Consider the following 121,896-nt stretch of genomic DNA (forward strand, 5'->3'; position numbering starts at 1 on the left):
TGAGCTCGGCCATAAACCCCATCCTCTACAACCTCATGTCCACAAAGTTCAGGGAAATGTTCAGTCGCGGTACCTGTTGTTATCCCAGCTGGCCGACGCGCTCCAGTTTACAGATGACCCAACGCAGCACCTTGAGCGAGAAAACGCCCAATAGCACGTAATGAACTTAATCTGGACCAAAGATCCAAGAACATTATACACCAGCGGATGACAAAGTAAAGGGGAAATGTGAAAGGAGAAATGCAACTAATACTGAGAATAGTATCTCGTGCCCTACACATTTGCCAGATCTCATTCCTATTAGCTACCACAGTCCCCATAATCCCAATTGAGGGAATTTATTTTGAAAGAATCTAGTTAACCCCTCCTCCATCTGTAGATTTCCCTCACACGGCAGCTGCAGACTGCCGATAACACAATATTGCTCAAGAATTGCTGGCAGCTACGGACGTGGTTCAGGTTTTTGGTGAGACCTTGATTGTTCCTGTTCAGAGCAACAATGGCAGCTCCTGAAACAGTGAGCATACAAGATGCGAAAGCATCATCTATATCAGAATGTCATTGAAACAAGAGCAAATAGAGGCACTTTTTGGATGGTAAAGATGTTATATTCTCTTCTGACAACGTTTGGTGATCGTTATATTGACAGATGGTATTTTCAGTGTGATAAACCATCTGACTGGTCAAGTTATCTGTACTTATATGTACCTTTGTACCTCCTAAATGGAAGTATATAACTCTTTGAGTGGAGGGGGATGTCACTCAAAGGTGAACAGACGTTAACCCCAATTCGATAGAACCATGAGACCAATGGGATTTGAGTCACTGCAGAAACAGCACCAGTAACACCGTCGTTATCCAGACCACTGATAGTGACAATCTGAGTGATAGATTGGAGTGAAGTGAGGTGGCAGAACAATTGTGTATATATTTATCACAACAACAAACCTCTACCTGTTTCCTCTTCCCAGGTTGTTTGGGCTAAAAGACTTCCCTGAGCCGAGCTCCCATTTATAGTGTTGGGAAATACCACCTGGAGAACGCGGGTAGGGGAAAGTAAAGATGTGCGTTGCGGTGTTTAGTTAAATAAAACTATGGATTTATAATTTACTTTATTTATAGGATATATACATGGGAGTAAATTAATATAGATATTTTTGGCCTTTGGTAAAATCATGTAAATATTTAGTGCACACATCTTGTTATAGCTCGACTGACCTCTAGATGGTTGGTCTGGTCTAATGAGAGTCAGGAAGGAGATATAAGGAGCTCAGTTCCTGTGTGAAGGGAACGGGTGGAGAGCTGGAGAGACTGTTGGAACTCCAGTGTGATTGTTAAATGGAAATAAAAAATAAAACGAAGTTGCAACCTAAACTGCTTTGACTCCTGATCAGCTCATTTGCCTCCACGGCCGCTCGGGCAACCCAACAAGGATCGTGAATGTATTTATCATGGCTGCTGTTGATGAGCATCACATTTCCAGAATGACCTATTCACACGCTTTCACCGGAAAGAATGAATACACAATGGCTCCCGTTTAAAGCTTTGTTTGTTTATGGAATCTATAACAAGCTTTATACAAGTATTTCCAAAATCTACTTCATTTTGTCTTCAAGCCGTGAGACTCCTGAATTCATCTTGCACACGCCGCATGGAATGCAGTTTTGTGTGTGCGTGTGTGTGTGTGTGTGTATTTTCTCATGTAGCAGATGGGACTTCAAACCGCATGTTGTTGTGCAGCCCTGTTGTACAAAGGCAAAAAAAGGAACCTTGAAATGTTAATTAAGGCTTAATTACTAAAATTATCCCTTTCAAAAAAAAAGGTTAAAAAAGATCACCTGCATTTATTTCCCTCCAAAGTGTTATTGTTGTTTTATGTGGTTGAATTAATTACTTTAACATTTTGAATATTCTATTGTTCTATTGAAAACAGTGGGACACGTATGACCTGAAGCAGTATTCTCTACTATTTTATGGAAACATGCAGGTTTTTCTCAGCGTGGACCCTTGAAATTGTATATATATATATATATATTAAATGACCTGCTTTTGAACATCAGTGCTGTTGATGAGATTGTGTTTATGTTCAGACCACTAGAGAGCAACCAGCTCCAGGACTTCTGTGTAAACACCGCGGTTCAAGTGCCGCGCAACAAGACAAATTATTTATAATGACATCTGCCAAGAGCCACTCGGACCTTTCCACTCGGCAGTCTTATCTCAACCGTCGGTGACACAAAGTCCAGGGGACACAAAATATTCCCACAAATGAAGATTATAATTATGGGGAAAAGACAGGAAAGATGTCACTGGATTCATAAAATGGAGGGGAAAAAAAATAAATGATGATTGACACCGAGCAGGAGGAGGACAGCACACCAAAATGAGCTAACAGATGGATAATGACAAATCACGGCGTAATGACACGCTGTTATCAGTGTGTCATTACAACGCTAATGATCAGCAATCCGCCCACAGCTTCCATCACCATAACAGAGCACACAGTTGCGTAAATAGACCCATTTAAAAGGCCACATCACAAGTATTGTCTAATGGTATTCGTTCAAGAGCGCGGTTATTATTGTCATCACCCGTGGCGCTTTGATACGACAATATGAAGCAGACAGTGCCATTTAACTTTGAGGAATTCTGTGAGCAGAGCGTGGGCGCTGTGAGATTAAAGCATGTATCGACCCAAATGGGAAGTATGATGCGTTTCATTTTGACTTTCACTCACAGATTGACACGTTGAAAACCATAAAATTCCCGAATTGGAGAGAATAAAAAGGGAATGTGGTGCTCAGATGGAGTTTTAGGGGAGATGAATTGCAAAGTTTTTGACTTTATCTCCCCGATTTCCCTCTGTTAAAACTAATCTACATGCAAATGTATAATTTACATGCCTAACCCTGACATGTATTGACTCATAACATATTGAAAGTAGTAGTATTTATGTAGTCGTAATACACACAGCTAGTGTGTCTCGGTGTTGTTTGTCTCGGTGTTGTTTGTAGTCCGGCCAATGACAGAAATTTCATTTGCAGACTTTACGACGAAGTTCTCTTCGTGTTTGGGGTTGCAGTCGTGGGTGTACAGCGTGAAAAGGAGGGATCTGAGCACACAGCCCTGGGGGGCTCCGGTGTTGGACACTCGAGTGGAGGAGGTTTGGCTGCCAATCCAAACTGCTTGGGGTCTGTTTGTGAGGTTGCAGAGTGAGGCACTCAAGCCCAGCGTGTTACATTTACCACTCAGTTTCATGGCGGAGATTGTGTTGAAGGCTGTGCAAAAATCAACAAACAACTTCCTGATGTAGGTGTTGTTACTTATTTTCCATACGAGTGATGTTTGAGTGGAGAGGACAGGAGACAGCATCTTCAATGGATATGTTGGCTCTGTATCCAAACTGGTGAGGGTCCAGCCTGGCTGGGAGGATGTGTTTGATGTGCTGGAGATCCAGTTTGTCAAAGTCCTTCATCATAAAGGACGTGAGTGCGACAGAGCGATCACAAGACACCGCAGACATTTTAGAAAAAGGAACGATGGCTGTCTTGAAGCCGGTGGGAATACTCTCTTGTTGAAAATGTCAATGATGACGTCAGTTAGCCGGTTGGCACATGTTCTGAGTACAGCAGCAGGAATGTTATCAGGCCCTGCAGATTTAGTCCTACTCTCATCGGGGTTTTCACTGTGGACACTGACAGTGGCTGGTTCCTCACGCTAATCCACAGGCTTTGTTGTGAGCATGAAGAGATGAAAAGTCAGACATTTTAATCTAGATGTACAAACAGCATCATATGTAACATATGTATAAACTGAATACATATACATTTTTGATTATGGGGTGAACTGTCCCTTTAAAGCAGCAGATAATAGGTGATGGAAGCCAAGAGCTATATTACAATGTTCTTCATAATGACTTGAGAAAATCCCAAGAACAAGTTGTAGAATTACAAAAAGCAAATCAGAGACAAGAAAGGTGCAGAGACGGAGGACATGATTCGCTGCAGAGAAGGTGGGAGAGGTGTTTCATTCTGAGATGAGTTCCAGTGAACATTGGGCTCTGACACCGATAGTCTGACATAGCTTTAAACCTCATTCTGACATGAATAGCATGTCGTTAAAAAAGAGAGAGAAGAAGTGTGACATGTCCTTCGCCCAGGTTAAGCAGAAACCAGAGCACGGGTATAGAGTTGGTTGCATGCTTGCCATCAAATAATTGCATCAACTAAACTTGAAGCGGTTTTCATGGGATTACGGATGCTGAGATCCGGACTTCTATCAATACAAAACACAAGCTATGTCCACCACAGGGAGATAACAGCTTAATGAGCTTATTATCAGATAGCTAGTCCATTCACAAGTTAACATGTATGATATTTTCTCCATAAATATGACCAAGTAGAAAGCACATCTTTACATTTTCATGTACGGTACATTGACAGCCCGCCTCCACTGGCTGCTTCACAAAAGCAGCACATCAGCAGTGCAGAAGCAGGACCGTCCGTCCTCACTCACTCAAGTAAGTAAACCAAAAATAAACTTTGATTCTTGAGCTATATTTAATATAGAAAATGAATTCCAGCAGCGACATTAAATATATACGGTAGTTACGCTTTATTTATGCAATAAATCACAAGAGCTCTGTTTCAAGAGTCTTGTGAACAAAAATTGTGAAATATAAAGATGTTAAGTCTCTCAGCAGAATGAATGCCTCCAACTTTAAAGTCTCGTTGCTCACTTCATTCTAGTAATAAGGTGCATTATAGTGGAAACGAGTCTTCACCAATTTATGGCATGGCAAACTTTTAAACATATCGTGTGATCTGGTACAACCGTTTCAACCTTTTTATGCAATATTTTTTTTTTCTTTTAGTGAGTTTGTATCACACATTGAATCATCGTTCAGCACTGCTTGCTTGCTGTGTGTGTTTTGTGTGTGTGTGTGTGTGTGTGTGTGATCTCACAGTTTAAAGACATGTAAATTAGGTTAATCACTCCTCATACACATGTCCCATGCTCTCGTCGTGCAGAGAGCATGCTGTCTCCTCCACGTGCTGCGAATAAAATGGGGCATGAGACTGAATGCATGGACATAAAACAAGAAACAGCCGGAATACTAACGCATAACCACAGATTCTGGGGTAAAAGTGACGGCGCGAGGAACAGATTTCCTTATAAAGGACCCAATGAATGATAATGGAGAGAACCCAATTTTCTCTGCCTCCTTCCTGTAAATTGCTCGTGTCGAGGCTGAGCCACGACATCAGCTGGCGACCTGGTGCAATGAGCTCACACACACACACACACACACACACAGAATATAACACCTACAAGATACAGTGAACGTCAGCAATAAGTCATTTGGAAATTGTAACTATTGGTAGATAAAAGGGAAAAGGGATATCAACAGCACAATGATTAAACTTCTGGCAGCGCGGAGCTGTTTTCATTTTCTCCTTCTTAGACCAATCTATGTGGGTGAGATTAGCTTTCGTCTCAAGTCATACATAAAGCTATATGCAGGAAGACAGGGAACCCCTTGGGCACAGGAGTTCTGGTGTGATTGCATTCTCCTTGTTTTTGCCGACAAGACTGAATGTGCTGAAATGACTCGTTCGCAAAGGGTGAAACTCGCTCGGAGAAAGTCACGGCTCACATAATCCAATATCTCATTGTTTAATGTACATATTCACAGCAGCGCCGCGGCCACAGGGACGGCAATAACGTCCCGCTTCTGTCGAGACTTTTACATTTCAACAGCTGTTAGGTCCTTTGTTTTTAAGTTGTGTTCAGTCATGGTCCCCAGAGGAGGAATCCTTTGGCTTTTCCTCCAGTGTGTGTGGATGGATTGCTATGAAATGTGGTATTTGGCAACTTTGGTGATCCCCTTACCTCACTTTTGGCGCAATTATTGACCTATTGACACCTGTTCGCCTCAGCTCAGTGCTCTTTAGCAAACCATGGCGTGATAAAATGCTGAACTAATTTGGTGAACATGTTCTACCTGTTGAAATGGTGAATGTTAGCACAAATGTCTTTGTGAGGGGGCTATTGAAGTGATAATGGGAGCATAATAAAATGTCCAGAGACATCATTTATAAGTGAGAAGCAGCTCCGGGCTGCACAAACCACATGATTGGTAAAAATTACACAGCTGGAATAGTAGCAGGTGGGTAATAATGTCGGGAAACCTTGAGATATGGCTGCACAAGACGAATATCTGCATAGCTGCAATAACCCTGGCAGCAGCTTGAACCTCAGTGTACAGATAGTTGTGAATGTATTCTTACACGGCTTACTACAAGTAGCTTTCTGTCACTCAGCTATGATTTATTGAATGAAGCAGCACAGCCAGTGGTCCCACAAAACTGGAAGATCTTGTTTGAGTCGGTGTTGATGTAATGTTCTCTGCAAAAATGAAATATTGTTTCAGTGCTGGATAAAGCAAGTGTTCAAATGAATATACTGCACATCTGTCTACAGGTGTGGCAGAGGAACATTAAATATGGACGTCCTTATCAGCTCATATGTCCCTGCTGTTTTCTATTATTAACAAGAATGTATTGCTGGACATTGCTATTGTTATGTATTGTTATTGATAGACTGCTATAACATGATGTGTATGATTATTTGTAGTATGTATAGACTGTCATATGGGTTTAAGCAACACAGGTATTATGATAAAACGATTTATAAGAAGTGATATATATTTTTTCTACAACAGCATGTGAAGGCAAATACCCAGTTTTATGGAAACTTGGAACAGATTAACTGCTGATGGCCGTAAACCAGTAAATTACATTATAATATCCCACTGTAATGTTCTTATTTCCTGGAACCACACCAACTGGTTTTAGGTAATTAGGAGAAAGCACAACCATGGGAGATGTAAAGCTTTTCCCCTCGAAATTAACGAAAACAACAAAAGGACTCGTATCACAGAGGTTACATGTTGTAATTAGTGAAACTGTGAAGTGCATCACAACCTGAAGGGGCATGTTTTTACTGCTGGGGATACAGTTAATGAGCAGAAGGGTTTCCTTTTCTGGGATTAATTATAACAGTGTTCAGTAAAAACATGTTTATACAACACAACAGTGATGTAAGCCAGTCCCAAAAAACATGTAAAACTGTACATATTTTTCTTTTGTTTCCTATTTTGGATGGAAGAGTAGGATTTTCTGTAATGAAATGTGTGTGTTTGTCAGTTCCATTTGTTGACAGCTCGTCTGCGTTGAGAATGTCACAGAACTATCTCAATAGCTGGAAGATAACAATGTTCAAAGTGCGGCTAAGCCATGCTTAAATATAAATTAAATGTTAATGCAATCAGTTCAAATTCATTGTGGTGGGATGCATTCTTTTGAGCGGAGAATAAAGAAACATATGCTGTATTTCAGGTCTTACAGTTTAATTACATCTGGAGAACTGTAAATTAATTAAGAAACTGTAATACAATTGAACAGAAAAGCATTTGGTGTGAAAAGATGCCTTTTAAGAAAGTCAAACCCTCAGAGATCCTTTAAAAGAACACCATGTCATGAAATCAGATGTTGTAACGCTAACATCAAAAAGAGGCATCTTTTGTGTAAAAGAATATTAATAATAAAAACACAATGGGTTCAAACAAGTAATATAAAAGGTAACATAAAACAAAGCTAATATTTAGCTCTTCCTGCTCAATCAGTAGGCAGCACAGTTGCCGTTGTTGCTGCCCTATTGAGCGCCATGTGAAGGCAATCCCTCAATCATAGATTTGCTCTGAATTTGGGATTTAGATCTTTTAAAACATGTTTTGGACAAAACTAGCAGTGAAGAACAGAACATCTTGCAAAAAAAAAGGCTGTACAAACACTCCCTGAGGTAAAGATGTCAAAGATTTAGGCCATCAGCAGTGTATTCGCATCCTTCTAAGCATTTTATGCTTCAAAGGGTTTTGGGACAGTATTTTCTCTCAAATCCGGCGACGTCAAACTTCCGCAGGCAGCCTTTGTAGTTCATGAAGCGGATCTTTCCGAAAACTTCTCTCTCTTTCCAACCCTGGTCATGGATGCCACAAATAGACCACATGCAACCTGCGGGAGGGCCACCCAGTGGGGGGGAGGGCATTAATGTGTGAGACAAGCATATTCAATGAATCAGTGTCAAACTGTGAATTGTATCCATGTCCTCACCGACGAAGCCGTTGGGGTCCTGGCCATCCAGCTCATAGCGATCGTTTAGGTATAGAGCGATTGAGAGTGCCTCCTCCGGTGAAGACGTCCACTCGAGAATCTTTTTGGCCCAGTACATCCTCAAGAAACCATGCATCTTCCCCTCAATGACCATCTGGTACTAATGGAGACAATGTGACACAAACAACAGTCAGAAACAACGTTTTTAGTATAACAACGACGAGGGAGCAATGTTATTGTGAATGAGACGGCACCTGAGCAGCGTTCCAGAGTTTGTCGTGCGTCTTTGCTTTCTCCAGCTGCTCACGCATGTAGAGATACTCCCTTTTGTCCTTGGCGTGATCTTTCAAGGTCTTCTGAGCCCACTCATACGCACCTGAACAACACAAAACACCCACATACATATTACTTTTAAAATAAAAAGATACAACTGATAACTTTAGGGGCGGAATCATTTTAAATGTTCTCTACAAGTTATGAATTTCAAAATGCAAACTGACCCTCCACGGAGTCGTATTTCTTGTTGTAGAAGCAGAAGTTGTCCGTCAGCTCTCGGCGCACAACCAACTCCTCGATGAAGGAGGCGACAGAGTGACCCGCAGACTTCCCACTGTGCTGAACTTGTATCGCCACACGCTGGGCTGACAGGTGGCCTGATGAGGAGGACGAAGAAGAGATGGTTGGAGGATGAGGAGAAAAGAGGGATATAATTAAAAGGTAATGGTCAAAGAGTTGGCATAAGTAAGTTTTAAAGTTAACCTACACTGTGATCTGATGTCAGGGTCATTCACTTTAAACTAAGGATGTTGAACATCTCAGCACATGGAACAGCTGGCCCATGTAAATTAAAACACGGGTATCCTGATGCCTTCCGAGTGTCAGTGACAACTGACTTTTTCATAAAACTTGCAGTGGAGAGTTTGATCTATCTTAAGCAATTATTCAAAACGGGAACAATTGTATAATGGGTTTTCTGCTAGAAAAGAAAAGAAAGTTGAAAAGCTCAATGTTGGTATAAGAACTGAGTTTAAATTGCTCTGTCTATGCAAGTACATACAATGCAGTATCTGTATCTGTTGTATCCATTATGAGTCAGATCTGAGTAGGATCATGAAACCTGTTGTGAAATGTGCAGATTTGGTCTTTTTGGAGTTTGGAGTTGCTGAGTGATCCAGAAAAACACAACGATGCGACTCAACCACTGATTCTACGATTTTAGACAGACAGTAAAGCAAACATAAAAGGCCAAAGTTGTTTTCGGTCACATCTATTTCCTCCTCCAACACATGCATTAAATTCACACCCACAATTTCTCTCATGGTACTACTGACCAAAGCGGATCCAGGGGGACAGCTGGCTGAGGGCAGCAGTGTTTGGGTCGTTGCGTTTAGTGTCAAACAGTTTTAGGCGGACATCAATGAAGGACTCCAACATGGCCATCCCTCCCTTGGTGCCTGGCTGTGCCCACTCAGTCTCTCCTATGGCTCGGTCAACCTGCAGGGAGGCCAGGGTTTTGTCCCAGTCTACTGGCTGTAAGGGAAAGGTGGGAGAAAACAGAAAAAAAAACAATCAGCAGCGGTCACAGTTGACAGTGACAGCTAAAATATACACTCTGGTTTTGTAGAGCTGCAAAGGAGGCTCTAACAGCACTGCGGCTTTAATATCTAGTGCTGCAGAGGAACTTTAAACGTTGAATGCTGATATTCACTCATCAATAAATGATGGTCAGAGGAGAGGAGAAAGGAAATGCTTTATTGCAGCGATCGAAAATCCTTTTCAATGAGCTCACCAGGTTTTCTTTCGCCAGTATTGATTTTTGAAGACACTTCCGAGGTAGTGATTATTTTTAGGAAAAGACAAATTATGATCGTGTTGTCTTAACCAATTCAAAAGTTCTGAATAGGACATTAAATGCAGGACTTCTTGTTTTCTCTTTACAATAGCATATTAAGCTTTACTCAGAACTGTTACTGCAGAACTTACTTTGGCCGTTTTTGTGGATGTGTGGGCGTGTTTCTCTACCGGAGGAAAATCTGTGAGGAACTCCGGCAACAGCTTTGTGATTTTCCCTCTGATCGTCCTGGCGCTATACTCAAGCTTAGGTGATGCGACCCAGCAGGAGACAATATTGTGGGCATCAACCTGTAAAGAGGAAAATTAGGTCTTTCACTTATAACAGATACAAAATAAATAAATACTGCCAGCAACTCATGAGCACACAAAAAAAAATTAATACACATAACATGTGGGGGAGGCAATTTTCATTGTTTATGTAAATATGCATTTCTTTAAAAACAGGACAAGAAATTAAGCAAGGAAATAATAATAATAAAGATAGGAGAGAAATCAAACAAAATATTGAATGTCAGCATAAAATCCAGACTGCGGAGCATCATATCCACTCTCACCCTCTCTTGAGTAAAGGCGTTTACCTGTATGATGGGAATGTCCTTTGGAAGATTATTTTTGACATCCTCCAACCACTGCAGTTGCTCTCTGAGGGGGCTGAAGTCTGTCACCACGGCCCCCAGGCCACGGTCAGAGACGAAGCCAGGGAGCATGTCCCCCGCTGATCCATGCAGCAAGTGGAACTGGATGTTTAAGGCTTTGCATTCCTGTTTGGTTTGGGAAGAACAACAAAGTGTAATAGACCTGGTTGTAGGTTAAAGTGCCAAGAAATTGGATTTGACTCGTGTGCCTTTTAAATGCCCCCTCAACCATCACCCATATTATTTGTAACAAGAACTACTCTGACGGCTTTTTAGTACTTCACAATAGCTTCAAATATAGATTATTTTCCATTATTGATGATTCTATGAAACATCTTTTACTTAACTCAATATCATTATAGTCCAAAATGCCTGTCGCAATTATTGAAAGCTGTGTCACCAAATGGATGGTATGGGCTGACCAGGTAAATATAATAAAAGTAAAGAAGTAAACAAGAATGTTTGGCATTTTTAGTTCAGTACTTTCCACTTAATCAGCAATATTTTTTACAAATAAAACAACACATGACCAGATTGCCTTCACCTTATAATTTAATTAACTTTTTTCTTTTTTTTTTAAAGCAATGCATTTTTGTAGCGCCTGCAAGTGTTTGGTGGCATTAGAAACAATGCATTACAATGTAGGTTGTTTCTATCAAGCAAGTGAATCGAGACCAATTGATTAATGCACTAATGTAATTCATGGCTATACTCTGTGCATAAAAAAGAATAACATGAAGTCAATACCGTTGCAACGTCTTCCAGACCTTTCAGCATGAAGCTGTAATGTCTCAGAGTGGACAGCTCGGATTTGGGGACCACAAGGCAGAAGCAGACGTGCAGAGGAAGCTTCTCCTTCAAAGCAAGCTGCTGTGCATAAACCAGCGCCCAATTATCTACAACATGGAAGGATGCACACATAGAACATGTTATACAAGGCAGTAAAAGCCTCTCGTTGCTTTACGGTCTGTTGTTTTATGCGGTTACCTTGTACTCTTTGGTCTCTTAACATCCAGTACAGGACACCCTCGGAGTCCTGCTTTATGTGTTTTGTGTCAGATATAAGGCGGAGGCGCTTTTTGTTGAATTTCACCTCCTTGTTCTCCATCCTGTGCTGCTTCAAAAAGGCCTCCAGCCAGCCTCCGGCTCTCGTGTTCTTCTCCTCCTTCATGGGAGCCAACTTCTGCTGCTTAGCACTGGGCCCTTTAGCGGCAGCAGACGTTGCCTTGCGTTTCTTGTCTGACATGATGATTTGCGTGGTGAGTGACTTGGTCAGGGGGGAGAGTACTGAAGTGGGGCTGTGATGACTGTAGACAAGAAAAGTGTGCTGCAGGTTAAACCACATAAAACATAGCGTAAAAACTCGAGATAACGCGTGTTCGTTGACAAAACATTACGGAAACCATAACATAAACGAAAACGGGCGTATTTTGGGAGACGGAATAGATTAAGAAACACTACACTCTCAATAATAGAAAAAGGCCAACAACACCACGACGACGCTAGGCAAGAGAAAGCTACCATTCAAATGGCTGGTGCGATGCATAACATACCTCCTCCTAACGCAGAGCAACATACAATGAATACAACTTAAAGGACTAAGTCTGAGTCTGGCTGCAGTATTTATCGAAGTTAGCCAACAGCAGGAAACGGCAGGCGACGTTTTAGCAGTCCCGTTATGAGAAACACGTTGGCGAGCGTCGTATTTCCCTTTACACAACCAGTTACATGATGTTTTGTAACACACTGTTGTTGTTGTATTTTACTACATTTCCCAGAATGCAGATGGAATGTCTCTACTGGGCATGCGCGACGCCGTTAACGTTCGCAGTAGGTTGATGTGGTCTGTTGGTCTGTTGTAGCGTAACGTTAGCGTTAAAAGGGACGAACAGTTAGCACGGCTGAGAACTTGTTAGTATTGTAGGCTAAGGCTTGTGCTGTTAAGTATGAACAAAGGAGATGCCACGGCAGCTCGGGGGAGAAGACCAATGGTTCCCGACAAAGTCGACATGTCCTTAGGTAAGGTCCTCGATAGCAACCAAATGTTACGAGAGTAACGTCATTATAGTGAACTAGCTAACGTCAACGTTCGTTAGCGTTAGCCGCTCACGAGTGGGAGGCACGTTAATGTCAGGTGGCTGTACGATGCTAGCCATCTAAATATATCACATGTGAACACTCAGACAGACGCCTTTTGTTTATCATTGCTTATGTGATACATTTAACAGATGACATCATTCGGCTGAACAAAAAAGAGCAACAGTTAAAAAGGAGACAGGCCATTGGGACCCGCCGACCAGTTAAAAGGACGGGCCGTTTCAACCAAGGAAAGGGAGTAGCACCACGAACAGCTGTGCCCATCCAGAGAGGTGTGTGCGTGTCTGTGTGCGTGCGCGGACGTTGTTTGCGTGATTGGTAACTTTCGTTTCTGTCGAAACAACTCTGTGCGTGTGTAACGTCGCTAATATTCTCGTTACCAGGGGGCGGTGGCGCGCCTGCGGGAGGAGCAGCTAAATTAAGAAACAGACGAGTCCCTCCCCCACCTGGGCGACGACGGGGTCAAGGGGTGATCACGGGCCTGGCAGCCAGGCGGCCAGCTGCCCTGCTGAAACGACTGGGCACAATTAACAGAGCAGCAATCAACCAGGTAACGGAGGACACTGTACTGCACACCAAGATGGGGACATGTTACTGATAGTAGCCTCGGATATTGGTCTGACAGCTGCCATCGCTGGCATGTATGCTCGGCTCTTATTAATGTTCTCAGACTGCAGGACTTGTCAATATACATCCTGCCTTTTAGACCCTGTATCTGTAATGATGTATGGAGTCTGTGTAAGAGGATGCTGGAGTAACTTATGTCTTTCAGTATGGATATTCAGTAGAAAGTCATTTCGCTTGCCAATATCCAAAGTATAAAACGTATTAAGAAACTGCAAACTAACTGCTCCTCTAAATCATGTTATTATCTATTGAAGGTTAGTAAGGCTCCGAATTTTTCTGCACAGTTTAATTTGTATTACATCTGGTTGTATTGCTGACTCTAACATTTTAAAAAAACATATGGAAAAGGACATCTCAATTAACTAATCCTCTACCTAACATTTCTGATTGGTTTCTTACACTTGTGTTACACAGTACCATAAATACACATTGTCTGCTCTTGCTGTCTATTTTTAGAAGCGGTGCAGCTTTTCAAAAGTGTAGAAACCTTTTGGTTGCACTGCATCTCTACTTCACTGCACTTCCATTTTTTTTAGAAAACAAGACAGAAAATAAAGCCTTTCAATCAACGCATTGAAGCCCCGTACAGGAAGCAAGAGGTACAGAGACGCCCGTACAGGCAGCCGGATCCTCCGAGGAATCAGAATGCAACTTCGGTCAGGAGACCATTTCAGCTGCGACGACGGTAAGAACTCCTTTTTATATAAACTTGTATACAGTCCAATGATGCACTTGCACTAATGTGTAATTTTAGCTGAACACACAGAATTGTGGCGGAAAAGCCCAAAGTCAGGGTGTCTCTAGCAATGTCATCAGGCGCACACAAGACTCGGTTTGAAGAAGTTTAATCCAGAAAGTAGTTTGAATTCTAACGGGTACAGAGAAATGACTCGGCTGAATGTGGTTACCAGTACGGTGTCACACTCGGTACACTAAATGCACAACTGTACGTTTATTACTGTTTTTGTGTTGCACTCTTGTAGACCACTGCCGCCTGTCCAGCAGACTCGGCGGGAAGCACGCCAGGCCACATTTCTTTTTCACAGAGGACTCAAGGTACATGACGGGTTACATGTGACATCGAGAGTTGTTAAATGTAATGCATTTACTGTTTATTTGGGCATTTTAAGAGTTCAATCTATCTCCACACTAAATCTAAATGCAAGTATACCACTTGGTTTATTCCTCTTGTCTATTGCTCCATTTTACAGGTACAGGCCCAGGTGCAAAAGACAAATTTTCCCAGTCAAAGTCCTCCTGTCAGAACGCGTCAGTGAGTATTCTTAGAGGTCACAGTCTGTTTTTTCTCTATTTGTTAAATTGCCTAATTACCTCATCAGTCAGCAGCATGTCTGAAGAAGAGAACATCACACTGATATTTTTCCTTTTGTAGTGGAAAGAAGACTATTGTTTGCCATTTTATAGTCCGTGTGTTGTGAGATTCAAAACAATCACGTGTTTATTCACCAGGTGGCGCACATCGGCAGCCAGCAATGGAATATTGACCGTTTCAATTGACAACCCCACAGCCAGGACTCAGCCGGAGTAAATATCACAATCCCTGCTGAATCTTTACACATTTAGACTTTTTGTTCTAATTCATAAAAGTTTTTCTTTAAGAACTACTATATATAATAGTGTAGGTATAGTGGTGCATTGTATTAAACACACACAAGGAAATTTCAATTTGTGCATGTTGGTTATGACTTTCACACAAGAATCCGCCAAATAAACGTGACTGACTGTGACTTCTTCGTAGGCCTCCCTCTGCTTGGACTCTGCATCCGCCTGCTGCTGTCTCTGAGCCGGTTAAGATGGAGATAGTAGAGAAGAAAATACCAAAAGGAGTGCCTCTGCAATTTGAAATCAACAGTGTTGGGAAACCGGTGAGAGCATGCTAATCATATTTCTGTTTACTTTTAATGGATGGGCATAGGACAATTTATTTTTTCCCAAAGTGTTGGTCCCCACATTGTCTCAAAGATTGCTCAGGAAAGCGTTGAACGACTCTCTGGTGTACCTTTTTTTTTTTTTTCTTTCTCCAGCAAACATCGATCACCCTGAACGAGAGATTCCGCATCCTTAAAGATCAGCGCGCCACTACAGCACAAAGCGGCAAAGGCAGCCGATTTGTTACAGTCGGTTAGCCGGCAAAGAGCCGGAGGAGTAAAAACTCAGAAGCCGTTTGTCCTGCGCAGACTCGCGCAGTGATCCCCAACTTCCTGATGGATGGGACGTGCTGACCCCCCTGACTGACTTTACTTATGGGAGGAAGGGTAACAGTGGGACACCAGTACAACTGTGAGAAGTATGGCAATGGAAGACTTTGTTAGTCTCCATTAATTTCCCATGTTATTGTACTCCACTGTTTGCATTGTGGATGCCCAATACCGGGAAAGAGCGCTTCTCTTCCCCCTCCCCCCATTTTGGACTTGGAACTGTTGACGCGTCATGAAGAATGAAAGGGTTGATTTTCAGAGGACCGCTATGCATTTAAGGTGGCACGTATGTTCTAAACCTCTTTAGAATTGTTTTGTAATGTTTCTTCAATAAATGAGTTTCGTTTAAAGGATATGGTGAACTTTGAAGCTTCAGTTTTTAGCACACTGACACCAAAAAAGCTCCACCCGCTCATGTAGTCCCACAGTGCCATCTGGCTGTCAAACAAACAACCACCTACCTCCCATTTCTGAGAAGCATCTGTAGTGAACCCTGCTGGAGGTTGTTGGCTCATACTTCAGGTACTTTACCAGTGAACAGTTAATGTTTGAAAAGCTCTAAATATAGTTGTTGTATAAATGGACCCGTAACAAACTTGACATTTTGGAATCTGAATATTGCTTTTATTTAAATACATTAAAATTTGCAATGTAACAAAACTATTGGCATATGAAATTCAAACACCATTTAAGGAACAAAACATGGCTCACTTCATTTTTCTGTGACTAGTGTCAGTAACACTAGGTTATTTTTTTTTTTTCTCTGCTCTGCATCATTTGCCCCCATTTACACTGTTCACAGACTGTCTTACAATAAGAGTGCTGAATAAAAATGAGGTAAGAAAGTGGTTTGAAGATTACAGATCATGCAGAACATGCTGAACAACAAAATATTTTGTGAAGGAGGAAGTAACAAAAAAAAAATACATGTGTGCATTTAAAAATAATCAATTTACACAGCTTTGCATCTTTGGTTACAAAGTAGGTTGAATGATTTCACAGCTTTCCCCCCCTGGCCCCCTCAGGAAAAACATTGGGAGAAAGGGAAAAGAAAAAAAAAAGACGAGGGGGTGATGGCAATACTAATTCACTTTTAGATAAACAACCAACAGAATTTAATCTTCATCAAATAAATTCTGCAGGCTCACATTAAGATTTGATGTCAACGGGTGAAGTGTCACCCATCAAGGCTCTTAATACTTATGATACAAAAACGTACATTCATACTGGATCTCAACTCGAGCTATGAATTGGCAATTGCAGAGTATAATTTGAGTTAGTGTTAAACATTTGTCAGATGTTTCATTTTTTTTTTTTTTTTGCCTACAATTTTTCAACAAAGCGTTGCCTCTAGGCGAATCTGTTGAAACGCGGTAGAAGCGGAAAAACGAGCCACCGGGCTACCGTTAGACAGGTTTTGTGAAATTGTTCATTTATGAGAATAGCAGCCCTGTAATAAATAAAAAACACTTAACAGTAAGAACACAAAATAATGATGCAAGAGTTGGATGTAAAAGTAACGGCAGCGGTGTGGCGCTCCGAAAAAACAGACTCTCTCTCTCTCTCTCTCTCTCCCACGTCTTACTTTACAACATGAAACGGCAAGGCTAAAAATACCCCTTTTCCCACTCATTTAAAAAAATAATCGCTCTTTTGACAATCACTCCCGTTTGTCCCTTCCGTGAGCTGAAGCCCTCCCTTTCCAACACCCGCGGTTTGAGCAGGTTTCAGGTCAGGTCGCGAAAAAACCGGTCTGGCCCGGTCCAAGAAAAGACATCCTGTCCACGAGCTCGGACCCAGCGGTCGACCACTCTGGGAACGCAGCCAAGATGAAAACAAACACCCCGACCTTCCCTGATACTCTGCACACACACACTTTCGCTGTCCAAGTCTCTCTGTCGCGCTCCCTCGATGATTGCATTAACACTGGAAAGGCCCACAGTACAGATGCACACACACTTACATTCCAACACCAATTCACAGTCGCACTTGCTTGCTAACTCACCCTAACAAACACACACACACACACACACGCGCACACAAGCACTGTACTTTGTGGTCAAGCTGGTGGCTAAGAAGACAGTTTTTTTGTTTTGTTTTTTTTTTCTTCTTTTTAATTTCACATAGACTATTTGTAATATGTTGTAGAGAAGATGCTCCTTTCTCCGACCCCGCCCTTTGTGAAGCAGGGCGGATGCACTTCAAGCAGACGTGACGTTGGGTTGCATTTGTTGTTGGCTGGGATCGAGCTGAGTCTGGAGCTGCTGGGGATTGGGCTGATGCTGGAGCTGAGGCTGAAGTTGAAGCGGAGGCTGAGGCTGAAGTTGAAGCGGAGGCTGAAGTTGCAGCGGAGGCTGGCTGAGTCCTTGCTGCGGGGGCGTGGAGCCGGAGCTGGTGGCCGGTTGGGCGGGCAGCTGAGACAGCTGCTCGCTGTTGGCGAGAGACTTTAACACCGCGTTCTCCCTTTCCAGCACAGAGTTCCTCTCGAACAGCTCCTTGATCTGCTCCTTTAATACCTCCACCTCCTCGCGCACCGCATACATCAGATGGCTTTTCACCAGGTCCTGCGAGAGACATGACACGTGCAACTGGATCAACAATTTGAAAGAGAAAAAGGACCCAACCAGAGGCAGAAGATTTGTGAGATGTCCTAATGTGCAGCAGACAGTGAGGCTCAAGGCTACGTTGTTCATCCCAGTTCAATATTAAAGAATAAAAATTAAAACATGACAATGAGTCAAGATAGTCATGACACGTCTGTGTAACCAAATATAAAGAGAAAAGCTCAAGACAAATGACTTTAATAGTATACATGAATCCATTTTTGGTTCTTGATGTCGACGTCTTTCCATGGAACTTAATACCTATTTCATACATTTTAAATTAGAAAAATTAGACTATTTTTGAGTGTATGATCCAGAAGAAGCGGATTACTTACCATTGCCTGTTCAATTTTATTATCAATGGCAGCAACATTGGTTCCAGAGGCCCTAAAAAAAAAAGAAAAAAAAAAGTTATATTAGAATCAATCTCAGGTGTGTTTCGGACTCGCCAACATCGTCAACTCCAGAGCCCCGCTTCGAGCAGGCCCAAAAATAATGATTCTAGAATATTAATTACAGCAGCATATGTCCGGTTAAGTTACAAGAAATCAAAGTGCAGAAAAGTCAAACACATAGAATGTTTTAGGGAACAGTGTCAGCATTAAATAGTCTCTCCACCAGAGGACACTGAAAAGCTTGTTTTTCATAACCATCATGACTCAGTGAATATTTGAGTCAAAGCTCTTCAGTGAACTAGAACACATAGGTTGACTGATTATTTTTAAATCAGTCAGTATTTCTATTTTTATTCCTTTTTTTTTTTTACCCCAAAATTAAAAAAAAATCGGCTTATTGATATCTTGACCTGACAGAATCGTGAACCGGCCGGGCTCTGATAAAGACTCCTGAAGGAAGGTTTACGTCAACAAAAAGGGTGATGGAAACACCAAGACGGTGCAGGAGGATGCCTGAGAGCAGACACCAGGTCGACTGCAGACTCCCCCTGAGGACACAATGTTCTGTTCCTCCACACCATCCATTGTGTGTGTGTGTGTGTGTGTGTGTGTGTGTGTGTGTGTGTGTGTGTGTGTGTGTGTGTGAGGCCAGAGGAAGCTCTCACTAGATTGCCATCAGTGGGCTTTACCAGGGAAGGAATGTTCCAGATACCTCTGCTGCTATGAAACACTGTCACTCACTCACCCTCCCCTCCCCTCCCCTCCCCCTTTGAGTGACGGCGCAGTAATCCCTGTGATCACTGCAACATATGACAATGTCGAACAATGAGCGGCATGCAAGTACATCGTACCGTGAACAGAGCAGACGTCTGTTAAATAAGACACACATGGTGTCACTCGGCCCAGAAACACACCCATCGCTTTGAGAAATAAACGAGAATGCGCATTTGAGCACTCGTCAGCATCCTTTCTCTCCCTCGTAGACCTCAGCATGCGACACCCACCAGTTGCCACACAACCAAATGTTGTTAAAATAAAAAAAAAAAACGAAATGTGTGTATAATTTAGACGAGGCCCTCCTGCAGTTATCCAGAGTACTCTCTCCGTCTGTAAAGTACAGACCCTGAATGGACTCTGTGGGCTCCACCCGTGTTGCTTCACCAGTGACTTCAGACAGAAGGCCTCAGACCAAACCCTCTGTAGCAGTACAACATAGCACTTACTATTCAGTTATAGCCTTTACGGTCAGTCAACAGGCCTAACCGCTTCCTTTATTTTACCCAAAGTAGTATGAATTCCTGTTTTCACATCCGACCGAGCCAAATATATAAGAGATTTCACAACAAACAGAACAACAAAGACACACTTTGGCTCTGCCATCTTAGTAAAAATGCAAAAAGACAGCTTTATATCGAGAGAATGCATATTAATTATTAGTTGTAATGAAGTAATTTGAGGTGTCATGGTCTTTTAAAGCTATTCTACAACATCCCGAGCGATGTCATGATGTGGAGAGACTGTGTGGGTTACGCGATCTGAAACACGCTATCTGGAAAGACAACGTAGTCCAGAGATGAGACGGGTGGAAAGAATGAAGTGCAGTTGCTGAGACGTTTAAAAGGAGCCTGTTCAGGAGACAGAAGAGGATTCGCACAAGTGTGTTTCTGCATGTTGACAACAAAAAGGGCAAATCTAATGATTATTAATCAACTCATCGTCTGGTTTGCATCAGCAATTTGTGAATGGAGTTTGATGCATTATAGAATCCAACAGAAAACACTAAAACCCAAAGATATTGTGTTTACGACAACAAATAAATGACCGAAATTGTTGTAAACCATTTTCTGCTACTCGACTTACTCAGCGCATAATGTCGTCAGCGATGCTTTGTCGTTGCTCCGCCTCCTGACGGCCGCATGACCTCACTGCCAGTAAAGCGGAGGGGCATGCGGCGTTCCTCCAGCTGGCTTCAGCGTTGAGCGGGATGAGATCAAAACCCGGGGAACAAAAACGAGAGGAAAGCTCCAAAAACACCCCAGTGCACTTTTCAGCGGGTCACGTGACCGGCTGGCGATGAGTTTGTAACCACGGAGACGGGGAAAACATCAACAGCGGCAATAGCGCTTCTCAACGTGTTTGGTGGGTTTTTCACAGCGAAGTAGTTCTGCTTCCTGGATTCAAAGTGGCTCAAGATGAGACGGGGAAGTCACGCTGGTTTGGGCGGCTGCGCTTTACTTCAATGGTTACACTCAAGTAAAGAGCAATAATAATAATAATAATAATAATAAAGTCAAAACCATATTAGGACACCGCCTGGTGCTCTTGGTAGAACTTCCTCATACAACTGGCACTGGGGGAAGATTTTTAGAAACCACGACACGAGTGTGTGCGCGTACGTGCCTGTGTGTGTGTCGGGTTAAGCACCAACCCCGACACACACACACACACACAATCTTGTCGAAGCTCCTATCGCTCGCCTCAAAGCCAAGAATTTGTTTGAGTGCCGAACTTAAAAACAAAACCTGTTTAATGCACAGCAAAGCCGCCTCCCGCTCGGTTTTTTTTCTTCTTCTTTTTTTTTCTTCCAGCGTTACAACGCGAGCAGTATATCACTCCTGATGCGAGTCAGGTCAAGCGCTGGAGGCTCAGGGCTGGGCTGAAATAAAACCACAGCGCTAATGAGGGTTGGATGCGACGCTGCCGCCCGATTACGCAACCGACGCCTCCGTCGACTTCACCTCCGTCGACTTCACCTCCGTCGTGAACTCGACCGGCGTTTCGAAAGCTCCAGGAAGAGGTCGGCGCTCCTCTGACAATGTGAGCCGTAAAATAGGAATGTCAATAAAAAATCCATTAGCCGAGGAAAAGTTTACTCATACGGAGCGGAGGGGCTGGTGGAGCAGGAGGTGAGGGGGAAGAACTCCTCTGAACATTGAACGCTTATCATTCCTCGCCTCTGGCAGCAAGTGTGCAGTTAGCGACGCGGTAAAAGACGAGCAAAAAAAAATAAAAAAATCTATTTCACTCAATTGTCAGACATGACAAGACGGGTTCAGAGCTGAAGAGGCGAGGCCTCGCCGTGTACCCGAAGACAACAGGTGCACAAGCCTTACTTACACATTTGTGATGCATGCATACATCTGCATAAATCATGGTCTTAATTAATCTAGACTTTAAAGTTCTATCCTAGCTGTACGTTTGCTGTACAGTGAAACCAACACAAAGTATACAAAGAAAGTCTTTTTTTTTGACACTCGTATCAGATTTGAATAAATGCACTTTTCAATTCATCCACGACCTGACATTTTTCAACATTTATGACACACACTACATCACAACGCGGTGTATGGGGCAGGGCATTGGCACTCAGCCAGCAAAAGGAATAAATTAGGAAGAGCGAACGCATCAAAAGTGACCCGTGTGAGATGAGAGTGAGCAATGGATCGAACAGAGCGTCTGATGGAGGCTTAAGTTTACTCTTTTTTGCACCCAAGAGAGCGACAAAAGCAACTGTATGACGCACATGATGAGATTTGATGAGATTGCGGCGGGGAATCTGGCATGATGGAGAATAAAATGAAGCAAACTACATTTTAAAATGGAAGGAATGGCGTTTCTTCCGCTTTGTCGCTTCTGACTGTGATCGTCAATTCGAAGGGTTGTGCTTTCATGGAGGCCAAAAGTAATTCATTTTTGACATACATTTCAACTTTGGATACAAAATTATATAGATCCCGAACCTTTTTATACTCCAAAAGCTGCTCAAATGTGGCAACATTTGGAGTTTTTGCTGATGCTGATGCAAAAAGAAAAGTTCAGTGATCACTCAAGTCCAGTGGTTGGACTAGTTTTCTGCAATCGATCGACTGTCCACTGGCGAGGTCTTTATGGTATCGATGAGACTATTTCCCTGTCAACAAACACGTGTATAAATGTGTGTTTGTATGTCATTTTTCTCTCCACTGCAGGAAAGCTTCCTTTATACAGGGGACCATGTGGTCGACTCTCTTGGAGTGATGTCATCCAGAACATCACTTTCATACAACGGCAGGGTTAAAAAGATCTGTAGGACATATAAGATCTGTCATTTTTGCTTTCACAATCTTCTCCAACGCGTCATCTGGTCGCCTCAGACGTGATCCAAAGTTACATGACATTTCATTTAGCTGACCAGAGATGGGATATTTCATCCTCACAGTTGTACGACTCCCGCCAACCAGTCGAGTAGCATCTCTTCATCCTATCGTCTCAGACATTTAAATGAAACTCTCATAATGAGCAATGGCCAAAAAAAAAAACATGCTTTGCAATTTGGCACAAACATGCTAGACCTAGATTTTTACCACCAGCATACAGGTCTATGTTTAGCATGTTTGTGCCAAATTTGAAGAAACTCCTTTTAGGTGTTCGTGAGACGGATAGGCCAAACAAATAAAGCCTGTGGCGGCTTAATGAAATGATTTATGGTGGATATCAAAAGCCATTGACTAGATCTACCGAACAGTGTCAAACAAAGCCCTGGTTGCCTTTGCTTTCATGGAAACAAATACAGCCGTTGGCAGAACTGCGTATCCACAACAGCAAAAAATAACAATCCAATCTTAATATTTTTGCCTTCGGTTGAAAGTAGAAATCACTTTAAATTGGGCAAATGGAGGTTGCAAAAGTGAAACAGATGTTGAGTCGCGTATACGATATTGAGTAACAACACCACACAACATTTTATTTTGGACATTGGCATCACCATGTTGATTTACCTGTTTTTGCGCCAATATAGTTCGATAAATGCAGTTGAAGCAGCAAATGGATGGTGTGCGTGTGCGTGTGTGTGTGTGTCTCTCTCTCTCTGATGCGTCAGTTCTGTATTTCTCGAAAAACAGTTTCATTTCCTGTCACTCAGATATGGTTTCATGCGCTTCCCTTTTCATTTTTTGCAACAGGCCTCATGCTCTCTCACCGTGACCTTGTTTGCGTCTCTGTGAACACACGGACTGAGTCCACATGCCACGGTGTCATGTATCTTATTCAAACCGCTCGATGACGAATTTAACTACGATCAGAGGGCCGTTGGACCGTTTGACAGAAGCGGTGCGGAGCGTCGCACTAGAGAGCAGGAAGGTCCTCAGGCTGTCACTTAGCTCCCGTGTTACACTTAGCATGCACACACTCCTCAGCCTCCCTCCACGTTGAGGATGTTCAAATGATTGATTTGTAACAACAGTCTGAGATCATTGGATGCTGAGACTGTAAATCAGTCTGTGAGGCAACACCATCAGTCAGATGATCAGACGCGTTGTACACAAGCAGCTTTTCTAGATTACCAACCGGGAAGTGAGAACTCAAGCGAGTGATAATGTTACAGAGCGCCCGCTCAAAAATATCTGCAGCTCTACTTCCTGCTTTATTTCATCTGTTGGTTAAGATCCTCAAGTTTTACATTTCATGGACTGTATAGAGGGATATTTGGGGATTTTTTTTGGGATACTTTAAAATGACGTTGATTACAAAATTGTGTTCAAACATTTGGTCAATTAATTGAGTAACAGAAAACGATGTGCCAACTATTTGATTGTGCCAACCAATTGCTGTTTTATGTAATACCCCCAACGACACTGAATGTTTGAGGCCAACATTGATTTAAGTGTTTCTAATATCTAATAACATCATCCGCCAATAGGATAATTTAGTAATATACAGGCAAAACCAACCAGTTTTAATACAAATTTGTCATTTCTGCAATTTCTTTGTCACATATCAGCCAACATCTCCACCCATAACTGCAATTGGCTTGCATTGGCCTGACTAAATCTAACAATGATTGATTGATTTTTTGAGAAAATAGATTAATTGTTGATTAAACAAAACCATCCATTAGAGTTTACTTGTCCATTTTAGTCACATTCTTTTGCACGTGCACACATTCTTGGCCAATAAAGCCGAATCTGAATCAGTTTAACGGTTCTGGTTCGTCTCTGCAGCCCGAGATGTCCGCAAATAGCTGGTACGTGAGACAATACAGATGGTGGCCCAACTTGTGAACACCCAGGCAGTAAACCAACCAGAACGTTTAAGGGACACAGACAGTCAAAGAGCGGCCCGGAGGCGGTCTTTGGGAGAGAAATTACAGAGCGACCGAGACGTTGTTGGGAAGTCTGTCGGCCGGTCCCGCTCTTGCTTTCAGGCGTCGTTTCCAAAAACTCCAACCATGCGCGTGGAGAAAGCAAAGCTCACGTCTCCTGAACACAGCACACACGTTGTTACACCATTGCAGGCCCGTCCAGTCCAATCCAGTATAGTACTGTACCTATCACTGTGGGCCTTTGAGTCCCTTAATCTGCTGCCAGACTGGAAGGCCTGGTAGAAAGCCTTGGAGGGGTTCCTGTGTCAAGCACATTCAGGGAAAAAGAGAGAAAATACAGAGATAGGGAAGAGTTGAAACATTGAAAGCAGACTAAAGTCCTAGAAATGTTTCCTTATGTAACTTCATTCCCCCACAGAAATGCTCGCGCGTGCAGTTAAATTGGCTGGATGAAAGGCACTTAGTTGTCTAAAACGCATACGAACACACATTGAACAGAGTAAAGCAAAAGGGGGGCTGGTGGAAGGGAGTCCTGACCTCAATGCAGGAATGTGTGTTCAAAGGTGGGAACAGCTTCTTTAACTTTAAGGGCCTCCCTCAGGCCATTTCCTTACTGTATGTTGGCCATCATTCATGCAAAGGTTGTTTTCCTCGCAAACTAAAACACACACACACACACACACACACACACACACACAAGAATCAACCATTACCACTGGTGTTCAGCTGAAGAATTGTAATCCTTTTTCGTTGTTAACAGTGTTGTGAAATGACTGCGCTGCCGCTCATTAGCTACGAGTACACTTTGTTCTATGCCATGGGATATATAGTCGGGGAAGGGAAAGGAAATCCCCACTCTGACCCCGACACACAATCACACACACACACACACACACACACACACACACACACACACACACACAAACTTAATCTACTCCAGGCTTGTGCCTTCCATAACAAACTGCTTCTCTCCCACATTCACACTAATGTAAACGCACTCTGACGTGAGCATATGCACACATACGCAACTATGCACACAGAGGAGCGAGCCAGCGCAGGCCGAGTTACACACATGCAGAATGAGGAGTTGTTGTACAGCATGTGTGAGAATGTTTCAGCGGCCAAGTCTCTTTTCCTAGAAATCCCTGGCACAAACTCCCTTGGTCACATTACCTCATGACTAAACACTCTCACAAAACTCCGCCTATGCCTCTGCTTCATTTTACTTTGCGGGCAGCGGCCCTACAGAAACCCCAGATACACACCTCCACAGATAAGGCCCCCCCCCCCTCCCCTTTCTCGGAGCGCTCTGCTAGCAATGGCTATGCTAGCTACGGTCAGATGACTTGGTGTCCAGCGACCTCTTCATGAATGAGGTTAAAGAACTAGAGGAGTCATCACTCCTTGTTTTCAATTAGCAAACACTCGGCTCTCAATGGCTCTCTTTGTAACTCTGAAATGCAACATGTCAATATCCGTTTATGAAAGCCTCTCTTTGTAAACCAACTGTGTTGAGCAGTCCCCCATAAACCCAGAATCTGGTGTGTGAGGAGGACAGAAGGACACGGGATGGACCTACCAGACATGTCTACATACTGTATGTGCAGATCCTCTCCATTTTTTTAAACTAAGCACATAAGAAAACCAGAACGATGGCGGCGGCACATGCTCAAGCTTTGCCAGATACTGCCCGAAAGCAAATGTATGACCTGGCCGCAGACTAAAATAACCGTTTTGAGTGCATTCTTGCTGGTTGATGTCACACATTTAGCTGGAGCACGTCACGTGGTTTTTTTTTCCTTCCATGTGCCTGCACTGCAAGCCAAGTGGGCGCATCAGAGGTTAAGTGTCATGTGCTGAACCCCTTAATAACCTCGCCAACTCAAAGAGCACGAGAAAACCAACAGAGGCCTTAAGTGAGAGAGAGAGAGAGAGAGAGAGATGGAAAGTACACAGGAAACAAAAGTGTTATCACAGAGTTTTGCTTCTGCGTCAAGGTGTTGTGGAGGCGTAGTGGATCAGCCGAGAGCTGCGATTGGTCGATTAGGGACTGCCTATGTGTTCTCTTGTATTTCCAGTATCCCCGTGGAGCGGTGAGCTAGCGAGGCTAATTCCAGTGCGAGCACTCCCATTAAGTTCTATTCAACAAGTAATTGCTTTTAGTGTCGCCCAAGTGTGGTGGGCAACGGGAAAGCGGGCTGACAATGTAGGAGGGGGGGGGGGGGGGGGACAAACAGCTTGAGTAACCAATAGTCAGGGGGTCCAAAGAGGAAGGTGAGAGAGTAACCTTGAAACCTCTCACTGCTGGTGCTCGAGAGGCTTCAGGTTCTCCGTACCATCTATTCATCTGTGGCAGAGGAAAAGTAGGTTGAAACTATTTAGATTCCAGCTGCCTCATGGGAGTTTCTCTAAGGACTTGGAGCCATCGTGTGATTACAGCATGGCCACTAGAGGATATTGGGAGCTAAAATCCTCCTAGCATAGGTTAGTGACAGGACACCCAGGAACGATATCCCTGTGACGACCGCAGATGTCTAGTTCAACTTTTTGATTCGAGGCTGTAGTTCCCCCGAAAAGTCCCTTCTCCCTCGACACTTTCAACAACTATCAGTGTGGAAACCAGTCAAGCGTAAGCTGCTTTACTGTGTTCTGAATGCAGGCAGCACTTTTTCAGCATCAAAAGGATTTATATTTAGATACCAGAATTTTTATTCTCAGTGAAAATCAAACAAAAGTTAAGCAGCGGCATTAAACTGAAACCGTATATGTATGTATATGTGTGTGTATATATATATATATATATATATATATATATATATATATATATATATCTTGTTGATGAAAAGCCAGACGTACAAAACAGCTGAAAGGTGAGGTCTCTGTAATCCTTCAAGTTACTCGAGTACCACTTTCCAAAAACAAGATAGCGAGCATATTCTCAGCTCGGCTTATCTGCAGCACAGTACAGCACATCCCCAGTTCAACAGGCCGGGGAAACCTTGGACGGAGTTGGTGACGTTCCTCTGCTTGTCAGAACAATGGAGCGCCTCCATACCTGCCTGGAGGCAAAGCCTACAGCGAGTAGTGTTGACCAACCAAAAACAATTAACAGCTTTCTTTTGGAAAATAGCTCTCAGGCTGAGAGAAGGTCAGGGGGGTCACAAGGATGAACAACTTGAAATATAACCCAGAAATATGAAATGTGTGTCAGAAATCCATCATTACTATTGCTAAAGACACTCCAGGGGGAGGGGTGCTGTTGAATATAAACACCTTTCCATCTAAAACTGTCAACTACATCGAAAACCAGAGTGCAGAGTTATAGCTATTGCTCCTTTAAGAGTGCTGTACAGTATTAGAGCATGAATGATGGCTGCCAGGTTCAGAACTCGGGTTACTGTTGGCCAAAGATGTGTTTACTTCTACCTCTGTGAGGCACTCTGGATAAAATGGGCCCACAAAATGTCATATAATATGACCAGAGCCCCAGTGCGGAAGTGGGGTAGCGAGCGAAGGAATATTAAATGAATAGAAGGTGGAGAGAGCGGTGCGAGGGACTCGGACTGAAAACAGGATACAGCAGTAAACCAGAGGTCACTTAGGGGAGGGAAAGACCCGCCGGCACATGATGTCTCTGTGTCACACTCGAAAAAAAATGACTACGCCGTTAATGTCCACGGTGAATTTCTTGAAAAGTGTTGCCCCAAGTCCTCCTCGAGTGGCCCCTTCCCCCAACATGGATACTTGTGCACACACACTAAGTCAACCCATCCCCTTTTACAGACACACCCCTCATCCACCCACACAGTCTCTCAATTCATGTTCGCAGTAACTGCTCCACTATATCCCTCCCCTCCCCTACCGCCTATGTCCAACATTACATAAGCTACCATTACACGAGGACAATAAAGCAAACCTCCCCAGCAAGAGTTCAATAACGCACCAGAAGAAACACATTTATCCCGCAAAATAAAAGCAACTCCTCTGTGAGTGCAACAAAAACCATTATGACCGTTCGGAGTTAATTTACGCCTTCAGTTGTTGAAGCCATCTGGGAAACATTAAGACGAGGGAATCATATTATAAGTATGAGACCAACTTCTTCACTCTGTCGTCTTTACCTCCACTGTTCTGCTGTAATTACTTGCAGTGAAACACTACAAGATGGAGGAAGACGGGAACAATCATTTGGGTCGACCAGAGGTCCAGGTTGTGCAAGCTGTGGAAAGTACATGCAGTCAAACCTGAGCGCCTGTACAATAGCTTTCTGTGTTGTGCAGATTATAGATATTAGCTAATAAAGTATTCCATTTAAGGAGAATTTACAAGTGTTTTGTTGTCTGGTGGGTCGGGCAGTAAGAGACTAAACACAAAAGTGCAGGAGACATGTAGAAATAAAGCTGGAAATAAAAAAAAAATTGCTGGGGAGGACATAGGATGTGCCGAGCATAGTTAAAATGCCGGGTGAAGTGAAGCACAACAAGTTGCACTCTGCAGCTTCCTCCACCTCTTTGAACACACCACAGTTGCTGTCTCACATAAAATGTCGTTCAGCACCTCATCTGCACATAAACAACCGTCATGCCATGTCTGTCAGTCAACCGGTGGGGTGGTGGTAGGTACAAAGCACTGATTGCAGCACGGATGCTGCAACAGTGGCACAAAACCAACAAAGCAGCTCGGGGCTCAGAATGACCGGTTTACGGCTCTTGAAGTGGGAGTGTGCGTGTGGATTTAAAGCTCGTTCACAAGGCCCGAAACAGAACACACACTACTTAAGCTCACATTGTATTGCAAAAGAAAAGAGCCAACAAGCCCAGTTGGTTGACACACCCCACTGTCATGTCTCTTATCTGCAGAATAGAGGCACAGTGGAAAGACTACTGCTTACTGTCTGATAGGCCTCAGCTGTCGTAAGAGGCTCCTGCTCTTATCAGCCTGGGAGCTGGCTGCTCCTCTCACGAGCAATACATAGGTACTCCAAAAACTCACCGTCTGTTGCGTTGACACAAACCTAAATAATGGTTTAAATGGTACTGCGTGAGGTAAAAAGGACAGCTGCATGCGTGTACAGTGTCAGACTTTGACCGAAAAAATTACAAAACTTACACTGTGATCCTCAAGCCACTGACGCATCATCATAGTATGTGTGTGTAAGGCCTTAATTTAGGTTTGGTTCGATGATGACAGAAAAGAAAAAGACAAATAAATAAATGCAAACTTCCCTAAAGTGCACAGCTTAACGCAGTTCAAGAAATTGGCTGTTAATGTGAATACAAAATTAGTGCCAGTGTTCTGCAATTTTAACATTTAGTCTAGTCTTCATTCTGGTGTACCTGCAAAACTGCAAATGAAAAATGAGATTTAAGGTACTGTGTCTTTTCCACTCATGTGTGCCATCGACTACATGTGAGACTATGCGCTAAAACTCAGGAATTAAGAGAGAGATTACTTAAGGAAAGGATGACCCACAATAAGACTGCCACATGGACACAAATGTAGTTATATTTTGCTGCTTACTGTCTGACATAACTTAATCATCCCAAAAGAATAGTACCATATTTCAATCTTAACCCTGATGGGTGATATTTATAGGTTTGAATATTCAGCGTGACATCCACTTTCAGAGGATCTCAGGATCGCCGATGTCCATCATGATGTAACGTCCACAACGCCGCTTAGAAAACAAAGAACTCGCCAGATAGAAGCATCACGTTTAGCATTTAGAGGCCAGAAGTGACCGAAGGCTAATGGAGAGCTCTGCTAACTCTCTGCACAGTGGCAACTAGCAACACATCTTGGATGTTTGCAGCCAAGTGAACTATCCTGAGGTTGGAGATACTAAATCTGCAACAAAATGTGACCTCAAAACAAAAAACACAACTCACAATATTAACAGAGTCGTGTGCATGTTTAACAAGTTGTTGCAGTGGAAGCCATGGATGTTCCCCTCTAGTATGCTACACTCCACTTCCTACTTTAGGCCCCAAAGAAAAAGAACAAACATGAAATGATCTCCATACTACCAAATCCTCTCCCTCCATACCTACCTGAAACAAAAAGGGGAAAACCTGTTATTCTGACAAACGAGATGACAAACCACCTGCTTCAACAAGTGCTCTCCTATTGTGCACTGAAATAGGCACAATTAAGTTACAGTACTGAACGTTGATGGTTCAACGTGTGTGTATTGTGTATAATGTTGCACAGGCATGGTGATCATTTCTCACACACTTCATATTAAGATCTAGAGACTGTTACCTGTCCAGATCCCCGTCGATAGGTATGTGGATTCCAAACAGGCTGTTGACAGTTGGAGTGGCGAGCTGCAGGCTCTCAGGCATGAAGGGCTTCATCGGTTCCTTTCCAGACACAGCAGGAGAATGTGCGTTGACGAGACCCTCTGACTTCCCTCCTCCACCACCACCACCTCCCTCCACATGTCCAAATCCAGTTGTCGGGAGGCCCTGCATCCCCAAAGCCGCTAGAGTCCTGCTGTGGGGTATCTGACCTGGAGGCCAACTGGAAGTTGTCACATTTGGCATGGCTTCACTGGAGGCACTGGGCACACTGGAGCTCGCTGCAGTGGCAGGCACATTTTGTACACCGGAGGATGCAAGGTGGAGGCCGTGGGGTAGAGGCTGTCCAGTGGCTGTATACTGACTCAAAGTGGATCCACCGACCAGTATAGAGCCTCCAACAGCCCCCATTCCTCCAGTCTGCTGCTGCAGGAGGCCAGGAGCTGGCTGTCCAGTAGGTACAGCTCCACCTCCTGCTCCTGCAACATCTCCAACCTGACTTGGCACAGAAGAGCCTCCGGAGGCTGGAGGCATGACCGAAGGGTGTCCTTGTCCCACAGGCTGTGGTCCAGCGGAGAGACTGGACACTGGGAGGGACTGGCCAGTGGAAAGCCCTGGCTGCATGGAAGTGGGCTGTTGCTGCTGCTGATGATAGTACTCCGTATGGTTCTGCAGCAGTCCAGAAGACTGGCTGGTCTGGTGGTGGCCCATAGGATGCTGCTGCTGTTGCTGCTGCTGCGGAGGGTAAGCAGTAGGCTGCACCGAAGGAGGCATGATGAGGGACTTATTGATGTGGACCACCGACTGAGGCAGGCCGTTCTGTCCGACGGGTAACACGCTCTGGGGAGCAGAAGGCTGGAGACCTCCCACTGGCTTGCTGCCGGAGAAAGCACTCTGTGTGGCAGACCCACTCACACCCGGTTGCCGGGCGTTGTAGCTTTGATGGAGGATTTGAGGAGGCTGCTGCTGCTGCTGCTGAGGTGACATCTCCACTGAATGCATGCGGGACGAAGGGAGAGAAGCATCCGCCACAGAGCCCTGACCCGAGTGTGTCCCCGGGGCCATCACAGAGCCTCCGGTATGTCCAATCCCACTGTCCCTGTCTGCAGCAGGGTCCAGTGGTGTTGCACTGGCATGCCTAATGCCATCTCCAGTCCTAGTACCAGCAGAGCCTTCAGAGTCTTTCTCGTAAAACTCTGTACAAGTCCACCTGCCTCTTCGAAAGGGTTCTCCGGTACCATGATCGAGTTTAATGACCCTGAAGCGCGAGGTGCAGCTCACCGTGGAGGTGGCGGGTGGAGTTGCTGAACTGGGAGCAGGCTGGGATGCGCTTACTGACCCAACGGCTGGCGCGGCGCCGGCTGCCGTAGCCGACTGCTGCTGCTGCTGCTGCTGCATTGCCCCGGGCCGAGCCGGGCCGATCACCGACGGCTGCTGTACACCTGGAGCCGAGCCCGGCACTCCCACCTTCCGAAACTCCCCCATGAGATTGCCCGACAGCGCAGACAACTGACCGGCTTGAGGTATGTGTGACGGCGCCATAACACCGCCCGCCTCCGGCTCTCCAACGTTATTCAGGACTTCTTCGGAGGAACTTCTGCCGCACGCAGGCTCGTACTCGGACCGCGACAAGTCGTATATCTCCGACGACCCGTCGTCGGCCCGGGACTCGTCTGGGTCCTCCAGACTCTCCGTGTCGTCGGCGGCACCGATAGCCGCCACCTGGGCCTGAGTCACACTTGTGATCTGAAAACAGCTCTTTTTCTTGGCCGGCATTTTCGACATATTGACAGCCCGATTCCAAGTCCTGTACGACTATGTATCCTCCGTCAGAAAGGGAAGAGCTGGATGCAGCTTCTGCGGGCTTAGATCATATTAAGCAGCGATATTGCCTCTATTTCACTTGGCCCAGCTAACGACGACTGTAATCAATATGAATCTACGCCATCCCCTTTCCTGTCTCGGGCTCCTGTTGCGTTTCATGAGCCCGTAACGCAACACGTCGTGTCGTCTTGTCCAGCAATGCGGCTTCAGACACGGATCCCAGCAGCCTGTCGAGAGGGGGGTCGATCCCCAGCTTCCTCTCAGTCCAGGTCGGCCCACGAAGGTCCCAGTTGTGCGGTTGTCAAACGGCCGTTGTCGCAGTGTGTTGCCCAGCTGCCGGACCTACTTTAGGCTGGGGAGGGCCCGCAGACCTCCACTCTCCGAGCTAGCTAGCAAGTCAAGCCAACTGGCTGCCGCACACTCCCCCTACGTCGGAACAAGTATGCGAGACATCTTCCCGAAAGGAGTCCTTTGTATCCACTCACCTCAGCAGCCTAAAGTCATCCGGTGGCGACACTTACTATGAAGCAAATGGCGATCGAGAGAGGAAAACGGTCTTAAATTCCAGGTTTAAAACAAATGGGAATCTAAACAGCGCCTCCAGTTACCTCCCTCTCTCAGTCACTCTTGACAAGATGGCTATGTTGTATGCAGCCGCGCTGCATCGTGGGTAGGTAGGTAGTGTGCGCAAGGATGTTTACGTACGAGGCGGTTGAGAATTCCCCCTCATGCTGCCCTCACGACACCGTCGAAAAAGAAGGGGAAAAAAACGATAAATTCAACTTCGATTAAGAATTACATTGAGAAAGTGGACATTTTCTGAAATAGAGGGCGCCAATCATTTGACATAGTACCACTAGCATACAAGTTATCATCCCAGCTAATCTCCGTATTACGTCATAATGATCACACAGACTTTCTCCGGCTGAAAGTGCCGTTTGTGGCACCATATGACCAAAAGAGCTGCTTCTACAAATAGTTGAGTAATACGCAGTTAATTGAGAAAGTAGGGTTCCAGTTACTTTATTGTTATTATGTTCTGTTTTATCGTCAGTTAAATACCAAAATATAAATAGCTAATTCAAGACGTTACAAAATTGTTTATTTTACTATAATCTCACTTTTACATCTTTGTTCACCCTGTTTTGGTGTATGTTTTATGCTGAAATACTACCTGACGGCAGATTTTCCGAAACAATGACAGGAGTGAACACTAAGCTGCAGTTACTTTTTCCTTGCACTTGAGTTGCCTTAATTCTTAATCACAATGCTGTGTAGCATACTGATGATTATAAAGTATTCCTTTCAACAATACGATTCAGACTTTATTGGAATGCACTTGAATGCATCACCTTTCTTTCTCTCTCTCTCTCTCTCTCTCTCTCTCTCTCTCTCTCTCTCTCTCTCTCTCTCTCTCTCTCTCTCTCTCTCTCTCTCTCTCTCTCTCTAGGTATTTGTATGCTGCAGTAAATGCCAGCTGATATCAGAATTCTCCTCCAGCAGCATTGCATGTAGAGGTTGTACAGTCTCATAAAAAGAGATCACATGATCCTATTGTTCTTGTTCTGTGAGGGTGCTTTATTAGAAATTCCTAGTGTGCACGTTTATAGTCATGGAAAGAATACAAATATTACAACTAAAAGGATATACTATCACTCAGCAACAATCCCATGGCCTTTTTTTTTACCAAGAAAACTTTGGTTTAGTTCTCTAGTTTTTACAGATTCAATTTGGTTGATACAAAGTTATTATAATACAGCATTCACATTAACCTTTAACTCAGCTGATCTATTTTTTAAATTAATTTAAATAGCACAGTTAGTTTATTAGTTTATTAGTGATAGGTTATCATGCCTAAGTCACTGCACTGCAATGCATGTGCAGTTGATGAGGTGAAGAAGTGAACTCTCTTGAGGCTTTTTTAGCTAACAAGGGCAACATGAATCCATATAAATACTCAGGGCTACAGGGTAACAAACTTGAGAAAGTATGTGAGTAGATTTGCATCCAATTTAAAATGCTGTATAAATCTATGGTTTCAGTTCATACAAAACAAATATTATCTGAAAATCTTCAAAGGCTTACCTAAGACATGTTTTTCATAGTTCTGCCCGTTATGACTATACAAACCATGAAGAACACTGCCTCTGGTGGCCAATGAAAGAATATTTCACTTTGAAAGGGTGACATGTTTCTTTTTCCTTTTTCAAAGAACTCTCCAAGATCCAAGAAGATAATGCTGATATTAAAAGGAAATGTAAATGCAAATAGTGCATTAGTCTTTTGTTGATGATCATTGTTCTCGAAAATAGAAGTGAATTATTGACCTAGTGATTTAAGAGACATAATTGTACTGAATGCTTATTAGAAATAACCCGATTTATTTTGCACATGAATACACCAAATGGTCATATAAATTCTACCACATATTACAGGCTGCCTTTGAATATTTTAGTTTGAGTCACAGAGTATAATGCTATTGCATTGAGTTGTTATTGAAATTGCAGGTTAGTACATCTTGAATGTTTACTTAAACAATGTACCAGATATTACAATGTGAAAATAATTGTTTCCTCTAGAATCAGTAATGTATTTTGTTCATTAAAAGATTGTTTGTTTCTGAATTTATACTCAATACTTTAATATACTTACTATACTTATTATAAAGCTGGCAGATAATACTTCAGGTATTATTAAGACATTTCACACGGTTTAAACATTAATGTGGTAAGCAAATATTCAGGTGAAGGGTCAAGTGACTCTTTCTTAACCATGTTGAGGCATCAGCCCTTTCAATATAATGTTTTTACTCTTGAGGCTGTGATAATAGAATTTATAATACAAACTGGCCACAGTGCCTGGTTTGGTCCCTGGTTCAAGATAAAGATGGTCTAAAAGATTGTTCTTAAACAAGACACTTAACTTCTCCAACACTGCGCACGTGCAAACAACATAATTTTGATATAATACTACTTTTACTTTATCTAACCCCAGTGTTTGGTCTCTATTAAATTGTTTTTATGGTTCACCCAAGGGGTCGAACTCAGCCGTGGGCTGTTTCTGTAAAACTGGATGATATATCAATCGCCAAATGTATCTTTTATCCATCAAACATTAATTTTGTTTGCTTCTGATCTTTATTAAAACCCAACATCTTAATAGTTTTGAGTGGTAACCCCTTTGACACAAACTATGATTGCACATTTGTTGAAGGTATTTAACTATAAATGAACATAATGCATTGTTATTATTATATTAAGATAATTGTCATGCTTTGTGTGTATGTGTGTGTGTGTATATATATATATGGGTGTGTGTGTGTGTGTGTGTGTGTGTGTGTGTGTGTGTGTGTGTGTGTGTATGTATGAGCAAAAATATATTTAACATGTTTGTAAGCAATTCTGATACATTTAGGAAAGGTTTAGTATGTAAATGTTAATACTATGGAGCTGGTCTCCAGGATAACACTTTGAGTGACATAGTGTGAAACGTTAAATGTTTCTCAAATGCTCACAAAGAACTCAGATTTAGCAGAAATATTTGGCTTGTTAGCAGCCATTAGTAAGGAACTTCCAAATAGGCTCTTGTCTTAAAAAAAAAAAAAAAATAGGAAGGCAACGTTGGGCTATATTATGAAAGTATGAAGAATGTTGGCTCCATCAGTATGCAGATCAGAGCGCGTTGTTTCCATCCGCACCGATGGTAACAAACTGTCTGGTGTGACAGTCTGTCTTTGTCATCATTCCTTCAATATGAAAATAGCTTCAATGAATGAAAGACTAGTTGACTACACGATTCAAACGGTAAATCCTCATCTGCCTCCATGTGTACCCCGGCATTCCCTCAGACAGTTGACTCTTGGCTGAGCTGATAAGTCCTTCTTTATTCCGCTGCCCGCTGCCATAAAAGCGCCGGGAGCTCATTGTGCGGAGTGATCTGATACGGACTACACCCTGCCGCTGCCGCACTACCCTGGCTTTCTTTGCTGCCCTAGCCTTGACGTTGGTTAACGTCTAAGTGTGGGTTAGATTGGAGACTCTGAATTCAGCTGTAGGTTTTTCTTCCGTTTTAGGTGTGTCCTGTTTGGCAACCATACTCCCGAAGCTTTAGGGATTTTTATATAAATAGCACCAATTTCTTGAATATGTCTTGGCAAAGCTACGTGGAAAACCTGATGGCCGATGGCAGCTGTCAGGATAGCGCCATTGTTGGATATACGGACGCCAAATATGTTTGGGCAGCACATGCCGGTGGTATGTTCAACAAAATCACGGTAAGAGGTCAAAATGAGGTGAAGGGAGAGGATATGCTTTAGTTTGACGGTGTTGTGTATGTATCACCCACGCAGGAGCTCGTTGGACTGAATCTTCTTAAACCCGTTCCCGAAATAACGGTCCCGCGCTAGCTCTGCGCTAGCTCTGCGCTAGCTCGTCCATCGGTGGCCTGTCTCGGTAGTTTCCTCCTGAGGAGCCGCTGCGGGATTAGACCTCGTGTCGAGCAATGCGACTTCGCTCATCGTGGCGAGCAACGTTACTTTAACACCCCGAAAACGCTAACGGTCGCTGCCGTTAACCGTTGCCTGTTAAAATGCCCGAGCCCGGTACCGTTATTCTCCCACGCGGGGATGTAAAACCAACGGCGGCTGACTCGAGACAGCGGGCACGCTTTTGTGTGCCTGGCCGCCGTGATTAGCTCCCGTTAAGCCGCTGCTTCCCCGGCTACCTGTGGTTAAGTCTGGCGAAGCATCGGTCAGCCGACGATAAGGGTTTCTCATTATTAACCTGCGCAATCTAACCGCATATTCATTAGTGTTTTTTTTTAAATGGAAATTGCAATGTGTTGTTTATATATTTATTTATTTTATTCATTGAGGGACGACATGAGAGCCAGACCAGTGCATAGACGTCACTTAACGTCCTACTCACTGCAGGGATGTGATGTGGTCAGTCCCAGACATTGTTCTGTTCATACACCTCTGTAATATCACGCTCAGTTTTATACCTAATTATGGTGCGATGGCGGCAGTTTTTTCTCGGTGTATCACTCGTTTTATCGCACATATCGGTTATTTAAATGACTTGTTTTGAACATGTTTAGTTTTGTCGGTTTATATCTAACCTGCATAACAACAGCAAATCCTAATATTTGAGAAGTAAGATGCAACAAATGTTTGGTTTTGTTGCTTGTTATTCAGTTAAATGACTAATATTTTAGATCTAGTTTTACATTTGAAATTGTTTGCATATATTTTTTTTACGACTACTGTGTGGATCTGACACAAAGCAGGTGTTCCTGAAGTAGGGGTATACAATTTAATCAAATTCCCCAAAAGTCATATCGCATGGCCCATCCATGACAATTAATTATCAGGATATAAAAGTTGCAGGGTTATATTTCTCATGTCTAAGCTTATATCTACTGACTTTTTTTTCTTGTTGTGGAATTCATGTTATTTCTAGTGGACATAAGTTAATTTATGTACTTATTAATATTACTTCTTTTCTACTCGCAGGAGTTATGATAATTATGTAACTGGAAGCATGTTTGTTAAATCTGTGAGAGGATCTGAATGACATTGTGCCAATCCTGTGGTTTTGTGGGTTTTTCAGTCTCAAGAAATAGATGTCCTTATCGGTAAGGACAGGGAGAGCTTTTACACCAGCGGTCTCGGTCTGGGCTCAAAGAAGTGTTCAGTCCTCAGAGACAACCTCCTTGATGACGGCGACTGTACAATGGACATCAGGACAAAGAGCGAAGGAGGAGAACCTACATACAATGTCACTGTGGGAAGAGCTGGAAAAGGTAAAAGTATAGTTTTAAAACGGTTTACCTCAAGGTTTTAAAATACTCAGTTTTGTGTAAACATCACAGTGACTTAAATAAGTGTAATCTCACTATCAGGTGTCTGTTTTATTTATATATATATATATATATATATATATATATATATATATATATATATATATATATATATATATATATATATATATATATATAAATAAAAAAACATAAGATGATTTATTCTCCTTGCCAAACATTTGCTGCTCCCAGCTTTTTAAATATGGGGATTCAACGCTTTTTTCTTATCGTTTTTTTTACTGTTGGTAAAAATCGGAAAATGCATGCAACCGTGTTAGTAAACTATGATGGCATCACCAGTGATAATAAAACAATATATTTACTAAATTATTGCTGACTCCTGTTGCTGATACAACCATGCAAATATATCCAGGGTTGTAAACTTTTTACATATCCCCAACTCAATGCTGTACCATCCCACAAATGTTTTCTTGGTTATATCCACTGGCTCATTAGCGTTGAATTACATCTGACTTGCTGTTTAAAACCAAAGTCCACAGAAGCTGACCTGAGCAAACACTGAACTTCTAACACATATACACACGCACACAAACGTAGAATAAGAAGGTGGGCTATTGCACCTTCTTATTCTAAAGCATGCACCGTTTTTGTAATTTATCAAACCTACTCAAAATGCTACTTCACCGGTTTTTGACCCTCTGCCCGAACTTGATATTTGCTAGTTAGCCCGCTTGTGGGTGGGCGGAGCCACGCATCACTAAAGGTGACATTAATGTGTTATGGACGATACAGTGGCTGTGTCGGAAATTGCTCACTGGTTCACTCTGTGACCGTTTCCTGTTTTAAGGATCTTTATTGAGTTATAACTTGCAATGCTCACTTGGAACTCCATGCATTTATGCACGGACAATACACAGTATCAATTTGTAAAGCTACCGGGTAGTGAAATCCCATATTGCCGGGATTTTGTAGCGCAAAATATTTCTGGACTACACATATCTGCTAATGATACTTGGAATGCCGTTCCGTTTTAACTCATTTAAATTTTCCTTAACTGTGTCTTTTCTATCTTCTCTTTCAGTTTTGGTTCTTGTAATGGGCAAGGAAGGGGTTCATGGAGGCGGATTGAATAAGAAGGCTTTCTCGATGGCGAAATACTTGAGGGATTCAGGGTTTTAATGTTTTCAAGCTCATGTAGATGAAATTGAGAGACAAAAAGAAGAGAAAAGAAATATTGCTGTTAAGATGAGTCAAATGTCTTGGAAACTTTTAATAGCAATGAAGAGTGGTAAGATACTGTCACCTTTGTTTCCCCCTTCGTTCTGTAGGGGGAGAAGTTGTTCAATTCTCTTTTTTTTTCCTTGTGTGCTCCAGTATTGGTTTTAGTCATGGGAAAGGAGGAGGTCCATGGTGGAAATCTTAACAACAAAGCACATACAATGGCTGACTACCTGAAGAGGTCTGGATATTAAGTAACCTCTCCACCCATCCATCAACTTAGCAGCCCACTCCCACCCACCACATTGTGTTGGCATTACTTCCAGGATAAGATGGCATTCAATGTTACTTCCCCTCCCCAGTCTAGTTTTATAAACAACCTTTCGTTTGCTTAAATCCTTCCACGCCTCTTTTTTCTTTTTTTTTCTTTTTTTTACTACGTTTCCCCTTAAACATTGTACTTATGTTTTTGGCACTACATTAATGGCATGTTCATTCAAATGTTTATGAACCAAAAGTGTAAAATAAATTGGATCTCTCCTTGTTCGTAAAATTCATTGAGCAACTGGCTAATATTCCAAGGTGAAGTACACATGGAATGGTGGCAATAGTTTTTGCTTTTTAAGCATTACTAAAAAAAAATGCCCAGTGTTTTTTATTTTCTTTCTTTTTTCCATCCGCATGTGGGAATTTAAAAGTTGCATGCAGACCCTCTTAGCAAACAGACCCCTGTCCCATTGCCCTCTCTATCCCTGCGTAATATTCCAGCCAAAACCATCTTCTCTTCTGCTTCCATCTTCAAGTCTTTGAGCCTCTATTAAATAAATGACAATTTCCTCTGACAAAGTCCTGTATGTGTGTACCAGTTCGCCACCCTCAAGCACAATGTCTTTTACCCTCCATCACATGCTTTTGCTATTGTACCTGAATGTGGTCTTAAAAGTTAATGATGTGGTGTTTGGGCTGTTGTTTTGAGTGTAGTGCAAGGTCAGCATTGCTGAGGTCTCAAGATATTGTCATGACACTTCACCACACCCTGGAGTCTCAGTGGACATTCCACCTAATGTGACAGCTCGGTCATTTGTCAGCTTCTGCTATTTGTAAATCTTTCTGTAAATCACTACACACTACACTACACTATTTTACATCTCCCCTTTGGACCAATTGTCAGTATAAAAGGATGATCAGAATTTCTTCATCTTCTTCTGATGGATGATTGTTGGCATCACCTGTTGACTGTAAAACATTAAGACAACTTCAAATGACTGTAAAACATTTAACTGCTTCCTTAGACTTCAACACTACTTAAATCCTCCATTACTAATTGATTTGTTGCTAACTTTATGTCCATTAACCAATAAAACGGCAATGTCCTTTGACTACAGTATGAATGCATTTTGACTGTAAACTGAGGCTGTTGGGCTCCAACACTTTGGAATTATTTGCCTTGTGCTTTAGTCATCGAAGGTGTATTCACAAATTGTCATTGTACGGTACTTAGAAGTATATTTAAAAGAAACAAAATGATGCTGTGTACACTAAACCTATTGAAAATGGTGTTGGTTGGAATAAGAACATTTGTAAGTTGTCTTGTGAAATCCTTCTGAGAATAACTGTATTCTGTGCCATAAAAATCGATCTGATCTGTTGCTACTACGAGTTGGATTTTTGACTGCTGTCCCAGCAAGAAGTAACTTTTAATGGCACTTTCCCAAGGGATATTTTGGCATCAGTAATCTCCAGACTTTGTGGAATATGTACAGAATTAAAACGACAACAAAAAAGTTCGCAATATTTTGTCTTGTTTTTTAATTGGAAATTCCTTCTGCCACAAAATATTTCAAATGCCATGCAATTGATAAGACATCTTGTTTACAGACGGATCAAATAAAAGTTATTCCAACCAGAGTTAAAGCCAATATGTCCTGTCTGTTACCCTGTGAGTATACCATTGAATGTTACCTGTATTAAGAGATTTAAAGGCCATTTAAATTCAGGTATGTTTTTTTTAATGTATTAATGAGCCACATTAAGAACACCGCATACATCTTTCGGGAAAGCTTGGAGTAAATCAGCCACATTTTCAATAGGTAGGAAGCTGTCGTTAGTTATAGGTTAATTAGTTTGAAGGGACTATGCCTTCTCAAATAGTGTCAGATATTTCTTTCAATAATTTGTTGTGAACATTTATTTTTAAATAAAAGTGTAAGTTGTCAGTAACTCTAAGGTTCACGGTGATTGAAGAAAAACAAACATTTCACTAACTAATAACATTTAGACTCAACAATTGGCTTTCGTTAATATGTTCTGCTCAATTTAAACCCTGTAAACACCATGTGCATCATTTTAGATGCTTTTGTATATCTACAAGCTTTATTGTTAAGGATATTTATCTGTTGAGTTGTCTATGTTAAAAACTTAAAAACAAACATACACCCGCCCTTACTTGTTCGATTGGCAACACCTGCTGTGGTGAGGTGTTGGATTAGCAGTAATCAGGACCAGACTTTGAGTGCTCAGGCTTTAACACTACCTGCCTAGAGGAGAGTTCAGCATTTGCTGAAATAATCTGCCCACTTGCAGTACTTTCTCTTTCTTCCAATGGCGTGTAGAGAGAGCAGAGGCAGAACGATTGTATTATGTTTGACACTTTTAGTTGTTGCCAGTTCATTTTGCCATTGTGCTCGATTAACAAAGCTTAAGGCATTAGATAAATTAAGAAGAAACTCAACACTTGACAAAAGTAAATCTGAAGGAATTGATGTGCGCTATGGAAGGCTCATAATAGGGCAAACATCTCTACAAGGTGATAAAGTGAGAGGAACCAAGGCCACAAAGAAGTTCCTGGAGGTTGACAAAGATCATCAAAAGGACATGGGTATGAAATGGTGAAATTATTTTTACAATCCTGCATGAAAAGCCCAACAAAAGTAATTAATCATGATGTTTAACAGTTTTTGACACAAGTTCTGTGTTTTTATTAAACTCCCATTTGCCTTGTTGAATCTGTGTACATTCCTAGGACAGTTAAATAATGGCAGTCCAGCTATGTTAGCTTAAACAAAACCCTATTCTCAATAGGTTGGAGTGAGCCCATGCGACTTCAAGAATGGGGAGATGGCTTTTCAAGCCCAAATTTAAAGCCAGAGAGTGCAGCGGTAGATCGTCTCCTTAAAATGGATCCAAAGGTTGAATGTACGGGAGACTCTATGACACTTCAAATCCAGGACTCCGTTTCTTCCCCTGGATCTCTGTTCTTTGTGGATAGGGGTAAGTTTAGTCTATTGTGGCGTAACACATGTACTACTCCATCACCTATACTGTACACAATACTTGGCAGTATTTGCAGAGTAGTTGCATGCTCTTAAAAAGTAAAACATGTCATTATTTGCGCAGGAAGTCTTCTGCCTCCTCTGCCGCTGTCCAAGTTGCCACCAAGCTGTGGCTACTCAATCAAGTCTACGGCGAGAGATCTGATCGTAGTTGCACCTTATGATGGTTGCTTTGTTGCTCTCAAGGTGGGATACTTATATTCTGAAAGCACTGGTCATTCGAATCCATGTACACTTGGAACATCTTGCTTTCTGGATTTAGGAGGATTGCTACGTTCTCCTTTTGCGATGGTTGGGGTTACCAGTGAGGATGTCATGCCCTTTGATGAGGCAGTCTTCCCCTAACCCTCCGATGGTCTCCTGCCATGCTGAGGGCATGGTTGTGAAAACTGGATGGACTGTATCCACTGCTAAAATTAAAGTGAATTGTAAGTGTTTTTTCTTCATGTTTTTAATATGATAAACACTATCAAATGTACATCCTCTGCCATAAAGGTAGCAAACAAAAGTCGGGATGCTTGTTTTGTGATTCAGTGACTTCGTTAAGTAATTTTTCTGCTACTTCATGACCGTCTGCAGTGAGAAGTTTCTAAAAATAAAGCACAAAGCACACCACCAGCACAATATTTGCTGTGTGACTATATTATGCATCTAAACAGCATTTTGTTGTTCAGTGTTTGCTGTCAGCCAACTTTTGCTGTTTTGTAAATGCACACGTATGTCAAATGTGACATTTAAGTCAAATGTTTTTCTGCTGAACAATGTTAGTTTCCCGTTTTTTGGAACGCTTATTTGGCTATGATGTATTAATTTACAGTGTTTGGTAACTGGGAACCATTGATGAAGGCTTCAACCAGATGTGGGTTCAGTGTAGTTGTACATCCTGAGGGTGTGGTCGTCTCTGTTCGCTATGTACCCTGTCTGGAGAAAAAGGTATGGTACAAATTTTCTTTTGATGATAAAATAGATATTATAATAAACAATTTACCTTTTTTTGTGTGTTTCAGGATGGAATGTACACCCTTGACTTAGCTGGAGAGGGAGAAACTCAAATTTCTTGTCCATCACTGTCACCAGCTCAAACTGAACACGCAAGGCCCACTGATGGTCCGAAACCACAAATTGAAGTGTGTCTCTCCACCCCTTGTTTGATAAATCCGTCACAATCTGCTGCTCCCCAGGGGACCACATTTATAGAAGAACCCTCTGCTGAGTATCCAGTCGCCCAACAGTCCACTGGTCCAGTGAAGCTGTTTTATCCTTATCCATTCTATGTTAAACCACCTAATCCTGACAGTGTGCCGCCTGCACACAATCCTGAACTGGAAACCCCTGGAAATTTGTCACCTACCATACGTGTTCCAAAAGAAGGAGAGCCGCTGCAGCCTGAAGCTCCCCAGAGCCTTGTACAGCAGCCCCTCCATCTCTTCCCTTTCTATCTTCAGCCAAAGCCTGAAATGCCAACTGCTGCTCCAATGCCGCCACAACCTGAAGCCACTCGCTGGCAAGTAGAGCAGCCTCTCTATCCATTCCCTTTCTACCCTCAGCCAGAGCCTGAAAAGCCAACTGCTGCTCCAAGACCTCCACAACCTGAAGCCACTCGCTGGCAAGTAGAGCAGCCTCTCTATCCATTCCCTTTCTACCCTCAGCCACAGCCTGAAATGCCAACTGCTGCTCCAAGTTCTCCTGCTCGGGGTGAAGTACTGCAGCCCCTCTATCCCCTCCCTCTCTACTCTCCACCAGAACCTGAAGAGCCAACTGTTGCTCCAAGGCCTCCAAAGCCTGAAGCCAATTGGTGGCAAGTAGAGCAGCCTCTCTACCCCTTCCCTTTCTACCCTAAGCCAGAGCCTGGAAAGCCAACTGCTGCTCCAAGGCCTTCCACTCGGGGACAAGTCGAGCAAACCCTCTATACCTCCCTCTTCTGCCCTCAGCCAGAGTCTGGAAAGCCAATCGCTGCTCCAAGGTCTCCCACTCTGACCCAAGTAGAGCAACCACTCTATCCCTCCCCCTTCTGCCCCCAGTCAGAGCCTGGAAAGCCAACTGCTGCTCCAAGGTCTCCTGCTCAGGGCGAAGTAGAGCAACCCCTTTACCCCTCTCCCGTCTGCCCTCAGCCAGACACTGAAATGCCAACTGCTGCTCCAAGGTCTCCTGCTCGGGGCCAAGTACTGCAGCTCCTCTATCCTTTCCCTTTCCACTCTGTGCCAGAACCTGAAAAGCCAACTGCTGCTCCAAGGCCTCCACAGACTGAAGTCCCTCAAGGCCAAGTAGAGCTGGCGTTCAACCCCTTCTCTTCTTTACCAAAGCCTGGTGGCATAGTTTTACAAGACACATCTGTGTACTGCTCTCAGTTTTGCCCATCTGGATTTTTGTATTGCTGTCCACAAATTACATATCATCACCATATTCATCAAATTATTCCATTTGGACTTGGCAGTCGAGATGCACCTTCACTCTATCCTGGACCAACGGCAAATTCTGGGTCTGACAATGGCCTGGTCTCTGCTCCACTTCCTCAAGAGCAAATTGAAGCAATGACAACGCAAGCTAGCATGATGTCCACCTCTGCACCCATTTCAACTCTGTCCCTTGAATCTGGAAATGAAGAGAGGCCACAATCTCGACCAGCAGATGGCAACCTTGCTGCACTACCACATACTCAGAGCAAGCCTACAAATACTGACTGGCCAATTTACCCGCCTGTTTCAAATTCTCTATATCTTAATTGGCCATATCTTCAACAATTTGAGGAGCTGCCGAATTTACCACGAAGCGTAGCACCAGCTTCCTATAATGTGCCCTCTAAACCACAGGCTCCAGATAGTAAACCAGGAAATCCTTTGCTGAAATATGAGCTATATAATGTACAGCCCACAGAGCAGCAAAAGGTTCAACTATTGGGTTGGGACATAAATAATCCATATGGCTCTGACATTGACCAATATCTTGAACACCGTATAGAAAAGCAGCAAATGCTTCAAGATGCTCAAGCACAAACTTATGACAAGTCGATGCCCCCAAACACGTCCCAACTGCAGCCATTATTGCGTGGCTCAACGAAATCCACTAATGATGGACCGACTGTGCACTCCTATTCTGAACCAAAGAGTAATGTACTGCTACAGAATGACCCACCAGGTACAGAGTCTAACGGTTACAATGACTCGCCACTGCCTTTCAGTGACCTGATTCATGATTCAAGTTTAACTGCACAAAATCTTGCCACGCATCCCAGTCGTGAACCTCAACATCTTCAGAGTTTAAAGACTCGGCACGAAAAAACCCAACACCCCAAATTGCTGGCTAAAGAAATGTTTATGAAAGACATGCCTAGGCCTGGTGATAAATTGGGTTAATCATTGGTTATCGCTTTGGCTGACCCTCATTTTGGGCCTTTGCCCCAGTGCATGTAATTCCTTGTGTCATTCAAAGATTCCTGGAGGCCCATGACTCCTCTAGGCTCAACCAAAAGATTCCACTTCATGTTCCAGGAAATGCATTTCAACGAAAGGACTATGAAACTGAACCACCTAGCTAATGGTATGTTAAATTGATAGTAAAAAAAAAAACAAACAAGATGTTTTACGCTAGTCTCCGGGACTAACGTGTATCTCTTGCAGGACTGAACCAACCCTTTCAGTGAGAAAGTGGAACTGGGAAGCAGAAATGTCGTCTTCAAAGTGAATAAACGATTGAAACAACTACTTAAGTGTTTTTATTACTATTTTAAATAAGCTGAGAACCTTCAGTTGAGTTTTGGTAACTATCTGAAATGACTGAAGACCTGTGGGAAGGGCTCTTAGGACATTTTTTGTCATTTAGTTTGTCAAGTTGATAACTTTGGTATCTACGTTTTAGATTTAGAATATTTAGAAGGGCAGATGTTTTTTTGGAAAGGTCCATGAGTTTACAGGATGTAATTGCTACGAGTCAACACAAGTGGCAAAAAACACACTGTTTTGATAAGACATGAATGATTAGTAACAGTCCAAAAAAATTGAGTTTTTTTTAAGTATTACTTTAACACATTTAAAGGATGAATGATCAAAAAGGAAAACACAAAGCTTTGACTTGAAAGATTTATTCATCAGCTTCAAATGCAAATCTTGTATCTTCATTTTACAGAAATTGAGTTTTTCCATGTGTAATGAAAGTATGACTGGACAATTTCTAATACGAGATTGGTGTTTTGTAGGAAGTGTATTTGTGGTACATCTCCCTACGGAACAAGATCATTTATTAGTTGGGTACATTGTGTCTGTGGGACCTGAAGGGTCAAAAGAATCTGACCCTTCCTGGGCACACTGGCACAAGAGCAATTGGGTCTGTTTGAGTCGTAAGGGGGTCAACCACTGTAGATGCGGGTGCAGCAGGTACATCTCTTTTCATCACAACAACAGGAACCTCGGCACTGGTTGAGGAATCTAAGTTTGTTCCTGGATCGGCAGCAGCCGCTCCAGCGACAGCCACTGCGGGGGCTACAGGTACCACTTCAGCTGACTCTGCTGATTCGGCAGATAGAAAACCGCTTAGCTGAGGGTCATGAAGAGCTGTCAGTTTGTGGTGCCTCAGACCATGCTTGGCTGACAGGCTGCTTGTGTGTACATGGACCACTGATGGCATGACAGGAGTTGCAGTCATGTTGACATTTGCCGCAGTCATGTTGCCTTTTGCTTCGGGGCTGTTGCTTTCTGATACGGTGCTGTTGGTTTCTGCTACGGTGCTGTTGGTTTCTGCTACGGTGCTGTTGGTTTCTGTTACGTGGCTTTTGGCATCTACAACAGGCATCTGAAATAGTGTATGCATGAGCAGAGGCTTAGGAAAAAACATCTATGGAATTGTGTTATAGTGATTTTATACTTATTTTTGGACAATAAAATGCAGTATTTTACCAGAGTTGAAAACATCTTGCAGTCCACTGTGTGATGGGTGCTTAAACCTTTGGCAGCACAAATACCACGTGTCTGGTGGAGAAAAGACAAAAACATGAACGTCAACTCAAATTATTTAAACCGTTTTAAGATTAGCTTTGGTGACCAGATTGATCATATTCCTATGTTATTTGAAGCTCATAAGCAGGGCTAAAAAATATATACAATACATACAATTTATAAAAAAGGACAACAAAATTGTTTCTTTGTGTACTTACAGCCATGGTGTCATGCAGGGGCTCGCAGGCATCATCAGTGCAAATAGCTTCAACTACAACAAATTCTGCAGAATAGATTGGCCCTCCAGACACAACCTGAAAAATGTTATTGATGTATTTATGTACTGGCAGACACAATTTAAAACATGCAGGTGCATAAAATCTTATGGGGGGGATTGAACTGGACAGTGCCCACCTGTGACGACATCCTCCCAACCTCCACGACAGCATACTTTGCGTCCACAGTCTTGTTATTGAACGTTGCCAAAGATGCATGGACAAAGTCCAGTGCTGCGGTGTCATTTAGGGGAAGGAGGGTAGCGCAGCCAATGCACATGTCCTCTGTTGACTCTGGGTCGTCAGAAAAAAAACACATGTAGGGTGACATTAGTGCGACATCTTCTGAATATATGTGGGTGTCATTTGTTTGAGTCTGTTCAGAAGGTTATACCGTCGGTTTTGCACTTGAAAGCTGTGACAGTCAGAGCTCCGCCAACCTTCCTCAGCACCACATCACAGTCTCCTTCTATTGCCTGATTAGAGATCAAGAATCAGTCCAAATAGCAATCAAGTCAGTCTGTAATGTTTCTATCATTATATAAAATTGTCACTTGGTTGAATTTGTGAAGCTGTGTATTAGAGCGTATGTGTCGTACAGTCTCACCGTTAATATTTTTGGCCTGACTGTGCAGTTGGCCAGAGGTGTGGGATCCAACACATGACAGTCTGTCTCCAGTAGATCAACTTCCAGCACATACGTGTTGCCTCCATCAGGCTAAGGAGAGTCAAAACGATACATGTTTTTAATAATCTTTGAAAATACCCGGCCTCTGACAGTTGTTTAACAGAATGCTATATGTTGTGTTATTGCCACATACAAAGAGGCCCCTAAGGTGAAATACTCTGCTGTCACATTTGCATGAATGATGATGATGCATACGTAGTTTCAAATGAAAATTAGAAAATAAAGAATAGTACAAAAAATAGTTGAAATGTTGTTGTTTTTTTTGTGGCCATGAGGAAATTAAATGTGATTATTTTGTTATGTAGTAAATCCCATGTTCCTGCCTGTTGAAAAAAGGTTAACTACTTGTATACATGTTTTTTTTGCCTACAACTAAACTCACTTGACTTACCGTAGTATAGATCTTGATGTCTTCAATCCTGTTCAGTGCATACTTGTAGCCATGAGTGTGTTGGGCATTCAGGAAATCCTGAGCCACCAGAGCAGCCTCCTCTGCTTCAGGTGAGTCACACTGCGGTCGTACCACATTGATCTGAGCCCATGCCCCCGCCAGTAGTCCCAAAATCAAAGTGATGCCCAGGAAATGCATTTCTGTGAGAGATACTGGCAGACGTTTCAGAGAAGTGAAGCAGTTTAGGGTGGACTGGGCTCGTGCAGCCAGGGTTGTATATATATTGCGCTATAAACAGAAAAACAGAGCCAAGTCAAACACTATGATCATCCCTCCTGACTCCATATGTGACGGATGCTGTTTTAGGATTGCTGCCAAAACAAATGTAAGATGACAGAGCCTGATGTGGAATCAATCCACGGTTCAAATCAGTATTGATTTGCTGTGTTTTATGGCGATACATCGCGAAACAGCTGTGATTTCCTGTTCATAGCTGTGACCACATCTGACGTGGATGTTTCTTGAGTTAAATATCAGAGAAAATATGTGAAGAGCTTCGTGTTCAAACACCTGTATTGCGTAACCGGCAGGAACTCATGGACTCAATGATCTTCTGTAAAGAGGATATTGGCAAACAGGACATAGTTGAGGGGCACTGACTCCCAGTCCTGTCGCTCTTTGCGCTGCTCTTTGACCGTTTGCACAATACACAAGTGTCTCTCTGGGTCAGCCCAGGCTACTAACCAATGATGAAAATAATTACTATGTAAAAAAATACCCACTATGTTTTTTTTTTCTTCACTTTTCTTTTTTTCCACACTATTTGAGGTAACAATATGTTTAATCTGTCCAGAATCATTTGATGGAGTTTCACCCCACTGCAAAATGGTCAATATTGAGACCGTGTCCATTCATGTGTAACTAATTTCAATGACAGTTATCCCCTACATATCCTGGTTATTGGTGCTGTATGGTTCAGCAGACATTTCAAAAATGATAACAAGCTGTCAAACTAAAAATTATCTTTCTTTGAGGTTCAATCAGGTTGTTTGTTTTTGCTCGTAAAACAGACCAAACGAAGACCAAATGACAGTAAATGATAAATAAATACAAACTGCGTATCTGCTTGCTTGCATCCCTGATACACATATACAAAGCTTTAATTAATACCAGATTAAATTATGGTAGTAGAGCATATAGTTCAGCATCATAAACTACACGGAAACAGCTGAATGGTATCCAGAACCGGGCCCTCAGAATTTGTGCTGGTGCAGTAAAAACATCACCGGTAAGTAGAAACAGGAGAAATGTCATTATGTCTTCACAGAAAACAACTGTTGGTTAACTATTGGATAAATCTGAGAAGTTTGTCGTCTTTGACATAGAGCTTATCTCTACTGTCATTTGGCCGATAACTCCTGTGTGGTTACTTAAAGAACCAGAGGTGGACATGGAGTTGCTGAAAGTTAAAATAAGACAAATAAATACTGATCTAGTGAATGAGTTCTTTGACTACATAGGTGAAAAAGACGCAGAGGATGTCCATGTTTTTACAGATAGATTAAAAACAAAACCGATACAGACAGTACAGGAGGTGTGCGTCAGTTCCTAGTCACTTTTTTTGAAGGATTTAAACACACATTGAATTGTCTATGTACACCGTTAAATTGTATGCAATTGTGTTTGGCCTTAGATTCAGTTGGAACAGTACAAACCAGGCAAAGTCCTTATTTGCAGTGACTCCATGTCAGCACTCGCTAGTTTAAAGGCGGGTAAGTCCAATACTCACCAAGATCTGATAGGTGAAATAATGTCAATGCACTCGAGAGCAGTAGAACGAGGCACTGCAATTATATTTATATGGGTACCGGCCCATGTAGGTATCAGAGGAAATGAAAAAGTGCACAAACTAGCTAAAGCAAACACTAAAGGAAAACAAAGTACACATTGATATTAAGCTATCCAAAGCAGAGGGAAAGATTATCATCAGGAAAAACATCGTCACAGTATGGCAACAACAATGGGACCAGGAGACAATGGGGGGACACCTACATTCAATTCAGAGTGAAGTGAACGGTGAAAGATACAGCGGAGGAAGCAGGAGAAAAGAAGTGTCAGTGGCTAGATTTAGAATTGGACACAGCAATCTACGCAGCACAATACATGTGACAGGAAATCGTCCCACCGGTCTCTGTTGACACTGCCAGGCACCAGAAAGTGTACAACATGTCATCACCACTGGTACTAGACACAGTTCAGAAATGCTGGGAGAGATGAAAAGACAAGGGAGGCAAGGAAGAGAAGTAATAAGTAATATTCGAGAGTGGGGAGCCTGTACGCTGGGAAGAAAGTGCTTCACACATATTTTTGCGAGCAACAGGACTGATGGGGAAAGTGTAGTTGTTGGGAACCGAAAGATGCAACAAAAAGGATGCAAGCTGCCGTTTAAGACTGAAGACGAAGAAGAAGAAGAAGAAGAAGAAGAAGAAGAAGAAGAAGAAGAAGGAGGAGGAAAAGGAAGAAAAGGAGGAAGAGGAGGAGGAGGAGGAGGACAACATGGCTAAACGCTGGCACTCTGACAGCGACTCCACCGTCCAATCTGATTGGTCGGCACAAGAGTGACGCGTTCCATACGCGACTCAATGTGCAATGTATTGTATACACGATGCTGTGTGCGCTGTAGGTTGAGAGAATCAAACAGATACATTAATAGTGCATTATTCTCCAGGCAGTAGACATGATGGACTTTTATGAGACCACAGTTCGTGCCGCTCCGACGTTTCAATGAGGGAAACGAGGCAGTCACGGTAAGGCAGGCTGCAGCTCACCATTTGTTACCAATAGTTGTGGTGCCAGTGGACCTAGCTAGCTATGTTAGCTAATTTAGCAAGGCTGTTTGCGTTGTAACACGTGTCCAGAAGAAAACATTGTCAACCTTTGAGAATGCATTGGTCATCTTCGGGTCTCTCAGCTCCTGAATTCGGTTAAAACACGTGTTTAAAATACTAATCTGTGTTCACGTGACAGCGTGCTGTGTTTTTAAAGCTGCAAGCGAAGTTCCCGAGTTTGTTGCTTTGGTGAAAGAAGTGTTCAGGTGTTTCACTCAAGTATTTTACAATAAGGGTTCGTGTCAGTGTTATACAATCATAATATGGCGTACATATCATTTGATTATCGTCACTGATGTGTTAACATGCAAGCAGCTGATAAAAGGGAAGTGACTGTACCCTAAAGTACAGGAATTGAGTTGTTGTACTAAGTTAGAGTTCACCATTGCATGGTTAACTTAAAATGTATGAATTAAGCCAGAATCTGTTGACCAGAAAAACTCTGTAGCTTTATTTAAAAGTGAGATGAAATTGCGTGGGAGCTTCGTCTATATTAACAAATCCATTCTGTATTGCAGCATGTGTTCATGTTTTGAATGACTCGACTGGAGGAGCCGTCAGAAGAGGAAGCAAATGCACGGACAGTCGCTTAAGCTTTGTAAAATTCGTTTACGGTGTGGGTGAGCCTACAAATACATCAGCATCCGCCAAGTCCACACTGGCTCAGCTGACTTGAACTATCAAGGGAATCTAGATCTATTTCTAAAGCGGACATTGGAGACAATGGACCATGGCCGAGACAACATAGAATCCTGTTTCAGCTCTGCTGCACATGAGCTGGCGAACTTAGACCTGCTTTCCCAGCAGTTGAAAAGATACCCGTAACGCTCTCATGTGACCCTCCATCGTTCGATCTAACGAACCTCTCCCAGATGCACCTACAACGGAGCCACCGGGGAAAAGCAAAATACCTCATGAAAAAAAAGGAACTCCTGTCTTCAGTCAAGGGAGTTTCTCATCACTCCAGGCGAGCCAAGAGGCGTATGTCTTGTAAATTACAGCTTTGGATGTGGAGGAAGCGGAGGGAGAAATGTTGTTTGGGGATATTCAGAGCAAAGAGAAAGAGAAAAGCTCGTGGGTTCAGCTCTGGCCCATGCCACAGTGAAAATACACACTCCCAGACCGATAACAGCAAAGTCCCCAGGCACCACACACCAGACGGAGAAAATTCACTCAGAACACCAATTCTTGTGTCACCTCTTGGATGTGATACAGCAGCATTGGACACGCACAGAGGGCAGAACTCCCTGCTGAAGCTTTGTGACTCTGTCAGTCGGTCAGAAACGTTAATTGCTTCCACTTCCTTGCACAATTCGGTGATGGACACCAATGTTTCTGCGGGTGACACACGTCAAATTGCGCCCGCGGCCACGGTGCCGTTTAAAACGGACCCTTTGAAATGTTCTCGCACTGTCAAACTGCCGTTGCGTACGGACAGCGACGCATGTGTGTTAACTGCACATTTTGAAGAACCGAGAACAATGGTTTCAGTTCAGAGGCTCGAGGTTGACGGCCCATCAGGACTATTCACTCCAGGTCAGGACCAGGCTACAAAAGGAGGCACTGATGAAAGGATCATCAGTAAAAAGACTTCTCAAACTGACGTCAGCCTACTGAGAATAGGGATTCATGGTATATATCTCTTTATAATCTTACTCTATTTTTTTTGTTTCCATTTCTGTTCTTCACGGCTTTTTGAGATGCAAATGTTTCCATGTCTTTATAGAATTTCTTGAGGACTTCTACAGAATGTATGGATGTTTCATCCCACTACACAAGAAAGACGTGTTGAGGCATCTGGAGAAGAAGTTCAACACTGATTTCAGCGACAGGTACAATTTGTCAAAACAATCTGAATCCTCTTGTTTTGAATCCTTTTATTCTCTGTTAGCATGATGAACGCCTTTTATCTCTACAGCAGTAATTGCAGCGTGCGTTGTGTATTGTCTTCTAAATGTGGTCCTGGAGACACCGACTGTAACGGGAACTACCGCAGAGGCGGTTTGAGTACTTTGCCAGGTGTTAACGTCGGTCTGTCTGTGGACAGATTTTGTCAACGCGCCAGCGTGGCAACCGTACAAGATGCAGTCACAAAACGTTTGAGATGTGTATTTGCGCGCAAATTGAAGGACTTTGAAGATTAGTGTGGTCCGAGTGGCTCTAAGCAGGGGTGTAGGAAGTGGGGAGTCTGTCTTGATTTCATCCCGGGACCAATTATATTTCATTTTTCTGTCTGTGCAGGAAAAAAATCATCTTCTCAGAAGTTTTAAAATACCGAACTTCCAATGTTGAGAAGACTGTTCCCTCCTTCCAGGTGGTCTACAAGAAACACACACTGACACTGGACGACTTGTCCACACTGGCCAATCAGAACTGGCTCAACGACCAGGTGATCATCCAACACGCCAATACTTCAGTCTCTCTTCTGCTTTGATTGAAACGATATACGTGATGAAGAAAAGCCTGGATGTGATTGCTGAGTGTAACTTTTACTTCATGTGACTTTTGTTTCTGCTTCAGGTCATGAACATGTATGGAGAATTAATTCTGGAATCTGCGCATCACAAGGTAATCTTCGACACAGATGGCGTGTTTTATAGTTTTCTAATTATAGTTGGAACACTAGATAGCTGATGTTTTACATCTGTTAATGAAATGCTATGAAAGGAATTACATTTTCATCACATTTTGGGGAAACATATATGTATATGCTTTCTTAACACATATCTTTTTTTATTGGTTTCCAATTATGTTTTTAACCCATGTTTCGCAGACAAATCATTGAAGGCTTGTAATCTGCTTTTTGTTTCACCTCTTAGGTCCATTTTTTCAACAGCTTCTTCCACAGGCAGCTCATGACTAAAGGATATGATGGTGTGAAGAGATGGACGAAGCAGGTGAGGTCTCAGTTTAAAGTGGTGTAATGATTTCTATATTTTTAAACAATGAAATTATAATAAAATATTGACAATTTTTATGGCATATCATTACTTTTTTATAGCATGTATTGGCATACTATTATTATACTGTGATGAATTATGACACATTACGCGATTACAGTTTCATCATACTGTACAAAAACCTTTTCATGACATGCTATACTATGACTTTTTGCATATTATTATGACGTACCATAGTTTAAAAAAAGAAGTATGCCACCTTCGCTTAGTGGTTTTAACCCTTTATTTGTTTCGCAGGTGGATTTGTTTTCTAAGAGTTTACTTTTGGTGCCCGTCCACCTGGAGGTTCACTGGTGTCTGGTGACGGCTGACATTAACAAAAAGAAGATCTGCCTTTACGACTCTCAAGGAAACGCACTCCAGAAGGTTGCACGGGTAATTTGATGTTTTTTTTCCAAAAGCATTTCAGTGTATTTTCCTGTAGCAAGTAAAAAATCTGCTTTACATAGTTGTTGTTTTTTTAATGCTTTTGTTTTAATAGAACATCCTGAAATACTTGATGACCGAAGCAAAGGAGAAGAAGCGTTCGGATTTTGAAAGCGGTTGGGCGGTGTCATACGATGAGGTATTACTTCCTTTAGGTCTTACAGGCCGCCATAGACTACAACATTTAGTGGCACAAGAACTCAAAACATGGCTGAAGGTGATGTCTCGTCTCCCTCTGTCGTCCTTCACAGTTAATCCCACAGCAGACCAATGAAAACGACTGTGGAGTTTTTGTCTTGGAGGTACCGACTTGTTTATGCATGACTTCAGTTCTGGTGTTTTGATTGTTTTAACTCATCACTTACTAACTGCATATTTTATTTTTTTTATTTTTCACAGTATTCTAGATGCCTTGCTCTGGCAAAACCACTGCAGTTTTCACAGAGGGACATACCAAAGATACGCAAGAGGATTTACAAAGAGCTCTGTGACTGCAAGCTCCATGAATAGACCTACAGTTATGTTGTTCATAATAAAAGGTGAGTAAACCTCAACATTCTTCAAATAAATTGTATTTCAATGAACACACATGCACTCGAGAGGTTGCACGTTCTGTTTCAAAGCCAGAAAATTGGAAAATGTAATTGCCATTTTGGTGATTGTCCGATCCATTTTTTTTTTCTTCCTCGCCTTTCTGGTTTTGGCCGCCATTTTAAAGCGTTTGATGTCATTTTTACTGAACAGCCTATCATTTTCTGCACTTCTTCATAGGTTTTCCCCTCTTTTATTGATTTCTTAATCCAAGCACGCTCTTCTTCTGAGCCGGCATTTGCAGCGTCAGTTTCCTTGATCCATAAATAAGGGCCACCTGTTTAACACCTATTTTGTTCACATAATCAATGACCTCACTAATTGAACTCGCTGCTGCTTTTTTTTTTTGAACACGCCCCTTTCAGTAAATGATCCAGTTTCACAGAGTCAGCAGCATGTTGGGTCTGTTGGTTTTCTCCACCTTTACTAAACCTTCTATAAACCTACGTGCAGTGTAGGAGTGATTTATCTGGCTCGTGATGTGGGACTGCTTTTATTTTGAACACAACTGTCTGTATGCATTGTGATGTGTGCTGCTTGTGATTATTGTAGGAAATCAACTGTCCACACGTGACTCTTCTCACGAGCAGAAGCTCTTCGACGGCCTTCCTGCACCGAGAGCCACGGCCGACCCTCTCGTAGTGTCTTATATCAGCTGCGCTGATCTCGCTGAATCTTTGTTTATCTCTATTTATACGATCAGAAATCCGTCAGGAATGTTGTTTAAAAGAAATAACGCCGTTCCTGTTAGACTTTGACTCGCAGTTTACACATCTGCAGTGCACCATCAGAGCCTTCCAGAATGGACCGCCCCACCAAGTGAATCTCTTCTGTCGGGGTCCTTGTCTGGGTTTCAGTGTGTTGTTTACTTTCTCATATCTGATCACTTTATTTGTACATTTATTTAGCCTCGTGTTGCATTGTTTGACATTTGTTTGCACCATAGTTTACCTGTAAGGAGCAGATTTTAAAAAAAAAAAAGGCTATTTCTATTTTGTTTGGAAAGAAAGTGAAGTTGTCCAACTAGAAATGTTGTCTGAATGATTGATTTGTTTGTTTGTTTGCACAATGGAATAATGTTTAAGTTGTAAATAAAAGGAGACAGTTTGCAAACATTTTGCAAAGTTTATTGTATGTTTTAAACGTACAGATCATGTTCTGTTTGAACCACATGCAGATCATTCATTATTTATATTAGAGTAAATAGATATTAGTAAATACACAACCTCCGAGATATATACCAGTATTTTATTCATATCCAGTAGATTATAACTGTATGGGAGTGTCCCTGAACAGCTAAACAGAAAACATGGCTCAGAAAGCAGTGCTCCAGATAAAAAGTGGAAAATGAATGTAGGAGAAAGACTTAAATATTTTGTTTTTACCATGGCAACTAGATAAAATGTATAAATACAATAATAAAAATGGTGCAATAAATATGGTAAATCATCACGTGATTTTTGTTCAAATCTACTCCCAGCGTGAACCTTTAATGAAGTTCATCTTAATAGACATTAAAAAAACGAGCTGCTCAGCCCAGATAGCGAGCTAATTCGCCATATTTGCTGTTTATAATGCTTCTAATTGGGATGAAGAAAACATCTGTTGAGTATTTTAATGTTACATTGTTTGATTGTGTTGAATTAAAATACCCCAAATAGAGCGGGTCCAACAGACCCACAACACCTGCCAAATAACAAAAAAAAATGAACAGCAAACGAGGGTTAAGGGGCCGGATCGTTGGCCCTCTGGTTCCTGGTGGAGGCGGGTGGAGGACAGCAGCTGGATGCTCTGCACCGCCCGAGAAGACGCACCGATGGAGCTCGCTCACGTCCAGCTAGCAGTTTATTCCTGTAATCACAAGTAATTTTTGGAAAAAAGTCATGTCAAATCTGATTTAGGTTGATACAAGTCATAAAAAGATTACAATGTACACTATGACTCTACAACTTCATGAAATACTGTTTATTTAGCTGAAAAGTCTATTATGTTCCACATATGAAAAGCTGTCAAGTTATACAAAACTAGTTTTATTCTACACACTACTATATTTTTTAAATTAGTATGACATACTCTGACTTGAAATGACGTGGTTAGGGTTAGGGTTAGGGTTAGGGTTAGGGTTTCATGACATACCTCGGTCTTCCCTCGTCGTGGCAGGTAAAGCTGACCAACGGGGCTCTGCTGAAACTCATTGGGGGAATCCCTTGTGAGGCAGAAAGTGTTACAGAAACATTGATGAAAGGGAAGAAACCTTATAATCTGGGAGCTGGAGACTCTTCAGACATGCACGCTAAAGAGTTGATGAAAACAAACTGAAAACCACTTGAAGAGATGAGCGGCAACGAGATCCGTCTTCTCGACTTGAGCGGTGGCGACAGACCGGAGAGGCCAAACTGGCCGGTAGTGAGTCCATATCTCATAAACAGTCTGCTGTGGTCCACACGAAACTCTGGACACGCAAACAAAAAGGCTACACACTCACAGGAAGTGGAATTAATGCTCTCCAAAGAAAACAGGAGTGCATTAATTAGTTGGGAGTTCATCAATTCCAGATAGTTGCATGATTTCCTGTCCCAAAACCCCTGAAAACCCTCCCAAACCTCCCAAAAATCAACCTTCAGGTCTAAAACAATGGTATGCACACACCAGCAACACTGATGTGGAATTAAAGGACCATTTCTATAATCAGCCATCTTAGTTCTCAAGGGAGACTTGAATGCAAAAGATTGGAACAAACAGGAGTGGTTATAAAGGTGTAGCAGGAAAGCAAGGAGTTGGTAGCGTGATCAAAAACAAATGTCAACTCCAGCGAAAGCAATGTAACAAGTCCGGAGGAGACACCAGAGTTCAAGTTCAAACTATTCCAGCACATAGAAACAACTGAAGATCACCAGATCACCTTCCAAAACAGTATCCAAACCCTGCAGGAAGAGGAGCTTAAAATCGTTGTAAAAAAACACTATAAAAGCATTTAAAGCACATGGAAGGAGACGTATCGCAGTGGGAAGGAATAAAATGGAAAAAAGGCCGAAGTAATGAAGTATAGTTTATCTGTTAGCACCAGATGAATGGAAAGAAGCCGTGTGTGTGTGTGTGTGTGTGTGTGTGTGTGTGTGTGTGTTGTTTGCAAAGACAGTTAAATTGGCACTTTGGAGTCTGTGTCCAACTTATTTGTTTTTTGTTTGTTCGCACAAAGGTTTATTGTATGTCTTCATCGTACAGATCAGGTTCTGTATGCACCGCATCATTTATATTAGGGTACATAGATATTTGTAAACACACAACTAGCTAGCAACAGACAGGGATTGTCTTCATATCCAGTAGATTATATCTGCATGTGAGTGTGACCCAGTTAAAAACATACACCGATAAGAAAGCAGTAAAAAGTGGAGAATTAAGGCACGAGACAAAGTCGCTAACGTGTGGTTTTCACTATGAGAACCTTAAAAAATATGAATATATGTACTGTATGGAGCGATTCATATTCATTAGCAAACAAGTCTGTTCACAACATACACATGTCTATAACTGTCCTCGTCACGACACTAGATACAATAAAAACAGTTTCATACAACATGTATATTTACTGCAACTGTTCCTCTTCTCTTCTTATGAACTCTTTCTTCTTTTTTTTATAGAACTGGGATCAGAAAAAAATGACTTTCATGGGTTTAACTGAAGCTGAATTCACCAAATGGATGATGTGGATGTGTCCTTCAGTGTGAAGCCTCACAGACCGGCTGATGCTCTGTGTGCAGGGTCCTGATCACACGTGACATGTTCAGTGGGTTTAAAGTGTGTTCATCAGTGTGACTCCCTCGCTCGACCAAGTTCAGTCCGACTTGACACGAACAGAGAGTCCGCGGGTTTAATCGTAGATCGCCCACTCGACTTCGGGATCGTCGTCAAGGCGTAACATGAGGTAGGACACCAGCTGGAAGAAGTTCTGCCACAGGCCCAAGAAAAGGTACAGGTAGAAGTCACTGATGTCCATTTGGCAGTGTGTCCCCGAGTAATTAATATCACACACGCACTCAAATCTGTTCACGTAGTTGATGCAGAAGCCTCCGTTCATACACGGGTCCGAGGCACATTCGTCCACATCCTTCTCACACCTGCAAGGAAACGTAGGACAGCAGGGGTTATATGCGGAACAAAAACAAGAACAAACAACTCTCGAAATGAAGTATATGTATACATCTGGCTCCAGGTCGATGCTGACTGGGTCTGTCTGCAGTTTGGGGCTGGACAGGCAGCATACAGGTAGTTTTTAGAGTTTATTTGTGCTGAAAACAGCTTCCTGCTACATCTAAATACAACACTGATAAGAGCAGAGAGGGTGAAGTTAACTTTATGTCTGTCAAGGCCGAATAATACAAACAACTCTTTGGTGAACTGAGGGGAACAAACGTAGGTAATCCTTTTCTGTAGGTTTGTCAAGTTAATATATTAATGTCAACATATCAAAACATTGTTCAGAACAGGCCCATCTGGGATTTGACAAGCTTTTACAAATTCATTTCATGCTAGTTATGTTTGAATATGATGTATTCAAAACCTATAAAACTATTCCAGTTCATTGTTTCAACATCAAGTCTGTGTGGCATTAGATTCTGACCCCAAGGGTTGAGAAACCTTGAGGTCAGCAGAGAGGATTGAATACAATGACGCATGTCCTACCACTGTCCCGAGAATCCAGACAGGCAGTAACAGCTGTCATCGGCTTCTGAGCAGTTTCCTCCATTAAAGCAGCTGTAGTTCCATCTTGTACCCGCGCACGTAGACACAGGCAACTGAGGAAGTCTAAAAGTCAAATAAAAGGCCGCATCATGACATGTCAACAGCCTCCAGCTTGACACTGGTGGATTCAATGTTTACTGGGTTCAGGGAAACAACGAAAGTGGATTCATTTTTAATATTTCATGTCAAAGCACTTACGGATTGGTCTCAATGTACCATGGGATTTCAGGAAGTTTCTTCCTGGAAGAGAGTTTGTAAATCAGTACAACCCTGCAATTTGAGCTCATCCTCCACTTACAGGTGGATGCTACCGTACGTTTTATGTCATATGAGGTATTGGCAGATGTGGAAGAACTCACTCGCAGTATTCCCCCGTCAGATTCTGAGGGCAGAGACAGGTGTAGCCGTTGAAACCTTTGAGGCACGAGGCGCCTTGGCTGCAGTTGCTGTTTTCACACATATCAGCCTCCACCTCACACTGTAATCCACCGTACCCCGGCTCGCACGCACACTCGAATGCCTCGTGCAGGTTGATGCAGCTGCCGTAGATGCACGGGCTGGAGAAGCAGGCGTCTGTTAGGTCTTGACAAAGTGTCCCCGTCCACTCGGGCGGACATGTGCAGCGGTGCAGGTCAAACAAGTCCTCACACACACCCTGGTTATTACAAGGGTTGTGTGCACACACGCTGGTTCCCCGGCAGCCGTGTCGTGGGCCGACATTGGCCGGCGTCATCACAAACTGCTCCTCCTGAGGTCTGGGGAGCCTCAACTCTGTGTTCAAGTAGAACGGGAGAGGAAGGCCTCCAATCTCCACTGGGCCCAGACAGCCACTTAGGTTCAACCCGGTGTCCACGCTCAGCCCTCCCAGGAAAATGTCTGCTCCCTCCCGAAGAAAATCCAAGTTCCCCGCAGCTGTTTTGGACATGTTTAGCTCTTCCTTGCCTCCGTCCACCGCCAAGATCCACCTGGAAGTCTGGAGTGTCTGGTTCTCCATGCTGAGCGCCACGGTGTGCCACTCGCCATCACTGAGTGGACCTTTGCTTTGAACTGTCGCCTTGCAGAAATCCTCGCCGGCTCCGGACTGAAGCTCCATGACCACGTGAGCATCCTGGAGGGAGACGGTGAGCTCGTGGGAGTCCCTCTGTGCATGCACTAAGGTGCCACTGGACTGCCTCGTGCGAAAGCTGAGAGAGACGCTGCCGAGGCCGCTCTTAATCTTCCCGTTGCTGCGGTAGTGCAAAATGCTGCTTTCAACACGAAATGTCACATTAGACAAACCTGAAGGAGAGAAATGCAAGAGACTCAATCAGCTGAAATTAAATCGTGCTATTAACTGTAGTTTTACCATTTGTTTTGTTTTTTAATCTACTCTAGTGCCGGTACATAGTCCCCATAAACATCCCAGCTCTGACAACTTGAAAGATTCACTTCACTCTGGCTGTAAAGGCCCTCTCAGGTTGGACATTTGAAGCCTTGAGCATCTGTAGCCACTCCCATCGATGATGTCACAGTGTCCTAAATAACACCTGGACATCACTGCAGGACAACAGGTAATTCAAGAGGAAGTCAGTGAAGACAAGATTTTTAGGGAGTGTTAATTTAGTTTTTCTCAATAAAATCTAATACTCATCATGATAGCAGACAATACAAGTTGGAGTTTTGCAAAACTGATATTTGTTAATATTGATCAAGAATTTAACACTCAAAAAGTGAAATATTAGGCAATAACTTGACAACTGTCTCACGCTTTGATGCATTGCTCATTCTTGTTCATGGTAATATTGTCTTTTTCAAACTGAGCTCACTTCAAACTGGTGCAAAAATATACAGACAAAAACACACATAAACGTGAAATTAACCAAACTTTTCCAACTTAGACAAAACATTTCATGTTCATGTCGGCGAGTCAAAGTGTAACGTTGATTTAATAAATGTGTTTTCAGTGTCTTCAAACTGTGGCAGTTAAAAACTAGTATTTTGTTTGTTTGTTTGCTCTAATTTCCTGTAATTTAAAAAAAAAAAATTCACGATTATGGCAAACAGATTAACACACGCAATAGAAAAAAAAATGAAATTACCTGTTTGCTGATCCCTGTCGCCATATTGTGCATATTCTTTAATAGAATATATTTTAAAAAAAACAACTAGTATCTTGTCTGTTTTGTCTGTTAAAGTGCACCAAAGACAACGCAAACTACCGTCACGCTGCTTATTGTGTCCTTAGCTGCGATTGCGAACCCACAAAAAGACTTCCAAAATGTATCACACAAAAGAGAAGAGGAGGAGAAGTGAAAGGGGGGCGACTGAACGCTGAAAAAGGGAGAAACCTTAATATATGTTCAATATATGTGAAAATACATAGGACTTGCTATTATGAACATCCACAGACTTGTGGTCTTAATCTGACCAGGGATTACAACGTCTTACAGGAATCCTGTGGAGGATCCCTGCCTCGAAGCTGTTCTCTTCTGTAATCATTCCCACTGTAATTAATCAGAGCTGCACCAGTGAGACCGGAGAGTCCCTCCAGTGGATACAAACCAAGATCAGGAAGGGGCTAGCATTACGAAAGGCTTCCACGTGTATTATGGATCCTCTATCTATTTGCGTGTCAGGGTGGCTGTACACATCATATTATCCAAAGCGTTATCCTCAGCCACTCTTAGCCGGACTTGAGACCTTTTTTTTTTATCCCATGTATTTTTAGGACAATGTTCTTTCTAAAACAGGAATAGCGCAACAACAGCTCCTCGTCTCAGGACACTCACACTCAAAGCCCCGGGAGCGGTGTTGACAAACAGCCGTGGCGGGGCAGGGAGACAGCTCGCACCACTTCACCTCCTCGCAGCGCTGCCCTGCAGTGTTGGGGGGGCAGTTGCAGATGAAATCGTCCCACATGGAGTAACACACGCCTCCGTTGAGACAGGGGTTGACCTTGTGGAGAGAACACAGCCCAAATAAACCAAGACTCTTCTCAGCGTCCTCGTTCTGAGTGCGGATAAGGCATGAAAATGTGCACCGTGCTTATTAAAGACCATGAAATGACTCACAGCGCAGGCATCGTCACTGCCGCATCCTTGCGCGACGTTGACGAGTCGCTCCAGGCCGTAAGACTCCACGGGAGTTGCGATGGGATAGAACTGGAGTCGCCTGCTGCTAATCCTCAGGTCCTGCACACAACCCTTGAAGTAGCCACCAAACGAAGCAGAGGCCCTGGAGTCCGGGAGCCCGCCAACGAACACCAGATCCCCAGGATGGGTCCGGACGGGGCGAATGGCCACCGAGCCCCAGCTCTGGGCTGACTGGAACAACACGGCGACCATTTCTTCCAGCTTCACGGTCACCAGATGGAAATGGCCGTCACTGACCGGAACCCGACCGGCGAGGATCTCCAAGTTGTTGACCTGAACTTTGACCCTTCCCTCTTCCAGCCACAGCCGGAGGTACTGGCTGGTGCTGTTGGCCAGTACGAGGAGCAGGCCACTGGATTGTCTGGTGCGAATGAACATGGATATAGTCACAGTATCATTTGGGTCATCGTCCAATGAGAAGACAGCAAAACTATCCAGGTCTGTTTTCCCAAACCTTGCTGTTATGTACTCTGCATGGGCACAGGGAAGAAAGAGGAAAAGACATGAAAGTAGAACTTCAACAACACCTGATGAAAAGTAGCCTACGTCTTAAAAACATAGTATGACATTTTGGGAAATATGCTTCTTCAATTTCTTAGCAAGAGTCAAATAAGAGGATTGATACCACTCTCATGCCTGTTCATCAATAGGAAGCTACTGCTTCCAACTGCTGAGAGAAGAGTCCAGCACACGATCCCCATAAAACAGCAAATTGTTGGTTTTACACTATGTTTTGTTTTGTACACTTTTAAATTAGAAACAATGTGTTCATAGAAATATTTACCATTGGTTGTAGCATCCTGTTCAATGTACAGACATGAGAGTTGTATTGATCTTCTACCTCACTGCCAGATCTGCCAGTTATCTGCTAATAACTGTACATACCTGCAGTTATTAATGTTATGGACCATAACCATTCATCAACTTAATGAGAGCTCTATTTCCAGCTTTGCTTTGACAATGAATAATGCTCTCTTGTCCATTGAAAAGAAGAATCTTTGGAGAAAACCAAGCTACAAAAATCCTTCTCCATCGCGTGATCCACAAGACTCTCTAATTTGTCGAAGGCAGACATGCCATGTGAGCTCCCGAATCCCACGTTTTTGTAATCCTCCGTCCAGGTGTTGCTGGGTGCCTTCTTGACTGTTTGGCCGAACGCGGTGCTATTTCTACTGACTCTGTAAGCTCCTTTAAAGTCTTCTAACTAATGTTATTATCCTGCTGCGTAGCTGTCCAGCGAGTCGTAGAGGTATTCTCCACTAACGTGACTGAAGTTGAACTTCACTTGACCCATACCTGTTTTTACAGCACGTCTTGCAGTAATTATGTCGGGAGATTTACTTTCATTTGAATACCGCAATTAATGAAAACACACTCCACACGCATTTCAAAGACAGCGAAACATTTCAAGACGCATCTGTTTACACGGTTAAGAATTCGGTTTGATGTAAATCATCATCTTTGAAGACTCTTTCCTGTCATGGCTCCACTATTTCATTTTCAAGTTTGAGAGGTAACTTAAGTTAATTTGGGTTTCCTAATAAAATAGCAGCAAAACATTGGAGAACTGTAACCTCCTGGTTGCATTTATCTCGTTAAATTGTATTGAAAATGACTTGCAGCGATGATAGTGTGAGTGAACACCTTACCCTCTGCACAGTTGTTTCCCTCATATGGCCTGTAGCACTCACACACGTAGTTCCTCCATCCCCGGCTGATACAGCGCCCTCGGTTCTGACACGGGCTGTCATCGCACTTGTCTTCGTCGCTGCATCCCACCGTGACGTTTTCCTGGACGTTTGAATCATCCGGCGGTGTAGCAGGCAACACCAGACGTGAGTCCACAAACACATCTCTGAAGCAGCCCAGAAAAGAAGTCGGGTAGCCTGCTTCATCTGCTTCATCTGCTGCTCTGCCCGAAGCCCAGTTCCCACCGATCGCTCCGATGAAGAGGCTTTGACGGACTGTTCCTGGCTCGGGGAGAGCGGAGGCTTGCTCAAGCAGCTGGACTTCAGCGCTGGAGTCTCCGGTGCAGCTTCCTTCGGTACAGAGCAGCCGGATGAGGCTGACCACGCCACCCAGAGATGCTTCAACCGTGTGCCACTTGCCGTTGGACAAGTACTCCGGCAGCTCTTGAACCAGCGTGCTGGAGCCTTGACCTCTCAGGCTGCGAAGAGAAAGACGCCCGTCCATCAGCTCAATGCTGAGGAGCAGCTCGTTCACTCGGCGCTGCAACAGGGTGCCGACTGGTCGCGCGGTCCTGAAGCTGAACGTCACATTCAGAGGAACCTCCGGGTCTAGAAGCTGAGTCTCTATGTACATGAAGCCTCGGGACTCAAGCGAGAAGATAGTGGGGGTCTGGCATTGAGGTCCTGTGAAGCCAGCAAGGCAGACACACGTGTGCTGACCATTGACAAGTAAAGAGGGGCATATTCCACCATTCTCACATTGGTTGTCATCGCACTCTGGAAGTGCAGTTGTGCAGTTCTCTCCTCCATATAGGCGTCCATTTTGGCGACGTTGGGAGCAAAGGCATTGGAAACCTCCATCGTGGCTCTCACATAGACCACCATTTTGGCATGGCTGCTGTTCACATCCGTTGATGTCCTCATCAGAGAAAGTGCCTGGAGAGGCAAAAACATAAGAACTCAAAAACAATCCGTCAACGAAAAGTAATTGTCATGCGATTTTTTACTACGCATGTCGGTAAAGTTCAGCACAAAATCACAAACATGTCAAAGAAAACTAAACGTTTAATACGATAAACCAAAACAACATCAAAATACATGAAATGATAACTACTTCATGTAACGTCTGTATACAATCTTGTAAAATGTTGTGCATTACGCTACACACTTAATGGACGCCTCAGCCAAAACAGTGTATCCAAACATTACCTGCATAGAGCAACCATAATATCCACACTTGCACACTGAATCTCAACATTGTTCTCAACAAGTCCTCCAAATGAATAGATGTTTGGCAATATCTTAATTTCAGTCAAAGACCGGAGCGGAGCTCTCGTGTTGCAGCTCCATCTTCAGCTCTGCTCCTCCGCCATGCATGTGCTCGCTGAAATGCTTGGAGCGGTGCAAGCCAGATAGGACGGATTAGGCTAATGCACTTACCGTGTCTTATACATTAAATGTGTTGGCAATGCGTGTGGTTCATCCAGGGAGGCTAATTCGAGCAACAAAAATCCTCTCCGGACAGAAGTCTGGTGAAAACAGAGAGTGAGAGATGCTTAACTTTACCTGAGCAGAGGCTAAACCTGTAATTCAGTTTCTCTGTATTACAAATTCTGCCTTCTGTCGAAGGAACTACGCCCACAACGTCTCGAAAACACAACATAAACTTATAATACACGTGTGCACACGGATGCACGTGTACAGAGCGTGCCCTCAGATATTTGGCGGCAGCAGGTGGTTGGACCGAAGCCCAGTCCTTCAAAGAATTAAACTGGTGGATCTAATCCGGAAAGAATCTCATCACTAATCATTAATTTGAAAAGACCTAAGAACATTCTACCGGCTCATGGATAAGACTGTTTTAAGGTTACTTGTTTTTGCAGTTTCTCTGGCTCTAGTTTTACAATGTTACCAACAGAATGGCCCAGGATTTGTTTATTTGTCTAAATATTGCATTTTCACAAATATTTAAATGAATAGACTCATATCATACGCATTGAGTTAAGTGTAAGACAGGTGGTTGAATAGGTAATTAAATATTTTTACTTTAATTTAATCTATGAGTCCCTCAGTGGGGAAATTGCAGGATTACAGCAGCACTGCTCACAAGTAAAAAAAGATTTAAAAAATCATGTCATATAAATAAACAGTAGCACGGTAATAAAACAAAATTAAAAATGAGCAATAACAAGAATATTAAATATACAGATGGAATACAAATATACAAATGGAATAAAAATATACAAATGGAATACATTTTTTGTTCATAAAAGTACTTAAACATACTTTAACGTGGTATATATTGCACCAGGAGATGGAGAATACCAACCAAGCAGAAGTATAAGCTAAACCGAGTAAAATAAATATATATTTCACTATTTCAGTGAAACATAATTATATATAATACCACATAAATATCATAAGAGATGTGTTAAGTGATAAGTAAACTACATATAACTGTGGAGTTAATGCAATGGAAGTAATTGAACTCTATTCATATAGTGCTGAGTGTGTGTGTGTGTGTGTGTGTGTGTGTGTGTGTGTGTGTGTGTGTGTGTGTGTGTGTGTGTGTAAAACAATGCAATGCATTTCACATATTTCAAAAAGCAGCCTCCAACATAAAAATCCCCAAATAAATCTGTCAGACTACATTACCCATGATGCCCTCGTCTAATGAACCCTCCCGTGAACCGCATGACGCTGCAGCGCCACACGTCCTCTGCATTTAATCCGTATTTGACTCTCCTCGTGCTTTAAATACACAATTATTGCACAACGCCACCTCGACGTCTGTTTCTCCCGCCGTCGCTTTCACGGTTTACTTCCGTTCTCGTCGGTAAACGAGCTCGTTACGGGACAAAAGCCGCACGAGCCAATGGGCGCGCGGCTTGTTGCGTTGTCCGATATTTCTCCAGCCTGGAAGGTGGGGCGCTACACTTCTGAGGCAACTATTATTGCTGCGTTTATTGTCCGCGTTGCTCGTCAACGGCCGTGTGCGGGCCTTTTGAAAAGAAAAAAAAGCGGGTTTCTTAAGGTAAGCTTTCGTTTCCAACGAGCCGATTAAAGGTTACGCGTCAATTTCCGGGAAGCAGTCAGGGTCGTTTGTCAACAGTCTCCTCGGAGGGGCCCGCCCGTCACGCTGGTCCGTGGACGTGAGGGGTCCCCGAGGTGGAGAGACGATCCCCCGCAGGCCTTTGTTGTCTATGAGGAAACATACAGTGCTGTTCGCCCTGCTTTCTTTTAATAAATGAGAGAAATGTATCTCAATCGTTTGCAATAATCCTCAATCGTGCCTCTTTTCGTGCACATTTTTTAATAACTTCTCACCACATTGTCCCCTTGATGTCAGCGTCATGTTGTTAATATTATTAGTGTGTTAATAAAGTCAGCTACATGTACATGCTCCGTCATTTGTCTTGCCCTCTTGTATGTCATTGTTTTATTATTTCTGATCAAACCCCCCCAGCCATTGAGAAGATTATTGTTCAATTTCAGCATTGTATTCCTCTGCTCTTCAGGCTTGACTGATGGTCGCCCAACAGACTCTCCAATGAAAAAAAAGCCTTGTAATCCGCTGCGTCCCAAACGCAGCAGACGGGTCAGCGCCAGCGCCAGCAATGAATCTGCTCCAGAGCCGGGCGCCGTGCTTGGCTCCAACGCTCAGGCAAACTTTGAAACTGCCCCAGAGTCGACCTCGCCAGTCAGGAACCTGGCGATGAGGCAGCACAGTCACAAGCTCCTCGAGTTCTTGAATGAGGACCGGACCCGACGGAGGTTCTGCGACGTGTCGGTGTCCGTGGGTGGGAAGCTCTACAGTGCCCACAAAGTGGTGCTGGCCCATGGGAGCAGCTATTTCCACGCCGAGCTGTCGAAGAACCCCGCTACAGCACATGTGACTCTGGACCACGTGGAGGACTCTGTTTTTCAGCACCTGCTTGGCTTCCTGTACACCTCCGAGTGCGCCGTTGCAGAGGCGGACCTTCCAGCTCTAACGGAAGCGGCCCAATTCCTGGACATGATGGACGTGCTAAAGCTGCTGTGTGAAGGAGGCGACAACGACCCAGTACGTGTGATCCAGGCACAGCGTGAGATAAGAGGGTTACCTGAGGTGGTGATGATCTCCAGTGACTCGCCAGCAGCTGACACCGATAGCCAGGGCCCATTTTATGTCCAGCGCTCCATGTGCAGTCGCCAGTTTACCCCTGAAAACGCCCCGCAGAACCACGTGGATGAGAGTCACGCAGATGCACACCAGGAAACCTCGACCGAGAAAGAGGAGACGGCAGCTCAGAGAACTGCCAGCACGCGGAGATCCGTTCGCCGGAGGAGGACACCCACCAAATATCAGAGAGACAATGTGGAGCACACTGTCAACACTCTTGAGAAAAAACAAAGGCCTGTATCACCAAGAGAGCAAGATGACGAAAGAATGGAAGAAGCAGGGAAGTCGATGGTGGAAAACCGATTGCCCAAACTGGACGCGACTGAGACATCCAAACCAGCTCAGGAGGAAGATGTAGTGGACAAGGAGGAAGAGGACGGAGACCTGGATGAAGACGGGGTTGCCCAGAGGAAAGTTGTCGAGGTGTGCGCAGGAGACAAGAGCGTTGGTCAGCAGGTTTTCGATTCAGAAAGGGAGGAGCACCAGGGTGATGTGGAGGTGGAGGTGGTGCCAGCGGCAGGAAGCTCTATCCAGAGTCCGGTGTACCCCGAGGGTCTGGCTCCTGTCATCATCCAAACCTCCAGCAAGAAGATTCTCAAGTGCCCCAAATGTGACAAGACCTTTGACCGTGCAGGTGGGAAAAGTGGAGGACGACCTAGATTATTAGTGTTTAATTAATGCTCTATCATAGTAGTGGTGCCTGCTTTAGAAGAGTCGTTGTATCACTAGTATTACTCAGTCAGATAACCGTGTCTTGTATTTGCACATTTCTTCACAGGGAAGTACGAGAGTCATACCAGAGTGCACACAGGAGAGAAACCGTTCCAGTGTGACATCTGTCTGCAGCGCTACTCCACCAAGTCCAACCTGACCGTGCACAAGAAGAAGCACGCCAGCGACGCGCCCTTCCAGAAGAAAGAGCACAAATGCCCTTTCTGCAACAAACTGCATGCCAGCAAGAAAACCCTGGCCAAGCATGTCAGGAGGTGAGACCCTGCAGCTGCACATCCAGTCTGGTGAAGGACAAACCTGACCTCCGGTCCACAAAGTCAGCCAGGCTGCACAATGAAATGTAGAATTCCCATAATATTATGAGAATTATCATTTCTGAAGGCACAATTTAGTGATTAGACAACGTTTCCTGGTTAGCCATCGCGCTATCATTGCAGTAAACGTCAGCTTTCTTATAGATGTCTTATTACTGCGTAGTTCTCGTGCCATTTGAATTTTGAAAACCTAGTTTATCGGGTATTTGGTCATAAACCAAAGTATTGAACAAATAAAAAAAACACATCCACATGATGACAGAAGTGTGTGCCGCAGTCGTATTATATAATGCGACGATACGTGATATCTTGACTCTTCTTCCAGGTTTCATCCAGACCACATCCAAGAGTTTCTTACCAAGAGGAAAAGGAAAAGTGAAGGCTGGAAATGTGCTGTAAGGATTTGTTTCAGTCATATTATTACCTGATTATGTAAGCTGATCTCAAGTAGATGATGCACGTATTTGTGCCGTCATGTTACACTCTGTGTAAAGAGCTTACTTTGATTTTAACGTCTGAACCAGGTTTGTCTGAAGACCTTCACCCGCAGGCCTCATCTGCAGGAGCACATGATCCTGCACACCCAGGACCGGCCTTTTAAATGCACCTTCTGTGACGAACACTTCAAGTCTAGGTTTGCCAGGTTAAAGCACCAAGAAAAGTACCACTTAGGTGAGAGATTCATGATGGAAACACATTCTTCAGCGCCTACAGTTGAAGAGAAACCTTCACTCTTGGTAATTGGGCCGCGCTGGTTACAAATAGTTCACTGATAAAGGCAGGATAGACAAATGAGAGAAGGTCTTGGAAATCTACATTAGAGTTTATATTTTACCGGCCAAATTGTTCACAGGATATTCAACCTTTTTGTTTCTTTATAATGCATTTCAAACTTGACAGGGCTTGTATTAAGGTAATATTTTGGGGCTTTTTTTTGCTTATAACACTCTTCTTTCTCCATCACAGTACATTTAGTTAGTCTGCCCTCTGGTGTTTTGAAGAATACTGCAACAAACATGCTGGTTGCTTGTGTGCCCCGCTCGAGTATTACCAGACCACTCATCTCTCATTCTCAGGTCCTTTTCCCTGTGAGATTTGTGGTCGACAGTTTAATGACACAGGCAACAGGAAAAGGCACATTGAGTGCACACATGGAGGCAAAAGAAAGTGGACCTGCTTCGTTTGTGGTAAATCCGTAAGGGAACGGTACGTCTCCGTCTCTAAACTTCACAAACCCCGCAAAACTGGAACTGCAAAAACTATTGTGTAACCCTGTGCTGATGTGTTGAGAGATGTGTGTTCCTTCTACTAGAACCACGTTGAGGGAGCACTTGAGGATCCACAGTGGGGAGAAGCCTCACCTCTGTAGCATCTGTGGCCAAAGTTTCCGCCATGGCAGCTCCTACAGGTGGGTCCTGCTGAGAGCTGAAGAATGTGAGTGTGAAAATGTCAAGTTGCCTTTTTTTTAACGAGGAAACTGTCACTTGAACAGGCTCCACCTCCGGGTCCACCATGACGACAAGCGCTACGAGTGTGACGAATGCGGGAAAACCTTCATTCGCCACGATCACCTGACCAAACATCAGAAAATACACTCCGGTGAGACGAGCGGCAGTTGGATTTTCCTCCGTCTCATTCACACATTTCCTTTGGTTGGTTGTCACCGTGCGGCGTGGAACAGTGTAAACCTTTCGCTGTTTCCAGTCAGTACTTCCTTTACCTTGTTACAGGTGAGAAAGCACACCAATGTGAAGAATGTGGCAAGTGCTTCAGGCGCCATGATCATCTGACGGTCCACTACAAGAGCATTCATTTGGGAGAGAAAGTTTGGCAGAAGTATGTTTTCTTATTAGTCGCACTTATTCATTTAAAAAAAAAATTTTTTTTAAGGTTTCTTTTAGCTGCCTTCTGTGTTCTTGTTTCATGTCGTTGATGAGGACTTTGTTCACAGGTATAAAACCGCTGTGCATCAGTGTGAGGTTTGCAAGAAAGAATTTAAAGGAAAGTCCAGTCTGGAAATGCACTTCAGGACCCACTCGGGTAAGGAGGCAAATAAGTCGGGGCATATATTTGTCACTTTTTTTTTTCCCTGCATGTATGAGAACAGAAAAGTGTCAGTTAGATGCTTTCGGGGCAAAATGTTTGTGATCTCATTGGTCTGTCCACTAAGCCCCGCCCCATTAAGGTGACTGTATGATTGTCAGGCTTTCTATTCTCCCACGAAGATAACAGTGGTGGATTTTGTATTGTGGGATATTAATCAGCCCATAAAAACTATAAATTAAATGTGTATCTGCTCCAACATGTCCCTTGGGTGGTCCGGATTCTTAATATAGAAATGCATGCGTAGGCAAACAACAGATGGGTTGGATGTATTTTTGAGAACAAAATGCTTCACATTCACAAGCGGAAACTATTTGATGTGCTTAATACCAAACATTATGCTGTGTGTCTTACGGTACGTTTGTGGGAGGTTGCTGGAGATTAAACAGTTTTTTTTTCTGGCTCAAAATGAAGTGGAGGAGATGCTATCCTCATAACCCTGAGCAGTGTTTGGTCAATGTGACAAATTACAGGGATAGTCAGTGAGAGCGCGATAACGTGCCGTTTGTTCATGTCTCCCATAACATGCTTAAGCTATAAGTCTGGGATTATGACCATAAATACTTGGCAGTATAGCCTGCCAAATATCTTTCGAGTGAAAAATGTGACGTTCTCTTGTGTCTTCATGTGACAGGCGAGAAACCCCACACGTGTCCAGAGTGCAACCAGACCTTTCGGATCAAGAAGACCTTGACGAAGCACATGGTGATTCACTCCGACGCTCGTCCTTTTAACTGCCCCCACTGCAGCGCCACCTTTAAAAGAAAAGACAAGCTCAAGTACCACGTCGACCACGTGCACAGCACCCGTTTCACCGCGCAGCCCCACGGCACACTGGCCGAGGACAAAATAGTCTCCGTTGCGTATGAGGAGCCCTCCAAGGTGTACTGCGCTGAGCCCAAGTCCGGCCTCCAGAGCAGCCCCCCTCCTACGAATGTCTGCGTGCCCGTCACGTTAGTTCCGGTCCAGATGGCAGGCGGAGCGCAGGGCGACCCCAACGCCCTCAGGTCCTCTTCTCTCTCCGCCCAAACGCACGGCGTCGTGGGCATGCAGGCTCAAGGGCAGCAGCAGAACTCCAGCTACCAGGCGGCGACAGACCTGGCGTTCTTAGAGAAGTACACCCTCACCCCTCAGCCCGCCAACATTGTCCACCCGGTGAGGCCCGATCAGATGCTGGACCCCCGAGAGCAGTCCTACCTGGGCACGCTGTTGGGTCTGGATTCAGCTTCCTCTGTGCAGAACATCTCCAACTCTGATCTCACTCACTGACTGCTCATCAGAAGAAAAAGAAAAAAGAGCCTGGGACGGCACCGTCCTGCAAACTGCTTTTAAATTAAAAACAGAAGCAGCAGTATTCACCAGAAAAATATACTCACACTTCAGTACAATTATGCAAAAATAATTACATTTGAAAGAAGAACGGGGTAACCTCTTTGATGTTCAGCCTGATCTCAGGAAAGCACACCTGTACATGCAACAGTATATTCATGTGGCGTGTACAAAAATAAGAAAGCTGTCTGGATTTTAATTCTTTCTGTTGTAACTTAAATAAAACAATGACAAGTATCACCATAACTCTCACTGAAGCAGGTGTGGGAACATTTTTGTGCCATAGAAATTCAGTTTTCCGTTGGCTGATGTTGGACCATCTCTGGTTCTCAGTGAGTTATGGTGACACAAAATATCCAATGTTTTTATGTGTTTTGTTTCTGTTTAAAGCTATTTAATTCATAAGGAGTCAGTTGATTGACGGTAAAGTAATTGATGTCAATTTGGACAAATCAGAGTAATTTATCCAGTAAAAATAGCAATACTTTGTTGGTTGTAACTTGATTTTGGTTGTAGTCACTTATGATAAACCATCACTCAATATCAATTAATATCAAAAGATAATACAACATATTTGCTAGTTGTCTTATAATGCTGAGTAAACTAACTGTGGCCTTAACGTGGAGTGTAATGTATGCCAGTACAACAGGTTGTAATTGTGTGTTTCACTCATTCAGCGTCCAATGATCAGAGGTCAATGTACGTAAAAACCTTATTTTAAATACAGGCAATGAATCAGTAAAATCTGATTTAAAAAATGAAAGGACTTGTTCATTGAAATATCTCTTTAGAAATAAAGAGAGACAAAGTGGACTGAATGATGTGGCAGTTGCAGACATTTGTTTTCAGTGACTTGTTGGATAATTACATTTCAAACCGGTAATCTTCATATTCTGAAATTTGTCTCATCAACAATAAAATCTATTTGAAAATATTGATGTTTTGGAGTCATAAGATGACAGACGGGCAGGACGTTCCCCACCTGGAAGAGTCTCGTGTCCCTGAGCAGCAGAATGTGGATATGGATCAAAGTTGTAGAGATGAAATTGGGATCATTTAGACTCAAAAACTGCAAACAAAATCTAGAAAGATCAGAGTTGATATTCAAGACTTTATTGAGACTTTATGTTTGCAGCTTTAAGCGTGCAAACTAATTGATTCTACATGATGAGGCCATTCACAAATACGTAGGAAAATGTGTTTTGAAAGTTTCCAGGTTGTCATCAGCAAATCCAAAGGTAGCCGCGTCTTCCCCTGATGATACCGCCTCAGCAAGCATCCTGGTGACATCACAGAGGTTTTACAAACAAAAACAATACTGTAAAGTATATAAATGCATCATCATAAATGTAACTGAATAAACTATAGTGCTTAATGCAAGACATCAGTGTATTTTAGGTGTAATTTGCGTGACTCACAAATGATCGTCCCAGCAAGCCACAACCTGCAAACCATCACATAGAAGCACAGCAGTGAATGTGAAGCAGCTCATCGACTGAAGTCTATCTGATATGTGTTTTATTAACATATCAATATATCATTTGAATCAGAGAACTGCTGTAAAAGGAAATATCTGACATGTAATGATCTTAAAGTGATACTTGCATTCGGAAAATGAGCTTCTTCCATCGACGCATTGCCAAATATAGAAATGATCCGTGATCCAGTAAGACTTTTTCACACAAGGCAATTTGTGCTTCTGACCATCTCTTATGTATTTAACTCCCATAGATATTAACTCAGGATTTTTGTCTGTGTCCACTGAACAGAAGGTGGCTGTACAAAATAAACAACACAATTGTTAACGGTCTCCTCTGTCAGACCTTTAAAGGAGACTTTTCTTCTTTTCTTTTACCTTTGCAGCTCGGTGCTTCTGACCACGTGCCATCGCTGTGACACACCACTACCTCTGGACCCACTAGTTTGTAATAAATAGAGCATTGGTAACGCAAAGACATTTCACCAATTCCCACAACAGCAGCATTAGGAACCACGGGGGGGTTTCCACAATGGTAGACTGAAATCAAAGAAAGAAAAATAAAGTTAATGAAGGTTTCTTGAAACAAATACATTTCAAGCCAATACATTCAAAGCAAAGTCAAATTCCATTACACAGTTTGATTTCCTCAGCTTTTTACTGACACCAAGGTTGTCCTCGCAAGAGAAAATTGTATTATCTTTGACATTTACGGTGTTATATTCTGTATTCATATCTCATACAAATGAAAACCTACCTCCCCTCTCAGACTGTGTCCCACTAGCAGCAGATGTGGCGTGTCCAGATCCTCCATGTTCGGTACCCGGCCCTCTGCCTAACGTACAGTGGTACAAACATGTAATCTGTAGCGACATTAGATGAATGAATAAACTGACTTATAATAAAATAGAAATCAAGGAACCACTCAAAGTTGAATAAACTATATGTCCACTATTTATTAATGATGGTTATAATAAAGTGTTACCCCACTTGCTGCACACTGGGCCTTCAGTCCAGTTTCCAGAGATGCAATAGATGGATGTTTTGGTGTCCGATCCATCTACAGAATATCCATCTTCACATTCATACTGCAGTTCTGTATCTACAGCAAAGACGTCCTGGTATCCCTGAAAAATGATGACTGCATGAGGGATTTGAGGGGGCGCTCCACATGCAAGCACACTTTCTGTGAACGAGAGAATATAGATTTATCCCCTGATATTATTCTGTTTTTTTACCAGCCTTTTGGACAAATCCATCTGACAGACTTACTCTCACAGACCGGCATAGAGATCCAATTTCCATTAATACATTGAGCTGTTGCGTCCCGTTGTTTGTCTTGATATCCTTTGTCACATGTTATCCTGATTCTGGTTTTATTCTCATACCAGCCGTTAGTGCTCACAGTGTATATTGCATTGGGGATACTAGGTGGCAAACAGGCATTTTCATCTGAGGAAAAAAGAACAAAACTACAGTCAACATACAAAGTTATATCCCCTTGTGGCCCCTAAGAGGAAAGTTTCCTTCTCAGTTTCATTTAAGTATTTATTTTTTGGCTTAAAGATGTTTAACTTTAAGTAGTTTCTCAGCAAAGAGTAACAGAATTCTGTTTTTATCTTTTCTTTATTTCCTTCTGGCGACCTCTGAAATTCATCCACTTGTGTGGTCCCAGGTCTGAAATACCAATGAATGTCATTGTAAAGAGTTACAGACACAAATGACTTCTTTAAGCAGGTGGTTGCTCCTGGAAAATATGTAATATTTAACTTTAAAGCAATATATTTCATTTACATTTCATCAAGAGGGAAAATATAGTGAATGTATCAAAATAATCTAGTCATTTGTAGACAATCTAAATTCTGTGTTGGCATCTTCTTTTAGCCTTTTTTTCTTCTCTTCTTCAAAATTGCTGCATCCAAAATGAGCAGCATCATCGTGCAGGAATGAGAAATATCTTTTTGATGCTATCGGATGTCATTATTTTGGTTTTATTGAATCCGTCAGCTTACTTTCTGTTCACCTTGCATGGATTGAATTAATTGAAGACAATATCCTCTCGGCAGCACACACACACACACACACACACACACACACACACACGCACACACACGCACACACACGCACACACACGCACACACACGCACACACACACACGTCACTACCACGTTGACTTTAAAGGTTTCAAAGCACCTTTTAACAGCCCAGAAGAGACGGTGATGAACATTAAAGGGAACATACAGTTTAGGCTGAAACACAAGTCTCAACACTTACCAATACACTGTGGTTTAGGAGACCATGTGCCATCTTCACATGTGCTTTTCGCCCACCAGCCCTCCACTGCTGGTTTACGTCCGTTGTCGCAGCCATAAACAATCTTTGCTTTATGGTTATAAGTGTCTTGTTCAGGGACCCAGTAACCACCGTTCAGACCGGGAGCTGAACAAGGCCGAGTTGACGTTCGCACTAAAATACAACAACAAACAAAAAGTACATATTAGACATTTACCAAATTAAGAGGATTTTAAGAGGCATCACCAATGTTCTTCTTACCATGCAGCACTCCTTGAAACCAAACCAGGAGAACAAATCCAAGATATCTTCTCGCGCACATTTTGTCAGAAATGAAATCCCCGAGATAAAGCAGAGCGAAGAGTTCAGTTTAGAAACGGGCCAGTTAATAATTGTTGTGGGCATTTCCCCAAAAAGTTAAGAAACAGTAAACATTACGCTGAGTTACGGCCCCATGCTGAACACACAATTATAAAAACAGACTTTGTGTACTCTATCAACCTGTTTTGCTCAAATGAGGCTCCTTTAACAATGTAAACAAAGTAAACAGATAAATATTACGTACAGCTGTTGCTTCATTTACTTTATTTATTTTTACTCAGTGGTCCCACTTTGGTACACATCACAATGTACACATTTAAGATGAGGGTTAATCATATTCTGCAAAATACTCAGTTCTTGGTATTCCGCCTTTGTTAAAAAAAATCTAACGCAGAATGATTTATTTAATTCTTTTGACGTTTTCTAAAAAATCAATGAGATTGTTTACAGTCCAGATTCCAATAGATTACTGAGACCACTTCTGTGATCAGAGGTCAGTATCATGAAATGACAAACAGTAACTCAACCTAACACACTGGACACACAGCTGTAATATTCTAATTGCAAAGCATTCAAAGATACATCACTGTCCATATTAGATGTTAGTCACTAAATACTCACCTTGTAGAGTTTGTCTTTATGTTGTAGCCATTTGTAAATTAAGTATAAAGGACTTAAAGATGATTAATACGATCATGTGTAAAGTGTTACTAAATTATAAAAAAGATACTGCAATTCATGATTAATTCAGTAGTTACTCCTCGTTATTTAAGTATTAGTTCGGTATGTTCTGTGACCTCATCTAAAGTGAAGACTATAAATATGCTTCACAAAGCATTTATAAGCTGTGGCTCAAAGCTAACGCAAGTCTCAGTTATCTTCTCAACAGAAAAGGCAAATAGACACAACCCAAAGTGATAATAAACATTAATATGATGGTGATGGGGCCATATGCCCGCCAGTGGCCACGAGTGTTCCATAGTTTGTTATAATATATATGTTGCACAATGCACATAGCTATTACTGATTATGCTAGCTGTGGCTAGCTACGGCTAGCTATGGCTAGCTACGGCTAGCTATGGCCCCCATCACTATGATGGTGATGGGGGCCATATGCCCGCCAGTGGCACGAGTGTTCCATAGTTTGTTATAATATATATGTTGCACAATGCACATAGCTATTACTGATTATGCTAGCTGTGGCTAGCTACGGCTAGCTATGGCTAGCGGGCTAGCGAGCTAGTCCAGAGATAGGCACCAGCACACGCCACTTCGGTTGTAAGTATCCAGGTGATAGCGAGATACTCATAGTCAGTGATGGAGGAAGTACTGAAGTTTATATTTCATATCTTTGCCACTGCCTGCCATTGTGAGCATGTTAGCATGCTGATGTTAGCATGTAGCTCAAAGCCCTCTGTGTCCGAATGCTAAAGTCAGAGACACCGGGACGGCTGGAGACTCCACTTGTTCATCTGTCCAAATATGTGTTTACCTGGGCGGTCACGATGAAATTGAATCGGTGAACTTATGATTCTCTCAATGAATAATTATGAACCGGGCTTCTAAATCCTTGTGTATTTAGTTATGAAACCATGAACTATTGAAACAGACAGTGATGTTGCTTCAAGTATATCAATATAAGAAGAGCTAATACCTACTGATATATCCAATGGGTCAAGTAAATAATGCAAAGATTTCTGTTAAGATTTCTATAGTGAGTATTTTATTTAGACTAATGCAGACCAATGTAACTTCATTTTGTATTCAAATAATATATCTGGTTATTAGTGCATTAAGAGTTACAATCATAAAGATACACGAACATGTTAAAGGTCAACACAAAAGTGTAACCAAGCTAAATGCTAATGTGACTGATGACATGTTTTTGGGTGGTGTTGTTTTCTGGTTGACCCAATTTCAGGGTAGGTAGTCAGTCCAGCTGTGATTCCTCTGCTGCGCTTTACCGACACCATCCCTGGATACAACACAGACAAAAAGCAATCATGACAAAAGTTAATTAATTCATGCAAAACGGCAAGATATAATAAAGGTTGATATAGAGTGAGTCAATATGAAATACACAAATCACTTACATGAGTATGGTAATCTGAAGTACAACCTAAAAATAGACCAAAGACAGCAGAACATCAGAGAATATTTCAGTAGTAGTTAAACTCATAGTAGCTTTGTTATTCACAAGTTGTGCATGGCAGCTCCTATTTAAGAACATCAGTTGTTCTGCTCTCAATGGACAAGATTGGTTTTATATTTTTTCTGCTTTATTGACATGTTTTTAGATATTTTACGAGTTGAGGGGCTGGTGTGGTGAAACAGAAGAGGGCCACGTGACTAAAATGGGTTGCAATGTGAAAGGCCGGCAATGGAGGTCTCACAATATGAACCACATTCTTGCCATTTTCCTCTCCCAGCCTGTTCATTTACTTGCTTTCGAATCTCTTGTCATTTCAGATCTTGCCACTCATTCAGGAAACAGGATATGATTTCAGAAGGAACGATCTTTAAAATGTAAAATAACTTCACTCGGCGTGCTCGTGATTATTTACATTTCCAGGATTGAGATTGACTCAAAATGAACTACAGTGCTCATGTTCAACCAAATAAAGGAACATGTTCCCCAATGCAAGAGGAAGGCATGGTATGTGTTGACTATTTGAAAACAAATGCCAAGCTCATGCCTTAAATATTCATCCATACACCATCAGTCCTCATAAGGTGTAACGGTTTATTTTCTTGGAACTAAGGGATTTAGATGTCGTTAATATCCAAATGCTGTATGTTATCTGACAAATAAACTTTTCAAATTAAAAGCATTGCCGCAAATAAAATGTAAAGAGCATACTTGTATATACTTACATGGGGTCCAATATATTTCTCCCTTGATGCACCTGACATAGCTGTACTCATAATATGAAGTACATGAAAAGTACTTCCCCTCTCCTTCCTTTAAATATGTAGCTTCAGACTGCAGTCCTGTCAGGAAACTGAACCGTGCAGGATCCATGACGCAGAACGCGGCTTCACAAAATGACCAGAAGAAAACGTAAAAAATTAAATTGGTTGACAGACTTTGGGGGAATAACAAATGTTGACATTGACTTGTTTATACCTTTGCAGATGGGCAGTTGTGACCAACGGCCATCGTTGTGACACTTCACGGTGGCATCACCAACTTGTGTGTAAAAGGAATTACATTGGAATCTCAAAAACGATCTACCCTCTCGCACAACTTCCCCGTGTGCAACTTGTGGGCGAACTCCACAGTGGTCGACTGAAACGAAATGCAGAATTATTCAACATTGTGAAAATGTCTCAGCTTATTGTAATACAATTATTTATTTGAATGAATGATTTCATTTTGTTTACCTAAAAACTTTGCATACTAGCTTTTTTACTTGACTTAAATCTTGTTTTTGTCGATGTGCAGTTCCTTTGCACCGTGGTGTCTGTCCCAACCAAACGTTAGGGCCGTGACAAAGACATGATCCCTGACTGCTTTCCACCGTCAACACTTGTAGTTATACTCCAATTGTACTTAATACCAGACAGACGTCTTTTGAATGGTCATCAATACATTCAAGTGGTCAGCAAGCTTTGCAAAGTTACCCCACATGAATTCATGAACAAAGATTTAAAAGGAGCAATGCAACCAAATGATTTACCCGTTGTGTATTGAGATCTACCGTCTCTCTCAGTCCCGCTGGAGGCGGTAGACGCTCCTGATGAAGGTAAGACAAACCAGTTATTATCACTCTGCGACATTCTTTTAGTATCCTGCACATAGTGAAGTAAATGTAATTTAAATCATTGATATAAATGTCCATGACTTACCTCCACCTGCAGGTCTTGTCCCACTGCCAGCTGAACCTCGGTCATGTCCAGTAGCAGGTCTGCTGTCTAAGTGGAAATAAGAAAAGACATTTAATACACAATTTCGACGTAGTCTATGGTGAGAAAAGATAAATGGATTACTCATTTATACCCTTCATGTCAATAACTTACCCTCAACTGCAGGACTTGTCCCACTGCCAGCTGAATCTCGGTCATGTTCAGTACCAGCTCGACTGGCTAAGTGGAAAAAAGAAAATACATTTGATATAAAATATGTAGAGTGAGGAAAAATAAATGGATTACTCATTTATAACCATTATGTCTATAACCTACCTCCACCTTGAGGTTGTGTCTCACTGCCAGCAGATGTAGTTTGTCTCCCACCAGTTTCCACATCTGCAGAACCAGCCAGTCCAGTATCTTTGTCAAAGTGGAAAAACATTTTTATTACACAAACAGTATATTTTAGTAGATATTTGATAATACGGACATTTACCAGAAAAATAATTCAAATCTTCATTTGAAATTTTACCATTTAAAGGTGAAGTATATTGAATATGGAGTATTTAGATTTCTTTCATTGGTTCGTAATTTGGGAGTGGCTTATCCTAGATTACATCATGGATTTATCCACTCATCTTTGAGACAGAATTACTGTATTTTATTTATAAAAAGGAAAATAGCTGTTTTATTGAGCACTATGGACTGTGAGCCTGGGACGGTCTCTAAGCTCCCGATAGCAAAACATTATTGAAAAAGAAAAGCAGTCGCTAGTTGGAGTTTTAACTTTTCCAAACCAAATAAATATCAGGAGAGTACAGAACAGCACTTTGATGTGGTGGCAGCTCGGCGCCCATGAAGTAGATGCCCTAGTTCTGAACAAGTATTATTCTCATGTAACCTCATAAAATGAATGACCCCATCCAACAAAATACATCTTTAGATATTGAGTATCAGTCTCACTACTTGCACATTATTTCAGCATGTGGAGAAATCCAAAGCTTATTGATCAGATAATTATCTATTTTAGATTCAAGAAAAAGTCTTTGAAACATTTCATATCTCAGCATATTGTCCACCATTTATTAATGATGGTTATAATAAAGTGTTACCCCACTTGCTGCACACTGGGCCTTTAGTCCAGTTTCCAGAGATGCAATAGATGGATGTTTTGGTGACCGATCCATCTACAGAATATCCATCTTCACATTCATACTGCAGTTCTGTATCTACAGCAAAGACGTCCTGGTATCCCTGAAGAATGATGACTGCATGAGGGATTTGAGGGGGCGCCCCACATGCAAGCACACTTTCTTTGGATAAGAAAATAAATCATGGATAGGAACAAGAAAAGGCATACAGATGGAAGATTACTTGATTGTAGCAGTTGGTGATATAGATCCTTAAAGCATTGGAAACTAGCCGTAGCTAAAGATGCTACACTGCATTGAATATTTGTTGTGCAATTATCTGTATTTGTCCCAAACAAAGAAACATGAAGTTAAATTAAATGGATTTAAGATGTATACCCTGATATTATTCTGGTAACTATTCTGTTTTTTACCAGCTTTTTGGACAAATCCATCTGACAGACTTACTCTCACAGACCGGCATAGAGGTCCAATTTCCATTAATACATTGAGCTGTTGCATCCTGTTGTTTGTCTTGATATCCTTTGTCACATGTTATCCTGATTCTGGTTTTATTCTCATACCAGCCGTTAGTGCTCACAGTGTATATTGCATTGGGGATACTAGGTGGCAAACAGGCATTTTCATCTGAGGAAAAAAGAACAAAACTACAGTCAACATACAAAGTTATATCCCCTTGTGGCCCCTAAGAGGGAAGTTTCCTTCTCAGTTTCATTTAAGTATTTATTTTTTGGCTTAAAGATGTTCAACTTTAAGTAGTTTCTCAGCAAAGAGTAACAGAATTCTGTTTTTTATCTTTTCTTTATTTCCTTCTGGCGACCTCTGAAATTCATCCACTTGTGTGGTCCCAGGTCTGAAATACCAATGAATGTCATTGTAAAGAGTTACAGACACAACTGACTTCTTTAAGCAGGTGTTTGCTCCTGGAAAATATGTAATATTTAACTTTAAAGCAATATATTTCATTTACATTTCATCAAGAGTCAAAATATTGTGAATGCACCAAAATAATCTAGTCATTTGTAGACAATCTAAATTCTGTGTTGGCATCTTATTTTAGCTTTTTTACATTAAGGACTTTTGGCTTCTTTGAAATTGATGCATCCAAAATGAGCAGCATTGTCATGTAAAAAAAGAAATATCTTTTTGATGCTGTATCTGATGTCATTATTATCTTTTTATTGAATCCGTCAGTTTACTTTCTGTTGACCTTGTATGGATTGAATCAATTGAAGACAATATCCTCTCTGCAGCACACACACACACACACACGCACACACACACACACGCACACACACACGTCACTACCACGTTGACTTTAAAGGTTTCAAAGCACCTTTTAACAGCCCAGAAGAGACGGTGATGAACATTAAAGGGAACATACTGAAACACAAGTCTCAACACTTACCAATACACTGTGGTTTAGGAGACCATGTGCCATCTTCACATGTGCTTTTCGCCCACCAGCCCTCCACTGCTGGTTTACGTCCGTTGTCGCAGCTATAAGTGAGCTTTGCTTTATGGTTATAAGTGTCTTGTTCAGGGACCCAGTAACCACCGTTCAGACCGGGAGCTGAACAAAGCCGAGTTGCACTTTGTGCTGAAACAGTGAGAAGTAAGAGAGCGCTGGAGTTGAAACACTCAAGATGAAGAAATAAAATGACAGGCGATAGAATTGAATGTTCTTACCATGAAGCAATCCTGGAAAACAAGCCAGAAGAACACATCCAAGATATTTCACGCACATTTTGTTTGGAATTGAAATGCTGCACAACCAAGCAGAGCGAAGAGTTTAGTTCAAATCAAAAACCAGTTAATAATTGTCGTGGGTGATTTCCCAAAACATTAGGGGGGCGGGATGTCAGACAGCGAAACTGTCTGACATCCCGCTGTTGCTCTGAAGCCAACACAGTGATAAAACATACTGCATATTTACATCAGAGATACATGCGAGATAGACTAAATCTATTTCTAATTTTGGATGTTTTTCATATGACTAATATTACAATTAAGAGGAATTTTCTCATCATAGTGATAGTAAGTCAGTTATTAGTAAGTAGTATTTATAAATCAGAACTTTCATTTCATGAGTTTCTCTTAATCATAATAGAATATTATTAGCAGTCATAATGATGATATCTCCATAATGTGAACAACCATCTGAGATTTCTTTCCTCTCTGTTCTGTATGGTGCCCGATGGTTTTAGCTTCAACTCTAATATTGTCATGCAACATTTTGGTAAATGTTGCAGCGTTCGTCCGGCATTCTTGCATGTTTGTTTCCACAGGTTTGCACCCACACAAATGATTCATTTGTTTAGAGTCCAGATTTCAAAATGATTTCCCGGACTGCTGTGATAAGAGGTCATGGTTATGAAATACCCAAAAAACCCAGTCAGGCCAAAGCTCAGACTACAGAAAAAGAGGGGAGGTTCTGTCAAAAAAACATTTGATGGAACAAAACACGAGGAACCATAATATATATATATATATATATATTTAGATATCTCATGTACTATCATAACTTCTCTTGATATTGATTATTACGTGAACATACAAGTGTCAATGCTGATTCAGCTGCCCCCCAGTGGCCAAAACAATCACTTAATATTGATGTAAATAAGCAAAATGCAGAAATTTAACACAACTAAATACTAGAGGCATTAAAACTAGATTGACAGCTTTACATTACATTATGTATTTTTGTTCTATAGAGGTTGTAATTTACTTAAGAGATGTCCAGAAAGCAACAGAAACAAAGTCGGGATTTTTTGAGCTCAGCATATTTAGTTAGTAATTCAGCCTCGTTTCCTGTCCCCTTGAGAAGAGACTCTTCTCCGTTAGGTCGCCTGTACATACATTCATCAATGTACGATCAACTAAAACCTAAATAAAACTGCAGGGAAACAAATAAATAAAAAGGGAACACTTATTCATAATAGGCAGTGCACATATTTGTTTCTCTGGAAGCTTTATTGTCAATTTTAATGGGACGACTTAAAGCAATACTTTCCATAATTTTTCTCCTCTAGCACAACACCAACAAAGAAGCAAAAGAAGAATTTAACACGGTCATCGCATGACCTAGAGATGTGCTGATCCGTCAAAAAAAAAAAAACTGAGCCAAGAACTGACTGGACTACTTGAGTGAGCTCTAGCATCAACAATCACTTACCTGCATCCGTCTCTCTGCTCCATCTTATCATGTATGTACATTCAGACCACGAACACCCAAAAGAAAACAAAAGATAAGTGTAAAGGAAGTCTCTTTCCTCAAACTCAGTGGTCATTTTGTTTGTACCAAGAGTCATTTTCACATTTCTTTCAACCTAAACAGTTCTGAGCTTAATTCAAAAATTCAATATAATTCAAAAGCCTTCTCTTCTTACCAGGCAAATGAAAACCTCTCCCTTCAACCCCATTATGCTTAACATCGCATTTAAATTATTTCCACAGTATATTGCCTTTTTAAAATAAAACATATTTTGGTATTTGTTGGTACTACATGAAAACATTAGAAAACATTTACAACAAAAACACAAACATCCCCTCATCTCCTCTCCGGTGTCCAGAGCAACATATCCAGCGCGTTGCGTGAGGAGTCCTCCAGGACGTGGTAGAGGAAGTCCACTGGATAATGTGTTCTCCTTCTCCTGTTTAAGTGGGGGATTATGTTGGACTATGGGATGGCACCTGCAATTAGAGGGGCTACGTCCACAAGAGGTTGACCGAGGACAGTTGGAAGGGGTCGAAGAATTCATTTGCAGGATTTTTCCCGAGACGCTCCGATCTGGGCTCAGAACCTGAGGTGAGCTTTGTGTTTCACCATGTATCTGGTAAATGTGAAAACGAGGGGAAGAGTGGTGAGTTTGTGCAGTCATCTTAATGAGCAGAATTTAAACAGCTGAATGATAAGCAACGGCAGTGAAACAACGAGATGGGCACACATAAAGAATATAGACAGACCTGTCCAGAGTTTCCCAAAAGCGCAGGAAGACGGGTCGGTCCAGATGACGCCTGTGGCGACTCAGCTCCAGGACGGTCACATCCCACTTCTGCACATTGGGGTCTATCTTCGCCTCGTCGTACTTTAAATGAAAGGCTCGGACTGGAAGGGAAACATCCATGCACACATTAATATGGATGACTCTGGTTTGAGGGCAGAAATAAACAAGCAACATTTAGTGTGGTGGCACCTCACGTATGAACCTGTGAACGGTTACACTGCATCGCTCGCCACAAAAACAACAAGGAAATCTTGTGTAAAATCTGTTGAAAATTACTGTCAAAAGCTATTTATAAAAGAGGTTATCATCTAAAACACTATATTCCAGAAAATGTAATCCACGTTTATGATCAAAATAGTTGCAGATGTTGCTCTGACTGCATTCTGATCAGGTCCGTGCACATTTTGAAAGCTTGAGTAGGAAAAGTGCTGAAAATATTAAAACTATAAATCAAATACAAAAACAGGTGTTTACTTGTCAGGTGAGAGATGTCTGAAATCAATGCTAAATTGCTAATGTTGACGGTTATGTTTGTTACATAGCTACAGTCTGGTAGCAATTTTGAAAGAACTTTTCAGACTGCATTACTCACTTTTGGCAAAAATGTCAACAGGAGATCCATCAGGCAACAGCCACGGCCAGCCTTTGAACTGCCAGGCAGGACCCTGCACAAACACAGCCACCACTCGGTCCCTGCAGGGAGACACATTCATTGGTTGTTGTTGTTGTTGTTTTGAGGAGACATTTTCTTTTTCTACTACAGGAACTTTCCCCAGAGACCAATTACTTTTGAGCACCACATTGCATTTTGACGACAATTAACGATTAAAAAAATTCATATTTTCTGATTGCTTTATGGAGGTTATGTTCTAAAGAACAACTAAATAACCATCAAACACTCAACAGAGGATTTACTTTTAGGTTAAAAAAAAAACTTTCAGGAAGTGTAGGAAATGGCATCTACGTTCCAGCCGGAAGGCTCCACCCACTCGTCAGGAGAGCATTGAGATCAGGTGTGGGACGAGACACACCTGCCTCCGATCTCCTCGTTAGGGAGGTTAACAAAAGCCAAGGAGGGTAACGGAGCAGAGAGAGATGCCATGAGAGGAGAAGAAAGGCTTCTAGCGGCACGGCTGACAAACTTTAGTTTGAGTAGTTTATTGCTAGAGCTCTAAACTGAGCTACATTTTCTGTTATTTTGTGTGTTTTTAATTCAAATCTGACTGCCTGTGATTGCTGCGCTGCCCTAACTTCTGTGTGTGTCCTTCATACCGGCCTGTTAGTTTGTTTAATTTAGACTCTGCAGCAGACACACTGCTTCACCAACCAACTGGTTTTTTTTTCCAGCATGTTAAAATAAAACGGGAAGGCACACTGAACTGCAGTGCATTTACCCCTCAGGCCTGTCCTGCAAAAGATAGGAACCTTTCAGTTAAAAGTAGTCCCTGGACTAAAATTATTAGGAACTTCTTAGTGCAACTGCGGTGTTTAAGCAGACCACATCTGTCACACATGTTCTTAGCAGCTCACAATTTGTTGAACTATAGTTATGGCACTCTCAAATGAAAAAAGAAGCTTTGAACAAAGTAAATGTCATGTGTTTGATATTTGTCTGTTATTTTATTTAAAAGTTTGATTTTTGATGTGGGCTTCTTAACCCTAAATTAAAAGGTTGTATGTTACAGAGAAATTTGTCTTACGGGCTCCTATACATATATATGATCTCATTTGAAATGTTAAAAGCTAAGGAACATCAAACCATTGTAAGTACACATCATTCAGAAGAGTATGGAAATGCTCACCAGTCCTGTGGAGCCAGTTTAAGCGGCTGATCAATGATACGGTAAGGCACAGTGACACTTAGTGTAGCGCCTCCAGGCTGGATCTGGTCTTTGCGCCTCTGAAGCAGAACCTCATTATCGCGCTGGATGCCCTGCTTCTTCTTCTCCTCTGGCGTGACGAATCTAGCGACACGATAAACACAATGTTGAAAGAGATGAGATGGATGCAAATGCCGTTTTGTGATCATTGAATTACAAAATGTAGCACTACATTAATAGGAAAACCATGAATAAAAACAAAATCAAGAGATGTTATCTATTCAAAACATACGTACCCACATACGTGGCAACAACTACTTCATTGCATTTTGTGTTAAAACTGTTTTTCTTGAATTCTGATTGTTGCTTTTGTTGCAGAATGCAAACTTACTTAAGATCCTGGAGGAGATCTTTAGCATTGAGCATTGTGATGAGCGAGGTGGTGGCAGCGGGGATGATGACGATGGGTGTTCGGGACCCTGTAGAGTCGCGATAGAAAGTTATAAAACGGGTATTGTTGGGAAGACAGTCAAAATAAGAGAATAGAAACCCATGAAAATAAATATAAAGATTTGTAAATGAATGTATTTGATATGATTGACAAAAAATGAAAAGTGAAAGCAGTTTACCTTTCTTCTGATTTGGTGGAGGTCGGGCTTGTGACACTAGAGGGAATAGAACAATTTGAAAAGTGAATGTTCACATGAAGACATATGTTTTCAGTCCAGTGAATGTTCTTGGATATGTTAAATTTAGCACAAACCTGGACGAGGGACAGGCTGCAGCGCCGGGGTCTGGGCCCTCCGAGCAGATGCTCCTTCCTGGAAAACATACAAGGGCGATATTAACAAATGTACTATGCATTCGACCAACTGCTAACCAACACAAATCATTCAGACAGACACATGAGGGAGTATACGTTGAACAGTCTAAAAGCCAATAAACAATATATTGAGATTGTTGACACCAAAATGTGGGACCAGCCACAATATACATTTAAGAACTTAAAGTAGCACAGCAAAGTTTTGTTCTTACCGTCACCGACTTCAAGGTCATGCCGTGGTAGGTGCCCATGGTATCAATCTTGAAACCCTCCGTTTCTAAGAAAGTAACACAGGCTATGTTGTAGATTACTGACAGAACAAAGAGTATTTTCAATATTCCTGGAAATTGATGTTTGTGGAATTTCCACAATTTTTTATGTCCAAAAATATCCACCAAAACATTAACATTGATACAGTTCAACATAAACATTTACAGCTATTTGAAACTAAATTGGACGATACTTTCCGCCTTCAACAGATACGTCTGACGACACTGATATTGCGAGCCTCGGGTCAAGGAAAGCCTTGCATCTGTACATGCTCTACTCCTATTTTACCTGCCCAACATCAAACTGTACTTCTGAAGGTGGTCTGATCAATACAATGTACTGTGTGCATCTAAACCTCTCATTGTCATGCGTTTATTGATGCCGCTTGTAAATTAAAGTTTCGTAGACCCTCAAGTCAATGTTTTCCTTCAATGCCTTGCGCACACATACACCTTTTTTAAACCTTCCAAATTAAGATTGGATGAAAAAGCTCCAACCAAACTCACCCTCTTTTCCTTTGAATTGCTCCTGAACGTATCTGTTGTAGGCAGCTTGGACAGGCTGCTTGTTCCTTAGGGACGGGTCCTGGAAACAACATGAAACACAAACAATTCCGTACTTTACATATCAGTCATTTCAGATATGAAGGGAAATAACCACCTACAACATTCCAGTTGATTTCAAGCTTGATATATTTGATAAAAAGCAATTTGTGAGGCTAAGTAGCAATTGACTGATTTATCCAAGGCACGCCATATTACAATACACCCCGACACCCACACACACACATACACACCACTTGAGTTGTGTTCTGTGCTGGTCTCTGCTCTGGTGCTCGCCCTTCTTCTCTGGCTTTCACTGACTGAAGGATGGCGAAGATGTTCTTGGAGAAGTTCTGCAGAGGAGCAATACAGATATGGTATGATGAGTTCAACCCCACCCAACACAAAATCGTGATCATTTGGTGAACACCACTAAGGTTTCAGGGTCCCAACATAAATGCTTAGACGACCACATGAAACGGCTCTTCACAGAGGTAAAATTCTATTTTAAAAAAAAGCAACATTTTTAGGTGTGAGAAATGCCCAACTGAGAAGAATGAAATCCCAAAACATAACAAATTGTGGTTCACACAGTACATTTGTAAAGTGATTTATAGGCCGCCATGCTCCTAGCTCAACACTATAATAGTTTGGAGAGGAGCGTGTCAAAACATTTACAGAGTAAATACAAACTCGGTTCAAAAATCATTCTTTTGCTGCCATCTAGCGGTTGAAATCTGAGCCTCGCTACACAAAGCATTAACATTGTTGGACTGTCTTGGAACATTTCTCACACTCACGGCCATTGTCTCAGGGACTTCAACAGCTTTGGGAAAATAGGACAGCTGCCTGAGAGCTCTGGTATGTACACCAACTTGGTCTTCAGTATGAATCTACTCAAAAGAGAGATGTGCCGTGAATGTCAAGCCTGTTTGTGACGACATGTCGTCACTACAAGCACTATAAATATGATCAAGTGGAAATATCATTGACTGTTTGTAGAAACTTACCCGTTTCCTCTTTTAGAGGGTGTTCGGGCAAAAGATTTCCCAGGGTGCCTGAGCACCCATTTAAGTTCCAAGGGTTATTTTTGGGGTTGGCACAATAATATAAATGTGTAAGGCACATATTTTTGGGTGGAAAGACTGACCTATCGAGGGGTGGTCTAGGCCAATCGGTCCACAAGGGTGTTTAAAAGGAGCTTAAATTGTTTGCGGGGTGGCAAGTGAAATAAAAATGATGGCAATCTGGAGACCAACGGTTGGGTCTCCAGATTGCTTCTTTTATTGATCTAGCCACGAGGTCAACCTTCCACTGTTATCGGTCCGTTGTACAAGAGGAAGTGTTCATTTCTGGCCAATTATATTTTAACGCATTTTTCTGCTGATATACTTCCCTTCCTTCGAACCAAAACCAAAAGTTATGCAACACTACAATGCATTGTTACTTCACTGTTGGTTTTTGGGAGAGCGTCAAAGTTGGCACTTTAATCACACACACAGGGAAAGTGCAACAATGCTTTCTTGACATAAAAATATCATGTTCAGACTTCATTCACTAAATATAATTTACAATATGTGCAATAACCCTGTCAAGACAGAAATCCTTGGCTAATATTGAGCCAATGTGCAGGCAGAGAATACCTGAAAACCCCCAACATGTCGGTAATCCGACAGATGTATTTGAAGGGTCAGTCCGACAATTTAGGAAACGCAACGTATTGCATAGAAATAACACTGATACATTTATCTTGAAGTGGACTCTGACCTTTCCAGTGCTCTGAAGAATGGTTGTCCTGGTCCTCCAAACTCTTTCTCTGCTGACAATATCTCTGGTGACATCCACCTCAGCGTCTACAAAGCTTCTCTGCTTCAGGGTTATGTCATCATCCAGATCTGTTTTAATGGTGGAACGTTTCTTAGCCATAATCTTGGCTTTGATGGCCGCGATTTTCTCCACCGACATGGCCTCTGACAGTGATCTGAAGAAGAAAAGGTAGTTTTTGTTTGAAAAGATCACTGCTTTAAAGAGCTGAAGGAACACTGTGGGTGTCATTTTGCAGTAAAATATGACATCCAGCAATCAGATAGATATTGATCAGTCAATACTGACACTGGTATGTTGAAAAAGAAATGGTGAACTCATCAACATTGGAGAGATTATTGCCTCATACGGAAAGCACAGTAAGTAGAAATGCAGCTGGGACTAATCCATTATACCTGATCTGGTCGGTCTGCACGATGCCCTCTTTGTGGCCCTCCAGACGGGCAGCCAGACGCTCCTTATCCAGGCGCACTCGTTCCTCATCCTGAATTGGAAAGCAGTGTATACGCTATTAGCAAATTGCTAAATAAAATAAGATACAATATCTGATACCTATAATTTGCCAGTTTGGCCACAACAAAATGCATTTCATTCATTACAAAACATACACCGACTATTTCTTTTTTGCCATCGATATTCTGACTAAGTGGACAATCAAAAGATTCAAAAAGCAAAGCAGAGAGTAAATGCTCCAGAGCTGCACTGACTAACATGTGCAAGTATAGTGTTATAACAACTTTTAGGAGAAGATATTTTATATCCATTTACCTCAATCCTGGGTTTTTTGGCTTCAGAAGATACCTCATCAGCTGCTCTTTTTACTAAAAAAAACCAAACAGAACAGTGGTATTAATTCACAGCTCAAAGTCCATTGGGTTTTGTACCAAGTTTCCTGCCTACGACCAACTTACTACAACCCCCTTAATAGAAAGGAGCTGTGAAAACATGACCCACTTGCAGGACTAGCAGATAACGGATAGCAGAAGATACAATTCATTACGTTGTAGTCAAAATTTCCAGGACAACAAAGAATTTAAACAACAATTATTACTGCAGGTGAAAATAGCTCTTCAAACTCCAAGCAACACATGTGACGTGAGCTTACCTTGAGTTGGCCTTTGCAAACCTATTTCTATGGGTGCACTTCTGTCAATACTTGTTGATGTAGCTGTGAAAAGACAAAATTAGAAACTGCATTAATAAGTTACCAATTAGACCAACGACAGATAAGCTACTCCTGAAAGCTGTCATAACGTTTCAGTCATTAAAAACAAACTAGAAAGTGTTACTTACAACTCTCGCCATTGAGATATGACAGCAAACCTTTTCGATCAGGTCGTCTGACAACAGGGATGTTCTCAGTCTATTAAAAACATAAAAGCATGTCACCTCGAAACACTTTCAGGGGAAACAAATTGAAATGCTTTGCAAGACAGAAAAAGTGGCTGAAATAATAGATTGTCCTTGAATAATAATGACACTGACAAGTTAAGACTCTTTGATTGTTACTCCAGTTACTTACAGCAGCTCTTCGCACATAGGATGGATGTGGAAGATGCACATTGTTGAGCAAGAACAAAATAGAGTCCAAAGTATAATACTCTTTGGGTTGGCCCTCTTTACCAGTCCTGAGGGTAGAAACACAAGCAAAAACACAAACTCTCAAACCTCAATGTCATTTCATCGCATACGACTGCGGTTGCTTATTATTTAAGTTCAGTTTAAGTGCACAAGTCTGTAATACTAAGTCAATATAACGTTAGTTATCGCTGGATTTCTTGCTCAAAGTAACAAAACACTGGATCTGACATTAAAGCAGGAGTATCAACATTTATACGGTTATATCTACTGACTGACGTTACTTCTTCTGCAGCCTAATTTCCAACATTACATGACCAACGTTTGCTTTTTAACAGCGTAAACAAAGCTGCTTTCAGTCCAGTCTGATACCATGAACAGACGTCTATCTGCTTGATCCACTGGACCCTGTGACTCAAGGATTGGTAACGTCCTGAGTAGTTTAGCATCACATCACTATTAGCTAGCAGTACATCTCTCTCTAACACGTTCAAGTTTTAACATATATACACATTAAAACATACACATGGTATAAATGAGGCCTCGTGGGTTTGTCACAATACGAACGTATGACGCCAAAGTAACAAAAGAGTGCTTAAAGTTTTAAGTACAACAGCGAGGAGTCGAGTTAGGTTAGCATCTTAGCATCGAGCTAGCGAGCCGTGCACCGTTCCCAGCACCGCAAGGCATTAATGGGCTCCAGCAGCGGGCCTTCAGAGGCCATTTAGAGACAGTTGGGCACTGACATACCCCCAGATTATGTAGTTGGTCTTCACATTTTTCGGCCAAGAGAACTCTCCAAATATAACTTCATCTCCTTTGGCGACGATTTCTTTTTTCTGGATGTTATACTGACGGAGAACACTCAACACATCCGCCATCTTCACTTGTCTTGATGTAGTGTGTTTGCAAGGCCCCCAGTTATCAACATCATGCGGCCTCACAAGATGCCTGATCTGTTATAACTTTCTACACCGCATGTCAGAGCAGGCAGAAGACAAATGTTTTCAACACGTTTGCCGAAAAAAAACATCTGACGTTGATAAAGGTAACTATTGATATGAATTAGATGGTTTGTTGACACTGACCAACAGTACTGGTAAAGTGTCAGTAGTGCCTTCCACAGACGGCGATATACCCACCCACAAAATAAATATGTTTATTTACTGAAAGAAAGAAAAAATACAGTATTCAAAGGGGTAAATAATTTGTTGGAAGGCTTCCGAAGTCCTACTATTGTTCTGCACATCTTTATTCAACTCCCCCTGTTTCTTCCTTATGTATTCTGCACATCTTCTCTTCCTAAAACCGTTCAGCTATCAAAATGTTCAGCTCTTTAAGGACAGACCATATATTTTCATATTTCTAACTTTTCAACTTTTTAAATTATTAAGGTTTTTATGACTTCTTTTTAATAGTGAAAATCAGAAGAAAATCTTCAAATCCTCTTAAACTATAAAAGCTGACTACCCCAAGAGAATTCAAAATACACCTGATTTCCAATGATACACACTGTACTTACATCCTCTGTGTCCCAGAGGTCCAGAAATGTCTTAGAGTTCATTGTTGAATATGTCTCAGCCAAAGTTTCCCCCTGAACCATAGGCACTCTCTTTACCATCTGTTGAAATGGTGTCTGATCGTTATGAAAATTAGAATATTTGAAGGGAGTCAAACCTTGCACTCTAAATGTTTGTTTATATAACAGAAGTTTGCCACAGTTAGATGCATTACATAGTCTCTACATTATTGAGCTAACATTTAAGTCTCTGCTATTTTTAGTCAGAGGTCCAGTGGTCACAAGTTTCATAGTTCCTTCTGTGAGTCTCTTTCACAACTCCCAGATTAGCTTTTATCCATTATCACTGTTGCTTTCTTATGTTTTTACTTTTAAAATCTTTTTTTCCGTTAAGATTTTGTCAGTTAATTGTGTTTGTGACTTTAAGTGTATTCTGGAAGTGATATTATTGTAAGTTTGTATTATAAGTTATTATAGTGAAAGTTGTTTTCTGGATGGGGAAATGTAACATTAGCAATAAAAAACTTGAGATCAATTCAATTTGATATTTGCAACAGTCCATTTGTTGTAATCTTTGACAATATAAATGTGTGTTGGCATATTATGACCACCTGGTACAAAGACTGCAAGATGAATGGGAGACAAACGAGTGGGCTGCTTACGAGAGGCAATTTATTGTCAACAAAATAAATCCAACCATTTAAAGTGGAAGCATCAGTTATCAGTAGTGAGGTGCATGTATGGCATTGTGTACAAAGAAACAGAACAAAAAGATTAGTAACAGTAATGGTGTCAATGCCAGCGACACACCGGATCTCCTCTCCCCAAAAGCCAGGCTGCCAAATGAAGACAGTCTTTCATGGCTAGGTTACTCTGGCTCATCCAGGCTGTCAACACTCCAATCAGCACCTGTAACAGAGAATTAAAATAGTAACACCTCAATTAGTGTTTTAGTCACGCGAGATAAATACTAGAAAACTTTAGCTTTAACTGCCTCAACTGATAGCCAGAGCTCTGTGGTGGAATCGCAATGCAACAATCACTTCCACCGGTCTGAGCCCGGAGTAGCTCGGATCGATACGCTCAAGGCCAGCCTCGGCGCATGGAGTAGAGAAACCATGAGGACTGCAATGCATTCCTGAATAACTGTTCCATCCTGTTTCTGACGAGTTATGCAAGGTCTTTGGGATGAGGTCCGTGGCACGATTAAGCTTGTGGAACTGGGCCACACAGTGTGACGCATTTTTGCTCGGCCTAGCGAATTACGTGAAGGACGTAATTCCACCTCGTTCCACCTCCCTGGACGGTCTCATCAAAGTACCAACAGGATTGGATCGTCGCATTCAGGCCAGGCGGCCTGAGGTCCTGTTTACTCGGTTCGTCGCCTGCTTTACTCCCGCAGCTGGGAACAGGGTCTTTAATACCTGGTCGATTGGTAGGCCTGTAACATCTGCGACCCTTAACTCATCGCCAGGTTTTGCCAACAGCACCCAGACTTCTAGGACTAAATCGCAGTCCGGGAACACCCAGTGAGCCCCGTGTTTGGACAATGAGGGGCTTTCCTCCACTTCCGAGGTACCCTACCTCCAGACCCCCTCCACCCACCCGGCTGGGGATTATGAATTTACAAAAACATTGCAAGCAGACATATGCATGAATGTACCTGGATATATCAAATTTAGCACAAACCTGGACTAGGGACAGGCTGCAGCGCAGGGGTCGGGGCCTTCCGAGCAGATGCTCCTTCCTGGAAAACATAAAAGCATCCAAGCGTGATATTAATAAATGTACTATGCATTCGACCAACTACTAAACAACACAAATCATTCAGACTGAGACACATGAGGGAGTATACCTTGAACAGCCTAAAAGCTGCGACACGCCATCTGAGTGTCCGCGGGAAAGAAAGGCCTTTCAATCAAGAAAATACTATTTGATAACTGGGAACTATTCAATCATTGACCAAATGATTTTGTGCCTGAAAACGTTTTCTTAAGAAGGAAACGGTTCCATTCCATTTAAAAGCTTTGACTCTTTTTTCCACTGATAATAGAAATTTTCTTGGAAAACACATTAAAACATTTGCTGATAGTTGCTCACTCTCCACTTCCCATTCCAAATTCCCAGGAGGAGTGTGTGTGTGTGTGTGTGTGTGTGTGTGTGTGTGTGTACATGTGTGTGTGTGGTCCTTATAGGGGGGGGCCACACTAGAAATCAATTATCCATCAGTGACGTTGCTGCCAGCTGCAGCTCACACTGACAGGAGCAACAGAAACAAGCCAACCTGGTGGGGGTTGTGAACTACCCATCAAGATGTCCCAGAGCTTTGGAAAGCATTCAAATCACTTGTTAAATTACCCGCATGATTAATTGATTACGAGAGTTGTTGGCGATTGATTCAGCCCAAGTTGATCTTACGGTGTCCATCAGCTCTTGTGCCAATGCAGTGTGTCTGTGGCCGACAACCCACTGAGTCATTTCAACCATCACTTCTCTTAAAAAGACCACGAGCAGACACCATCAGTGACAAGCAGCCAGTTGCTATTTTCAAAGTAGTCCTGATTCAAATGTTAACGTCTGTGCGGAAATACACGTGGTGAGGGCCCGTGAGGGGATTAATGACAAAATCTTGATTATTTCATAATCAATGGATGCAAAGGATGCAAAGTCTTAACCTTGTGACCATATTTGAGTTGGGTCATGGTATTGCTGAACAATCAAAAATGCAAAGTGACCTGAATGTAGCTCCTGTTAAGGTGCTCAAAAGGCTCCTTGAAATACATTATTCAAACCATGTTTGCTTTGTAAAAATAATGAACAGTGTGAATATTTTATGAGATTTATTCATAATCTTCATGAGTAATTACAATTTCTATAAAAAAGCTAGTAGGTCTCAGTTCCATCCTGTCAACTGATGCCAGCAAAGGCATCAACATTCCTGCCAATCAAAGAAAATTGCAGATCTGCTGAAACATTGAGAAAGCAAATGCTCTCTCTGGGATTAGAGGATAACACCTGCGCATTGTCAGCACTTTATCATAATAAAAGCTATTAGTGGGACCCAAGGTCTGTTGAAATGCAAATGTATCTCCTCTCATCCCAATAGCTGCAGGGCAGACTCCAGCAGCACCACTGCAGAATCACGGTCAATTACATATGAAACGCTTGTCTGCAGTTCAGCAGCATCTTGAGCCTTTGGACTTCCTGTCCAGGTGAAGTACATTTGCACCAATGGATGCTCTCCTCCACATCACAGCTCTACAATACAGATTTGTTAAGGACTACCCATTTCTTTATCCCAACATTCATGGTCACACGACATACAAACAACCTACTGACTATACGGCGCTTCAGGCGCCAGTAAGTACCAGGTAAATTGTGTTGTTTGCTACTATTCACGTCTGTGCATTGACTTTGCATGTAATCTGATCGTGCAAAAAACATACTTTAACCTTAAGCTTGAAGGCATCAGATGCCAAAACACTGCACACTCATTTATATTATGTTTAATGATTTTGCAACTCTGGTAAACTGGCATGGTGTCAATCACTTGATGAGAAGATTGCAAGGACCCCTGCCAGGAATGGATGCTTGAACATATTTGATTGGCCAGCACCGTACTGTTACCAGATAACGCTACATTGTGTTGGGCCTCAAGCGATGCAACTTCTTCTTTTTTTTTTTTTACTGAATCCATTTATTGACTGCGTAAAGATAATGGCTCCCAGCAGTATTTAAAAAAATTAAATATAAAAACAAAAATAAAAGATCTCAAACACAATTAAGAGGATCTAGATGATCAGATCTCGCTGTGGGCAAGAATGTTTTCCTGTATATGTTCTTATGACAGCGGGGCTGGATGAATCTTTTGGAGAAAGTACTCCACTGACCCTGCAGTAGGTGGTAGTCTAACCGTCTTCTTAGGCTCAGACATTGAAAAAACAAGCACTCTTCTTCCCTTGTCCTCCTCCGGGGGTGAAAAAAAGGGACAAAAATAGCTCCCAGTCATACTGGATTAGAATTTAAATCACATGGAAGACCGCCATGGTTGAATGAGCACAGCAGACACATCATTTACATCTTTCAATCAGATGCCGACATGACTTCTTTGACTTCACAGCACGAGAAATGCTTTAGTTCCCTTTCTAGGGTGGGCGTGAATACAAATAGGTCAGCAGCCCAACCCCCCCTTAACAGAGCAGGCAGCAACAGCAGCAGAAACGGCGTGACGTGATGGGAGTGCGTACTGCCACCAAGCCTGGAGCTGCCTTTCTGAACGAACACACAAATTACAGCGCAGCCTCCTCCTCCTCTTCCTCTTCCTCCTCCCCCGCTGCTTTCACCCCTCTAGCCTTAACGGAGACAACACAACGACAGCAAAGCAGAGTGCAAAGGGCGGCTGAACGAGGAGGGTGGGAAGAGGAAATCGGAAACAAAAAAAAGAGAGCGGGGCACGTGGTGGGCGAGGGACGTTAACACGAGAGCGTCTAACTCAAAGAGGAAGAGCGAGAAGGAAAAAAAGGATCAGCACAGAAATACAAGAAATGCTCAACAAAATGTAAGGCTTGTGTACCATCCAGAGATTTATCCACTACTGCTTTAATTTACACAATATGGCAAGCGAGGACAGTGAACGGACCCACGGCTGCAGCTAACTGTCAACCACTGACTCCACTTCCTTCGGCCAGAGGCGGCGGCAGCAGCAGCGTTAGCATCAAGTCTCTGGGGACAATGCGCCAAGGCAGATGGAGAGACTGCAACGCGGAAGCTTTGACACATGTTCTGCCCATTTACGCATGCACACGTGTGCATGCATGTGGTAGATAGCCAAGAGTTCCTGGAAGAGGACAACAGCCACATGAATATGTTTTTGTTTTAAAATGCTTCTGCATCGTTTTTTAAATGAGCTGTCAGCACAGCGCCGAGTGAAAACGCGCATCACATATCTACACTGGGTATGCATGTGACTCTGTTAACAGGATGCAGACTTTCTACACACTGCTGTTGGTTTAGTTGCCGAAAATACTGCAGAGGAAGACCAGCGATGGAGAAAAGAGCGACCGTAGATTTCACCACTTGGGCTGACAGAGAGGTTGAATTGTTGCTCAGCGTCACGTGATCGGGGCTCGGCGAATCGAGTCACTTCTCCGTTCACGCTTCTCCACACAGAGACGTAAACCCCGGAGTTTACAACTTCAACATCTTCAGGACTGTTTTCAGACTCCCCCGTTATCGGTGCTGTTACCAAGGGAGCAGTTTGTCACATTTACAACAATCGATGCCAAAAAAAGAAGAGCACTAAAACGGGTGAGTTTAAAATACAAACGCACAGTAACACAACACTGACAAAATGAGCTACGCTGTTAAAACAATGGGTAGCATCGAGGATGTGAAGCGTGCACCGTTATTAAGAACCAGACGCTTCAGTTTCTGTCCTTGCGTGGTAACGAGCAAACAGCTCTTACTCTTTGTCTTGTTCGGGTACGGGTAGTGTGTAATTCAGGAAACAAGAGACCACACCCCCCTTCAAGTTGCAGGCTGTTTTTTCTAAAACCATTCCTCATCGGGGAGCTGTTCAAGAGCAGCATGTCGAGTTATTGTTGTCCTGAAAACAACACAAGCTAAACAGAAGATGACATCGGAGGGAACAAAGTCCAGTTAACAATCAGTAGTCATAGAGATGTGAAACTTCTAGAATTATAAAAGATGTCGAGCCCTTTTTAGTTTTCTTGCGTGTGTACAATGGTTGCACAACTAGCATTTTAAACATTAATTATTTGATTTTTTTCATAAAAATATGTTGTCTATATGTTGACACCCATAGATTTGACGGTAACTACACAGCCAGGTCATAATTCTGTGTTAGTCGCAAAGGGCAACACCCTTCATATGAATGTACTTATTTCAGCACCTAAAATGTGACAGGTCTTATCCATCTTGTTGCTAAAATTTGTCCCCTCTCCTCTTCCGTCTCCCAGGGAAAGCAACACGTGTAACATTAGAGCGGACTCACTCTGTGAGTGTCAAGTGAATCAAATGAGCGATCAGTATTGGGGTCCCTTAAGTAATTCACCCACCCAATCATGCAGTGGAGACGCCGCCACTGCTGTGCACACACAGCTAAATGTATCCTACTCATCTCACTGTTGGGTCTACTGGTGTTTCTGGGTCACCAGCTGTGGCTGACTCAGCTCACAGGTATGCCACGGTGGAGAGGCTACCCTGTGGTGTACGGAGGTGTGGAACTGCAGAGCACGACACCTAAATGGAACCTGAGCGCACCTCATTCAGCGTGGAGGTTCGTCATTGTTCCTCTTCAGAATCTCAAGTCTGACGTTAACATCAGCTCCCCTGAGAAGGAGGGAGTCTCCTCACCTCAAGTAGACCCACGCTTTGAAAACACTCTGGCAGCCAACACTAGCCAAAGTGTAGAAAGAGACCTCCATGGCACTATTACCCATGGGCCTTTCCCTTACGTCATCAATGAGCCAGACAAATGCTCAGACAGCAGACCTGCACCATTTCTGGTGTTGCTGATATCCACTGAGGCTCGGCAGGTGGAGGCAAGAAATGCCATACGTCAGACATGGGGGAATGAGACCGTGTCTCCTGCTCTGGGATTCGTCCGGCTGTTTCTGTTGGGGAAAAATGAGGGCGAGCTGGGACTTTTACAGCAAAGGATGCTGGAAGTAGAAAGCCAGAGGTATCATGATATCATTCAGCAGGACTTTCTGGATACCTACAAAAACCTGACCATAAAGACATTGATGGGAATGAACTGGGTGGTAATTCACTGCCCACAAGCCGGCTATGTCATGAAGACGGACAGCGATATGTTCGTCAACACAGAGTACCTCATTTACAAGCTGCTCAGGCCAGAACTGAAGCGTAAGAAGAACTACTTCACAGGCAACAACATGAGAGGCTTTGCACCCAACCGGAACAAAAACAGCAAGTGGTACATGCCTCCTGAGCTGTACCCAGGTAAGAAGTATCCCACCTTCTGCTCTGGGACTGGTTATGTCTTCTCTGGAGACCTGGCGGGAAAAATCTATTGTGCCTCTCGAAGGATCCGCCTATTGCATCTGGAGGATGTGTATGTGGGAATATGTCTGGCGAACCTTCAGATCGAGCCTATTCCTCCACCCAATGAGTTCCTATTCAACCACTGGCGGGTGTCTTATTCCAGCTGCAAGTACAGCCATCTGATAACATCACATGGGTTTCATCCCAATGAACTACTCAAATATTGGAATCATCTCCAGAGTAACAAACACAATGCCTGCATGAATGTGTTGAGAGCAGGCAGGACACATTTAAACAGAAAGAACAGAGAGACCAGCTAAATAACTTGTGACCATTCAACTCTCCTTCTCGTTACATACAAATAGTGATTTATATCGCAGCCCATTCTGTTCTTAACTTGATACCAAGGGATTAAACCCAGCGTTATCCATTTGGAAACATAATACAACTTCTACATACTGTATATGTTGTGTAGAAACAGATAAGTGCTTTATGATTATTGTCAAACATTTTGTACAAAACAGATGAAAACTGTTTGTCTGAGTCAAACAACTGGAAAGTGTATGTACACCATCATATGTTAAAATAGAATAAGCTGTGTTTCACTGTGCTGCAAAGGGTTATTTTTTGTAATACTGTAAGATTTGCTGTATGTGTTTTATATGTGCTGCCTTAAAGATACAGGCTACTCTAAACTAGAGTGGGCCAGGTACAGTGCCAATAAACGTTTCCACGTGTGTATCAAATAGTCAATGAAGTAATTTCAAAAGACACTAAAACATTGACTCTGCTACAATATATTGAGATTGTTGACACCAAATGTGGGACCAGCCACAATAAACATTTAAGAACTTAAAGTAGCATAATTATTATTACTTGAGGGAGATATTGTGTCGTGATAATTCCATTTCATCCACCTTTAAAGAAGGTCTTACAAATTATAAATTATAAAAAGAAGAAATCATTTGTGCTTTCACAAAATACTTATACAAATTAGATTTTTGATTGATAATCATCTGAAATATGAATATCAAGAAAAGTGGTTAAAGCCTAATAAAAGAATGGCCAGCAAGATAAATTAAGAAATACACATACTACTGTAACACAGCCTTAACAAAAAAAAACACAAGCAATATTTGACATTATCAAAAATCTAAGACAATATCTGGTCTCATATAAAGTTATTGATATATTGCGCAGCTCTATGTTGAGGCTTAAATTAGCATATCTTAATAAATATGAATGGAACATTTACTGGAAGTTTGCAAAGTGAAATTCATATGCACAGTCATTTTGGTTTAGTCTTCTTAAGACACGAGCAAACAGACAGGTTTTGTTCTTACCGTCACCGACTTCAGGGTCATGCCGTGGTAGCTGCCCATGGTATCCATCTTGAAACCCTCCGTTTCTAAGAACATAACACAAGTTGTAATTACTAGCAGAACAAAACAGTATTATTTAAAAGTGTAATATAATATTATACCTAAATATTCTATAACAGTTGTTCAAGTCTTACACTCAATCAAAACAAATATTCAACCGTATCTCTACAAATGTTTCATTGTAAAATCCCTATTACACATGTAACCAAAAGTGCATAGAGGATGATCACTGTTGCACTGAGAGCTGACGATGTGATGGGACTGCATGTGTTGAAAATGGGGGAAAAGAGTTGAGTATAAACAAGTGACTGTTGTGGGGATCTGTATATAACAAACATGTTTTCTTGAGTCTGTAGAATATGATGTATAGGCCCACAGGCCTTAGATGGCAGGTTTTTACAGTAGGTACCTGTAAACCTGTTGGCTCAGGCTCTGCAAGTTGTGGCATTGCAATTGAAACACTCGACAATAAGTAAGATTGTTCCAGGTTTTAAAGAGCCTGAGGAATTAAATCGAGAACTAAAACTATCTTTGAGCCTTCTTATTTACAGTTTAATCCCAAAAAAACAAGTCCCCAAAAAACAAGAAAATTAGGCAAATAGACTAGGTGTAAGAAATGCCAAGTTGAATGAAAGGACATAACAAAAGTAACAAAACATCATAACAAATTGTGGTTCACACTGTACATTTAGAAATGATTTACACTATAATGGTTTTGAAAGGAGCACGTCAAAACATTTTTAAGGTAAATACAAACTAGGTTCAAAATCATTCTATTGCCGCCATCTAGTGGTGGTATCTGAACCTGCAATAACACTGTTGGACTGTCTTGAAGCATTTCCCAAACTCACAGCCATCAACTTAAGGAGGCATGTACACTAAGGTGGTATTGAATTAAGATCAAAACGTTTTACACCAGTTCACATCACAAAATGCATTTCTGGTGAAAGTCTACATCAGTATGAATCTTCTAAAAATACAAGAAAATTTCTAAATTCACATGGTAAGCTGACATTGGTGTATTTGAAGGGACAGTCTGACAATTTAGCAAATGCATTGTATTGCTGTCAACAGAGAAACAGCAACAACAGCATTTGCATAGAAATACCACTAATTCATTATCTTGAAGTGGACTCTGACCTTTCTAGTGCTCTGAAGTCCTGGTCCTCTAAACTCTATCTCTGCTGTCATCAGCCTCAGCGTCCACAACGCTTCTCTGCTTCAGGGTTACGTCATCATCCAGATCCGTTTTAATGGTGGAATGTTTCTTAGCCATAATCTTGGCTCTGATGGCTGCGATTTTCTCAACCGACATGGCCTCAGACAGTGATCTGAAGAAGAAAAGGTAATTTGGTTTGAAAAGATCACTGCTTTAAAGAACTGAAGGAACACTGTGGTATGACATTTTGCAGTAAAATATGGCATCCAGCGATCACATAAATATTGATCAGTTAATTCTGACACTGGTATGTTGAAAAAGAAATGGTGAACTCATCAACATTGGAGAGATTATTGCCTCATACAGAAAGCACAGTATGTAGAAATGCAGCTAGGACAAATCCATTATACCTGATCTGGTCGGTCTGCACGATGCCCTCTTTGTGGCCCTCCAGACGGGCAGCCAGATGCTCTTTATCCAGGCGCACTTGTTCTTCATCCTGAAGTGGAAAGCAGTGTACATGCCATTTGCAAATTGCTGAATAAAATAAGATACAATATTTGATCCCTACAATTTGCCAGTTTGGCCACAACAATTGTGTTTTTTTAACTGCAACAAAATGCATTTCGTTCATTACAAAACGTACACAGACTATTTCCTTTTTGCCATTGATATTCTGACTAAGTGGACAATCAAAAGATTCAAAAAGCAAAGCAGAGAGTAAATGCTCCAGAGCTGCACTGACTAACATGTGCAAGTATAGTGTTATAACAACTTTTAGTGGAAGATATTTTATATCCATTTACCTCAATCCTGGGTTTTTTGGTTTCAGAAGATACCTCATCAGCTGCTCTTTTCGCTAAAAAAAACAAACAGAACAGTGGTATTAATTCACAGCTCAAAGTCCAGTGGGTTTTGTACCAAGTTTCCTGCCTACGACCAACTTACTACAACCCCCTTAATAGAAAGGAGCTGTGAAAACAACACATATGATGTGAGCTTACCTGGAGTTGGTTTTTGCAAACCTATTTCTATGGGTGCACTTCTGTCAATACTTGTCGATGTAGCTGTACAAAAGACAAAATTAGAAACTGCATTAATACGTTACCAATTGGACCAACTACAGCTAGTCTACTTGAAATCTGTCATAACGTTTTAGTCACTCAAAACAAATTAGAAAGTGTTACTTACAACTCTCACCATTGAGATATGACAGCAAACCTTTTCGATCAGGTCGTCTGACAACAGGGATGTTCTCAGTCTATTAAAAACATAAAAGCATGTCACCTCGAAACACTTTCAGGGGAAACAAATTGAAATGCTTTGCAAGACAGAAAAAGTGGCTGAAATAATAGATTGTCCTTGAATAATCATGACACTGACAAGTTAAGGCTCTTTGATTGTTACTCCAGTTACTTACAGCAGCTCTTCGCACATAGGATGGATGTGGAAGATGCACATTGTTGAGCAAGAACAAAATAGAGTCCAAAGTATAATACTCTTTGGGTTGGCCCTCTTTACCAGTCCTGAAGGTAGAAACACAAGCAAAAACACAAACTCTCAAACCTCAATGTCATTTCATCGCATACGACTGCGGTTGCTTATTATTTAAATTCAGTTTAAGTGCACAAGTCTGTAATACTAAGTCAATATAACGTTAGTTATCGCTGGGTTTCTTCCTCAAAGTTTGATTTTTAACAGCGTAAACAAAGCTGCTTTCAGTCCAGTCTGATACCATGAACAGACGTCTATCTGCTTGATCCACTGGACCCTGTGACTCAAGGATTGGTAACGTCCTGAGTAGTTTAGCATCACATCACTATTAGCTAGCAGTACATCTCTCTCTAACACGTTCAAGTTTTAACATATATACACATTAAAACATACACATGGTATAAATGAGGCCTCGTGGGTTTGTCACAATACGAACGTATGACGCCAAAGTAACAAAAGAGTGCTTAAAGTTTTAAGTACAACAGCGAGGAGTCGAGTTAGGTTAGCATCTTAGCATCGAGCTAGCGAGCCGTGCGCCGTTCCCAGCACCGCAAGGCATTAATGGGCTTCAGCAGCGGGCCTTCAGAGGCCATTTAGAGACAGTTGGGCACTGACATACCCGCAGATTATGTAGTTGGTCTGCACATTTTTCGAGCAAGAGAACTCTCCAAATATAACTTCATCTCCTTTGGCGACGATTTCTTTTTTCTGGATGTTATACTGACGGAGAACACTCAACACATCCGCCATCTTTACTTGTCTTGATGTAGTGTGTTTGCAAGGCCCCCAGTTATCAACATCATGCGGCCTCACAAGATGCCTGATCTGTTATAACTTTCTACACCGCATGTCTGAGCAGGCAGAAGACACATGTTTTGAACACGTTTGCCAGGCCGAAAAAAAACATCTGACGTTGATAAAGGTAACTATTGATATGAATTAGATGACAAACAATACTGGTAAAGTGCCAGTAGTGACTTGCTCAAGGTTACTTCCACAGTTGGTGTCGATATACCCACCCACAAAATAAATATGATCATTTTGTGAAAGAAAGAAAAACTCCAGTATTTGAAGAGCAGCTAGTTGTTTATTATGTGTTTATATTGTCACTAGATTCAAGTACTTACATATTAAGCACAATGGCTGCAAAAGACAATATGATGGAACAGCAGTTAATCATGGTGGTGAAAAATTGTCATCTACCTTGTGTGCTCACAACGTGTGATCTACCATACCTCATCATAACTATCCTACGCCCCCTGATTTAACTTCGCCCTCTTCTTAGAATAAGGCTATCTATCTGTTTTAGGTTTGGGGCACCTGGAGGACGTGCCTCTTTGTTTACCTTTTGTTAGTTTACGTCTCCATTCTTCCAACTCAGGAAATTGCCCAGAGGACTGACAGAATGCATTTAACTAAAAATCTTTTTCGAACACAGATTTACTGGAGATTATTTTAGCTATGTGTTTTCAAACCAACCGAAATTGAAATCACAAAAGTTATTTTTCTCTCATTATTGCAGACAACCATAACCAGTCTCTGCAAAACAGAAGATTTATAGCTCAAAGGTATTATTATGTAGGTATGGATATCTTCCTAGTCACCACTGGGTGGCAGTAACACATCAACTGTAAAGACACAGAATACATGTTTAATAAAAACACAGGTAGTTGTTTTTGCTGATTTTATAAATAAATAAAAAAGTTGCACAATTTGTATGAATTTCCCAAAAAGTAAAACTTGCAATGTCTCATCATGATGCATATATGGAAAATAAAAAAATACACAACAGTATTGCATTTAATTTGTATAAAAACATAAATATGTACACTTTAGACTTTGTCTGTCTTAATCAAGAGGCCGAAGCAAAAACAGTTTAATCTGCATTGCCTGCAACGTGTTCTACACAGTTGCTCTCAAAAGCAGTCGCTGAGCCTGTGTCACTTAAGCACCATCAACATGCATGGTGTCAGTCCTTGTGCAAGCCATAGAGCTCAGACTGCAGGCTGATTGGTTTTGAATCATGCCGCTTTAGAGCTCCAGTGCTCCTTATCTTCAAGGCCTTTTTGTGTTTCCCCAAGGCCCTTCTGCTTAGAAGCTGCCGCAAGCAGGACTTTGTGTTGCTTAGATTGAGTGAAGCGTGGGAAAGAGACATTCTCCATTAGGCCGAATATTTTCCTCTATGCCACAACAAAACATGATGGACTTGGTGGCTGAAGACTCTGTCTGAAGATCTCTCTTGTATAGAAATCCAAGTTTACCTGGGAAGACGGAAAACAATTCAATGTTGAAATGTACTGTGCAGTACAATATTGCACAGTGTGGGTAGGCACCTGCATCATTACTATGTTGGAATGTAACCATTTAAATGCTGGTTGTTGTGGTTGATGTAGAGTAAATTATTATGGTCAGCTGATTGTAGGACTTTACCTTCTTGAACCTTTTTCTAGAAAACAGCGATTCTTGTCACTTGTGCAATAAACACACTTAATATTTAGGCAAAAATGACATTGTGTTTTCTTTATGCGATCTGTATATTTGGGTCCAAGCTCATTTTGCTGCCAGTTGTTATTCGGTTTGAGTTATCTGTTTGGGAGACTGAGAACCAGAAGAAATCTTCAGAAATACTTGCTGCTCTCCGTGTTAGCTCCTCCGGACTGTCAGAAGTTTTGAACTCTTGACAGGTGAGAAGTCCAGATTAACCTCAAATCCAAAAATGCTATTTGTCCACTTTTTACACATGGGAACATACTATCATTATAAAGAGAATAGAAATCAACCGTGGTTTTAGTTTTGCATCGCTTGAAAGCAGATGAAAATTACATTTCTGGGAAAGGATTCTCCCAGTAGGTATATTTCATTTGTTTGCTTTCTGCAAGTGAAGGATAAGTAAGGTTTTTGTGAACACAGAACAATATGAATATGCGGTATAATAGTTTACCTATTGATTTTTTTTCTCCATAATAATGGACTCTGGATGAAGTTATGTATTCTGGCTTTGCGCTGACATGCAAATAGCAACAGCAGAATCAGCTGTTTGGCATTGACAGAGAAGATTTGTCAAATTTTTCATGGCCGCAACCCACATACTCAGCTGATCTGCTCATCCCAGAAATGCATGTTCCTCACAAATGAGGCACCGGTTTCAGGGAGATAAACACGCTTTCCAACAGTATGAACGTTATTGTTACATTAGAGAAATAATCTATCTAACAAAAGTTTCCAAACGTTTTGTTCAAGGGTTATATACTCAAGATTGTTAGAAATGATTTCATAACTCAATCATGAATCATAATTATTAGGACTCAAACTTTTTTTCTCCCACTGGCCCAAAGCTTCCAACCAAGCTTCCAATTTTTCTAAGCACACATGAATTATTATTAAATCATTGCTGAGGAAGTTGTGTAAATACAGGCTGGGTCTGCTTACAAGTGCATATTGCATAATTTCCTACATTAAACTAGTCCATTCACACCTCTTCAGGCCACAGGGGACCAGAACATGCAACAAAGTGGTTACTGTTTGATGCATGAATGAAACTCAGAGTGGGTCAGAATAATCTTTGATTATCACCAGCTTCATTTGAAGCTGTTGTAGCATGCACGGCGCACAAATGATACATTTGCAGCATACAACTGTGTTCTTCTTAATTTAGTTATATAAACCCTCTCTACTGTAAATTTAAATATAGGGCCTTCCTTTTCACGATAGGCATTGAGCATTGACGTCATGGCGGTATACTTTTAATCACATGGTAGTTTTAAAAAATACAACTCCGGGTTTTTAAAAACATTTATTTTGCGATTCACATCAGGGTGATGATTAACAGCTGGATCCGAATTTCTGGTTTTAACTTATGAATGAATGTTAACATGCATGGTCAAGAAGTTTTTATCCAAGTGCTTTTGCTTTCTTTCCCAGTATGAACACCTGCTGGTGGAGACTCTGGACTCTGGACTGGAATGTGTGTTTGTGTTTGTGTGTGTGTGTGTGTGTGTGTGTGTGGGAGGGGGGGCTGGCTGTCTCCACCTCTTCAAACTGATGCATGCTGGGATAGATTTAAAACCAAAGAGGGGCACTATGATGCCCGAAGGCGAAAACAGAAGAAGATGAGAAGTTGGTTCCCTCGAGGTATCCGTGTACTGAGTTAGTCACATTCAAATCTGAAACTCGCAAAATGTAATTTATAACTCATGAACATAATCCATCCATCCCTCATTCATTCTTATTATATGTACCGGTAATGATGTTTACATTTTCGGAGACTCATTACGTCTTTATTGTTTCACAATATGTCATAATTTTTCTCTGGAACACATAATATAATGTTCAAGTGTTTCTTTTGTAAAATATTATATTTTATCAAGATATTTTCTTCTTCTATTTCTTTGGTGTTTTCTTTATTAGTTAGTTGCTTCTCGGCACAAACGTTTGTCCCTGAACTTTGTACAGTGTATGACTGTGTATGTCACAAATAAACGTGAAGCGACGGATTTTTATGGTGAAACATCTTCTATCCATTTAAATATTTAATTTGTCTATTAACCCTAATCAGATCAGATCAAGTATCCACAACATGCATGATATTACCATCAGCCTCAGCTGTACCAGGGGTTTAGTGCCAATTAGCAAATATTAGCACGCTGAACTGATAAGGTGACCATTGTCAACATTATATCTGCTAAACATTAGCATGTTAGCATCGTCACTGTGAGCATCTTAGCATGCTAGGGAAGTATAGTTGATTGAGTTACAGCCTCACAGAGAAGCTAATGTGGCTTTAGACCTTTAGTCTTGATGTCTTCAATTTCTAAAAATGCAGCTAAACATCAGCATGTTAGCATTGTCATTGTTAGCATCTTAGCATGCTGATGAAGTATAGTTGATTGAGTTACAGCCTCACAGAGAAGCTAACGTGGCTGTCAACCTTTAGTCTCGATGTCTTCAATTTCTAAAAATGGTTCTGTCCAAATTTTACAATGCTCAAATTGACGCTCTATTAATTACACCATCGAGTGGAATATGTTTGACTGAAGTAGATTTTCTTCTTGCGAAACATTTCCACGTTGGACCATTTCTCACCTTCCTCTGAATTAGACCTGGAACAAAGCGTCCTCTGTTGAACCGGTTGAGCATCATCCCACATTGATCCAGTGACCTCCTGCACACAGCGCATGTGGTTGCAAAAGGAGGATTTCTGTCTCATGACACACGTGGCAGCTACACCGATGGTCTTCAGTAGATAGTGGATGTCGTCATAGTTTTACAGACGTATAGCAATTTGTGGATTTGTGTCAAACAGTGCGTGACAACTCAAATATCCGGTCTCTCAGGCGTGACCTCATATTTTTGGTTTTCTATTGCTTCTCTTGGTCATATCTATTGTTGGATCTTCTTGTTACTAATACACAGAGCATTGCAAATAAGAAAAGGATGACTGGTCAGGCAGTAATTCATCTGCGTCAGTTTAACGCCTCAGCTGCATCTGAGTGAAAAAACCCCAACGACCTCTGGTAGAAATAAAAAGGATGTTCTCATCCTGCTGAAAGCCCTTTTGGCAAAAACACAAAATGACTGCTTTTATACTGACAATCTGATGTCTATTGCTCGCTAAAAGCATAAAAGAGCTTCAGGGGCATTATTACTTGTCTATGTTCATCTGCCTCAGTGTGTGTGCTCGCACAAAAGCAAGTGGCATTAATTAAAAGAGGATGTGGCTGAGCAGTTGGGGCTTAATATTTCTGCCTAATTTCTGTCACCTTTTTTAACAGATTGATACTTTATTGGTTTCCACTCATAAACTTCCCTTTTGGTCCTTTGTTGTAACATAATCCACTTTCAGTTTTAAAACTAAGAACAATTTATGAGAATTGGGTATGATTCCTACAACGATAAATGAAACACTGAATGTCAAAACAAAGGCATGATTGAACTGCTCAATGTGTTTGAAAGACATCCTGCACCTGCTGTACGTAAGGTGGAAGCATTACGCAACAACCTTTCTCACTGCGGTCCTAAATGTTAATTCTTCAAATTATGAAATGTTAAATGTGAGAGAACTGGTGTGCAACACTACATTTAACTCACTGTAAACTTACAGTGTGATGAGGAGCAGAGACCAGCTGATGCAAAATACAAAGCAGACAGTGAAAGACAATGTAAAGTCAAAATGAAGGGTTAAAGGAACGATTCAACATTTTGAGGAGTATGCTTATTCACTTTCTTGCTGAGAGTTAGATGAGAATTTTTCCTAAAATGTTTGTTAAAAATTGGAATCCTAGTACGCGCTGCAGCTTTATTGCAGTATTGCAGAGAACATGAGGAATAATTCTGGTGGGCCGCTAAACATAGTATATATTTTAACAATGAGTAAGTTATGAATGAAAACTGAATGAATGAATAACTTAGTGACTAAGTTGCTTCGCGGATTCTCAAGGAGATGTGTATCTGACTCTTCATGGGAACCTGACCTGTTTATGTGAGAAGGACAGACTTTACTCATTGGAGGTCATTTGTTTTGTGTAGATTTCAGAGCAAATATATAGTTTATTATCAAATATTCAATATTCCCATTGACATAACGTTGTCACAAACTGTGAAATACATATAGCTTATACAATTATTACAAATTATTACAACTTTAATATATCAGTTATTTCAGTGTGTGAAAGTATTATTCTCAGAATGTAAAATCTGTTTTAATTGAAAACACTGTGCAATAAAATACACGTCTTGATAGCATACTTTTATGCCGCTTTAGTGATATAACAATAAACTGAAGATGGTGTGCACTATTCAACTCAAACGGTTGTCTCTTGGGTGGAGGATGTCGTTTGTACCACATACACTTCCTGGCATCTTGTACAGAAAGTCCCTCGCATTTTCACTTCGTAATTGCAGCGTATCTGGGAAATCCTTTGCTTTACAGCGGTTATCACAATAGCTGAAAATGTACGTCAGTAACCATTTTGGGGCTCTGTCCGCTCCCTTTTTATGACACCCGCCGGTTCTAAACGAACTGTCTTCAGCTTTTTTTTTTTTACGAGTTGATTTCTCCTCTGTAACACAGTCATGTGAGGCCTTGGCCGTCCCCGAAGCGTGTCTTCTCCACCTCCGTAAGGAAATCGTGACTATGTTGAAAAGGACATGTTTTTGGGGCTTCTTTTGGTGCGAAAGAGTCGCCACTAGCGTAGCCAAGAGGTGCAAACCCACAGCTTCTCTCAGGTAGTCCAGCTTTAGGCTCAGCTTGACAGTACAGCTTCTACAAACACAATGTCTGTGCTATCGGTTTTCTTTACATCTTAACTGATTCTGATGTGGAGTCCAGTAGAGCCTGATAGATGTCAGACCTGAGGAAACGTGGGTAGGAGTCCCGCTCCATTAGCCCATAGACGATCCTCTGGGCATCGTCGAAGCACACGGTGGTGGGCGTCTTCATGTTCCGCCTGATCTGCTCTCTGGTCTTTTGATCAATGTTGATCTGGACGTAGAGAAATAATTATGAGGACGATTAAAAAGGTGGTGTTAGGTACAACAAAAATAAAGCAAATCTCTCTGCAACATAAAAAAAAACAACTCTGCGCTTACTTCTCTCGGAGCCTCAGTTTGAATGTAGCGCTTGAAGATCTTTTTGGCCCTGGAGGACATCCTGAAGGAAGACTTGATCTTCTTATAGTCCTCACACACAAGCCAAAACTCAATGTTTTCATCGCTGAACTCTGACTTCAAGAAGGCCTGGAATATCTTCATGCCATCTAAACAGATGAGACGTTAGTTAGTCAGCGTTGAGGAAGAATACTGACGAGGAAACTTGACAACGGGACTGTAGGTAACTTACATTTGGATGATAGAAGAATCTCCAGTGAGTGTGACCACTGGGACATCTCCTCATAACAAAGCCTGTAAAACGAGGGTGCGCTGTCACTCACATGAGCAACAAGTGTGCCAACATTTCAGATCTTTAGTTCCTAGTGGAGACATTTCCTTCACTTACCCCTCAGTGTTGGCGGCTTGAGACGATCGACACTGCAGCCGAAACTTCAGGTTTCCCGCCCTGGTTTAACCAAACACGAATCAATCAGGCTCACTTAACGCAATGTTCTCTTCCTAAACGGGTGATCAGCAATGACACAAACAAAGTAGATAGTTGTGATAAAATATTTACCTCTTCTTGTTATCAGTGTCCATGTTGAGGTGTTGCAGCTCCCGTGGTTGTGATGCAACTAGAGTCGGCATTGCAACGACGCGATGTACGTTTGTGACTGTGTGTTGGGACGCTCTCCGAGAGTTGTGTGAGCTGTGTCTGTTCGGTACATCCACTGCCGTCAACTTATGTACATATACACAGCAGAAGTCTGAAATGAGGTTGGGGAGCAGCGTCACAACGTCATGCTGAACTAACCGCAGAAAAAGAGGAAGTTGGATGTGACGCAAACTGGCGCGGACTGCATCTACAGCCTGTGTGTACTGTACTTAGACCTGCATGCAAATGGGGCAGTGGAAAATTCAGCAGCAGATAGGCAAATGCTCTAGTCCAGTCTGCCTCGAGAACCAATGCCACAGTTTCAGGCTTTGGAAACAATTTCCCCTTTACAAATGAAAAGGTGAACTGGCAAACAATAAAATGCATGCTGGCTCAAGTCAGCACACTGAAGGGCTTGGCTGCCACAGCCTTATTCGGTCTGGTGTTGCCACCAGCCTTTTGGCGGTAAATGTTAACTAGTTAACTAGAGCACCAGGCAGTCAAACTATTTATTCAACTAGCATTTAATGGAACTATATAGCACTCAGCTTGTGGTGCTCAAAGTGCAAAAAAAAAAGTTTAAAAAACTTAAAAGCAATGTCTCTTTCCAGAAATTGTGACCCGGTTTTTGCACGATAATCCGCAGACCTCGTTGTGAGCAGTTTGAGGTTGCGGTGAACTGTCCCTTAAGAGGTAGAACGTGCTCGATAAGGGAGATGACGGAACCAGGTACTTAAGACTCTTCTTCTTTTTGACAGTGATACACTATGATTTAGCACATCTTTACCACTATCTCGTTCAGAAACATTCACGGTGCAATGTGATTAAAGTCAGTGTGTTGTTTGGTTTCAAAATTCTGACCCTGTCAAAAAATGACTGAATTATTGATACAGAGTACATTTATTATCCATGTGTGTTGCTCCAGCAATACCTCAGCATCTGAGTTTCTCACAGAAACCTCCTGCATTTAGTGCTACTCTGCAGAAAAGTTCATTCTTGCTCAGGGTGAATTAGAAGTGTCTCTATTTGTTAATGACTTCATACAGATCACAGTAGTTTCTTGCCATCGCTCGATATTTGAGAGTGGAGGCATACAGGAAATGAGGGGAAGCAGAAGGGTGTGACACACAAGTCGCCCGCCAGAACCAAAACAGACACACTATGTTCATGTGGCATACGACCCAGCATTTCTATGTGAGACATGCATGCATATATGTACAATAAATAGTAAAATATGGCTCAGGAAATATGTTTTTATCTGAAATATAAAGTCTGATGTTTGAAAACATTGAATAAAATATCCTCTATTCTTCCTCGGTGTTGTGAGGTGTCACTGAAGTATGTTTTATTCACTTGCTGTTGTGTTGACAGGAAGTTGTGTCAAAACAAAAGCTTTCACCTGTCATCAGGACATTCCTCTGGATTTGTAAAGAGTCTTTAAAAGAGAACATGATCTGTTTTCCAGTTCCTTTCTGCTATAGTTCAATGCCAATGGTGTGAGTGTCAGGACACTGAACCTTTTATGACTGCTGTTTTTTTTATGACAACTTTATGTTTAAAAAAAACCCGACAGTCTGTTTTTTACAGCTTGTCACAGGACTCAGCTCGTCCTTAATGATCTGCTTCTGTCACATGACATTTGAGAGCTTCAGCTCTAACCACAAAGCCACTGCCATTTCTCACACGAGCAGTGGAAACCACTTTCATAATAGACTTTTCCCTCATAACCTTATGTATCCTGTATGTTCCTGATCCACATATGTGAAACTGAATACTTGATCCCTTACATTTTCAGCTCACATGGTCCAATATACTCAGTCATGTTGATGCTGTGTATAAAATGATCCTCAGCCTCGGGGAATAATCCTACTTTCCTTACATGTCATATAGATTAAATTAGTGTGACCAATTCAGTTTTTTCTTTTCACTGAATTTAAAGTAGATTACTCAAACTCCTGCAAAAGATTTTGTAACATATCAAACCAACTGTTGCCTGAGATCACGCTGCATGGCGGTTCTAGACGTCTCTGGGGACCATGACTATATTTCTACAGGATAGCCTACAATTTGTCACTTGTTTAAAACTTTCTGTTATGACCTATAGTTCTGCTGTATCCACCTGATCTACCTCTATTGTATTTCAATGTCATCCTCCTTTTGAGCTTTAGTCATTTACTTCCAAATCATAATGCAACTTTGACATCCATAGATGCAGGCATGAGGTATTCCAGGTGTGTTTACACGAGCTGATTTTCATACTGAAGCCATTAAAAATTATGGTAATGAGTCCAAGAACGTTTACCTATTTTGCAACGAATATAGATTTTATATTAAATGCACGCGCTAAAGTATAACAAAATGAAATGTCCCTCTAAGAAGGGATTCTTAAAGATATCATTTCTTTAAGTGAACCTAATGAGTGGCTTTTGAACCCACAAGTAAGTACTGTTTTGTCACAATGTCTACGTTCATGTCAGTTTGCTCGACAGGAAATGTGTTGTGTAAGACAGCAGCTGTTGATGACTTGTGGTGACATAAACTGTTATCTCAGACATTTTGTTTATCAGTGGCAGCACTCGTTTGTGAGTTTCCTCCATCAACTGCTGTCACAAATATAACTTCTTCAGTTTCTATCATTTGTCTTCTTCACTTCTTGCGATATCTGCTGTAGTTTTGCTGGGCGACAAACGGTACCAAGTGCCGATTAAACGTGTGTTTTGTCAAACGCGATATTTTTCTAGTATGAACTTAATCCTCCTCCCACAAACAGGTGAGGGCAACAAGAGTTGTCTGAACTAGAGGAAGCTGTGGTGAGCTGTCTGCACAACTCAAGTGGAGCGGTACGACAACACCTCTCATAATAAATCCTCCGTACATTCAACGCCACCAACGCAAGCAGAACAAAATGTTCGTCAAACACCCTGCAGTCACATGGAGAAACCACACTGGGCCTACTTCCACTTTCCAAACACCAACAAAAAAAATAATGACACAATAAACACATTAAGGTTGTACATGCAAAATGAAACAATGGAACTATTTGTACGCATCTTGTTTTCTTAATTGAAGGCCTCTACGTTGAGATTACTTTATTTTGTGGATCTGAAAATCATGTCTCAATGTGAGAATCCTACCTTGTTATGCTGTTTTGTATTTGCATGCTTTTTACATCGGCGGGTTTTACATAGGAGATGACATAAGTTCCACCATGTGCTTGCTCGACATGACAAAGCAAAAAGCGAATACTCTCTCATACTCTGCATGCTAGTATCAATTTGGGGGGGAGATTTACATAAAGGACAATGTGTACTTTTCGAGAGGATTTTCCCATCACATCAGATTCAAAGTTGTGAATTGAGTCCTCCGAGAGACTTTTTCTTGTTGAATGAACGCCCTGTGTGTGGCCAATGTGAGACAGAGGTGTTTTACACTCTTCACATGCCTAAACACCTCCTAACCAAACTGAGATGTTGCAGAAAAACACCCCACAAAGAGTTGAGAGGGAGGAAGCGGTATTTCCTTGTTGCTCGCTTACTGAACGATGTTGCTCCAAGGAGTCTGTTGCCATCTGGTGTATTTTTTGACCAATGACCAGATCACAGTTGACAGACTTTTTCTGGGACGACAACAACAATTGTGATTTGCATATTTCGAAAGGACCACACCCAAAGGTCAATCAACTATTTAGCTTTCAAGATGAATCCAAAACCAGCACAAGAAAACACAAAATTGAGACAAATGTTTAACAATACACTCACATATTTATTTGCACGTGAAAGTTGAAATTTCTCAGAACATATTAGGGTTCATATTTGCATAATCAATTAAGTGGTGATAATACTTTACAAAAAAAGGAATTCGTTGTATTATTAACCTCATAGGGTGGAGGAGAAAAATAGAAGAATTACGTACACAGTTTGTTTGAAGATATTTTTTTCCCCTTTTTTTCCCCCCATGACATAATTAAAGAAATGAAGTATAATACGAGCCACAAATTCTCTTGAGGTGTAACTGACTACGGAAACACACAGGTTGAGAAAAGCTATTTCTGCTTGGGATCTGGGCTGTATGGAGTAAACCTGTTATCCACACTGAAATAAAAGACTACGACAGCGGATCAGAGTTGGTGAAAAGCGTTTGTGTGAGAGAGAGAGAAGCTGTCAGCTTTAAAACAGTCACCTTGAATCATTTCTCCTCAGGAGTCCCTGATAGATGTCAGATTTTAGAAAGCGTGGGTAGCAATCCCTGGCCATCAGACTGTAGATGAGCTTCTGAGCCGAATCAAACGAAGTCAGGGAGGGCTGGGAGATGTTCTTTGTTATGTTTTCTCTGGTACCACAATCTATGTTGATCTGAAATCAAACAATATTGCCCAGAGGGCGTCTCAGCAACTCTGAACATCAACCTTCTGAAGGTTCACCATAGTGAAATACACAAATACACCTCCTGATAACAGTCACTATATAACCATAAGCCTGCAAAAACGCTGATTATAATCAATTCCCATCTTTTTTTCCTTCAATTTTAATTCCTAAAAAGTTTAAGTTTTCGCTCGCATGTGTTTACCTGTCTGGGCGCTTCTGTTTGGACAAACTCTGAGTAGATCCTGTTGGCGGAGGAGATCATCTCTGGCGCCGTCTTGATTTTCTTATACTCCTCACAGGCGAGCCAAAACAGTATGTTCTCCTCGCTGTACTCGGACTTCAGAAACGCCCGGAGAGCTATCTGTCCGGCTGGAAATCACAGACGACAGTAAGCGCGTCGCAATACATACAATGAAGTACATGATCAGAGGAGACTCTCACCTTTACAACTGAGGACTTTGTCCACAGACTCGCTCCAAGTCTCAACATCCTCCAGCGGATCCTTGGGAAAGCAACACAATCTACCCTTGAAAAGAGCATCGAGATATATCACTAGCCCAGTTATCTGTGAACTCCAATAGCACATAGCACCTGTAAACCACACTGGTCAAGCCATTTGTAGTATATCATGTTCGAAGATGACCTTCTGTGCATTTAAGCACATGACAGCGGCCTCATAGCGCTCCAAGCCCCATCAAAAATAAAAAAAAAAGGCACAATGCAAAGTGAGACTTACAGTGAGGGAAAACCTCGAGGGCATTTTCCACATGGCTGCTGTAAGCGGTTGCTTGCTAAAAAAAAAATTGAAAAGGCCCAATAATCAAATGTGCAGTAACTCACTTTATCGCCATCTCCTCGTCCTCTACAAAGGGAGACAGAGATAAGATCCTGCCAGACCGAAGTTGGGGTTGTGATTGTTTGGAAACCAGGGAGTCAAGTGACTGAACAAACCTAAATGATCCCCACCCAACACGAATGGAATATATGGAAATCTGTATGCAAAGCGTTGTTGTTGGGAGAGACGTGGCATCCTTCCGCACCTTGAGGAGAGAGCTCGCCTGTGATTTACGCTCACCTCCTCTGTTGTCCATGAACAGTGGTCATCATTAACCTGGATGTGACAACGTGAGGGTGGCAGCCACTTTATATCTATTCTAAATGAATTGAATTCCGATTATTTAAACGAATGTATTTAAGATGACAGAGTAGCGTTCATCCAGCAGTAAGAACTACATTTTTAAAAGCATAATCAGGAATATGGTCACATAATTGCCTGCTGTGGTGGAGTATGACACCATTCAGAACCAGATAAAGCAATGTTCAATGGTCAGGAAGCTCCGGGGAAAGATCCTGACCATAAACAAATAGCCATAAACAAATTCACGATTAAGGAAAACTCTCATCGTCCCGCCATTTGCATATCTGCAGTCTTCCTTATTCATCAACTTGGCAAAAGCGCATTGATTTTTCATCACTCAGGTGATGCAGGTGATCACCAGGCCTTTGAAGCAGAAAGGTTTTGATTTGGACGGATGTGTGGCACGTTTATAGATTAGTCAACCTCTTCGAACGTGGACAGGTTTTGGGACACAGAATAGTGACGATGTGATAAAACGTTGAGGGTTATTACAATTCATCCTGAGGGGAACATGAATGTCAGTCACAATCCAGCTGGTAGTTGTCGCGACGTTTCACTTCAACCTCACGGCTGTGCTCGAGGAAAAAGTCAGCGGATCACCAAAGTCATTTACAAAATGTATTGCCAATCCCTCTCGCTGATGATATTTCATACATGAAAACCTTGACCAGCTGGTGGCAGTCAGGTGATCACAGCCATTGGGAGTCATCCTCTTTGGCTCTTGAATATCTGTACAATTTGTATCCTTTTTTTTTTACCCCACATATTCTCAGCTGTGTGATTGACTACTGTACTACTTGTATTTAGTCAAATACTGGGATAAAGCAGAATAGTTATACGAGCAGACGCCTTCTGTTTGATTACACATTCGTGGGATTTGAGATGGAGCAACAGAGGAGAGCCATTTCTGATTTGCCACTTCACTATCATTACTCGTGAGGCACATGTGGAGGAGTGTGCGCCGCTCCTTTGCGTCTGTTGGGTGGATGTGAACAGTGAATTGAACTCCATATATCTTCACGAGTATATCCACTGTATCTTACCCTGTCCTGACCTCCCTGCCCCTCTGGTGGGGATGTGATGGGCACAAACA

The 121,896-nt window shown here is 42.0% G+C and overlaps 16 protein-coding genes and 1 long non-coding RNA gene across 17 annotated transcripts in view; 7 read left to right on the plus strand and 10 right to left on the minus strand.

Moving 5' to 3' along the window:
* LOC137782021 (neuromedin-U receptor 1-like) overlaps positions 1–1,333 on the plus strand; it is a 4,554-nt gene extending 3,221 nt beyond the window's left edge. The window contains exon 4 of the mRNA XM_068571086.1: positions 1–1,333. This exon is cut by the window's left edge and continues 141 nt beyond it. Within this exon, the coding sequence (XP_068427187.1) occupies positions 1–161 (161 nt within the window). The 3' untranslated portion in view covers positions 162–1,333.
* A 6,053-nt stretch (positions 1,334–7,386) lies between these two features.
* cpdp (CPD photolyase) lies at positions 7,387–12,417 on the minus strand. Its single transcript, XM_068601053.1, has 10 exons — positions 12,217–12,417; positions 11,651–11,970; positions 11,411–11,559; positions 10,607–10,789; positions 10,158–10,316; positions 9,506–9,704; positions 8,675–8,827; positions 8,429–8,550; positions 8,175–8,334; positions 7,387–8,075 (listed from the first exon to the last, which is right to left on the minus strand). The coding sequence occupies exons 1-10, from the start codon at positions 12,237–12,239 to the stop codon at positions 7,927–7,929; spliced, it is 1,617 nt and encodes a 538-aa protein (XP_068457154.1). The 5' UTR covers positions 12,240–12,417; the 3' UTR covers positions 7,387–7,926.
* Positions 12,418–12,476: 59 nt separating this feature from the next.
* LOC137802889 (UAP56-interacting factor-like) lies at positions 12,477–15,959 on the plus strand. The gene is made up of 9 exons (XM_068601065.1): positions 12,477–12,682; positions 12,892–13,032; positions 13,144–13,310; positions 13,924–14,072; positions 14,371–14,443; positions 14,599–14,660; positions 14,858–14,932; positions 15,147–15,273; positions 15,433–15,959. Exons 1-9 carry the CDS (start codon positions 12,610–12,612, stop codon positions 15,532–15,534), a joined length of 969 nt encoding a protein of 322 aa, XP_068457166.1. The 5' UTR covers positions 12,477–12,609; the 3' UTR covers positions 15,535–15,959.
* Positions 15,960–16,219: 260 nt separating this feature from the next.
* On the minus strand, positions 16,220–33,433 carry LOC137802873 (TSC22 domain family protein 2-like). Its single transcript, XM_068601041.1, has 3 exons — positions 30,945–33,433; positions 18,545–18,596; positions 16,220–18,170 (listed from the first exon to the last, which is right to left on the minus strand). Exons 1-3 carry the CDS (start codon positions 32,765–32,767, stop codon positions 17,808–17,810), a joined length of 2,238 nt encoding a protein of 745 aa, XP_068457142.1. The 5' UTR covers positions 32,768–33,433; the 3' UTR covers positions 16,220–17,807.
* A 3,322-nt stretch (positions 33,434–36,755) lies between these two features.
* LOC137780094 (profilin-2-like) lies at positions 36,756–39,971 on the plus strand. Its single transcript, XM_068568436.1, has 3 exons — positions 36,756–37,079; positions 38,416–38,608; positions 39,708–39,971. Exons 1-3 carry the CDS (start codon positions 36,951–36,953, stop codon positions 39,803–39,805), a joined length of 420 nt encoding a protein of 139 aa, XP_068424537.1. The 5' UTR covers positions 36,756–36,950; the 3' UTR covers positions 39,806–39,971.
* A 2,808-nt stretch (positions 39,972–42,779) lies between these two features.
* LOC137780102 (uncharacterized) lies at positions 42,780–46,864 on the plus strand. Its single transcript, XR_011077106.1, has 6 exons — positions 42,780–43,114; positions 43,241–43,362; positions 43,439–43,604; positions 43,994–44,109; positions 44,184–46,713; positions 46,794–46,864. It is a non-coding gene; the product is annotated as an uncharacterized lncRNA (long non-coding RNA).
* Positions 46,865–47,240: 376 nt separating this feature from the next.
* On the minus strand, positions 47,241–49,656 carry LOC137782254 (alpha-2-HS-glycoprotein-like). Its single transcript, XM_068571466.1, has 7 exons — positions 49,459–49,656; positions 48,987–49,097; positions 48,774–48,855; positions 48,519–48,673; positions 48,323–48,418; positions 48,066–48,137; positions 47,241–47,961 (listed from the first exon to the last, which is right to left on the minus strand). Exons 1-7 carry the CDS (start codon positions 49,654–49,656, stop codon positions 47,449–47,451), a joined length of 1,227 nt encoding a protein of 408 aa, XP_068427567.1. The 3' UTR covers positions 47,241–47,448.
* A 2,466-nt stretch (positions 49,657–52,122) lies between these two features.
* LOC137782043 (sentrin-specific protease 5-like) lies at positions 52,123–57,420 on the plus strand. The gene is made up of 11 exons (XM_068571124.1): positions 52,123–52,265; positions 52,865–53,978; positions 54,073–54,178; positions 54,588–54,735; positions 54,867–54,914; positions 55,166–55,243; positions 55,544–55,681; positions 55,788–55,871; positions 55,984–56,034; positions 56,132–56,271; positions 56,876–57,420. The coding sequence occupies exons 2-10, from the start codon at positions 53,219–53,221 to the stop codon at positions 56,240–56,242; spliced, it is 1,524 nt and encodes a 507-aa protein (XP_068427225.1). The 5' UTR covers positions 52,123–52,265; positions 52,865–53,218; the 3' UTR covers positions 56,243–56,271; positions 56,876–57,420.
* A 2,211-nt stretch (positions 57,421–59,631) lies between these two features.
* On the minus strand, positions 59,632–67,262 carry LOC137802405 (protein crumbs homolog 1-like). The gene is made up of 9 exons (XM_068600234.1): positions 67,206–67,262; positions 66,662–66,821; positions 65,847–66,569; positions 64,117–64,667; positions 63,835–64,000; positions 61,426–62,344; positions 61,265–61,306; positions 61,007–61,129; positions 59,632–60,441 (listed from the first exon to the last, which is right to left on the minus strand). Exons 1-9 carry the CDS (start codon positions 67,260–67,262, stop codon positions 60,195–60,197), a joined length of 2,988 nt encoding a protein of 995 aa, XP_068456335.1. The 3' UTR covers positions 59,632–60,194.
* A 1,350-nt stretch (positions 67,263–68,612) lies between these two features.
* zbtb41 (zinc finger and BTB domain containing 41) lies at positions 68,613–75,288 on the plus strand. The gene is made up of 11 exons (XM_068571521.1): positions 68,613–68,919; positions 69,404–70,681; positions 70,826–71,033; positions 71,419–71,488; positions 71,618–71,765; positions 72,170–72,299; positions 72,406–72,501; positions 72,586–72,692; positions 72,824–72,929; positions 73,045–73,133; positions 73,831–75,288. Exons 2-11 carry the CDS (start codon positions 69,436–69,438, stop codon positions 74,463–74,465), a joined length of 2,835 nt encoding a protein of 944 aa, XP_068427622.1. The 5' UTR covers positions 68,613–68,919; positions 69,404–69,435; the 3' UTR covers positions 74,466–75,288.
* Positions 75,289–75,696: 408 nt separating this feature from the next.
* LOC137802413 (complement factor H-related protein 1-like) lies at positions 75,697–78,616 on the minus strand. Its single transcript, XM_068600248.1, has 9 exons — positions 78,556–78,616; positions 78,277–78,468; positions 77,275–77,454; positions 76,988–77,188; positions 76,760–76,837; positions 76,381–76,542; positions 76,131–76,301; positions 75,944–75,969; positions 75,697–75,805 (listed from the first exon to the last, which is right to left on the minus strand). Exons 1-9 carry the CDS (start codon positions 78,614–78,616, stop codon positions 75,794–75,796), a joined length of 1,083 nt encoding a protein of 360 aa, XP_068456349.1. The 3' UTR covers positions 75,697–75,793.
* Positions 78,617–80,397: 1,781 nt separating this feature from the next.
* On the minus strand, positions 80,398–85,380 carry LOC137782268 (complement factor H-like). The gene is made up of 12 exons (XM_068571481.1): positions 85,305–85,380; positions 85,024–85,215; positions 84,063–84,242; positions 83,577–83,777; positions 82,798–82,884; positions 82,636–82,701; positions 82,465–82,530; positions 82,296–82,352; positions 81,743–81,904; positions 81,490–81,651; positions 80,709–80,734; positions 80,398–80,590 (listed from the first exon to the last, which is right to left on the minus strand). The coding sequence occupies exons 1-12, from the start codon at positions 85,360–85,362 to the stop codon at positions 80,576–80,578; spliced, it is 1,272 nt and encodes a 423-aa protein (XP_068427582.1). The 5' UTR covers positions 85,363–85,380; the 3' UTR covers positions 80,398–80,575.
* Positions 85,381–86,569: 1,189 nt separating this feature from the next.
* On the minus strand, positions 86,570–95,386 carry LOC137782294 (parafibromin). Its single transcript, XM_068571520.1, has 17 exons — positions 95,230–95,386; positions 94,424–94,529; positions 94,195–94,264; positions 94,007–94,069; positions 93,670–93,722; positions 93,297–93,385; positions 92,845–93,058; positions 91,332–91,430; positions 91,042–91,120; positions 90,478–90,542; positions 90,206–90,263; positions 90,072–90,107; positions 89,834–89,921; positions 89,425–89,586; positions 88,215–88,315; positions 87,582–87,723; positions 86,570–87,448 (listed from the first exon to the last, which is right to left on the minus strand). The coding sequence occupies exons 1-17, from the start codon at positions 95,358–95,360 to the stop codon at positions 87,412–87,414; spliced, it is 1,593 nt and encodes a 530-aa protein (XP_068427621.1). The 5' UTR covers positions 95,361–95,386; the 3' UTR covers positions 86,570–87,411.
* A 1,267-nt stretch (positions 95,387–96,653) lies between these two features.
* Positions 96,654–107,814, minus strand: LOC137782056 (parafibromin-like). The gene is made up of 10 exons (XM_068571147.1): positions 107,679–107,814; positions 106,986–107,091; positions 106,766–106,826; positions 106,570–106,632; positions 106,372–106,424; positions 105,976–106,064; positions 105,547–105,737; positions 104,368–104,432; positions 97,688–97,745; positions 96,654–96,907 (listed from the first exon to the last, which is right to left on the minus strand). The coding sequence occupies exons 1-7, from the start codon at positions 107,807–107,809 to the stop codon at positions 105,575–105,577; spliced, it is 666 nt and encodes a 221-aa protein (XP_068427248.1). The 5' UTR covers positions 107,810–107,814; the 3' UTR covers positions 96,654–96,907; positions 97,688–97,745; positions 104,368–104,432; positions 105,547–105,574.
* LOC137782055 (beta-1,3-galactosyltransferase 2-like) lies at positions 100,235–104,000 on the plus strand. Its single transcript, XM_068571145.1, has 2 exons — positions 100,235–101,305; positions 101,977–104,000. The coding sequence occupies exon 2, from the start codon at positions 102,082–102,084 to the stop codon at positions 103,342–103,344; it is 1,263 nt and encodes a 420-aa protein (XP_068427246.1). The 5' UTR covers positions 100,235–101,305; positions 101,977–102,081; the 3' UTR covers positions 103,345–104,000.
* A 5,817-nt stretch (positions 107,815–113,631) lies between the features above and the next one.
* rgs13a (regulator of G protein signaling 13a) lies at positions 113,632–115,439 on the minus strand. The gene is made up of 5 exons (XM_068568681.1): positions 115,224–115,439; positions 115,053–115,112; positions 114,897–114,958; positions 114,647–114,813; positions 113,632–114,539 (listed from the first exon to the last, which is right to left on the minus strand). The coding sequence occupies exons 1-5, from the start codon at positions 115,292–115,294 to the stop codon at positions 114,354–114,356; spliced, it is 546 nt and encodes a 181-aa protein (XP_068424782.1). The 5' UTR covers positions 115,295–115,439; the 3' UTR covers positions 113,632–114,353.
* Positions 115,440–119,476: 4,037 nt separating this feature from the next.
* On the minus strand, positions 119,477–120,434 carry LOC137782046 (regulator of G-protein signaling 21-like). The gene is made up of 4 exons (XM_068571126.1): positions 120,402–120,434; positions 120,107–120,191; positions 119,868–120,034; positions 119,477–119,653 (listed from the first exon to the last, which is right to left on the minus strand). The coding sequence occupies exons 1-4, from the start codon at positions 120,432–120,434 to the stop codon at positions 119,477–119,479; spliced, it is 462 nt and encodes a 153-aa protein (XP_068427227.1).
* Positions 120,435–121,896: the final 1,462 nt, after the last annotated feature.

The sequence above is a fragment of the Clinocottus analis genome, unplaced genomic scaffold (assembly GCF_023055335.1).
Source record: "Clinocottus analis isolate CAN_PGR_092001 unplaced genomic scaffold, fCliAna1.0.p SCAF_11, whole genome shotgun sequence".
NCBI lineage: Eukaryota > Metazoa > Chordata > Actinopteri > Perciformes > Cottidae > Clinocottus > Clinocottus analis.

Excerpts from the sequence above, each read along its gene's own strand:
- LOC137802873 (XM_068601041.1), bottom strand. The coding sequence starts at position 32,767 with ATGTCGAAAATGCCGGCCAAGAAAAAGAGCTGTTTTCAGATCACAAGT. Across the intron at positions 18,597-30,944 it reads ATCGACGGGGATCTGGACAG|GGCCTCTGGAACCAATGTTG; the intron begins GTAACAGTCTCT and ends TTTTTTTTTTAG. Across the intron at positions 18,171-18,544 it reads ATAAAATTGAACAGGCAATG|GACCTGGTGAAAAGCCATCT; the intron begins GTAAGTAATCCG and ends TGTCTCTCGCAG.
- LOC137782056 (XM_068571147.1), bottom strand. The coding sequence starts at position 107,809 with ATGGCGGATGTGTTGAGTGTTCTCCGTCAGTATAACATCCAGAAAAAA. Across the intron at positions 106,633-106,765 it reads TTTGCTGTCATATCTCAATG|CTACATCGACAAGTATTGAC; the intron begins GTGAGAGTTGTA and ends TCTTTTGTACAG. Across the intron at positions 105,738-105,975 it reads GTGCAGACCGACCAGATCAG|ATCACTGTCTGAGGCCATGT; the intron begins GTATAATGGATT and ends TTTCTTCTTCAG.
- cpdp (XM_068601053.1), bottom strand. The coding sequence starts at position 12,239 with ATGTTGCTCTGCGTTAGGAGGAG. Across the intron at positions 9,705-10,157 it reads CATCCACAAAAACGGCCAAA|CCAGTAGACTGGGACAAAAC; the intron begins GTAAGTTCTGCA and ends TTTCCCTTACAG. Across the intron at positions 8,335-8,428 it reads AACTCTGGAACGCTGCTCAG|TACCAGATGGTCATTGAGGG; the intron begins GTGCCGTCTCAT and ends TGTCTCCATTAG.
- LOC137782254 (XM_068571466.1), bottom strand. The coding sequence starts at position 49,656 with ATGCATTTCCTGGGCATCACTTTGATTTTGGGACTACTGGCGGGGGCA. Across the intron at positions 48,138-48,322 it reads CCCTGCATGACACCATGGCT|ACACGTGGTATTTGTGCTGC; the intron begins GTAAGTACACAA and ends TTTCTCCACCAG. Across the intron at positions 47,962-48,065 it reads GCAAGATGTTTTCAACTCTG|ATGCCTGTTGTAGATGCCAA; the intron begins GTAAAATACTGC and ends ACACTATTTCAG.
- LOC137782043 (XM_068571124.1), top strand. The coding sequence starts at position 53,219 with ATGCACCTACAACGGAGCCACCGGGGAAAAGCAAAATACCTCATGAAA. Across the intron at positions 55,244-55,543 it reads TGAAGAGATGGACGAAGCAG|GTGGATTTGTTTTCTAAGAG; the intron begins GTGAGGTCTCAG and ends TTTGTTTCGCAG. Across the intron at positions 55,872-55,983 it reads GGGCGGTGTCATACGATGAG|TTAATCCCACAGCAGACCAA; the intron begins GTATTACTTCCT and ends CGTCCTTCACAG.
- LOC137782046 (XM_068571126.1), bottom strand. The coding sequence starts at position 120,434 with ATGTGGAAAATGCCCTCGAGGTTTTCCCTCACT. Across the intron at positions 120,192-120,401 it reads CCTCGAGGTTTTCCCTCACT|GGTAGATTGTGTTGCTTTCC; the intron begins GTAAGTCTCACT and ends GCTCTTTTCAAG. Across the intron at positions 119,654-119,867 it reads AAACAGAAGCGCCCAGACAG|ATCAACATAGATTGTGGTAC; the intron begins GTAAACACATGC and ends GTTTGATTTCAG.
- LOC137782055 (XM_068571145.1), top strand. The coding sequence starts at position 102,082 with ATGCAGTGGAGACGCCGCCACTGCTGTGCACACACAGCTAAATGTATC.
- LOC137802413 (XM_068600248.1), bottom strand. The coding sequence starts at position 78,616 with ATGTGCGCGAGAAGATATCTTGGATTTGTTCTCCTGGTTTGGTTTCAA. Across the intron at positions 78,469-78,555 it reads GTTTCAAGGAGTGCTGCATG|TGCGAACGTCAACTCGGCCT; the intron begins GTAAGAAGAACA and ends GTTGTATTTTAG. Across the intron at positions 76,543-76,759 it reads GACACAGTCTGAGAGGGGAG|TCTACCATTGTGGAAACCCC; the intron begins GTAGGTTTTCAT and ends CTTTGATTTCAG.
- LOC137780094 (XM_068568436.1), top strand. The coding sequence starts at position 36,951 with ATGTCTTGGCAAAGCTACGTGGAAAACCTGATGGCCGATGGCAGCTGT. Across the intron at positions 37,080-38,415 it reads GTATGTTCAACAAAATCACG|TCTCAAGAAATAGATGTCCT; the intron begins GTAAGAGGTCAA and ends TGGGTTTTTCAG. Across the intron at positions 38,609-39,707 it reads TGTGGGAAGAGCTGGAAAAG|TTTTGGTTCTTGTAATGGGC; the intron begins GTAAAAGTATAG and ends CTTCTCTTTCAG.
- LOC137802889 (XM_068601065.1), top strand. The coding sequence starts at position 12,610 with ATGAACAAAGGAGATGCCACGGCAGCTCGGGGGAGAAGACCAATGGTT. Across the intron at positions 14,661-14,857 it reads CCTCCTGTCAGAACGCGTCA|GTGGCGCACATCGGCAGCCA; the intron begins GTGAGTATTCTT and ends TTTATTCACCAG. Across the intron at positions 14,933-15,146 it reads ACAGCCAGGACTCAGCCGGA|GCCTCCCTCTGCTTGGACTC; the intron begins GTAAATATCACA and ends ACTTCTTCGTAG.
- rgs13a (XM_068568681.1), bottom strand. The coding sequence starts at position 115,294 with ATGCCGACTCTAGTTGCATCACAACCACGGGAGCTGCAACACCTCAAC. Across the intron at positions 114,959-115,052 it reads CAAGCCGCCAACACTGAGGG|GCTTTGTTATGAGGAGATGT; the intron begins GTAAGTGAAGGA and ends CTCGTTTTACAG. Across the intron at positions 114,540-114,646 it reads AAACTGAGGCTCCGAGAGAA|ATCAACATTGATCAAAAGAC; the intron begins GTAAGCGCAGAG and ends CTCTACGTCCAG.
- zbtb41 (XM_068571521.1), top strand. The coding sequence starts at position 69,436 with ATGAAAAAAAAGCCTTGTAATCCGCTGCGTCCCAAACGCAGCAGACGG. Across the intron at positions 70,682-70,825 it reads CAAGACCTTTGACCGTGCAG|GGAAGTACGAGAGTCATACC; the intron begins GTGGGAAAAGTG and ends ATTTCTTCACAG. Across the intron at positions 71,034-71,418 it reads CTGGCCAAGCATGTCAGGAG|GTTTCATCCAGACCACATCC; the intron begins GTGAGACCCTGC and ends CTCTTCTTCCAG.
- LOC137782294 (XM_068571520.1), bottom strand. The coding sequence starts at position 95,360 with ATGGCGGATGTGTTGAGTGTTCTCCGTCAGTATAACATCCAGAAAAAA. Across the intron at positions 90,108-90,205 it reads GCAGCCTGTCCCTCGTCCAG|TGTCACAAGCCCGACCTCCA; the intron begins GTTTGTGCTAAA and ends TATTCCCTCTAG. Across the intron at positions 87,449-87,581 it reads TTTTGGGAAACTCTGGACAG|ATACATGGTGAAACACAAAG; the intron begins GTCTGTCTATAT and ends CACATTTACCAG.
- LOC137802405 (XM_068600234.1), bottom strand. The coding sequence starts at position 67,262 with ATGCATGGCGGAGGAGCAGAGCTGAAGATGGAGCTGCAACACGAGAGC. Across the intron at positions 62,345-63,834 it reads CCGCTCCCGGGGCTTTGAGT|GTTTGTCTAATGTGACATTT; the intron begins GTGAGTGTCCTG and ends TCTCTCCTTCAG. Across the intron at positions 61,130-61,264 it reads TGGTACATTGAGACCAATCC|ACTTCCTCAGTTGCCTGTGT; the intron begins GTAAGTGCTTTG and ends TTTGACTTTTAG.
- LOC137782268 (XM_068571481.1), bottom strand. The coding sequence starts at position 85,362 with ATGTGCGTGAAATATCTTGGATGTGTTCTTCTGGCTTGTTTTCCAGGA. Across the intron at positions 83,778-84,062 it reads CTCTATGCCGGTCTGTGAGA|AAAGTGTGCTTGCATGTGGG; the intron begins GTAAGTCTGTCA and ends TCTTATCCAAAG. Across the intron at positions 82,885-83,576 it reads CCCAGTGTGCAGCAAGTGGG|ATACTGGACTGGCTGGTTCT; the intron begins GTAACACTTTAT and ends ACTTTGACAAAG.